Source organism: Pistacia vera, unplaced genomic scaffold, assembly GCF_008641045.1.
Source record: "Pistacia vera cultivar Batoury unplaced genomic scaffold, PisVer_v2 Contig179, whole genome shotgun sequence".
Taxonomy (NCBI): domain Eukaryota; kingdom Viridiplantae; phylum Streptophyta; class Magnoliopsida; order Sapindales; family Anacardiaceae; genus Pistacia; species Pistacia vera.
In genome coordinates, this window is record NW_022195887.1 from 102,831 (window position 1) to 208,484 (window position 105,654).

At 34.7% G+C, this 105,654-nt stretch overlaps 8 protein-coding genes across 14 annotated transcripts; 3 read left to right on the forward strand and 5 right to left on the reverse strand.

The window, feature by feature from the left end:
* The first annotated feature begins 13,871 nt into the window (after window positions 1–13,871).
* On the forward strand, window positions 13,872–15,206 carry LOC116126401 (transcription factor MYB82-like). The gene is made up of 3 exons (XM_031412106.1): window positions 13,872–14,127; window positions 14,243–14,372; window positions 14,466–15,206. Exons 1-3 carry the CDS (start codon window positions 13,995–13,997, stop codon window positions 15,100–15,102), a joined length of 900 nt encoding a protein of 299 aa, XP_031267966.1. The 5' UTR covers window positions 13,872–13,994; the 3' UTR covers window positions 15,103–15,206.
* Window positions 15,207–21,151: 5,945 nt separating this feature from the next.
* LOC116126373 (cytochrome P450 CYP72A219-like) lies at window positions 21,152–23,549 on the forward strand. The gene is made up of 5 exons (XM_031412075.1): window positions 21,152–21,489; window positions 21,599–21,819; window positions 21,996–22,240; window positions 22,328–22,721; window positions 22,844–23,549. The coding sequence occupies exons 1-5, from the start codon at window positions 21,213–21,215 to the stop codon at window positions 23,267–23,269; spliced, it is 1,563 nt and encodes a 520-aa protein (XP_031267935.1). The 5' UTR covers window positions 21,152–21,212; the 3' UTR covers window positions 23,270–23,549.
* Window positions 23,550–24,016: 467 nt separating this feature from the next.
* Window positions 24,017–27,943, reverse strand: LOC116126370. Of its 2 annotated transcripts, none has more exons than XM_031412072.1 (11): window positions 27,837–27,943; window positions 26,996–27,057; window positions 26,838–26,893; window positions 26,677–26,743; window positions 26,546–26,585; window positions 25,811–25,915; window positions 25,678–25,712; window positions 25,466–25,526; window positions 25,144–25,235; window positions 24,831–25,067; window positions 24,017–24,687 (listed from the first exon to the last, which is right to left on the reverse strand). In XM_031412072.1, the coding sequence occupies exons 1-11, from the start codon at window positions 27,940–27,942 to the stop codon at window positions 24,538–24,540; spliced, it is 1,011 nt and encodes a 336-aa protein (XP_031267932.1). In that variant the 5' UTR covers window position 27,943; the 3' UTR covers window positions 24,017–24,537. The 2 variants fall into 2 exon arrangements, with proteins under 2 accessions (XP_031267932.1, XP_031267933.1); XM_031412073.1 differs by lacking the exon at window positions 27,837–27,943 and adding an exon at window positions 27,227–27,465 and having other exon boundaries at window positions 24,020–24,687.
* A 127-nt stretch (window positions 27,944–28,070) lies between these two features.
* On the reverse strand, window positions 28,071–30,857 carry LOC116126372 (mediator of RNA polymerase II transcription subunit 20a). The gene is made up of 5 exons (XM_031412074.1): window positions 30,077–30,857; window positions 29,848–29,990; window positions 29,579–29,757; window positions 29,411–29,500; window positions 28,071–28,413 (listed from the first exon to the last, which is right to left on the reverse strand). The coding sequence occupies exons 1-5, from the start codon at window positions 30,088–30,090 to the stop codon at window positions 28,171–28,173; spliced, it is 669 nt and encodes a 222-aa protein (XP_031267934.1). The 5' UTR covers window positions 30,091–30,857; the 3' UTR covers window positions 28,071–28,170.
* A 14,922-nt stretch (window positions 30,858–45,779) lies between these two features.
* LOC116126349 (protein CTR9 homolog) lies at window positions 45,780–58,765 on the forward strand. Of its 3 annotated transcripts, none has more exons than XM_031412037.1 (24): window positions 45,780–46,036; window positions 46,386–46,452; window positions 46,651–46,845; window positions 47,514–47,614; window positions 47,827–47,880; window positions 48,086–48,202; window positions 48,313–48,376; window positions 48,502–48,716; window positions 49,377–49,461; window positions 50,237–50,337; window positions 50,447–50,539; window positions 51,561–51,629; window positions 51,768–51,839; window positions 52,015–52,281; window positions 52,612–52,692; window positions 52,806–52,964; window positions 53,203–53,298; window positions 54,855–54,956; window positions 55,031–55,138; window positions 55,229–55,453; window positions 56,303–56,569; window positions 56,682–56,753; window positions 57,322–57,636; window positions 58,352–58,765. In XM_031412037.1, the coding sequence occupies exons 1-24, from the start codon at window positions 45,896–45,898 to the stop codon at window positions 58,532–58,534; spliced, it is 3,249 nt and encodes a 1,082-aa protein (XP_031267897.1). In that variant the 5' UTR covers window positions 45,780–45,895; the 3' UTR covers window positions 58,535–58,765. The 3 variants fall into 3 exon arrangements, with proteins under 3 accessions (XP_031267897.1, XP_031267896.1, XP_031267898.1); XM_031412036.1 differs by having other exon boundaries at window positions 51,747–51,839; window positions 58,352–58,764; XM_031412038.1 differs by lacking the exon at window positions 52,612–52,692 and having other exon boundaries at window positions 51,747–51,839.
* A 1,324-nt stretch (window positions 58,766–60,089) lies between these two features.
* LOC116126396 (growth-regulating factor 1) lies at window positions 60,090–62,226 on the reverse strand. 3 transcript variants are annotated; one of them, XM_031412102.1, is made up of 4 exons: window positions 61,646–62,226; window positions 61,111–61,558; window positions 60,513–61,010; window positions 60,090–60,419 (listed from the first exon to the last, which is right to left on the reverse strand). In XM_031412102.1, the coding sequence occupies exons 1-3, from the start codon at window positions 61,833–61,835 to the stop codon at window positions 60,515–60,517; spliced, it is 1,134 nt and encodes a 377-aa protein (XP_031267962.1). In that variant the 5' UTR covers window positions 61,836–62,226; the 3' UTR covers window positions 60,090–60,419; window positions 60,513–60,514. The 3 variants fall into 3 exon arrangements, with proteins under 3 accessions (XP_031267962.1, XP_031267961.1, XP_031267960.1); XM_031412101.1 differs by having other exon boundaries at window positions 60,513–61,016; XM_031412100.1 differs by having other exon boundaries at window positions 60,513–61,019.
* Window positions 62,227–69,376: 7,150 nt separating this feature from the next.
* Window positions 69,377–77,262, reverse strand: LOC116126302 (DENN domain-containing protein 1B-like). Its single transcript, XM_031411999.1, has 9 exons — window positions 77,122–77,262; window positions 74,263–74,325; window positions 73,725–73,799; window positions 73,589–73,639; window positions 73,123–73,200; window positions 72,193–72,327; window positions 71,040–71,147; window positions 70,297–70,362; window positions 69,377–69,800 (listed from the first exon to the last, which is right to left on the reverse strand). Exons 1-9 carry the CDS (start codon window positions 77,260–77,262, stop codon window positions 69,732–69,734), a joined length of 786 nt encoding a protein of 261 aa, XP_031267859.1. The 3' UTR covers window positions 69,377–69,731.
* An 11,559-nt stretch (window positions 77,263–88,821) lies between these two features.
* LOC116126354 lies at window positions 88,822–103,408 on the reverse strand. Of its 2 annotated transcripts, none has more exons than XM_031412049.1 (19): window positions 103,175–103,408; window positions 102,079–102,406; window positions 101,575–101,763; window positions 101,398–101,481; window positions 100,725–100,784; window positions 100,075–100,119; window positions 99,476–99,672; window positions 98,357–98,812; window positions 94,457–94,583; window positions 94,158–94,355; window positions 93,930–94,019; window positions 93,369–93,431; window positions 92,831–92,905; window positions 92,695–92,745; window positions 92,229–92,306; window positions 91,299–91,433; window positions 90,146–90,253; window positions 89,399–89,464; window positions 88,822–88,903 (listed from the first exon to the last, which is right to left on the reverse strand). In XM_031412049.1, exons 2-19 carry the CDS (start codon window positions 102,388–102,390, stop codon window positions 88,835–88,837), a joined length of 2,403 nt encoding a protein of 800 aa, XP_031267909.1. In that variant the 5' UTR covers window positions 102,391–102,406; window positions 103,175–103,408; the 3' UTR covers window positions 88,822–88,834. The 2 variants fall into 2 exon arrangements, with proteins under 2 accessions (XP_031267909.1, XP_031267908.1); XM_031412048.1 differs by having other exon boundaries at window positions 94,152–94,355.
* Window positions 103,409–105,654: the final 2,246 nt, after the last annotated feature.

Sequence of the window (105,654 nt, forward strand, 5' to 3'; positions counted from 1 at the left end):
TTTCTGAAATAGAGACACTATCTCTCACAAAGAACTCTGTTGTCTTGCCCTCAACACTTGCTGAATTGTTTTCTGACACCATCATCTGCCACTTGCTTTTCTCTAATTTCCTCCAGTAAAAAGACTGTACCTCTAGGCTGGCAATTCTTCCCGGAACCACCTCAATCTGTTCCTAGACAATTCTCTATTAACTCTTTCTGCCTGGTAAGCCGGAAAACATGGGCTTTTCTACTCAAAGCATCGGCTACTACATTGGCTTTCCCGTTTGTATTTGCTCACAATCAAATCCTTGACCAGCTCTAACCACCTTCTCTGCCTCATATTTAACCTTTTTGAGTGAAGAAGTACTTTAAACCTTTATGATCGGTGTAGAATTTACTCTTCACACCATAAAGGTAATGCCTCCAAATCTTTAAGGCAAAGACCACGGCTGCTAATTCTAGACATGCTTAGGGTATCTAGTCTCGTACTCTTTCAATTGACGAGAAGCATAAGCTATACCTTACCTAACTGCATCAACACAGCTCCAAGTCCCTGCAAAGAGGCGTCTGTATAATGTTCAATCTACACCCTCCTGTGGTAACACTAGCACAGGAGCTGAGGTTAACCCTTCTTCAACTCTTGAAAGCTTTCTTCACATGCTGCTGACCAGACAAAGGAGTTTTCTGCTTGTAAGAGCTGTCAACGGTTTAGCCAACTGGCGAATCCTGCTACAAATCGCCGGTAGTAACCCGCTAAGCCTAAGAAACTCCTGATTTCTTTCACTGTTCTCGCTTCTGCCTTCCAGGATGGCCTGCACTTTACTCGGATCTACCGAAATCCTTCCTTCGACACGGTATGACCCAAGAATATCACTTGATTCAGCCAAAACTCACACTTGGAAAATTTAGCACACAACTTCTTTTCTCTCAGCCGCTGCAGTACTAACCTCAAGTGTTTCTCATGCTCTTCTCTGGACTTTGAGTAAACAGAATGTCGTCGATGAAGACAACAATAAACTGATCCAAATACTCATGGAATACCCTGTTCATCAAGTCAATAAAAACTGCTGGGGCATTAGTCAAGCCAAAGGCATCACTACAATCATAATGCCCATATCTAGTACGAAAGGCAGTCTTAGCCACATCTTGCTCAGCCACTCTTACTTGATGGTACCCGGACCTCAAATCAATTTTGAAGAACACTGCCGCTCCTTTCAACTGATCAAAAAGGTCATCTATCCGGGGTAGCAGGTACTTATTCTTCACTTACTTTATTCAACTCCCTATAATCAATACACTCCTTAGTGATCCATCCTTCTTTTTCACAAACAGGATTGGAGCTCCCCAGGGGAATGACTTGGTCAGATGAAGCCTTTATCTAAAAGCTCTTGGAGTTGCTTCTTAATTCTTGGAGCTCAGCTGGGGCCATTCGATAAGGGGCTTTAGATATTGGTGCTGTCCCTGGTGCTAGTTCATACTAAATTCTACCTCCCTCTCTGGAGGCAAACCCTAAACTCTTCCGGAAACACTCTAAAAGTCTCGAACTACTGGCACCCTCTGAATCTCTAACTGTGGAACATCACCACTCTGCACTACATGGGCAATAACCCGAACACCCCTTTCTCATCTTCCTGGCTTTCACATTACTATCAGCATGCTCAACTGATGGCCTTCTCCAAAACTAAACTTATCTCCACTGTCGAGGTTAAACCTCCCTTCTTTTTCCGACAGTCAATCTCTACTCCATATCTCCCTAGGAAGTCCATGCCCAGAATCACCATCAAAGTCGGGCATACGAAAACTATTAAGTCAATGATTAACTCCCTACCCTGGATCCTAAGGACTCTCTTAACAATCTCTTGAGTCACAACACTAACCCCATCGGGTAGCTCTATCTCAATGGGTTGAGCCGCTCTAGTAGGTTTCAAACCTAATCCTCAAGCATCCCATAAGTATGAACGAATGATAGCACCTGAATCAATTAAAGCATATAAAGGGACTGCATGAAATAATAACTTCCGTAACTGACGGACTGGCCTCTGCTTCCCCTGTGCCACAGTAAAAACCTGGCATTCGCAGTACCTCCGGAACTCTGAGTAGTTGGGGAAGAGGAGCTTTACAATCCCTCATCATGTGCCCTGGCTGTCGGCACCTATAAACACTCTCTGATCCCTCAGACACTCTCCCGTGATTCTTCCCACACTTAGGGCAAGGAGAAACCCCTCCTCCGAGGTCGTTTATTCTTCCACTCTTTTCTATTCTGTTTATACTGAAACTTCTTCTTCTGATTCTTCATTTCTTTGCCTCTTACACCCTCATGCTTTCTCTCTGGGGAGTAGAGGGTAGCTCCTTGGTCCTCCCGTCGAGGATCCTACGGGGAAGATTTTATTCTCAAAAATCTCCGCCTTCATTGCCCGCCTCAAAGCCTCACTATAATTCCAGGAGGGTTGAGCTTGTCATTATATCCCGGCTATCTCCGGCTTCAATCCATGCACAAACTTATCCCTTCTCAAGCCGGAGTGCTAACTATTCCCGGTGCAAACCTTGCAAGAGCGTTGAACTTCACTGAGTACTCTTTCACAGCGCTAGTCCCTTGCTGAAGACTGATAAATTCTTGGACCTTCTCATGAACTTGGCCCTCTGATCTATACTCAGCCTCAAACTCTGCCTAAACTCTTCCATGTCATTACTGTCGCATCATGAGTTTCTTCCATTAATTCCCCACCAATTCGGCATCACCCCGAAACAAGAAACTCGCATACCGAATCTTCTCCCGTCTGACATGGGAAATAAACCCGCGGCTCATTCTACTGACCCCAGCCACTCTTCTGCTATTATCGGATCTGTAGTACCCTTAAACTCTGAGGGTTGATGCTGGCTAGAGAGACCGTAAATCGGTTCAACTCTGTTCGGTACTGGGGGAGGTACCGGTTGCCCTCTTTCGATAGGCGTAACTGGCGGTACTTGTACGGGGGTACAACTCTCCCCTGAGTTTCTGCCATAACTTGCTGTACAATTCCCCGGATTCTACTTCACTCAAGGAGGGGCGTAGACTCTGGTGGGTTAGAAGGTTCTCCTTCATCACACACCTTTACCGCGATTTCGATAACTACGCCTCATCTACAAAATGATCACACTATGAACTCAAGAAACAATTACTGTAAGAAAGAATTACTCACACAGCGGTGAGGACGTCGTGGCGATGAGAATAGTACACTGTTCAATCCCAAAATATTTGCTCTGATACCAAAAATGTACATCTACTGAAAACTAGTACAATGCATCATAATACAATGTAAAATTGGCCCAAAGCTTTCTTTTCATTAATAATACATATGTCTTTTATACACAAATAGTACTGTTTACAAAAATGTATTTAAAAGACAAAACAGGGGAACAGTGTAGCTATTGCTCCTCGCTTGCCGACGCCCCTCCGACTGCTTCGTCACCTAGATCCTGCATCCACAAAGGAAAATAACGGGGTGAGCACAAATAATGCTCAGTAAGTAAACCCTCTAACTGTCTGTCCCCGTATATAACTCTTAATTCTTTCCTTATACTATTTCTGATTATTTCTGTTTCTAATAACATCATGGCCTCATCTTACCGGAGGTACGGCGGATGGCGTTCACACGCACCATCTCACTCTCTATGGCTATCGGGTGGAATTCACACAGTACCAACCCGTTCTTAGGGCTACCGAGTGAGGATCAAAAAGCACCAACTCGATTCTTCCTAACTATCGGTGGAGATCACCTAGCACCTACCCGTTCCTCATGAATTTTGGGTAACGTTCACCAATCATTTACCCGTCTCTAGTCACTATAGGTGATGATCACAAAGCATCACCCCTTCTACTAGCCGTTGGATGATGATCACAAAGCATCAACCCACTTATCTAATAACTAATCGATAGTGACACAAAGCATCTACCCCATTTCTATTACTCATTGGGTGACGGTCACAAAGCATGACCCATCTCTAAGGGTTATTCGGTGATGATCACAGCATCAATCATTCTCATAACGTCGGGTTATGATCACAAGCATCATCCCAACTATACTACTCTTCTAATTCATTCTATGTAGATTTCTCATGCTCTCTACCCTTAGAGTAGTTGTACCCACCAAGCTCTCACTCATAGGGTAATTACATACACATTCTCTTACACTTTCCTAGGTCACTTTTCCATACAACGTGCCTATGGATGGTTCAACTTCACCAATACACTATGAGATGCCAACATGCAATGTTGCAAGAATTAAGGTTCATTACTCACACTCAAACCTCTTTAGGCATTTCATCAAACAACTCATGTGCACTATAAAACTCTATCATAGCCATGATTCTAAACTTTTCTTAACCATCAAAATGGGAAAAACCCCTTCACAAAGCCATGAAAACTGTCAAACAAGACACTTCCAAAAAGGGTTTCATAACACCCCTTCAAATCCATCTCAACTCTACTTGTCAACCCAACAACCCATTCTCATATTTGCAAGGTATTAACATTCACAAAGCATAGAAATCTCCATTTACTACTCACTCTACATGGCATATTACATGCACATCACATACATACATCATTTCTATCAAAACCCTAATCAAGAAATTCATGAATCTCACTTGGGTTGGTTTTACTTACTTTGTTAGGAGAGACTTCACAAATTCTTCCTTTCACTTGTTAAGCTTGACTTTCCTCTATCTTAACCAAAGAATGAGAAAACCCTCAAACTTCATATGGGTTAAACTCCCAAATCACACAATTAAGTAGAGTTCTTACCTTAGGAAGCCTTAGGTTGCTTTTCCACCTCAAATCACTTCAAAAATCCCTTGGAAATCCTTGATCAAAAGAAAAAGAAAGTTGAGAGGAGTGAGATGGAGAGTTGCGTTTGAGAAGAAGAAATGAGGGGTTTCTTTGATTCTAATTCCTTTTAATGAAATATAAACACATCATTCCCTTTTGCCCTTACCTTCTTTGGGAATTCCATCTATATCCTTTGATTCATTACAAACTCACCCCCATATCAACACATCTCATGAAAAATCCTTACAATTAACTCCCACTTTGTCCTGCTAATTAGGGGTAGAAAGGTCAAATTGCCCTTAGGGAAGAAAATGTCTAAAACTCAACCAACATGAAAATCGGCCCGTCGCCGCGGCGAAGAAACTTATGTCGCCGCGGCAAAACCGTCCAGAGAGTTTCCGGTGGTTTCAACACATCTTCGCCGCGGCGAAGATTCTTCTTCGCCCCGGCGAAGCTTGGTTCACTAAGATTCTTCTATTTTCAACCAATTTCAGGGCAACATTCAAAAAAACACTCAAACAAACAATAAAAACAAAAACCAACTCGATTAAGGGCGAAAGAGGAAACAATAACAACGTACCTCAAGTGGGGCGTTACAGTATTTGGGCCCATTTGATGAATATTGTAGACAACGAGGCATTCGACATCAAAAGACACTACCCAAGACTTCACAGTTCAATGGGTTGGCTAAAAGGATGAATAGAACACTAGTTGAGAGGGTGAGGCGCTTGCTTTCACAGGCGCAGTTGCTAGGATCCTTTTGGGGTGAAGCTTTGAGTACAACTATACATGTTCTTAATCTCACACCTTGTGTCTCTCTTAAGTCTAATGTACCAGAGAGAGTTTGGAGTGGCAAAGATGCTTCTTATGATCACTTACATGTTTTTGGATGTAAAGCATTTGTTCATATTCCCAAAGATGAGAGGTCTAAGCTTGATATGAAGACTCGATGGTACATCTTTATAGGTTATGGTTTGGATGAATTTGGCTATAGGTTGTATGATCCAATTGAAAGGAAACTTGTAAGAAGCCATGATGTTGTGTTTATGGACGATCAAACTATACAAGATGTTGAAAAAGCAGAGAAAGTAGTCTCTCAGTATAGTGATGGTTTGATTGACTTGTATCCAGTACCTTTCACAAATTTTCAAACAAATGTTGAACATGATGTTCAGGATGACCAACAGGATTTAGATGATGCAGATGCTCCTATGTAGGTTGAGACAGATTATCAGACTACTGATCAGCTTCTAAAACCAGAGATTCTACTCAGGAGGTCTATTAGAGACTGACGTCCTTCCACACAGTATTCTGTAAATGAGTATGTATTATTGACTGACAGGGGAGAGCCTCAATGTTATGTAGAAGCAATGAAAGACAAAAATAAGGCAAATTGGGTTCATGCTATGGAAGATAAGATGCAGTCATTACAAGACAATCACACCTTTGAGTTTGAAAAGTTGCCTAAGGGTAAGAGAGCTTTGAAAAACAAGTGGGTCTATAGGGTGAAGCAAGAAGAACATACTTCACAGCCATGGTACAAAGCCAGATTAGTTGTCAAGGGATTCAGTCAGAGAAAAGGCGTTGACTTTGATGAGATTTTCTCTCTTGTTGTGAAATTATCATCTATACGTGTGATTTTAGGCTTGGCAGCTAGCCTAGATTTAGAGGTTGAGCAGATGGATGTGAAAACTATTTTTCTTCATGGTGATTTGGAGGAAGAGATTTACATAGAACAACCAAAGGGTTTCCAAGTTAAAGGAAAAGAAGATTATGTCTATTGTTTAAAGAAAATCCTCTACGGTTTGAAACAAGCACCCAAACAATGGTATAAGAAGTCCGAGTCAGTTATGGGGGAGCATGGCTACAAGAAGACTACTTCTGATCATTGTGTATTTGTGTAGAAATTCTCTAATGATGATTTTATTATTTTATTGTTCTATGTTGATGATATCTTGATAGTTGGCAAGAATTCTTCTAGGATTGATGATTTGAAGAAGTAGCTGAGTAAGTCATTTGCTATGAAGGATTTAGGGCTTGTAAAACAAATTCTTGGCATTTGAATTTGTCAAGACAGAAAAGAGAAGAAATTGTATGTCATAGGAGCAGTACATTGAAAAAGTGCTTGAAAGGTTCAACATGGGTGAAGCCAAAGTGGTGAGTTCTCCTCTAGCTACTCATTTCAAGCTAAATGCAAAGCAAAGTCCATCTACATATATTCAAAAGGAGGAAATGGAAAGAGTCCTTTACGTTTCAGTTGTAGGAAGCTTGATATATGCAATGGTATGTACAAGACCAGATATAGCTTATGCAGTTGGGGCTATTAGCAAATTTCTGTCAAATCCAGGGAAAGAGCATTGGGATGCAGTGAAATGGATTATGAGGTATCTACGAGGCACTTCCAAGGTAAAACTTTGTTTTGGAAGTGATAAACTAATTTTGGTTGGCCCCATGGATTCTGACATGGCCAGAGACATGGATTCTCATAAGTCTACTTCTGGTTATCTAATTACTTTTGCTAATAGAGCTGTTTCTTGGCAGTCGAGATTGCAAAAGTATGTTGCACTTTCTACGATAAAAGCAGAATTTATTATTACAACAAAAGCTTGCAAGGAGTTGCTATGGATAAAGAAGTTCATGAGAGAGCTTGGTTTTAAACAGCAAAGGTATGTTTTGTTTTGTGACAACCAAAGTGCTATTCATCTTGTGAAGAATTCTACATTCCATTCGAGATCTAAACATATTGATGTAAGGTATCATTGGATAAGGGATACTCTTCACGATGACCTATTTGAACTTGAGAATATCCATACATATGAAAATCGCTCGGATATGTTGACAAAGTCTTTGGCAAGGAAGAAGCTTGAAGTTTGTCGGGCTATTGCCAGTATGGTCCATTTCCCCATATAGTCGGGAAAGGAGGAGATTTGTTGGGCTTGGGTTTCCCTCATGTGGAGGATGGCCCAAAATCTTAAAGCCCAAAAAAAAAAAAAAAAAAAAAATGAAAAAAAAAAGTGCAGCTTGTTTTAGTTGATTTTTGAGTGGGTGAATAGTGAAAAATATGGGTACTGTTCACAACAACAAAAATCTGCAGAAGTGAGAGAGAGGCAGCCACACCAGGTTATTTCGACGACAATCCAACAATGAATCTTGCTCCGTTTTTGCTCAAATTTCAGAGCATTGTTGTTGACAGCAAGATCTTCACATCCAACAGTCAGTTTCGTGACAACCATCTTTTTGGTGGAGTTTTGCCTCTAGAAAGATAGCCAAATCAAAGAGTTGAGTTGTAAAATTTTCAGTCTGTTTCTTCTTCTTCAACCCGACGATTAGAAGCTCATCTCTAGTCTGATCAACCTGATATTTGGTCAGAACATAGAGGACTTTTGGCTCTTCAATCTGGACGGTTGGTTCTTTATTTTAACGACTGAGTTTGGAGTTATACAGCCTGCATTTTGGGTGTTTTGCTGGTGATTTTACTCTTATCTTTTTGTAACTCTTTTGTGTATTGCACTTTGTTAGAGTCGTGATAAAACTCTAAATTTTGTGTGGAATGTTATTGGTGATTTGTGGCTGTTGTAAACATTTTTTTATTATAATGGATTTAAATGGATCATTCAATCCCGTGGTTTTTTAATCTCTTCACATCGAAGAGGTTTTTTCACGTAAAATTGCTTGTGTCTCTTGTAAATTTGATTGTTGTTTTAAGCATATTTGCCCAAAGTTTTGCTCCTTACAAATTTATTCAAGCATGAAATATTTTGTTACTGCATTATTTCCTTTCAAATTGAAGTGTATATGTGGAAGCTCAAGTCCATATAAGAAAAGGATAATTCCAAACCATAAATTAAAGAAAATTAAAAGGGAAAATTATTTACAAAAATTGTATTATTTTATGAATCAAACAGTAAGATTCAAAGTTTTGTTTCATCCCAAAAATTAAATAATAATTGAGGTGAAGTAAAGACACGAATAAATTTAAATTGATTGAGAGTTGAGAGAGGAGTGAGGGTCAATAGTAAATATGCAATTGAAGACTTGATTTATGGTTGGTTAATTATATACAACAAAATGTAGAGAAGACCTGATTAGGATGCGTCTTGATTGATTTAACATTGTTAGTTTGTCTTCCAACAAACTTTCAACACCCCAAAGTCTAAATATAGAAAGTTAGATAAAGTTGCGAGGATGGAGAAATGATTTATGGGTTTTCATTATTGAGGTTTATCTTGTCTCTTTAAGCACGTCACTTTGCCAAACCTTGCCCTACTGAGCCTGGGCCTGGCCTGGGCCTGTCTCTCTCACTTCGTCACTTTAGCACCATAACCATTACTCTTTCTCTTCATCATTGGTGCGCCATATTGTATAAGATAGCATTTAATGATATAAATATTTATTCTTTTAAAATAAAAACACTAAAATAGAAGAAGAATAAAATGCATTTATGAAATTTTATGGGATGTGATGCTATAATAAAAGAATTTAATATTAAAACTCTCAAATGGGATATTTTAATAAATTAAAGGGAGAACCACATCTTTCCACTCAAGGTTTGGCGAAATGACACTTTTTCATCCGTCAAGTTTCAAAATGACACTTTTTCATCCATCGTCCGTTAACTTAGACTGAAGAGAGATAGAATGGTAAATTCCAAAAACAACTAAAGGATGATTATGTCATTTTATCCCATGTATATAAACTTAGAAAAAAAAAAACATAAAACCTTAATTCAAACTCCCATCGCCCTAAAGTCCTCCACCCCATTAATTGGCTAGAATGGCACCCGACATCCAATCTTCACCATGGCTTTGCTCGTCAAGAAAACCACCTCCGACCGTGAGTACAAGGTCAATGACATGTCTTAGGCCAACTTAGACCGTCTCGAGATCAAGTTGGCCGAACTCGAAATGCTTGGTCTCATGGCTTACCGTACTGAGTTCGACTCTTCTCAGCCCTTCAAGGGCAACAAAATCACCAGCACCCTCCACATGTCCATTCAAACCCATATTGAGGTTCGGGTTTGGATCTAAATTTAGCGAGAGAGAGATTTCAAAAGATTTGGATTACAAATGTTGATGAAGTGTTATCAACGAGCTCTTTTGATCCATGTTTTTTCCAAAAAATAAAGGGTTTAATATGGAGTTGAAAAGAGAGATTTGAGGGATCATGAAGAGAATTATTAGGGAAAGAAATAGGAGATCTCGTGAAGTCAAAAGGACGAAGATTGAGATGAAGTGAGTGACGAAGGAATGTTTTTGACCAGGTGAAGGAATAGAGCCCGAGGTTTGTATTATAAAAATAAGAAGTGAGTTTTAACTTATTGGAGATCGGTGGTGGTGGCAAAGGCCAAGAGAGTTTGTGGAGGCCAACTATTTTATTTTTTTCAGTTTTTAAAATTTTTTTATTTGGATGATGTTGTGTGTTCATTTGAATAAGGGTGGAGATTTTGTGTTGATTTTTGTGAGAAGCTAGTGCAATTCTAGTGAAGGAGAGATTCCAGCAAAAGAGAAAGAAGAAAAGAGGAGAAGAAGAAGAAGAAAGAGAAGGGTAGTTTCGTCTTTATATTATTTATACTATGTCAGAGAGCAGACTTTTTTAACGGAATATAACAGTGGATGGGAAAATGTCATTTTGAAACTTGATGGGTGGAAAAGTATCGTTTCACCAAACCTTGGATGGGAACATGTGGTTCTCCCAAAATTAAATGATTATTTGTCTTTGCCGTTAAAATTGAAGGAAGACCAGGTTTGAGTCGTTTGACCACTGCATTTAAATATTTGGTATTCAATTTATCTTCAAGTTAGTATTCAATTTATATTTATGGAACAAATAAAATTCGAGGATGAAAAGATGAAAAAAGAATACTAAACTGTGAGACAAAACGAAGCAAAGCAAGCTTGAAAAATTAAATGGAAATAGACAAACAGATTAAGGCACTTCAACCAAGTAAATTCCTAGAAAATGGGAAATAAAAACAGCCTGGCTTCTGCACAAATTATTTAATTATTTTAACATTGACTGCCCGTCCATATATGCTGCAAAAACTATTCTACGATATTTTTCCCAATAAATACTAAAAAATTTATGCATAAAATTTTGTAAAAATGAAAATATAATTTGTTTGATTTATAGAATGTCTTACATGTATAGTTTTAACGAGATCTCAGATCCCTTGAAAGTTTCAACATTTCCCCAGCCCCCACCAACTTCTGAAATAGCCACTTAAACCCCTGTCGTCTGTTTTCAATGTTAAAATGAATATGTTAATATAAGAGTGTTACAGCTTACATCAGTTTAGATAAAAGAATTTAATACACCTACCACCACTCTTATTCTTATAAGAGGTTAACCTAAAAGTAATAACTTTTTTTTTTTTTGGAAAAAAAAAAAAAAAGAGAAAAACATAACCATATTTGGGTCCTATTAAAAAAAAAAAAAAACCAACTAAAATGTCTCCCTCATTTTAAACAAGGAAAACATAAAAAGACACTATTGAAACAAAATTAAGAAATAATGTAGTTTTAATGCCTTAATTATATACAATTTATACTAAATTCAAACCAAGTCAATCCAATTTAAATTTGGTTAACGTGATAAGTGATTCATTGAACAATTTTCAGTAGTTTGATGTTCTTAAATCACATTCTAATCACCTATTTTAATTATTATTAATAACTTTAATTGAAAAATAAAAATTATATAAGAGTGACATTATCACTTATGGACACAATTTTCTATGCTTAAGTGTATTTAATATAATTGTGAAACTATAAAATGATGTGAATATTCCTAATATTTAACAACAAAATTAAATATCCCTAATCTATAATGATTGCCATTGCCTCAGGCCAGGTTACCGACAGTGATATTGGCTTGGATATGTTTAAACATCTGTTAGTGTTAAATAAGGGTTGTCTTAATGTGCGCCCTATGGGTACATATTAAGAATATTAAAAGATAAAATATTTATTTATTTTGATGTATATTATGTGTAAAAAGACAAAAAAAAAAAGGCACAATTTTTAATGCATCATATGATCATAATACTAAATTTGTTTTCCTCTAATATTCTTATTATGTGCGCTAAAGACATACATTAAGATAACCCAATATTATTTATTTATTTAAACTTTTGAAACATTCAGTCCTCAAAAATAATTTTTATAAATTTTATAAATTTGTCTCGTAAATAATAAAACCTCTTTTTTAAGATTATATGAAGTTTTTTTCTTCCTTATATACATATGACCCCCGGTTAAAAAAAGATGGGGTCATGGAAGATTATGCTGGTGAAGGTAATTATCAGGGTTATTGATAAAATAAGTTGTGCTGATTTGATGATTTATAACTAATGATTAATGGATATATATTTCAACTTAAAATTTTACAAAGAGGTTTTCTTGACCCCTGGAGGTTCAATCAAATAACAAAAGTCCTTTTGAAATTTTAGAAATAACAAACTCTCCTTGCCGTCAGTTAGTCGTTAGTGTACTGTTAGAGTTTATAACATGATAGGTGAACGAATATTTACTTAAATGCCTCTCTGCTGTTTATTTTAACACAACAAATTTAACGGTAAGAGAATTTTTGTTATTTCTCTAACTATAGGGGAACTTTGTTATTTGGTTATATTTAAGGGGGTTTATTGTTAGAAAACTATGTACAAATAATATTCACAAAATCTCTTAATGGGTTTACGTGGGCACAGGTATCGGCCGACAATTTAGAGGAACAGTATGTGTTTAACTAATGATATAGTTGTGATGGATTGGATATTGTGGAAAGTTTTTGTGTATGGAATTGATTTTATAGTCTACTTACAAATGTGGCGATGGAAGAGTGACTGATGCGTTTTGTAAGAGAAAAAAGTATAAATTAAATTTCAGAAAATTAAATTAAGAAAAGGAGTGGCTGTCTGCTATCAACCAACCCCCGCAACATATATAACATCTTCATCAACTTGTCTTAGGAATCACTCATTTTATTTTTCAATTTTAGATATAATATATATATACAATATTAATTTCTCAGAAGCACATATTATATAATATGTGTGTGTGTAAATACTATGTGGAAGGAATCTCCCTGCTTCTGGTTCTGTGAGTTCAATCAAAATCAAAAAGATGGATATTTAATTCCCAGCCGAATAACTCACATAAATAAAACAAAGACTGCATCTCCTTCCCAATCAAGTGGGAAAAAGAAGACAAAACATTCACAATAAAAAATTTTTGTTTTAAATCATCACGTGCAGCATATGCATGGACATACATACTTGGTCTCCAGTGGTCCTTTTAAACTTATAAACTATATTATACATGGAAAAAGTGTTTAATATGGATTGGTGACACTAACATAATGCTAACGAGACACATGTCATTAACAATTTGCGAATAAACTATATGATTTATAAATTAATAAATAGATGATTACGTTAATGATAGAGACAGGGACGGTAGAATTGAAAAGTTGCCCCATGCGATTGCGGTGGCTCCCCTTTGTCAGTTGACGTTTACTTGTAATTTATAAGACGCTCTGCTCATTCAACTCTCTTCAACCAACTTTCAAGGGCGTGCCAGAAAGTTAGCTAGTTTGGAAAATTAAAGAAATCAAACTCATTATTTAATGTGAATTCATAGATTAAATCAGCCAGCTCTACAGTTGATTATCTTTCTAGTATTAATTTATAAATATTCAATTTTATATATAGTTTTTATCTTAATAAAAGATCATAATTAGTGAAATTAATCCATGAAATTGATGGATTGTTGGACGGTTGATATTTCTTAGGTTTTTGCATCATTTAGAAGGTGCAGCTAGGTCTTTGTTGAGATATCAATAACATATCAAGAAAATTTAATGTCGGTCCTTTCTATTTTTGTACGAACAAACTAACCGTTCCCAGTGCCACATACAACCAAAATCTTTTATTATTATTTCTATTCAATTTTCAATATGAGACGATAAAACAAACTATTCTGTAGTAACTGAGATTACACAATAGCCACAACTGTTTATAATCGTATAAATCGTAATTTCATTATAACAAAAATATGAGGGACAAAAAAATACAGCTATATATAGTGACTCTTCCTAGAAACAAAGGCGAGACATATCAAAGAAGATTACAGTATAGAACTTAGAAAAACGCGACTACAGAACACAGATTGAGCTGTTAAAGAGTAAAGAAAGAGAGAGAGTTTTTGCAAATGGGAAGGAATCCTTGTTGTGTAAAGGAAGGTTTGAATAGAGGCACTTGGACTGCTCGTGAAGATAAAATCCTCAAGGACTATATTGCAGAACACGGTGAAGGCCGATGGAGAAACCTCCCTAAAAGAGCTGGTGAGTTATTCAAAGTTACTAATTTTGACAAGATTTGAGCACCATATTACTTCTCTAGATTTTATTAATCTGTGTTTATCTGGGATTGTTTGTGTTTTTTTTTCTGATGGGTTAGGTCTAAAGAGATGTGGGAAGAGTTGCAGACTTCGTTGGTTGAATTATCTGAGACCAGACATTAAGAGAGGAAATATCTCGCCAGATGAAGAAGAGCTCATCATCAGACTTCACAAACTCTTGGGGAACAGGTTTTCATCTTTAATTGATGCCTTTGTTATGTATTTTTCTTCTTCATACATATTGATGACAATGCGATGCTAATATGAGTTCTACTTATGTAGATGGAGTCTGATCGCTGGCCGGCTTCCAGGGCGAACAGACAATGAAATAAAAAACTACTGGAACACAAACCTAGCCAAAAAGGTTCATCAACAACCCAATCAAAGAAACAGAAACAAGGCTGAGAATTTTAATTCTCACTCATTACCGCTAAAGATGGAGCCACATAATCATGTGATCCGAACCAAGGCAATTAAATGCACTAAGGTATCATTACATCAAGAGAGTTGGAAAAAGAGCGAAAATTTTGGCACTAACGTTCACCCAAAGGCAGGAGCATCAATGCTGCAGAATACAGAAAATAAATCAATAGTAATGGAATCTAATAATTGGTCATCTTCATATGGTAACGAAGTAAACAATCCAACAGATTTATTGATGGACTTCAAGGTGGGCGAATTTAGTTTATCAGATCTTCTAAATTCCGATTTCTCCGACTTATGTGGAACCTCTTCAGCTACTTACAGCAACGATGACAGTAACGTATTATTTCCTAGTTCTTCAGAAAAACCTCTGTTCTTGTCTGACGAAATGCTACAAGACTTCTGGAGTGTCCAGGCGAACGTGGCCTCAAATCTAAATGATTCATTCAATCCATTTTTCGAGACTGGAGGAGACTGGCTACAGGATACTAATTAAGTGATCGATAATGTTAATTAATTAGTTAGTTTCACAGTTATATGATAATTAACTATATCTTTAGTTTTAATACTATAAATCATGTAAGCTAGGTCTTATGTTTAATAAAAAAATAGATTTAGTTAGTGGGAAGAATCTTATGAAGAAGAAGAAGATCATGATCTCGTCTTTCATTAACCCCACATCTCCTTTCTCTCTGTTTTTAATTTCTTTCCATAAGATTTTACTTAATTTTGAGTTTGAGGCGTGTAAGTTTTTCCGATTTTGATGCTTGATTAGACATACACAGCATGTATAGATGGCGATATATATATATATATATATATGATAATTGATGACAACCTTTATCAATTTTTGTCTACGTGCTAAGTAATTATCATTAAAAAAATTAATTAATTTGGGTCATTTCATGAATGTTAATTAATCTCTATAATACGGTTGAAATTATATTTTATCCTATTAATTTTATAAAATAAAATTAAGATTCTAACACTGAATAGTTCTTTGGATTAATAATGCCAAAAAATAAATATTGTATATAGATGGGAATAACGTCCATTTGAATTGGCAGAACAATTTATTATTTCTTGGAAAACCTAATCTCCATGGAATATGAGATTCTTAACCTTTTGTTCACATTTATTATTTCTTGTTCCAAGAGATGTGTTCTTTTTCTTGACATTTACAGATGATTCATCACATCTTTTTTTTTTTTTTTTTTTTATCTAGCCAGCTTGCCAACGTCTCAACCAATTCTTTGAAGTTCAGGATTCGAATTCAAGACATCTTGAATAATATGTGAAAGAGTTTCAAGTAAACCGTCAAACTACCTAGAAGTAATTATCGCATCAACTCTTCATTTACACATAAACATCATATAAGAAAACACATCACTTAGAATACAAAAATCGAGATACCAGTTTAGTATTAATCTTTGTTAATTCGTTTATTTATTTTGTAATTATTATTCAATGACACTTAATTATTAAGTATTATTTATCAGATTAAAAAATAAAGGAGTCCAAACCTAATTTTTAGAGAGAGAGAAGAGGATTTAATGTGCTAATATATACACGGCAATGGGTGAGGGGTCCTGGTCCCTCCTATGCTGGCAACCCAATCTAACGTATTCTTTAGGGTTTACTAATTAAATAGGACAATGGTTAATAATAGGAAAACGTGGACCAATTGTTTTATTACAAGATGAGAGGAGTGATGAAAGATGTTCATCTAAGGTTTTGTTTTTTATGTGGACTAGCAGGAGAGCCTTAGAGCAAGACATTGACAAGGACCTAATTATCACTTTATTTTGAATTTTTTTAAACATAAAATCCGGACTTTAAATTAGTAAAAATTTACAAGTGTTGTTCACGAACTCTATGCAACGTCACTCTTTCTTCCATGGGCATGCAAATAATTAAATTAATTAAATCCTTTTAAATGAAAAACATTATTTTCTTGCAATTCATGCTGTCGTTAATTTTCTATCATTGTTTTTTTGGTTTAGAAATTATTAAATGAAAATAGTTACATTAAATTACAATGAACAAAGGCAAAAGCCAAGTGAACCCAACACTCTTCCTCTAGACCAATTATTGTATTTGTTGAATGTATTTCTTCTCTCCTGTCACATTTTAGTGTGAAGCAATGACTTTTCTTGATAAATTAGGAATATGATGTTAATGCATATTTATTATATACAGGTAAGACGTGATTTTGAAACATAGTCAATCCATAATATTTATTATTATTATTATTATTTTTTGATGTAGCATGCAGGGGCGGACTTCAATCGAATCAATCCTAAATTGAAGAACTTTGTAATTTCTTGTTTTATATAAAATCAGAAAAAGACAAATGTTTAGGTGAAAGAAATTATAGGAGCCGTGTTGCTGGGGAAATCTTCAAATTCTACTCACGTGACGTGATTTACCTTTTGTTTTACTACACTATTTTTTAATACTGAGAAATTGCATCATTCATTTGAATTGTGTATTTTAATTTTAAGATTAATTTCCAACTCTTTCTCATAAAAAAATAATGATTTTAATCAACCACTACTGATGGTATGAGTTTTAAAGAATAAAATGAGGATTTATATACTCCTGAATTCACGCAAATTGACCCAAGATATCCCTGGTGATAAAAAAAAAAATATTGATTTTAATCAAATGCCGCTTCTTGGGATCCGTTAAACTTTTGACTGTTTAAGTTAGAAAAAATGGTTTGTAAATTGTAAATATATGTTGGATCACGTGATTCTTGTCGATTGGTGAAAATGAAATATATAGTTGTTTTTTGTAATTTTATGAGAATGTAGTGATTGTTGGTTATATAAAGAAGCATTCAAATGGGATGATGTCGGGGTCGGTCACACCACATGATGGCCATCAATATTTTTTATGGGTCCTCTTCTCTTCACGTCCTTTATTTTTTTAAGTTTATTGGGTTCACCTTCGCCCTCCTCCCTCTCTTTTCATAATTACCTGCTCCCGACCCTGCATTACAAACCCACTCCCATTTACAGGAAAAAAAAATAAAACACGTGTTTCTAAGAGTCAAAGCTACCTCTCTACGCCTCCTTTGTCATTTTCAGTGTTCAAATTTAACAGCTTTTCTTAGAAACATCTCATCGTGCTCTTTTTTGGTATAAATAAAGATTATTTTTATTAATTTTAAAATATAAAGTATTAAATTTTTATTCAAATTCAACCAAATTTTTCAAATTTAATAAAAATATCTTTATTTTCAAGAAAGAAACTTAAGAGCATCTCCCATGGTACTCTTTATTTTAAAGAGCATCTTTCATATAAATAAAAAATATCTTTATTGATTTTTAAATATAAAGGACAAAATTTTTATTCAAATCTAATAGACTCTTTAAATTTTAGGAGAGGGAATATGTTTTTTCAAGAAAAAAACTTAATGGAGAGATAATTAATAAATAAAATGCATAAAAACTTGTAATTTATTAATTAAAATTAAGATAGAGAATGAAATTTAACTCTCTAGATATGGAGAGTCAAACTTACTCTTTAATTTATATTTAAAGAATAAAAAGTCTGTTAGACTTTTGTTCTTATAGATAGATTCTTTATAATAAAGAGTTTGAGTCATATAAATAGTAATTTAAAGATCATACTCTTTTCTAACTTTTCGCTCAATGTGTGCTATCTAATTCACACCAGTACAATTTTTTTTAATTTCTGATTAATAAAATAATATACTTTTCAACACAAATTTGCAATTTATTTTATTTTTTCATGTTCATAGGATAAAAGAAAATGATTATACATACAATCACATATTCAGGTACTTTCCACACTCCAGGTCCAAAGACTTCCAAAACATTTTGATTAAAATAAATGATTGATTGTTATGCGGTAGGTCCATCTCCATGTGTATTATGCATAGATATATGTGCCAATATGATCTTAAACTTAAGCAAAGCTATTGATTTACATCTCTCCATGACATCAACAATCTAATTGGAACCATACTGTCTCAGAGCTTGAGATTCTATTTTGGAGGGTACCTGTAATTAGAAAAAATCCCGTTCAAACCCCAATAATTTAAAAAACGTACAGTCACACCATTACAAGTATTATATCTGTATAATTATTTAAACCCCAATAATTTCTGTATCTGTATGAAAAGTATTGGCCCTGACATTAATTTCGACCACGTCTCAATATCCTACCATATCTTTATAGCATATTCTGTGGAGTGCTAAACGTCAAGTTTTTTATTTGGTCTTTTACCACGTGATAGTGAACTCCAGCGTTTCTTTCTATCATATGCAGCTATCAACTGACTAATCTTCTAAATTCAAATAAAATAAATATTAATATCCTTGATTGATACATATTATTACATACGTAAAGCCAAACTTAAAAAAGAAAAGAAAAGGGTGTCTCTATCTTTATTCCCTTTCAATTTCCAACTTTTGGAGTACAGTTCATCACCTTCACTATTAAACCACTATCGAGAATCCAGAAAAAACGAAAATAATTACCACAAGAAAAGAATAATTACCTAAACTAAAGAAGGTTATTTTCATGGCGAAATCTGGAAGTGGCGTGCAGGTGCAGCATATAGATTAACAAAGTGAAAGTGAAGTAAATGATAAAAGTAGTAAACTAAACAACTACGAAGACTTTTGAAAATTTTGTCCAGAATCTGTCAAAGTTTATTAACATATAGCCTATAATGGTATGGCTACTTTACCTATTCACTATTGTGATTATATATCAAAACTGGAATTTATGTTTTATTAAGTAACGAAAAACATGCAAATAACAATTACTTTAATTAAATTAAACCTTTTTTTATTAGTGAATAATTAACTAAAATTTAACCTACTTTCAGATTTGCAGTGGATTTTTAAATTAATTAATTAAGTTGATGAGAATATAAAACACCATTTAAACACAATTTTAATGGATTTTAATTTTTATAAGAGTATTAAGTATGACCATTAAAACCTTTCCATACGTTAGTATTGACCACAAATCTAGCTCAGACACATGACAGTAAGTAAAGCAATAAAACATTCAGCTGATGAACTTGCTTATTAAGTGATTGAATTTTAAAAAGAAGATTTATTTGCAAGAGGCTCTCAAGATGGAGTTGCTTGATTTAAAGACAAAAATATTATTTAATACAAAAAAGTTTTCTGTGAGACTATAATGATACCACTGTAAAATTGGGATAATCTCTCTAAATCTTCATCCCAATTATGTGAATTCGGCCCTTTACTCACTTGTATTGGGCTCTTGAGTGATTTCACCACTTTTTTCAAATGGGTTGAAATTAGACCCTAATCCAACCCTTTAGTTATTGGCTGAACACTCATAACAATACAGAAAATTGAGCTGAATTTATCAATTTCTATTTGACTTTGTTCACTTTGTTGATCCTCTTCTGTCATTTTATTTACCTCTTTTTAATTACAGTGATACCATCAATTCACCTTCATGTAAAGGAGGTTGTTGAAAAAAAAAAAAATCAATAATAACATTAGTCTATTTGTAATATCTATCTTTATTGTTTAGTGTTTACTTACAAGAAAAGAATCTTGAAAAAGCCAAATACGAAACAAGTCTCTCATACCCTCTTCCTGCGGCAAAGGTTTTTCTCTACAGGTTTGAAACATCATCTCACCTTCTACCATATTTCTATCAGCAATGGANAACATTAGTCTATTTGTAATATCTATCTTTATTGTTTAGTGTTTACTTACAAGAAAAGAATCTTGAAAAAGCCAAATACGAAACAAGTCTCTCATACCCTCTTCCTGCGGCAAAGGTTTTTCTTTTTCTCTACAGGTTTGAAACATCATCTCACCTTCTACCATATTTCTATCAGCAATTGAGGCAGCTGACAGGGAGGAGTGGTATTTGGACTGAAAAAAATAGTGTGTATGTTTAAAAAGAAAATATGTTTTTTGTTTATGAAATGAATGTATTTAGGTTTAACCAAGAAAATGGCGGATTCGAATTTTAGCAGGAGGTTCGTAGCCCTCAATTCCTTAAACAATTTGTTCAAAATGAATTTGATAAAAATAAAAACAAAGATAATGAGTTAAATCTTAATTAACCCGGCCTTTCCATTTCTGTAATAAATCGGGGATAAGAGTGGTGTCCATCCCCTCCTTTCTTTAAGTTTTTTGTTCTTATCTGAATTGGGCTCACAACTTGGCCCTCACGCATAAACCACATTTGTCTCACCTCCATTTATTCTCTTCTCCAAGAATCAACACTCACAAATCTCTTTACAACATCAGAAAGGGCCACATTCACTACCTAAACAATAATTATTTTCGCTATCACTTCTGGAAGTCATAGCATTTAAATAAAGCTGTATAAGGTACCTTCTTCTCCAAGATAAATCTGAGTCAAAGTTTTAGAAATCAGCATTACTATAATACAAACTTAATATTCTAGTAGATTTCTTTAAGAAAGATAACTTTACCAGAGATTTGAAGTCAAATATCTCATACGGATAATGCAAAAGAACTGACCCCCTATATATATATATATACACATTAAGCACAACCTTAACAGTCTCAATAATTACAAGTTGAGATTTTGAATTCAAAGAAATCAATAATGGAAAGCTTAATCTTATATTTCTTTGGGCTCTCTTCATTGCTGTTTCTGGTGTACGGAGTTGCCAGAATTTCCTACTGCATTTGGTGGAAACCCAAATGGCTGGAGTGGCAGATAAAGCGGCAGGGAGTTGCAGGAAATTCCTACAAGCTGCTGATTGGGGACATGAAAGAGTTTATAAAGCTTATAACTGAAGCATGGTCCAAACCTATTCATCTAAACCACCAGATTGTTCAGCGAGTCGATCCGTTCACTCTAAACAATGTCCAAAAATATGGTACACTGCTCTGATTCTTAACTATTTATCTAAAATAAGTGCATAGCTGATATTGAAGTTACGAGTAGTCTTATTAGTGTAAATTGTTTGATGGGTGTATAAAATGCAGGGAATATATCACTATATTGGAATGGGACAAGCCCCAGGCTGATCATCAAGGATCCAGAATTGATGAAAGAGGAGTTGTCTAACAAGCAAGGCCACTTTCACAAACCACCAGTGAATGCTCTTATTCTCATTCTAGCAAGAGGATTGACCAGTTTAGAGGGTGAAAAGTGGGCCAAACGTAGAAGGATACTCAATCCTGCCTTTCACCTTGAGAAATTGAAGGTTTATTTCTCTACAGTACCAGTTTTACATTTCAGCTCTAGTATTCCTTGAATTAAATTTATTTATTTATCAAGTGTTAAAAGTCACTAATCCAAACAAACACTACTTCAGAGTTCAGAGTAGTAAAATGGTACGCTAATATAGTTTTTATTTTAAAAAATTTCAATAACATGCAGGCAATGATTCCAGAATTTGTAACCAGCTCTAGCAAGATGATCGAACAATGGAAGAAGATGGTTGGTGATGAAGTTAGCTGTGAATTAGATATCTGGCCCGAACTTCAGAAACTTACTGCAGATGCTGTTTCTCGGGCGGCTTTTGGGAGCAACTATGAACAAGGGAAAAAAATCTTTCAACAGCAAAAGGAGCTTTTACAACTAACGATTGAAGCCATGCAGACACTATACATTCCTGGTTTCAGGTGCATCTCCCAATACCATTACATAAAATAGCTAGGGTGAGTGTTCCCAATTAGGTATTTAAGATACTGATCAACTGTCTTGTATAGATTTGTTCCAACAAAGAAGAATCGGAGGAGAAAGAAATTGGACAAAGAGATCACAACAATGCTAAGAAATATAATTCAGGGAAAAGAAAATGCAATGAAAACCGGAGAATCCAGGGTCGACGACTTGGTGGGTCTGCTTCTGCAATGTAATAACCAAAACATTCTACAAGAAAATTCAAGTAGCACAACAATTACTGGGATGACAATTGAAGAAGTGATAGAGGAATGCAAGCTTTTCTACATTGCTGGCCAAGAAACGACCTCCAGCTGGCTAACATGGGCAATGATAATCTTGGCTATGCACCCGAACTGGCAAGAGAAAGCAAGGCAAGAAGTTTTACAAGCTTGTCATCAGAAGGAACCTAACTTTGAAGCTATAGCTAACCTGAAGATTGTAAGTATTCCTCTCCAGTTCTGTAACTGCATCGATGCCTGACAGTTCCCGACTAAAAGTAATTTTAACAGTCACATTCATATAATTTGCTACTTCAAAGTCTTAATGCAATTTTCCTGCAGGTTACCATGATACTTTATGAAGTCTTGAGGCTGTATCCACCAGTAATTGCTCAGTATCAACACACCAATGAGAAAACCAAGATAGGAGAAATCTCTCTTCCTGCTGGGGTAGATATAACTCTACCTACACTTCTCATTCATCATGATCCTGAGCTTTGGGGTGATGATGCAGATGAATTCAAACCAGAGAGATTCACTGAAGGTATTGCCAAGGCGTCTAAGGGTCAAACGGCATTCTTTCCTTTCGGATGGGGACCACGGACTTGTATTGGCCAAAATTTCGCCCTGCTAGAAGCGAAGGTGGCTTTAGCTATGATTCTGCAAAATTTCTCATTCGAGCTCTCAGCTTCCTACTCTCATGCTCCTTATACTGTTATGACTCTTCAACCACAACATGGAGCTCAAATCACTTTGCACAAACTCTAAAGCTGCAAGCTTAGCCTAAAGGTAGAAGACTATATAAATAATGTGACAGAATCACAAAAGAATAAAAAATAAAAGATCTGTTGTGTGTTTTATTTCTGAGGAATGTTATGTGTGATGTACTGCTTTACTGGGAAACAATATAATGATCCATAGAACCTGTTGGAAATTTAGTAGTCTAGTGATGTTACATCGAAAGTGCTTATTTAACGTATGAACCTGACAACTCCTATGTATTTCCTCCCATGGGTTGAAGCTGTGATTATTTAAAGAGAACCACAACCGAAAACACTTCATCCGTGTAGACTACATTTGTTTAGCCATGTAGTTAAAATTATTAGAGTTCCTAGTCATGAACTTGACCAAACACCTCCATCAGCAATATGCATCAAGAGACAACAGGCGTGTCTCGCTATTTTCTCTCTCAATTAAATTCTACATGAAAAACAAATAGGTACTTTAAATTATCTTACCGACTTGGTGGTTGACATCATTTAGCTCATGATTTTAGATTAGAATTTGCATTTAAATTCTTAAAAGCATAACAACTTTGTTGAACGCAACTTAAAAATATAGTTGTTTTATAGTGAAAAGTTTAAAGAATTTGTAAGCGTATGATAAGAACTTGATAAAGTTCAAATCCATTATAGCATATCTTTGAATACAGCTATTCTTGTATTGGCAAAATCTATAGTACAAACGAAAGAAGCCTTAATATCTTTAAAAATTTATTTAAAAAGAAATTAGAAAAGTCTTTTACAAGTCACAGATACAAATGTAAATAATACGTGTATTACATGTGATAAAAAAGTTTTAACTACAAACAGGATGAATCAAAGAGATTCAATCAGAGACGTCTTCACATTAATGGATCATGCATACTTTATTGGACTTACTGACATCACATGAATGTCAATTACGGATCAAAACTACAAGAACACTTGGTAGTAGATTCTAATTTATCACTTATAATCTAAGTTATGCCTATGCCTTTGGTGAATGATGGATTCCAAAAAATTCATTTAAATGATTTTACATGTTTTAGCAATTGCTAAACTTGAGAAAATTTTCCTATTCGTTTATTTGTTCAATAAATAAGATTTTTTTTTTTTTTTCCCACTAAAAGGTATCCAAAAGATCCTGTTGCAACCTCCCACCTTTATTCTCTATTGTTCCTAAAGAAGAATGTAACAAAATTGTAAGCTATATTCTATGCTTCCTCACCTCCCCACAATATAAACCAATACTATAAAGTACATGAACAAATACCATCACATATCAGCAAAACCACTTAAAACGGAATCCACATCTGGAGTCAAGATGGCACGCTTATCGAGCTCCCCAACAATGCAGCAATACTTCTCTGCCTTATTAATAGCTACAACATCCTGGGCAAACATACAATCCAAACCTGGGGTAACCTGAAGCCATTTAAAAATCAGATGTTAATTACTTATCCTGCAGTAACTCGAGAACTTAAAAAGTGAATACATGTAAGCTCAAGTACTTTTAATAAAATGAATTTTGATGTGCATTCCTTAGTCTCATTATTGAGTGTACTCACATCATAAAGGGTATCACCCAGCTTCAGCTTGACAGCACCACTCTTGTATACTAGCATTTTACCCATAAAACCTGCTGGTAACTCATCCAAACTACACGTCTTCTCCATAGTTCTTTTACCCCCATGTGGCTTTGAGCTTCCAGTTGCCTCCTGGCCTTCTCCTGTTGTTGATCGCTTTTTCATAGGCATAGTTGGTGGTAACTGAAGAAAAAACATGCTTGCTTCCAGATTCTCCTCCTGCAAACCGACCTCATGAAGCATTTATAAATAAGCTAAGCATATAGCACTATTTGATATTGTTACATTTACTAACCATTAGACCAAGTTCTTCAGCTGGCTTCATTGAACTTTCATCATAATCCATGGTTTCTGAAGTGTCACCAAATTCCTCCTCATCAAGAAGCTCTACAAGCAATAGAAGAAAGTCAGTCATATAGTTTGGTATGCAATCCAAGTTTGTCATGACAGTTCATAGACAAACTCTGGTACAAGAAAGGACTCAAACCAAATTGTAAGACATACTTTAGTAGGTAAGTAGTTATGCCCAATTCATTCTAAAACCTAAGTAATTCAAGGTAATTTGTTTCAACGTCCTACTATTCTTGGGTAAAGTAGTTTTTTTCTTTTAAACAAACCTGGACTTCCTGAATATGGTCTCCTCAGGGGAAGAGTTACAGGATAATAACTGTAATAGTCCTGCAGCATTGGAATAGAAAAAAAAAAAATTATTATACACAAAAAGAAAGATAATTAGACAGAGAATGCAGCAAATCCAGTTTGAGAATACGAAAACAAAAATCCAGCAAAGCTACATTAGTTTTTTAAACAGGGTCAAGGTTTTACCTACCCATGGTTCCTTGTATTCTTTCTCCTCCGTTAGACCTGAGGCATAGCCACCAGCAGAATCAAAATTATAAGTGTAATGCACTGGAAGTTTCTCAGTAGTAGCTTAGAATAAAATGTATCTAAGAATAGCATACCATTAAGCCCAGCTCTGTTACTGCTACCCCCACCTTTGGGAACACCATATGATTTTATAGAAGTTGATCCACCCCCGTAACCAAATGCAATTTGTGAAGATGCAACTGCATATTTTAAGATAAAAAGAATAAAAGCCTTTCCACAATTTAGCAACAGAAGCAAGAAATAGCCTTTCCAGAAATTTACTGCCAAAATTTCCTGGCATCATAGTAGCATAGATTATGCATATATGACAAGAATACTTCCTGAGTTAGAAATCAAAGTACCCAATGGATCCAAATTTAAGCTAAGACTGAGCACTCAATTTGTTTTCATAATCCATAATGCACAACAATTAAGTGAGAAGAATGCAATATGAATCTTACACATTCAAAGTGAATTTGGAAAACCAAACATTGGGTTTGTCACAAACTTTCAGCTCTAGAAGCAATAAATCAGAGAACGTGACTCTCATATATGGAGGACAAGTTCAATCTTTGCCTCGAACACAAAGAATGTATTCATTAAACAAACAGTTGAATCATACTGTATTGACACTGGGCAGAACTAGACCACATATTATTCAGTCAATTAACTGTGGTTGGAAAACTCAAGCTTTGAAGGCAAAAAAGCCACAAGTATAATTAAAACTATTAAACTTATTTACATAGAAACAACAAAAATATAAAAATTCTAATCCAAATTCAACCAAAACTAAGAAGTGGCCAAATGTGGCAAGAAAGATATCAAATTACCTTTTTTTTCAAATTTTGGTTTTGTCTTCATGTTACCTTGCTAAAAAACAGAAAACTGAATCATAAGAAATATGGAACAAAAGATTGAAAACTGGATAATGTGATAAACAACCAAAACAATTGACAAACACATTTTCATTGAAACGTCGCAGCAAATCCCTGGCCTGGGCACTGGCAGTCTCAGCATTTTCAACTTCACTGCAAACAGAAAATAGTGACAAGACAGACAGGTTAAAATGAAGTCAAAACAAAGAAAAGTTAGCCTGACTGCCAGTTACCAAAAATAACATACGTTTTGACTTCAGCCTTTGGTACACGCAGAGGCGGAGCTTTTGGTGCAAATCTCATCTGCATCACAAAATAATCCAGTAGAAAATATTAAAAAAAAAAAATTAGCCTTCCCATGCCACTTTACATATACATATATAGAAGGAAGGGATGAAAGCAAACCTTTCTGGGGGCATTTGGTTTGTTAGAAGGGTCTGACTCCATCACAGTTGAATAAGAAAAATCTTCAAATAAAATAAGAGTTCAAATGTAACGATTAGTAAATTGAAGGACTATTAGATTTTGATATCTGATATGGTAACGTAATGTTTATACTAATATAGTCAATGATTTCATTGTAAGTGATGTAGTGAGATCATCAACTTTGAGAGAGGAGAAGAAGTGAAGGCTAACCGTTTACACCAAAAGGTTGGCTGGGAAGAAGAGAAGCTAATAAAAGAAAGCGGCCAACCAAAGACTAGAGTTCTCCTCAAACCTTGTATTTATAATAAAACCTAAATTTAGAGTTTTAGACCATTTACAATTCTACTGTTAATAACCTACTGTTTATTTATTTTGCAATCAAATCTTTTCGTGCTAACACAACCGACTTAAAGCAAATTAAGGCTTCATGAAAATAAATATATAATTAGATATCTTATGTTTAAATAAATAAAATATTGTTTTCTTTAACATATATATATATATATATAGAATTTAAAATTATTTGTATCTGTAACATGTTAATGAGGTTAAACTAATGTTCTTCTCAAATTCATGCTTTTACTTTTCAAAAAACAAAATTGTTACAGTACAAAGGTTTACTTTTTTTTTAATAATTTTCAATTAGTAATCTATGTTTTTGGCTTTTCTGTAAATTCTCTGAGGCACATATTCTGAAATAGACTTTAACAATTTAAATATATTGATTTAACCGATATGGTTGAATAATAGATGGTTGTATTCATCCGAATTCTATCAAAAATAAGATCACAAGTTTAGTGTCTGTCATTAGTGAACTCACCGTTCTCATTCCCAATATTCACTTTTCTCATATCCCACTTTTTAAAGACTATATGAGTTTTGCTGCAACATTCCTCAGCCTTAGGTCCATGCAATAGCTGAAGCATTCAAATGCAACCAATTCTTTCAATTCTATTTGGTAGTTATGGTCCATCCTTTTCCATATTTCTGGCTAATACATTACTTAATGTTTTCTCTGGCTCTTGATTTGAAATTTTGCTCGAAAGAAAAGGGGTTTGAACAAAGCATGAGGGCTCAGATACCTGATTTGTCAATACTGAAGAAAAAAAAAAGCCAGTCACACAACATACGTAAAAATGATCAATGGTTTCTTCCTAATTTCTCACTGCCTGCCCACTTTGAACAGATGCAATTAGTTGAGCCATAACAGTAGCATACTGAACTGCTGTGTGCTGTGATGTATAGGGTTCCGGGAGGCCATACTCAGTAAAATTAGGTTCCATATGCATAAACTGACCCGGCAATGATCTTTTTGACAATGCTTCTTTCCATATCTCTAGAAACTCTTCCATAATTTGCCTCGATTTTTCAATTGAAGAAATGGGAAGGTACTCCACCTACAAGGAAACAAGTGACTTCACCAACATGAAAACTTTTACATTTTAATGACAAGAATGATAAAAATGTATGAGCTACAGAGTAGTTAACAGAGGTACTTAGCAAGAGAGAATATAAGTATTTTTTTTCCAAGGCCGTGGAAATACACTTCAAATGCTACAAAATTTCAAGATATCCATAATACTGTATAAGAGTTTACTATAGCAGAAAACACTACAAAGATTATATCTCCGCACTTGCAAAGTACAATCACTTGAAATCAACAAGGAGCAGCGATTCAGTAATGAAATTATTTTCTAGGCGCACAAGCTCTATTGCCTAATAAAAAAGAACTAGGGACTAGCATATTTGGCATATATTTCAGTAACTCCATAAAGTGTATGTATGCCAAGGCCATGAGATCAACCCTACGGATTAACAAGTCCTGAGGTTAATATCCAAATCAGCAGTGATACCAATCTCTACAAAAAGCTCTAACCAAAGTTGTTAAATACACAGCCTTCACCATCCATTTCAACAAAGATCATGCAACATAAATTTGCACAAGTCGATCACACAAATCAAAATGCAAAAAATAGACAATCTGAAATTCCTTCCAACTTCCTATAGTGTAAAGAAAAGAGACAAGATGTATACACGCAGAAAGCTTAATTCTCAACCACACTTACACCAGTATTAATCAATCAATAAATAAAACTTTGCCACGCTATGGCACATTACGCATCAAATTTCTCAATAATTTATATCAGAAAATTTAAATCCCAAATTAACTTGTCTTAAAAATTCATTTCTTTAACATGCAACATTAAAGTAGTAAAATTCAACAAGAAAATACCAATGAAATATAAATTCTCTACAACTTCATCCATAACAAATAAATCAGATCCGTACACATTACTCTTCCCCGAAAATACATTATCAAATAGCTTTACATAAAAGCTAGTGTAAACAAACAAATAAACATAAAAATGATCAAAATTCATTCAAGTTGAGTACCTCCATAACTATTCCTCTCAAATTTTCAGAATGAGTAGGCACAACTTTTCCCACTCTTAATTGGAAGTCACCCAGTTGATATTGAAAACCCTGCAAAGACCATCATACGCTACAACAAATTACAAAAACAAAGTATTAAAATTGAGCTTCGTAAATGTTAAAACAAACCTCAAAATTTAGGGCTACTCTCATTTTGTAAGACTGTAACTTCTCCATTATATTCTGAATGGAGGAATCAGCTTCCATAACGATCCGCTGAGCCCGTATTACGAAATAATACTTGTTTGGCTGTTCTGGAACTGAAATCCCTAGAAAATCTCGCGGGAATTCCCCCGCTAGAGACTGGTCTGTTTGAAACTTAAATTATCAGAATTTAGAAAATCCAAAAATAAGTCAATAAAACACTCTATTAAGAAATTAAAAAAAAAAGAAAAAACCTCGTAACATGGGTTTGTAGAATGTGAGGGTAGCTTTCCAGCGTCCTTCTTTAACGCCGTTGATGCTCTCAACACACTGCGAGACTTCGTTTAAGATTTGACTGTTGACGCTCGTGCCTGCATGTGGTTGCCAATGCAAAACCCTAACAAGGAAAACAGTTTAATCGAATCAACAGCTACCATTTTTCAGCGAAGATAAATTTTCGAAGAAAGGTTCTTTTTGTTTTACCATTTAATGGGCATCGTGATAGCTTAGCTGCTTGTTCCGACAGATTGGTAAACCAGTTTACTGGAGTGAGATCTTAGTGCGTTTTTGAGAAGTGGAACGGTGTAGTTTAAAGTTGCTGAATCAAATAGCTTCATCAACCCCTGAGTTTTATGAAACTTCGTCTCGTTCCAGGTCTAGGGTTTTTACCACCACCACCCCTGTACTATTTAGAAAATATACACAAACCATCATTTTACCTAACTCCGTTCAATTTGAACTAACGTTCAGGGGTAACAAGGTAATTTCATGTTTTTATTCAGTCACTACAAATCTACCGTAACAACCGCCATTCCGGCCACCGTAAACACACAGAGAAAAACATAGCCATTCCATCGCCACTACCACATTTCAAAAACTTCAATTGAATCCAGTCCACCACAGCAAAATTCATAATTAAAGAAAAAAAAAAATCCAAAACCATCACAAATTTAGAATAAAAACATATATCCTAAATCAATCTGTCGAAATCCATAACCTCCACAATCTATCTCTCCATCTCACACTGCCGAAGTCCAATAAAGGTTCAACGGGTTGTCGACGGTACCTAACTCCTAAAACCCCCCTTCCTCTCATACAACCCAATTCCGGTGGAAGTTCAACGGTCATCGAAGGAACCCAAATTCTTTAACCTCCCTCCCACTCACATTACCGAATTCGATGGAAGTTCAACGATTGTCGACAACAACCAAATCCTCCTATCTCTCTCAATCTCTCACATTGCCAGACTCCAAAACATATAGTTTGTGGGGTATAGGACGGGAATGCGACGACTTTGCGCCTTTGCGGGAGCGTCTGTTGTGAGGGGGAGAGAGGAGGTTGCCATTTTACAGTAAAATAGTTTTTTTTTTTTTTTTTTTTTTTTTTTGTCCTTAGTTCAGCATTTCTGCTTAGAACATTGTTAAAGTAATTGACTATTTAGTGCATGACTGCACTATATTCTAAAAGGAAAATTATGGGTAATATGGTAACTTAATAATTCTGCTAGATTTTTATTTAATATAGGGGCTTATAGGTCAAATAAATCTCACCGTTAGTTTAAATTGAAATGAAAAATGTGGTTTGTGCACATTTCTAAATAGTATCAGCGTAGTGCTGATGAAAAGTCCCGAAATGGACAAGTGCTTATTAAGTTGGGAGAACGACTTATACATACCCAAGATTTATCGTAATAACAAGTTGGTACCCAAAAGGTTTTGAAATGATAAATAGGTAATTTCCGTTATGTTCTGTTAGTGATTTCTGTTTATTACTGTTTATTAATAGTGAAAAGACTAAAATGCCCTTAAAAGTTTGAATTTTAGTTTTTTATAAATTTAAAAATTTCAAAAAACCCCCTAAGTTTACAAATTTCACTAAATACCCCAATATATAAAAGTTTTATAAAATAACAAAAACACCCCCCACTGGCAAGTGCCAAATTCCGGCCCCTACCGCCGGAATCTGCCCGGAAAGTTGCGTTACGACACAGACCCATCGGATCTGTGTCGTAACGCGTCAATCTGGCCTTTTTCGGCCAGATCCGTGGCTGATCTGGCCGGAAAAGGCCAGATCTGGCTGTTGCTTCGACGGCCAGATCTTGCCTTTTCCGGCAAGATCCGTGGCGGATCTGACCGGAAAAGGCAAGATCGGCACGTTACGACACAGATCCGACGGATCTGTGTTGTAATACAGTTTTCCGGCCAGATTCCGGCGATGGTGGCCGGAATCTGGCACTGGGGGTGGTGGGGGTGTTTTTGTCATTTAACAAACATTTTATATATGGGGGTGTTTAATTAAATTAGCAAACCTAGGGGGTTTTTTAGAAATTTTTAAATTTATAAAAAACAAAAATTGAAACTTTGAAGGGCATTTTAGTCTTTTCACTATTAATAAACAAAAATCACTAACAGAATATGACGGAAGGTACCTATTTGTCGTTTCAAAACCTTTTAGGTACCAACTTGTTTTTACAGTAAACTTTGGGTATGTACAAGTGGTTCGCCCTTATCAGTTTTGCAAAACCTCGGGATAGTAACCAGTGTCTTTATTTTATTATTTTGGATATAATTTTTGAAAAAGAAAGAGTGGGATGGTTATTATATAAAGTACGATTTAAAAGATAACAAAAACATATCTTAAGTTTGTTAATTTATTAAATATTCATGTAATAAAATATTAAAAATTAATAAGAATATTCACATTCACCCATTAAATACCAGCAACCAGTCATCACCACTGAAGGATAGTTGAAGTTGTCGTATTGATGCACAATCGGTCAAATCTACCGTGCACCAATATGATCTTTTTCAGCTAGATCCAATATGGATCTAGCTGAAAAAGGCCAGAACTGACCACACTTGGTCGTCAATGACGCCAAAGATGTGATCGTTGTTGACTGACCACACTTGGTCGTCCATGACGGCCAAAGATATGGTCATCGTTGATGGTCAACGACAACCATATCTTGGTTGTTGTTGACGACTAGCTACAGCCGTAGATTTAGCCTTTCGAAAAAAGCTAGATTAGCGCATTACCAGCCAAATCTAGCTGGTAGTGTGCCATTATACCAGATTCCTTCTACTTTCTGATGGTGGTGGCTAGAATCTGGCAAATGTGGGTCGGTGGAGGTGTTTTTGTTAATTTCTAAACTTTTTTTGTGGTGTTTAGTTAAATTAATAAATCTAAGGGTTTAAAATAATTAAATAAAATAGAATATGATTTTCATAATAGGGAAACAAATGTATATTTTTTGTAGGATAATAATAGGATAGTGTAAAAATATTAAAACAAAATCACCCTTACTCGTCATCTCTACGTACTATATCCAATGGAGGCAAGAAAAAGTCCCATCAGAATTAAAAATATTATGATTTTTATTTGTTTTAAATTTTTAATAATACCTGATATGCTAAATATAGAAGGAAAAAAAAAAGGTAATGACCTTGTCATAAAATAAACACAAAAAGATTATGTTAAACATCTTGTATAAAATAAAAGACAAAAAAAAAAAAAAAAAAAATGCATAAACATAAATCGATTATTGTAATAATTTATGGTTGTTGTTATGCCATAAAATTTGGAGGAATGCTATCTTACTCACTCCCCCTATTCAATTCTCTTACTCACCTTTGTTAAAATGTTAATCTTATCCACTTTTTCACTTTTTTAACAAAGGTGAGTAAGAGAAGTGAGGAGGGGGAGTGAGCAAGGCTAGCATTATTCTAAAAATTTTTATGTGTGGATTCACGCCACATATAAACTTGAATGTTGTGCTATCACACTCTCATAAAAATCAAGTTTGTCAGCACTTGGCACAACCCTAAGGGTCTGCTTGAGAGTTTTTTTTTTTCACTGGTTTTGGAAAGTTTTTAATTAGATTGGTTTTGAGGTGTTCTAAAACCATTACTTGTCAGATTTTTTATAGACTGGTTTTGACTGATTTAAAAACCCCCCAAAACCAATATGGTGTATTTTTGAGGGGTTTATAAAACACCCTAAATCGGGGTGTTTTGGCTGGTTTAAAAATTTTATCCCAAAAAAACTACTATTATTCCATGATATACAATAATCCCTTTGCTGCTAAAAAAAAGGTCACATAATAAAGGGGCAAGGGAAAAGACGGACCTTTCTTCGTTTGATTCTTCCTTCTCCAGCTTCTTCAATTCTCTCAACAAGGTTTGTTTCTCTCTTTCTCTCTCATTTTTTGTTTGGGTTAATCATGTCATGCTTAAATGAGGGAAGGATCCTTTGTTCTTCTTAATTGATTTGCCCTAGATTTGCAATAGGTTATTCTTTTTAATTAGGTTTTTAGTTGGTGGTAAAATTAATCACATTTGAGTTTTTGTGCTTTCAACAGTTCACTTGCAGATTTATTGCAGAGATTGTAGTTAATGGTACTATTGCCTCCATGGTTGTGTTGAAATGGTACCATCATCTCCAATTGCTTACACCTACCCAGACTGTTTATTTTTATCCCTCAAAACAGGCAGGCATGGGACGAGGTTTACACGATGCTAATGAGTGCAGTTTTTGCATCCTATGAATTTCTTATGAAAAAATCTACTCTATTCTAGTGAAGATGAGAAACCACGCTGGCACTGATGCTGGGCAGAGTATATTTTGGTAGAAAATAGTCTCTCTGCTTGACGCAGTTAAAAATGCACCTATATCTCCTTAAACATGTGATAATTCTTGAAATTTTTGCTTCAATTTTGGTTGCTTATATTCAAATTATTTATTTTTCTGAACAGTTCTCTTTCAAAGTTTGCTGTTCTTGGATATGAATTGGGTTATTCAATGGAAAACCCGAACTCATTGGTAATGTGGGAAGCTCAATTTGGTTTCTTTTGCATATATTTTCAGTAAATCTAGTTATTGAGTGGAAGTCAAATTACTGAGTATACTAATAGTGCCAACATAGCGAATGTCATCAACTAAATTACATATTTTAGTGAGAACATACAAATAAATTAAATAATATACAATGAAAGAACTTACAAATAAATTAAACTTAGAAGAAACTTTGATACTAAGTATTGGTAATTGAAAAAAAAACTCCCAAGTACTGTTGAAGTTGAGGTATTTTTATGGGCATATATGTAAATTTATCATTTTAAAAAACTGTTAAAAACGCTGAAAAATAAACTCAAAAGCACAGATTGGATATTTTAAAAACTGCTACTAAAAATCTCTCAAAATTGTTATGATGATTTACCCTCAAAACCTCTATGATGGTTATCCCCATAACCGCTACTATAAAACTTCCAAACAGACCATTAAAGTCATCATAATTTGAGGAAGAAACGTTATGATTTCTTCAAGCCAGCAAGCAGATAATCATTTCATTTAAAAAGCTCGAGTAGACCATTGATACACATTAAACGGGGGCTAGAGAGATAGGCGTTGGGTAGACATTGGAGCTTGAGCCATTATTTTTCTTTATAAAAATAACATTATTATATTTTTGTACGTACAGGTGTTATGAAAAAAATAATAGAAGAATAATAAAATAACAATAAATGTAAGACTTACTTACAATATCAACTACTCTAAAAATCTCTTTTATCAATATTTTATTTTATGTTTCCTTAAACATATATTATCATTACATCATAAATACCTCACTTGTAGATTCATAACAATTTTTGCACGCATATTTCGTTGGTCTCAAAATTACACATCAACAGTTAATTAATTTATATGACTTATCTCATGGAATACTTTTATTTCACACAAGGGGTCCTTTTATAAGGTGACAAAGAAACTTGTTGATACCTTTGTTGTTCAAATAAATTAATTATGGTCCCTAAAGTTTGGCATAAACAATAAAGTCCCATATGTTTTCATTTCTTAAATGAGAAAGCACAACGTAAAATGTATTGTTAAATTAGTTGATTTACAAGTTTTAAATGAATATAAGATCACCGTTAAGTATCCCAGTGATGTTATTGCTTTAAATTTTAAATTAGGAAATACAACTTAAAATGTTTTGGTTGCATTTGGTACACTTTTTTTAATAGGATTTCTAAAATCCTATTCTGAATACATTTTAGGATATGATTATGAGAATATGTTTGGTACATTATTGAAAAACTGTTTCTAAAAATATTTAGATTACTTTTTAACCCCCTATATTCGTTAATTTAGCTAAATACCTCTCAAATAAAAGTTTATAAATGAACAAAAACACCCCCACCCTCCTAATCGACTTTCGACAGCTGGCCACCACCGCCGAATGGTGGCTGTCAATCGCCAAAATGACGCACGATCAGTTGGATATGGCCGATCTTGCTGAAAAATGCCAGATCTATGGCTAGAATTTGGCCATCGTTAACGGCCAGATCTGGTTGTCAATGACCAGATTTCTGGCTATAGATCTGGTCGAAAAAGGCAAGATCGGCACACAATTGGTTATATCTAGTCAGTAGTGCATCGTTTCGGCGTCGACGATTACTGACGGGTGACAGTGGCTTGGGTGGGTGGGGGTGTTTTTGTTAATTTATAAATTTTTATTGTAAAAATGTTGTTGTTAAATATTTTGAGTTAAATAGAAGGGGATTGGATTTTGAATTGAACAATCAATATTAAAACAAACACGTTTTTCACTATATTTGATAGAATAATATAATAGAATAAAGTATGAAAAGTGTACCAACCGCAACCTAGTTCACTGTAGTATATAAGTATTCATTTACTAGACAAGGGACAAGATAAATCTTTTCTAATATTTGAAAATGAAATTTTGGACCATTCTTGTACAACAAATCAAATTCATTTAAAATAATTTCTTTTTTTAATAATTGGTTTGTTATAATTCTTTGTTTAATTTATCAACTTTTACCACATCTTACATTTCTAATTTAGTTGTTATATTATTCAATTTTACTAAAATATTATTGTTAAAAAACAAAATAAAATCAAGAAAAGTTGTTTCAGTGTCACAATAAGGGTTTCACTAACTACTCTTTAAGGTTTCCCATAAATACAGGCTCGTATATACTAGGGGTGTCAATCGAGCGGAGCCACTCGCGAGTCGGCTCAACTCAGCTCGTTAAATACTCGAACTCGACTTGATTATAATCGAGCTGAGCCGGCTCGAATAATACTCGAATTAGGTACCGAGCCAAGTTCGAGTCTACCCCAACTCGACTCGAGAGTCAAGAGTGGCCCGTTTAGGATTTTTCTGAAAAAAATAAAAGTTTTAGGTCTGTTTGTAATTTGACATATAAAAGTTTTAAAATGTTGCATATTAACCCAAACCCCAATTAAAGTTTTAGGATTTTATAATTTATTGTGCAATACATTGTTGATGTGTTGATTTGGATGTGGTTTTTGTTGATTTAGATGTGATTTATGTTGATTTGGATGCAAATTTACCAAAAATTTGATCTGATTTATATAAAACAAGATTTGTGGATTATATAAAAAATGGGTCAAACGAGCCGTAATCGAGCAAGTTCGAGCTCGAGTTAATCGAGTCATAATCGAGCTTTTCAAGTCGAGTCAAACAAGTATGAGTCGAGTCACGAGCCGGCTTGATTATAAAAGAGTCAGGTCACGAGTCGAATTTTTCTTACTCAACTAACTCGTGACTTGGCTCGAACTCGTTTAATGCTTAACCGAGTCAGGCTTGTTTAAGGTGATACTCAGCTCGACTCGGTTCGGCTCATTTATAGCCCTAGTACATACCATTGCATTATTATGCATTTAGACATAAAATTATGAGTAGTGCTACATGTACAAACTAAATATACAAAACAATGCTCTTTAATTTACACATCATTCATCTAAGTTATTGAGATTTAATAAGTTGACTTTTTATGTGCATTTATACATTCGTTTTATGATACATTAGTTTGTATGAAAGAGTTTGTACATCTAGCATTATTCTAAAATTATTGAAAAAATTAACACTTAGCATTCTTATGGCTAACACCGTTAAAGAAAGCTTTAACAGTTGTGGGAAATTTTACTATTTTATCGTTTAAGATGGTGAGTGCACAAATAAATGACTATAATGCCCTAGCTAAATAAAGAAATTACGATTTATTTATTTTTACATAAGTAATATAAAAATTGATAATTTACAAAATAAATATTTTTTAAAACAAAAATTCTTTAAACCTGATAACGGCACTTGTCCCACTTGCCCCCCATCACACCCACCCCCCCCAACAAAACTCAATACTATGCGAAAAAGAACTCCACATGCATATGGAAGCGATCGCTAATCGTCCTCAAGGTTCATTACAAGCCGAACCGCCTAGTCGTTGGAGGCAGACCACAGGACCCCACCACCACAATCCCCTAGGTAATACGTAACGGCCTAAGTGGGAATTCGATCCATAGATCTCCAGCTTAGGCGAAAACCATTCTGCCGCTCGTCACTAGGTTACTCACTAGTGGGTGGTTTTGCTTTTTTTTTTTTTTTTTTTTACGTTTTAATAAATTTGGTTTATTTCCTGTTGGTTTGGTTAGGTTTTAACAAGTTTTTAATTTCTTAAAAATATTATTTTATATTTTATTTGTTTTTAAATTTGGTTTATATGAAAAATTAATAATGCAATAGTATCTACATGCATGTATTTATGGGAAACCTTGAGGGTAGTTAGTGAAATTTGCCCGGACTTAACATGACCTTTATAAAAAGCTTTTCAAACATTTAAAAGAAAAGCTACAATTTTAAAAAATTTCCAAAAAATATAACATGAAACTCCCAAGCAGACCATTAAGTCATCATAATTTGAGGAAGAACAATTGCTATGCGTTATGTTTCTTTAAGCCAGCAAGCAGATAATCATTTCATTTAAAACGTGGAGTAGACCATTGTACATTAAACGGGGGCCTAGAGAGATAAGCGTTGGGTACACATTCGAGCTTAAGCCATTATTTTTCTTTATAAACAAAACATTATTTTATATTTAACGTACAGATGTTATAAAAAAATAGTCAGAGAAATAATAAATAAACAGTAAACGTAAGACTGCTTACAATATCGAACACTTAAAATCTTTTTTCAATATTTTATTTCATGTTTCCTTAAACATATATATCACGACATCATAAATACCTCACTTGTAGATTCATAACAATTTTCACATGCATATTTTGTGTGTCAAAATCACGCATCACAGCTAATTCATTATATGACTTATTCATGGAATACTTTTATTTCACACAAGGGGTCCTTTTATAAGGTGACAAAGGAACTGCTTGTGATGCCTTTGTTGTTCAAATAAATTAGATTATGGTCCCTAAAGTTTGGCATAAACAATAAAGTCCCATTGTTTTCATTTCTTAAATGAAAGCACAACTTAAAATGTATTGTTAAATTAGTTGATTACAAGTTTTAAATGAATATATAATCACCGTAAGTATCCCAGTGATGTTATTGCTTTACATTTTAAATTAGGAAATACAACTTAAAATGTTTGGTTGCATTGGTACACTTTTTTAATAGGATTTCTAAAATCCTATTCTGAATACATTTATGATAGAATTATGAGATGTGTTTGGATATTATTGAAAAACTGTTTCTGAAAATATTTAGATTATTTTTTAAACCCCTATATTCGGTAATTTAGCTAAACCCCTCAAATAAAAGTTTATAAATGAACAAAAACACCCCCACCCTCCCAATGACTTCGACAGCCGGCTAATTATGGGTAATATGGTAACTTAATAATTCTGCTAGATTTTTATTTAATATAGGGGCTTATAGGTAAAATAAATCTCACCGTTAGTTTAAATTGAAAGGGATTAGTGAAAAAGGTGGTTATTATAAGGTAGGATTTAAAAGTTAACAAAAACATTCCCTTAGGTTTGTTAATTTACTAAACACCCATGTAATAAAACATTGAAAATTAATAAAAATACCCTCACCCACCCACCCATTAAATACCAGTAGCCAGCCACCACCGTCGGAGGGTGGCCGGAGTCACCGTATCGATGCACGACCGACCAAATCTACCATGCACCGATATGATCTAGTTGGAAAATGTCAGATCTGGCCACGCTTGATCGTCAATGACGGCCAAAGATATGGCCATCGTTGATAGTCAACGACGACCATATCTTTGTTGTCGTTGATGACTAGCTACAACCGTAGATCTAGCCTTCCGAAAAAGGCTAGATTGGCACACTACCGGCTAAATCCAACCAGTAGTGCGCCATTATACCAGATTCCTTCCACTTTCTAGCGGTGGTGGCTAGAATCTGGTAAATGTGGGTGGGTGAGGGTGTTTTTATTAATTTTTAAACTTTTTTGTGGTGTTTAGTTAAATTAACAAACCTAAGGGTTTAAAAATAATTAAATAAAATAAAATAAGATTTTCATAATAGGAAAACAAATGTGTATTTTTGGTAGGATAAGAATAGGATAGTGTAAAAATATTAAAATAAAGGCACCCTTACTCGTCATCTCTAGGTACTATATCCAATGGAGGCAAGAACAAGTCCCACCAGAATTAAATTATGATTTTTATTTGTTTTAAAATTTTAATAATACCCTGATATGCAAAATATAGAAGAAAAAAAAAGGTAATGACCTTGTCATAAAATAAACACAAAAAGATTATGTTAAACATCTTGTATAAAATAAAAGACAAAAAAAAAAAAAAAAAAATGCATAAACATAAATCGATTGTTGTAATAATTTATGGTTGTTGTTATGCCATAAAATTTTTGATGTGTGGATTCACGCCACATATAAACTTGAATGTTGTGTTGTCACACTCATAAAAATCAAGTTGTCAGCATTGGGAGTTTTTTTCTTTAGTTTTGGAAGGTTTTTAATTAGACTAGTTTTAAGGTATTCTAAAATCATTACTTATTCATTTTTTTATGGACTAGTTTTGACTGGTTTAAAAACCTCCCAAAACTAATATAGTATACTTTTAAAGGGTTTATAAAACACCTCAAATCGGGGTGTTTTAGCTGGTTTCAAAATTTTATCCCAAAAAAACCACTATTATTCCGTGATATACAATAATCCTTTTGTTGCTAAAAAAAAAGTCACATAATAGAGGGGCAAAGGAAAAGACTAACCTTTCTTCGTTTGATTCTTCCTTCTCCAGCTTCTTCAATTCTCTCAACAAGGCTTGTTTCTCTCTTTCTCTCTCATTTTTTGTTTGGGTTAGCCATGTCATGCTTAAATGAGGAAAGGATCTTTTGTTCTTCTTAATTGATTTGCCCTAGATTTGCAATAGGTTATTCTTTTTAATTAGGTTTTCAGTTGGTGGTAAAATTAATCACATTTGAGTTTTTGTGCTTTCAACAGTTCACTTGCAGATTTATTACAGAGATTGTAGTTAATGGTACTATTGCCTCCATGGTTGTGTTGCATTGCTTACACCTACCCAGACTGTTTATTTTTATCCCTCAAAACAGGCAGGCATGGGATGAGGTTTACACGATGTTATGAGTGCAGTTTTTGCATCCTATAAATTTCTTATGAAAAAATCTACTCTATTCTAGTGAAGATGAGAAACCACGTTGTTACTGATGTTGGGCAGAGTATATTTTGGTAGAAAATAGTCTCTCTGCTTGAGGCAGTTAAAAATGCACCTATATCTCCTTAAACATGTGATAATTCTTGAAATTTTTGCTTCAATTTTGGTTGCTTATATTCAAACTATTTATTTTTATGAACAGTTCTCTTTCAGAGTTTGCTGTTCTTGGATATGAATTGGGTTATTCAATAGAAAACCCAGATAATGTGGGAAGCTCAATTTGGCTTCTTTTGCATATATTTTCAGCAAATCTAGTTGTTGAGTGGAAGTCAAATTACCGAGTATACTAATTGTGCCACCATAACGAATGTCATCAACTAAATTACATATTTTAGTGAGAACATACAAATAAATTAAATAATATACAATGAAAAAACTTACAAATAAATTAAACTTGGAAGGAACTTTGATACTAAGTATTGGTAATTGAAAAAAAAAACTCTCAAGTACTGGTTGAAGTTGAGGTATTTTTATGGGGCATACATGTAAATTTATCATTTTAAAAAAACTTTCAGAACCGCTGGAAAATAAACCTCACAGGTTGGGTGTTTTAAAAACCGTTACTAAAAACCCCTCAAAACCGCTACGATGGTTTACTCTCAAAACCGCTACAGTGGTTTACCCTCATAACCGCTACCATGAAACTCCCAAGCAGACCATTAAAGTCATCATAATTTGAGGAAGAAACAATTGCTATGCGTTATGATTTCTTTAAGCCAGCAAGCAGATAATCATTTCATTTAAAAAGCTGGAGTAGACCATTGATACACATTAAACGGGGGCCTAGAGAGATAAGCGTTGGGTACACATTCGAGCTTAAGCCATTATTTTTCTTTATAAACAAAACATTATTATATTTTTATACGTACAGATGTTATAAAAAAATAGTCAGAGAATAATAAAATAACAGTAAACGTAAGACTTGCTTACAATATCCGAACCACTCTAAAAATCTCTTTTTTCAATATTTTATTTCATGTTTCCTTAAACATATATTATCACTGCATCATAAATACCTCACTTGTAGATTCATAACAATTTTCACATGCATATTTTGTTGGTGTCAAAATCACGCATCACTAGCTAATTCATTTATATGACTTATCTCATGGAATACTTTTATTTCACACAAGGGGTCCTTTTATAAGGTGACAAAGGAACTTGTTGATGCCTTTGTTGTTCAAATAAATTAGATTATGGTCCCTAAAGTTTGGCATAAACAATAAAGTCCCATATGTTTTCATTTCTTAAATGAGAAAGCACAACTTAAAATGTATTGTTAAATTAGTTGATTTACAAGTTTTAAATGAATATATAATCACCGTTAAGTATCCCAGTGATGTTATTGCTTTACATTTTAAATTAGGAAATACAACTTAAAATGTTTTGGTTGCATTTGGTACACTTTTTTTAATAGGATTTCTAAAATCCTATTCTGAATACATTTTATGATAGAATTATGAGAATGTGTTTGGTATATTATTGAAAAACTGTTTCTGAAAATATTTAGATTATTTTTTAACCCCTTATATTCGTTAATTTAGCTAAACACCCCTCAAATAAAAGTTTATAAATGAACAAAAACACCCCCACCCTCCCAATTGACTTCCGACAGCCGGCTACCACCACTGAATGGTGGCTGTCAATCGCCAAAATGATGCACGATCAGCTGGATATGGTCGATCTTGCCTTTTTCGACCAGATCCACCGTGGATCTTGCCGAAAAAGGCCAAATCTATGGCTAGAATTTGGCCATTGTTAACGGCCAAAATCTAGCCATCAACAATGGGCAGATCTGATTGTCAATGGCCAGATTTCTGGCTGTAGATCTGGTCGAAAAAGACAAGATCGGCACACAACCGGCTATATCCAGCCAGTAGTGCATCGTTTCGGCGTCGACAACTACTGGTGGGTGACAGTGGCTTAGGTGGGTGGGGGTGTTTTTGTTAATTTATAAATTTTGATTGTAAAAGGTTATTGTTAAATGTTTTGAGTTAAATAGAATGAGATTGAATTTTGAATTGAACAGTCAATATTAAAACAAACACGTTTTTCACTAGATTGGATAGGATAATATAATAGAATAAAGTGTGAAAAGTATACCAACCGCAATCTAGTTCACTGTAGTATATAAGTATTCATTTACTTGACAAGGGACAAGATAAATCTTTTCTAATATTTGAAAATGAAATTTCGGACCATTCTTGTACAAAAAATCAAATTCATTTAAAATAATTTCTTTTTTTAATAATTGGTTTGTTATAATTCTTTGTTTAATTTATCAACTTTTACCACATCTTACATTTCTAATTTAGTTGTTATATTATTCAATTTTACTAAAATATTTGTTAAAAAACAATACAAAATCAAGAAAAGTTGTTTCAGTGTCACAATAAGGGTTTCACTAACTGCTCTTTAAGGTTTCCCATAAATACAGGCTCGTACATACTAGGGGTGTCAACGGAGCCAAGCCGCTTGGCTCATTAAATACTCGAACTCAGCTTGATTATAATCGAGCTGAGCCGACTCGAATAATACTTGAATTAGGTACCGAGCTGAGTTCGAGTCTACCACGACTCTGCTCGATTCGGCTCGTGAGTTAATAGTGGCTCGTTTAGGGTTTTTCTACAAAAAAAATAAAAGTTTTAGGTCTGCCTTGTAATTTGACATGTAAAAGTTTTAAAATGTTGCATATTAACCCAAACCCCAATTAAAGTTTTAGGATTTTATAATTTGTTGTGCAATACATTGTTGATTTGGATGTGGTTTTTGTTGATTTGGATGTGATTTATATTGATTTGGATGTAAATTTACAAAAAATTGGATCTGATTTGTATAAAACAAGATCTACGGATTATATAAAAAATGGGCCAAATGAGCCGTAATCGAGCCATAATCAAGCAAGTTCGAGCTCGAGTTAATCGAGTCATAATCGAGCTTTTCAAGTTGAGTCAAACGAGTTCGAGTCGAGTCACGAACCGGCTCGATTATAAACAAGTCGGGTCACGAGTCGAATTTTCCTAACTCGACTAACTCGTGACTTGGCTCGAACTCGTTTAATGCTTAATCGAGTCAAACTCGTTTAGGGTGATACTCCGCTTGACTCGGCTCATTTATAGCCCTAGTACATACCATTGCATTATTATGCATTTAGACATAAAATTATGAGTGGTGCTTCATGTACAAACTAAATATACAAAACAATGCTCTTTAATTGACACATCATTCATCTAATTTGTTGAGATTTAATAAGTTGACTTTTTATGTGCATTCATCCATTCGTTTTATGACACATTGGTTTGTATGAAAGAGTTTGTACATCTAGCATTATTATAAAATTATTGAAAAAATTAACACTTAGCATTCTTATGGCTAACACCGTCAAAAAAAGCCGTCAAAAAAAGCTTTAACAGTTGCAGGAAATTTTACTATTTTATCGTTTAAGATGGTGAGTGCACAAGTAAATGACTATCATGCCCTAGCTAAATAAAGAAATTACGATTTATTTATTTTTACATAAGTAATATAAAAATTGATAATTTACAAGATAAATATTTTTTAAAACAAAAATTCCTTAAACCTGATAACGGCACTTGTCCCACTTGTCCCCCATCACACTCCCCCCACCTCCCACAAAACTCAATACTATGTGAAAAAGAACTCCACATACATATGGAACCGATCACTAATCGTCCTCAAGGTTCATTACAAGCCGAACCGGCTAGTCGTTGGAGGCAGACTATAGGACCCCACCACCACAATCCCCTAGGTAATACGTAACGGCCTAAGTGGGAATTCGATCCATAGATCTCCAGCTTAGGCGAAAACCATTCTGCCGCTCGTCACTAGGTTACTCACTAGTGGGTGGTTTTGCTTTTTTTTTTTTTTTTTTTTACGTTTTAATAAATTTGGTTTATTTCCTGTTGGTTTGGTTAGGTTTTAACAAGTTTTTAATTTCTTAAAAATATTATTTTATATTTTATTTGTTTTTAAATTTGGTTTATATGAAAAATTAATAATGCAATAGTATCTACATGCATGTATTTATGGGAAACCTTGAGGGTAGTTAGTGAAATTTGCCCGGACTTAACATGACCTTTATAAAAAGCTTTTCAAACATTTAAAAGAAAAGCTACAATTTTAAAAAATTTCCAAAAAATTTTAAAATTACATTAAATTCATAAAAAAAAATTCAAATCATTAAAAATTTTGGAAAAAATAATCACAAAGCTACTAAGTTAAATTTTTTTCATAAAATTTATATATATTTGGGTTTTTTAATTTTTTTTTAAAATCCTTATGTTTTAAGTAATTTTATTGAATTTTTTATGTTAAGTTATTTTTTTTTACAACTTTATATATTTTTCTTAATTTTGTAGAAACTTACTTTTAGGGGTGTTTGGTCATCGACAAGTCAAAATCGGCCAACACTTCGTTTTAACGGAAATAACCAATAGTAGGGGAGGTGGTTACGTAATTCCCATAACTAAGAGACCAAGTGTAAATTTGAAAACCACAGGGGAGGTGATTGTTTTAAACCCGTCAAAACAATAAGAAGTCAATAGATAAAACCGCAAAATAACAAAATGTAAGTCCACATCCAAAAAAAAAAAAAAACTTACAGCCGTTATAATAAACTTCACTAAAGAAAAGAAGAAGGCAAGTTTTATTCAAATCTCTGTTCACTGCAATATGGTATCTATTCAAATACAGATACCTGAAAGAAGATAAACACTCGAAGTTAGGTTAGGTTTTTATTTGGGAGCAAATTTGGTTGTTGAGATCAAAATCAATGGCGTGCGTATACATACCGGTGCAGAACTCGGAGGAGGAGGTCAGAGTGGCGCTGGATCAGCTCCCTAGAGACGCCTCCGATATACTCGACATTCTCAAGGCCGAGCAAGCCCCTCTCGATCTCTGGCTCATCATCGCGGTTCGTTTTTTTTTTTTTTTTGTATATTAGCGCTGCGCTGTATCTCGTGATTCCTGTTTTTAATTTGAGCAATGTTTTTGCTTATAAAAATTTAGGGCACAGTTTTATAAGTGTTCTGTGAAGCATATTTTGCTTTGTCTGATAATAGTTGTTTCGTGGTGACTGTTAATGAGCGAGGCAATGTGTATTAGGTTTCGGATCAATTTGTTGAGTTAGATAAATTTTTGGTTGATTTTGTTTCTGAATGTTATGTAGTAAAGCTGTGATGTTTGGTGTAGTGGTGTGGAAAGCTCCATTCCAAGAAATGATTAACAATGAAATATTTTGATTTTAACGTTTCATCTTGCAGAGGGAGTACTTCAAACAAGGAAAAGTAGAACAATTTCGTCAAATTTTGGAGGAAGGGTCTAGTCCTGGTATTCTTTTTTCTATTGCAAATTGGCACTCTTTTACTTATAATTTGGTTAACTTAATGTGTTTGGTTTCTAAAATAAATATAAATGTGCGTGGTACTAAATAGGCTGTGCTTGGTTTGTGCCGTCATTTATTGTTGTAGAAATTAAACATGTTTTTTCCTTGAGTGATTATTCTGCATCTTTTTCCCTTTCTGGCAGAAATTGATGAATATTATGCTGATGTAAGATATGAGAGAATTGCCATCCTAAATGCTTTAGGGGCTTATTACACCTACCTTGGGAAAATTGAGACAAAACAAAGAGAAAAGGAGGAGCATTTTATTCTGGCAACACAATATTACAATAAAGCATCGAGAATCGACATGCATGAACCTTCTACTTGGGTTGGGAAAGGTGAGAGTTGTTGGGATTCTTTATACTATCATATATGTTTAAGTAAAGCTGAACTGGCTTGCTACTTTAAGCTCATTGATTTTTCATTTGGTCGCTGGAATTTCTGCTAGATATTTTGTTGAATCACACTTTTTATCTGAACCATTTTGCTGGATAACCTCTTAAAGACTGGAGCAAAGCTAACCTTTACTTTTTGTGCAGACATTCTAGTGACTCCAGTTGTAGTGCTTAAGAGTTTAAAATAGGTCTCATTTGTTGGTTTTCTTTGCTACAGTTGTTTGGTGGAACATCCTTTCTTTAGTTAGAAGTCATATTGGATAAATTTTATTGTGGATCTACTTTAGTGGATGGTGATCTTCTTATTCAAATTGCATTTATTCAGAGAGTTATTTCTTTATATTCAATTTGTTTTTCTAAATATATGCTTCTTAGTCCTTTGTATGGTTTAACCTCTTTGACTGATTGAAACTTGGCTGATGATATATGGTATACAATTTCACATCTATAGGATGTTTTATACTTTCTCTTGAAATGAGTGTTTTGGAAGATTCAAGATTGTTCAACCAAATTTCATGGTTCAGTAGTTGTTTTTAGTTAAAGAGTGAGTCATATTTTGGGTTTGGACTGACAATGTACTCAAAATTTAAAATCATGTTTGTTATCTGTAGGTCAACTTTTACTGGCTAAGGGTGAAGTAGAACAGGCATCAAGTGCATTTAAAATTGTGTTAGAGGCAGATCGTGATAATGTCCCTGCTCTTCTGGGTCAGGTAAATTGAACGGTTCTTTGTGTCGAAGCAATTATGTTTGTAGTTAGACATTACAGCTCTGCTATCAATTTAAATTTTGTTACAATAGTATCCTCCGGTGGCAATATTAAACTACTTGAAAAAATTTTGTTTTTTATGCATAGTGAAGAAATTAAAGCTTCAGTAACTTTGTTCTGTTTTCTGCTGTAAATAATTCACTCTAATGCGTGCAGGCATGCGTTGAGTTTAATCGTGGACGCTATACTGATTCATTAGAGATGTATAAGGTTAGTTGTTTTCATCTCAGTGTATGCCATATAAACTAACACATACTCTCACAACCTGCACTATTTAACATCTAAAAGTAAATTGGCAGGGCTCATGACCAACAGCCTATCTAATATCAGATATGTACTATTTGAAAGAATGCTTTTAGTCATCAACTCGAATGTTAACATTTCTGTTAATTCATGTTGTATGACTTTTTGTAAGAGGGCCTTGCTAGTCTATCCTGATTGTCCTGGAGCAGTGAGACTTGGAATTGGTCTTTGTCGCTATAAATTGGGACAATTTGAGAAAGCTCGACAGGCATTTCAGCGGTCTTTGCAGGTAACGTTTTAACTAATTGTTTATATGTTGAATATGTTGCAATTGGCTGCTGTACCTTCAAATTTATTACTGATGCTGTTTCTTTATGTTTCACAATTTTGCACTTGCAGTTAGATCCAGAGAATGTTGAGGCTCTTGTTGCACTTGCTATTATGGATTTACATGCAAATGAAGGTGAATAGATTTGGGTTTATCATACTATTGAGTTTATGGATTATTTTCTAACAATACTTTATTTTTAACAATCTAACTCTGCATATTTATTCTCTTAATTCTGATGCTATATCATGTCTACTCAGCTACTGGGATCAGGAGTGGAATGGAAAAAATGCAGAGAGCTTTTGAGATATACCCCTACTGTGCAATGTCTCTGAATTATCTGGCCAATCACTTTTTCTTCACGGGTCAACATTTCTTAGTTGAGCAACTGACTGAAACAGCACTTGCTGTGACTAATCATGGGCCAACAAAGTCACATTCTTACTATAATTTAGCTCGATCTTATCACAGCAAGGTTTGGAATTTCATTATGATACAATTTTAAGTAGGTTTTTCTATATGGTGCTATATGGTCTCTTTCTTTCTGAATTTGATTTCACTCCCATAATATACTAGGTTGATATAAATGTAAATAAATCAAGCCATCCAAGTGACTTCTATGTACTTAAAACTCCCATTTGTATAATCCATGCAGTCATAACTAGAAATCTTATTCCAATTCCTGTAACTTATTCTGGAAATCTTTCCAAAATTATCTTTTCTACATGCCACTTTGCCTCCTATTGACAGTTATCTGTAGTTAAAGAACTATGACTTGATGGCCCAAATATGCACTGATTATTGATATTAGTAGCCTCGGGCCTGAGAAAGATGATCAGGTCTTGAACTAGAAATTTAGATGCATCTATGGTCTCCATTAACAATTTTATTGAGTTTTAAATTGTTTCATTTGCTTTAATGTTTAGCAAGTGATTTTAAGAAAAGGTATTAATCATTTGTACTTCTATTTTACACACTCCTTGCTCTCTCTCTGATTTTTTTAAGTTTTTCTTTGCTTCTTCTTCATCCAGTATATCTCAAATATCATTTGTTTAGTCTGCCATGCCTAATCACCTGTGTTGATTTTGGCCTTTCTGACTGCTGAATGCAGTGTTGTCATTTTTGTTGACTGTAGGGGGATTATGAAAAAGCTGGGCTCTACTACATGGCATCTGTCAAAGAAATCAATAAGCCCCACGAGTTTATATTTCCTTATTATGGTCAGTAATCATCTCATTCTATATGGGTTATATACTGTTTATCATAATTTCTGATATGCATTGGCATAGCAACTATACTTTTTACCAAAAATTTCCTAAATTTGGAGGGGTAGGTTCAGACCAAGTTAATAAAATAACCTGTTTTACTAGTTTAGAACTAGTTATTGAAATTTTATTAGTTGAAAGTTTCATATGAACCACAAATTCCTGAAACTTAGGAAATTGTATAACAACTGCTCACAACAACCAGGTGCTGATTTGTTGTTATTAAGAGTGACTATCCTATGTATTAAATACTTAAACATGATAATTTAAAAAATTAAGTTGATAATAAGATTCATACATTAGTTTGTGCCTCTACAGATAGTTATTTTACCTCATCTTCCTTGATGCTTTTCTTTTTTGTTTCTTTTAATCTTCTATTTGGTGTAATTTTCCAGAGTTGGTCTACTTTAGGGATGAAGTCTTCCGATATTTGTAAAAATCGTTTTCTTTTCAACTGATAAACTGATATGTTTGCTGAATGCCTCACGATTTATACCTGAGGATGCTAGCTTGTTTTGGACTTCAGACCCTTTAACATTTAGTTTCAGATTTTCTATGTTTACTGTATTTGGATTATATTCTGATGACTGATATTTATAATGGTATTCAGTCCCTTTTCATGATATTAATCAATTCAATTGTATTAATTTCAGCCAATGATCACAACATCATTATAATGTGGGCCTTTTCATTTTTTCTAGTGCTCTACAATTTTTGTTGTTTGGTGCAGGTTTGGGACAAGTACAACTGAAGCTTGGAGATTTCAGAAGTGCGCTTACAAACTTTGAAAAAGTTTTGGAGATTTACCCTGATAATTGTGAGACATTGAAAGTGAGTTATACTATGGAGAGTTTCCCTTTGTTTATCACTTGTAAATCTGATTTAGTTATTTGAACTTTGGTTTTGATTTTGATTGGATTGATTTTCTGTTGTCTTGCAGGCTCTCGGTCACATATATGTTCAGCTTGGACAGGTTGAGAAGGCCCAGGAATTAATGAGGAAGGCTGCAAAAATTGATCCACGGGATGCTCAGGTAATTTATACTGTTGCTTGATCAATGTTGCAATTTTCATGTGTAATGACCGTTACGCATAACCTAGTTTTGAAGCTATTGAAGATATTGTTTCCAATGAAGGATCTCACTGGTGGTGCAGTGATCACTTGGAATCCCTTCTCTCTTTATCATGCTAAGATGACTTTGGCTCATAATGCTTTTAGAACGAGTTAACAGCCATCTTTTATACTGACTGCAACACATGATAATGAACTTTTTAAGCTTCAAGTTTGATGAATTTCAGTGGAATGGGAGACATTGAATCTGCTCCTACTAATATTGATTGCAAGTTGCATGGGATGGGTGGGTTGAGGTTGACCTTGCTTTTTAAATGTACGAATTAAAAGATAAAAAAAGATAATTGCAGTACACAGGAGCATCAACAATTTGAAGCTGAGTGGCTTGTTGCAACTTTAACCTATTAGAAGCTATTTAAGTTGTGTGCATCGTTAACCTTACCATTCTACTGATATCCTGTTGTGTCTTAAGTGGAATTTGTTGCCTCCTTTTTAACTTGGCCTACAGATAAATTTACCATAGTTTATTGAGGGTGTATATTATATAAAGATCCTGTTTTTCTATTCCATGGTCAATAAGTCCTTTTGTTGTTCAATCTGGTTCTTTTTCTTGGAAATGCTCACCTTGAAGCATAAGTTATGCTCTTGCTTTGACCTTTATTTGGAATTCTCTTTCATAGTTTATTAGGATCATTTCATTGAGATTTGATGAAAATACCAACTGGGCCCAAGTAGTTTAGTTCTTCATTGGCAATCTCTCCTAATCTGATAGTTATGAAATTTAAACGGAGATCTCTGACAAATTTTAAAGGAGGTTCATGAGGATTTTCCATATCAGTGTAACATGATTTATATTACAATATCCCCCAAGTTTTATACTTGTAGAAATGATTGGAATGCATAAACCTAAATATATTCTGTTTTTGTAGTATTTCCATTATGTTTTTTATTCCTCCTGAAACAATTCAATTAATTATATACAGGCTTTTATTGATATGGGGGAACTATTGATTTCCTCTGACACCAGCGCTGCTCTTGATGCCTTTAAAACTGTAAGCCCTTTTCTGCACTCAATTCTAAATTGCCAATTTGGTATTTCTAATACTGAATTAAAACTTTTCTCGTAAAGTTCTTGTATCTGTATTGTTTTATCCTTGGTATATTTATAGGCACGAACTCTTATGAAAAAGGGGGGTCAAGAAGTCCCAATAGAAGTGCTGAATAATATTGGAGTTTTACATTTTGAAAAGGAAGAGTTTGAGGTTTGTGCAGTTTTCCTTTTACTTGGTTGATATAGTACAGATACTCTTTAGAACTGTTTGGATTGTATAATAAGCATTACCTTGTTCTTGAATGAGTGTGCTTGTTTTCTTTCCACCACGAAAATTCGATTTATTATAACTGACAGCAGATTATTTTGATGTTTTTATTTTTCAGTCGGCTGAACTAAGTTTCAAGGATGCTCTAGGCAATGGCATATGGCTTACTTTGCTTGATAATAAAGTGAACACCTACTCTGTTGATGCTAGTGCATCTATTTTTCAATACAAGGACACACAATTATATCATCGACTTGAGGAAGATGGTCATATTGTGGAACTACCATGGAATAAGGTCACTGTGTTATTTAACCTGGCCAGATTACTTGAGCTGTTACATAACTCAGAAGCTGCAAGCATATTGTACCGTTTGATATTGTTTAAGGTAGGTATATATGTGCTCAAACATCTCCTTTGTCCTTGATTTTATTTGTCTGTTCCATCCTGCAAGCACATTAGTACAGTAGTAGGATTTAAAGCAGTCCATTGATCAAAGCAGTCAGTTGACATTGCTTAAGAAATGGTTGTATGTTTCTTCCAAGAATGATCTTTTTCATCAATCTGGTCATTTTTATGAATGTTGTTTGAGAGACTGAGAGAAAATATGAACTCTTTAAGACTACTTTTGATGCTTCGTGTTGTGTTGAAGTATTTTGCTATGCAGGTTGCTCTTGTTTTATTTGTTTAGTTTTATTGATGATTATTATTTTTACAGTATCCAGACTATGGAGATGCTTATCTGAGGCTTGCTGCAATTGCTAAAGCTCGGAATAATCTTCAACTAAGCATTGAACTGGTTGTTATTAGGCTCACATCCCCCATCATTTATTTTTGATATATAGATTGTTAGAGACTGATGTGTGTATTAACAATGATATGATTACAATGATATGATTCCTTTCCTCATAGGTTAATGAGGTTTTGAAGGTGAATGGCAAGCACCCAAATGCATTATCTATGCTTGGTGACTTGGAACTTAAAAATGATGACTGGGTTAAGGCAAAAGAAACTTTCCGTGCTGCCAGTGATGCAACTGAGGGGAAGGAATCTTACTCTACTCTTTCTCTGGTACGTATATTGTTCAACAGGGGAATAATTTTGTTTCCTTTGACATGTCTTGATATTAATTTTTAAAGCAGTGACTTTTGCTGCTCTGTCAGTTCATATGGATGATGCTTTTGCGGATCATTAACCTTTCTTTTGTTTATATCCAACTCATTATGATTATGAAAAGTTTGCTTTATTACTTAAAACCATTACCTATTAGCTTAACATCCATCTCATTTGCTTGTTTGATGTTGTGAAGGGGAACTGGAACTACTATGCTGCTCTTCGCAATGAAAAACGAGCCCCTAAGTTGGAAGCAACCCATTTGGAAAAAGCAAAGGAACTCTACACCAGAGTATGATTTAATTTTCTCTTTTTCCCCTTAAAAAATGTGCTTATGCTTCAATAGTTTTTGTGGGGATTAACATCTGGTAACTAAGAAATCTCTATCTCTTCTGCTTTCAGTCCAACCATGATTTTGATACAATTGTAGTAAGGTTACCATTGTCTTTCTTTCTCTCTAGCAAGAAAAGAAAGTTTTATTAATTTTACCAAAATTGAGGTACAATAAAAGAGATCTGGTAGTTCATTGCTAAGATCAAAACAGCTGATATGTAACAGAACACAACAATGAAGTGCTTAAAATTAATACAAAACCACATAAAAACAAGGCAGTTGTTATTGTATAATCAAATAATTTTACTGTGTTTTGTTTGTCATATTTGCTGTAGGGATATTTAAGAGAAGCAAAGGTTGAATTTTTATATAAAGCTGAAGGATTTAGATATAGTTTATACAGTAGGAAAGTATGTGATGCTGTATGTTAACATTTTTTTTCCCTATCTTGGATGCACATATAATATTCTTCTTAGGTTAATACTGCATACACTCAACCATCACAAACTACAGAAACTACCACATAAACCTCTACGGTTAGTTTGGGCTGTTAAACATATAAGACTGTTACTAACTGTCACAATTAAAAATTCACCCTCGTATATACAATTTAGATTACCCAATTCAACTCTAAATTTTCTTAGAAATTCACTTTTAAATGATAAAACAGTATAATTATGAAAAATTGAAGAGATTCCTAAACCTAAACAATACAAACCTTAACCTAAAATCCCAAATCTTAAGACAAGATGCCAAATTGCAACTACAATTTTGGTATTTTAAGTTTTGATGGGCTTATAGATTGATATTGAGATATATGAACATATTTTTGAAATTTTTTACTTCCTTCTAATAATTAAAAAAAAAAAAATTCAATTATTTTTAAATTTATAATATGTCAAAACCGTAGTTTAACCTTATTGAAGTTAAAATTAATGGCCAAATCTAATGGGAGAAGGTGTATATGGTAGTTTTTGGAGTTTGTGGCGGTTTTATGTTATTTCAGTTTGTAGTGTAAGTGGTATTAACTATTCTTCTCTTTGAACAAGGAAAGAGCCCATAATCATGATAGGGAATAAAAGAAATGACTCATAGTAAAAAGTGGAAAAGGAGTAGACTGGTTTTTTTTTTTTTTTTTTTTTCCTTTTTTGGTTTTTGGCTTCTTAACCTCAGTTGGATTTAGCTCTGGTACAGTTCTCATTGTAACTTAATATAGTAACGAGAAAAGAATGATAGATCTCATGAGAGGAAGAAATGAACAACAAAAGAGGAATCTGAGACATTGGTGTTCTTATTAACAAGCTTTTGATATGCCTTTTAGTATCTGACTGAAACAGTTTTTGCTTTGATTCTGCTAGAACTTCCTTGAGCATTCACCCTCTTATTTCTCATGCTCATTAGCTTCTAGCTTCAGTTTTTTTGTGTTTCTAGTTAAATATATTTTTAATGCATTGATATTGATATCTTGCGTGCTGTGATCTATGAAGCTAATATTTTATATCTTCATCATTTCAGGTTCTGGTGCAGCATACATCCAATCTTTATGCTGCAAATGGTGCTGGAGTGGTCTTGGCAGAAAAAGGCCACTTTGATGTTTCAAAAGATATCTTTACACAGGTAAGCATACAATTTTCTCTCATTTGTGTTGTTTTTAAATTATTGGGGCTGTATTGAGTTTTTCATCATTGTAGGTTCAAGAAGCTGCAAGTGGAAGTGTCTTTGTCCAGATGCCCGATGTGTGGATAAATTTGGCGCATGTTTATTTTGCACAAGGAAATTTTGCTTTGGCTGTGAAAATGGTGCCGTCTTATTTGTGTTTCATATTTTTTTAAATTTCTCTTTATTATTGTATGCATGCATAATGAGTTGATAACACGTGCTACTTGCAGTATCAAAATTGCTTGCGGAAATTTTATCACAATACAGACTCTCAAGTTCTTCTCTATTTAGCTCGTACTCATTATGAAGCTGAACAGTGGCAAGACTGCAAGAAAACATTACTAAGAGCTATCCATTTGGCTCCTTCAAATTACACACTAAGGTTTGATGCAGGTGTTGCAATGCAAAAGTTTTCTGCATCCACCCTACAAAAGACAAAGAGAACAGCAGATGAGGTTGTTTGATGACTTTTCTCTCCTGAGTCTTTCTTGCTATTTAGTTTCCTTTGGATTTTTCTCATTTATATGAGTAGCTTCCAAGCTTGTGAGGTTAATTTTGTTGTAGAACACTTCTTAAGTGTTTCATCATATTTGACATGGTTATACAGTGTATGAAAGGCGGTATACATGACTCTGTATGTTAAGAATGATTGCACATCTGAACATCACAATATTAGGACTTGATAATAATTGATCAGGGAATAAGTAGGTTGAATTTGTGAAGAAAACAGGTGATATGATTATGCATATGACACTTAAAAGTGGAGAACTGATTTTGGGTGGTTGTCATTGATAGACGTCTATCATCTTTTCCTTTTATAATAACAATAATAGTGACGGACAATAGACAACTACTATCCTTTATCCATACTAACTGTGATTTGTGGTGAATAAGTTGTGCAAGAAATCATGTATTTGTAGAATATAGTAAATATGACTTTGTTAAATTCTTGACTGGGAGACAGATATTTGCTCATATTTTTTTTCTTTTGGGAAATCTTAATGAGCATAAATAGGGAAAAAGTTTTAATTTATGTATTTGTATATATATGATATCTTGTAAGGCTGGAGATTTTTTTTTATTTCTTTATTCTTTTTGCTCTACAACGTAGTTTACATGTTGCTCATGTTGCCAATGTAATGGTTACATAATTATTAATAAATTGGTTATTTGCTTAAATCCCAAATTATGTCGTGGATTAGATTATGCTGGAATCTATGTTCTCTGCGTTTAGTTTACTATTCTCTGTGTGTGTATGTAAATGCTGTCTTATTGCGAGTTTGTTTCTGTGATATATATTATAGGTGCGTTCAACAGTTGCAGAGTTGGAGAATGCTGTTCGTGTATTTAGTCAGTTGTCTGCTGCTTCTAATCTTCACCTTCATGGGTTTGATGAGAAGAAAATTAACACCCATGTTGAGTATTGCAAGCACTTACTAGATGCTGCAAAAGTACACCGTGAGGCAGCTGAGCGCGAGGAGCAACAGACTCGACAGAGACAAGAAGCTGCTCGTCAGGTTGCATTGGCTGAGGAAGCCCGTCGTAAGGCCGAAGAGCAAAAGAAATTCCTGGTATGCTAGTATGAAATTTCTTAATGCCTTCTAAATCGATTATTTTTATGAGTGATGAAACTTATAAAAAAAAAAAAAGGAAAATTGAGTCACCAATTTTTTGGTGAAACAGTTGGAGAGGAGAAAACAAGAGGATGAGCTAAAACGAGTGAGGCAACAAGAAGAACATTTTCAACGTGTAAAGGTAAGTGTTGTTGATTATGGCATATGGCATTAAAATCTTCAAGTTTATTGGTAGTCAGTGCCAGTAATCTAAAATTAATTGTGATTAAGAAGCTTGCCCATGATTTATAATTGTCCTAACAGTGGTAATGTAAATATCACATGTGGAAAGAGTTGATAAGTGAACCAAAATCTTTTTTCCAATATTTTTGTTTTCCTCGTTGTTGAGAGATTTCGATAAAGGTTTTTTTTGTTTTGAATGGTTTAAAAGTAACATATATGGCAGAAGATGAAGAAACTATTTGCTGTAGTGAATATTGGGAATGCTAAGTATTTTCTCCAGGTATTCTAAGAAACCTTGAAGATATTTGAATTTGCAGCTCCATCTGTCCTGCACATTTGTTCTAAGGCTTTATGCTATATCTTTTCAGCTGCAGATTCTTTTCTATTGTCGTGTGCTTGAGAATAAAATTAATGCCCATAAAAATGTTTTAACACCTTAACGGTGTATCAGATGTATTCAACAATTCAATGGTTAAACTACTTCAGGATGAAGCTTCTTTAGATAGTAACTTGGTGTAACTTTTCAGGAGCAATGGAAGAGCAGCTCATCTAAGCGACGGGAAAGGCCTGAAAATGAGGATGATGAAGGTGGGCATAGTGAGAAGAGAAGGAGAAAGGGTGGAAAGAGGAGAAAGAAGGACAAGAGCTCAAAGTCACGTTATGATACGCTTGATGCAGAAGCTGACATGATGGATGATCCGGAAGAGCTAGATGATGAAGATGCCAACATGAATTATAGGGAGTCGCATCATATGAACGATCAGGATGATGATGCAGGAGAAAATGCTCAAGATCGCCTTGCAGCAGCTGGACTTGAAGATTCAGATGCCGAGGATGAGATGGTAACATTTTATATTTATTTTTTTGTCATTGACTTCCAATTCTTTATGCGATGGAGCACATGAAAAAAGGTTCCTGGACCTTATTACACTTTTAAATTTCATGTTATCATGATCGTGACATTAACACATTCTGCTGTTAACGTTGTGAAAATGGTTTCTGCCCTTAGGCTTTATCAACTTAAATTTTTAACTTGAACTTGTTGCACTAATTTTTATTTTTATTCTTTTGGTGACCGGGGGTGTCTGGGCCAACCTGTTGCACTAATTCATAACCATCTATTTATCACAATCTAATGGTTTAAAAATTGATGAGATTACATAAAAATTAACTACCATTTAGTTCCCTCTGACAATCATTGGATTGCAATGGATCATTGGTTAAAAAATTGTATAAAAATTTTAGTTAAGAATTTAAGTTGATATAGCCTGACTCGTTTCATCTTGTTGCTAGATGCATTCACACTAGTGTTGGATGCATTGCTGCTTTATCGCATTGTTTATTACCCCTAGTTTCGCTATCGTCCTTGTTTGGATTCCATGTCTGGAGGTATATATCATTCAGTAAAATGTTTTGTCTACTCATGAATCAGTTATGTCTGTGTGAATTCAGCGTTTTACGTAGTTGCTTTCACTTGAGTTTTAGGTGAGATAAAGTTAGTAAATCTTTGTTATTACTGTTAAGTGATTTATTGCTAAGATTTTACTTTATATCCAGCTTTCATCATCGGCATTTCGACGGAGACGAGCTTTATCAGAATCCGATGATGATGAGCAATACGGGAAGCAGACAACCTCCAGTCCTATGAGAGACAAAACTGCTGAGCTGCAAGACAGTGATGATGAAGTAAGGGAGGATGACAATAAGATGAATGGAGATACCGGTTTTGAGGATGATTAGGTTGAGATAGGAAAGTAAGTTAAATGCACATTGGGATTTTAGATGTCTTCCTTTCTGAGCAATGTGCTCATACTCTGGGCAATCACTACAGTGTTTATACATGCAGTATGTGTTTCCCCATATTTTCTATTATACAGTTTATAATTTAATCTTGTATGTTGTACTTTAATTGTAATCTTAATATAATTGCAACAGAAATTCATATTGAAGTTTAAAATCATCTTTACTTTTCCTCGTCAGCAGTTTACGGGTGGGGAGATAAAATTTTCTTATCATTGAAAGATATGGGCCTGCAGGAATCGTGTTTGTGCAGCAAAGTTTGCACTCCATCCTTCTCTGATTAATGATGGCATGGAAAAACTTAAAAGAAAAATTACAGTTACTGCAACTGAGCTTTACCATTCTTTTTGCAAATAACATGCAGCTATCATTATTTTCACGTTATATAAGTTTTTATTTTAGCAAAAATAAAATGAAATGCACATGTTAGTTTGTACTTTGTAGTTGAGTTTTGATAAACACGATAACCACGGGTGGTATTTACAAGAGAAAGTTAAAAGTAATGATTTTCCTCGAAGGAAACGGCGACGTTGGTTGAGGAGTATCTTCTGTTAGAAAAAGAGAGGTGAATTTGTCAGATATTAAATGGGATGGGACTGACAAAGAAACAGAGTCAGACTGAGAAGGGGGTTCGGAGGATTAAAAGTGTACGTTCAGTTCTGCACCTTCTGAGCACTGTGCCACTGATTAATGTGTAAGTCTTTGTGTTTACAAAGTCTGGACTGTAAAAACATCTTATTTCTTCTGTTTTTGGACCAATTTAATCAGAACTAGACCCAGACCCACTAACCCCGCTTCACTTTCAGAACCTTCAGATTAATACAGGTAGACCCCTTTTTCGCCAATGCTCTACCCTCTGTTTTCCTGACCAAATTGCCCTCCGTGTTGTTACATTAACCAAACATTCCAGTTTTCTTGCTCTTAACTATTCTTTAGTCTTTGGTCGTGTTGAGAAATACTAACCAACAGACTTCAATACTACATACACACAAAAAGTAAAGAAACTTGAGCTAACCCATTGAAATTATTACCAAATTTTCTCAAGACATGTGATCTTCTTATCTTCAAGGACACTCTCACCGTGCACGAGGGCCTCTTTTTTTTAATATATAAAATCATATACAAGGCCTGGAAGATTTTCGTCAAAGCATTGTCTTTACTATGAGTTATGACTTGCCTCATGAAACTGCAAAAGCATATTTTAAATCATTCTTAAAAGGTTTTTTAATTTATATTGTTCTTTTCCTCTCGAGATTCTTTATATTTCAGAAATTTACTTGCAAGTATTATCTATTTATATTTTTATATTGATGATGATTCAAAACCTTTAAAAAGGTATATTCCGTAAGAAAATGATAAATATCTCAATTTATGGTTGCATTTTGGGTGAGTTTAAAGGATACAAGAGGGGTCTAGTGAAAAATTAGTGAATCCCTGGGCAACACTGGTGTGGTCCCTCAGTTATAATTATAATGAGTTGAACAAGAGCTTGAGTTTTTAGGGTTTGACAATACATTGAAAGCAAACATGAGAATCCCTGAAGATTTATATCAATATATATGTTATGTTAGCCATCAATAAACAGATTTTTGGCTATCATGAAGCATAATCTATTTATGAAGTCAGGTAGAAAGGAGCAGAAACAACCAAGCTGTCACATTGGATCCTTCATTAAAAAACACATAATGAAACTTCACCAAATTTAGCAGAAATGCCTAAAAAAGAAACTAACATCGACAGTCCCTAGAACTCAAGCAGGGAGTAAACTTCACAAAGTGCATAGTTGGCCTTAAATACACAAGCCCACCACCGATAATTCAACCATCTGCAAAATAACAGAAAGTAGAGAAAGAGTTTTTTACTGCTGAATAAACGATGGTTAATCAATTTAAACAACTTCAAAGAACTGTTCAATTACCATCATGGAGCTCTTGAATTGAAGATGGGAAAGTCATGTGCGGAAGGAATGGAAATTGAGAGCCTGGTGGTTGAAACAGATGAACTGTTTGATGATTTATCATCTAAATCAAGCCATGAATCTCTGGTTTTTGGTGGCCATTCGTCAAAGAATCGGTGAACAGTCTTTTGGGGTCCTTCTTCATGTTCTCTATCCAATCTAATGGGCAGTTCACATTTTATATCACTACCCAACACGTAGCAGTTTTGATCTTGTTGCTTATGTTGTTGTTTTGGGTTGTGATCACTGAGGCTTTGAAGTTGCAAGTAAGAGTAATCACTCTGAAGACCAGAGCAACCCCTCTGTTTAGAAGAAGAAGAAGAGGAGGAACTCATAGTCAATGGAGTAAGTTGCCAAGAATCATCCATAGATGAACCAGAAAAGCTCCTTATAGTTCCTGATGGTTCAGAGAAGAAAGCATGCTCATCAACATGCTCCTCTTTAAGATCATAAACATACCTGTTTCTTCTTGATCACAACAAAACAAAGACCCAACTTGTTAATGAAAAGAAAACATAACAAAAAGCCTAAAAATCTTTAACCTTGTTTTTAAACAAACCTGAAGTCAGTCTGGGAAAAAGAACCAGAATCCAAAACCAAGTTACCAGAGTTCAAGTTTAAACTTTCCTGAGGCGAGAGACCAACAGCAGGAGGCTTTGAAGAATACAGAAAGGGATGGGTGGTGAGATGGGAATTATTAAAAGAAGGAATAGGATAGTGAATTTGGGGTTGGTGGTGAAGAGTTTCAGAAGATGGATTAACAAGAGATGAGTTTCTGGTGATAGATGAGATGGTCTGTGTCGATGGGTTAGTTTGAGGTGGTGTTGAAGTAACTTCCACAGGCTTTCTTGAACGGTTTTTGCCTCTATGCATGTGTCTCTCACAGTATTTTGAATCTGGGTATGCTTCTTTTGAGCACCTCCATTTCTTTCCATCAGTTCTTCTACACCTCCCTGGCTCTGGGTCTATTTTTCTTCCTAAACCAATTTGAAAACAGTTCCACCCAACTGCACCCACAAAACACAAACCTCATTAAAAGGACAAAATAAATAACCCATTAAAAAAACAACATTCTAAAGCTGTAGTTAACTAACCATGTTGATGTTGGTGAGAGAAAAGCTTGGTAGAGAGAGGAGGGTCAAAGCAGCTTCTCTTGATGGTGAAGAGGAGATCAGGAGGGACAGGGATGCCTGAGAGCATATACTTAAAGATTAGAGCTTGATGTTCAAGTTCTTGCCACTGAGATGCAGTGAAGGGAAACCTGTTTCTTCCACTCATACTCATTGTGAATGAATGAAGGATGAAACAAGACTTAGAGAGAAAAAAAAAAAAAAAACTTGCTTTGGTGTTAAGATTTAAGAAAACAAACTAGTGGGAATGAAAGAAGGAAAAGATATTTTCAGTGAAAAATGGGGAAACCAGGGTGTGTGTTTGTAGTGTTTGTTTGAGGGCTGGTCATTACTCACACTATACTAGGGGAGGCCTTAGTGTGTGAGTAGAGTAGGTATATTTATTTCAGGGACCATTGGCCTGCAGAATCTTCTGTACATGCATAAAACCAACGGTTCTGATTACTGTGTTGGCACATTTCTCTCTCTCTCTCTCTCTCTCTCCCTTCAGAATTCAGATGAGATAGCTGCTCATATTATGACTGCACCTGTCTGTAGCTTCTGGTCCTGCACCTCTTGTCTGATGTTTCTGACACCTCTACGGAAACCCATAAACTAAAGCCTAAAGGGGGAGTTGATTGAAAAGACTGTAAAATTAATAATAAAATATAAAAACAAAGAGTAAAGAGAAAACTATTTATTGTTATGTTATTATAATATCAGCCATCAGGCAATACCGCAATCACAAAGCCAATACCTGCTCCTGAGAAGATTGTACGGTCACACTCTTTTACTGTCATTTAATTCTTTTACTTTTTTTTTTTTTTTTTTTTTTCTGTTCCTTTAACTCAGACCCACCCCAGTGCTCTCCACTTACTATTTGACCTTTTTCAATTTAGGAAATTGAGAAAATGAGATGTGAGAGATATTATTAGTCTAGTGCCAGGTACCATTTTGAGTTCTGATAAGACTGCAACCCTTCCTCTTTTTTTCCCTTCTATTTTATTTTAATCACAGATATTTATTTACCCATTTTGTTTCTTTGTTCTGTTACGTTATATGTGATATCCACACATTACAGTAACGTGTGTTGGTTTGCATCAACCCATTCGCATAATCATGTCTTTTACAATATAAAGTGATCAGCATTGCTCATTTGGAGGATGTTCAAAGATGTCTACATTTTACAGATTTACATTTCGAGTCCAAGATGTGTTTGAGTTGAGCCAAACCAGAAAAAAAAGATTGAAGAATATTAATGAAAGTTGAGTGGAAAACACTGTTTCCAAATCATAACATGCTGAACCTATGGCTTTGGATTTGTTTTGTACAGATTTTGGTCAAAGGCATTAGAGGGAAGAGGAAGGGTAATTGAGTAAAAAAAAGAAAGAAGAACAGAGAGCTACTTAATGTTTGTTTGTTTGCATTTAATATATTGAAACTATTCAAGTATTTTAAGTTTGGCAGGAATTGTACAAGTATAGTGAACTCTTTGGCACTGTTACTGTTCTTATCCCCTGCCAACACATGCGAACAACCTTTTTCCTTTGTACAATCCCACTTGACCATTACAGTCTACAGAACAGAACAGCTCCCCAGGGCCAAATTTCCCCCAACTACTGTTTTCCCACTCCATTATTTCACTTCACTTTGCTTTATAAAGTAGTAAGATATATTTTTAATAGGGCCCCCCTTCAATGGAATTCAATTTTCCCATTAACCTCCCAAATATATATACATGTATACAACACAACTCATCTTAAATAACATTTTACCTCAAAGGTGCCTACAAATTTGAGTGCCTTATTAAATTGGTTCGATAAATGAAGCATTTGCTTAAGTGGGAACGCTTTGAAACATGAGAAAAACCATCCCACCTACAGATAAACAACTTGCAAATAAATTAATGCAATCTAAGGTTGTTGTTAGTGAAGAAGAGAGCCTGCAAAAGAGGATGTTGTAAAGAGACACAATGGGAAAAAGACCAAGAGTTAAACAGCAGATTCAATGATAAGAGTAAATTAACAACTGGACAAGGACCACCCAAAAAATTTAACTAAACCATACTCTTTCTATTGTCTTGATATGCGTAGACATATACATAACCGAGTGGTGCGTCTTTTAAAATGTATGCGGACGGGGTAAGATTTCAGTGCTCTAGATCTTGTGTAGGACCTATTAATATAAATAAAGATGCCACTTACTTGTTACCACATGTTAAAGGCCAATCCAAGGCTGAGTAAACGACATATTCCCACCAAGGTTTGACGGAATCCTAAGTTGGTACCTCAGGTTATATTTATTCCAATTTACACTCTTAAAGTGACGAAAAAATGTTTGATGTAACGGTAAAAGGGTAAATTGGTCATTTTACATAGAAGACGCACATTAGTAGACCGCAGCCTCTAACAGTCCTCCGACACACGTTAGCAAATGGCATCCCCGACATTTTTCACCATTTTCCAACGATTCTTCCACCCAAAATCACCCTTATCACCACCATTTGAACCCTACTGATCGCTGGCCATGGCAGCCATGACATGGGATTGGTTTTTGCCGGTTTTTGGCTATTTTGAACATCGACAACCCCAACCACCACCGCCATTTGACTCCCCGCATCCTCCCCTACAAAACCCCTAACCTTCCTAGCCATGGCAACTCACCGTTTTCCATCCACCACTTCACCAAAAAAGGCCAATGAACACAAACTCTCGACCAGCAAATGGCGATGAAATGGTTGCTAGGGACATAGGGGTTTTATAGATTTGGAGACGATGGTTGCAGTGGTGGTGTCCAATTGGATTTTCACCGCCAGAATCGACCAGAATCCAGTGAAGAACACCGAAACCCTAAGCCTAACGGCGCCGACGATTGGAGGGGCCAATGAGTTGAGAACTAGAGGGGTTTTGGACGACGGACTAGGAGGAAGGTGATGGAGGTGACCAGGGGGTTCGACGCCATAAAAAACAGCCCAGATCGAGCTGTTTTCGACATGAGTGTATAGTGACCGATAGTGTTTTTGACATAATTTGAAAATAAAATGGTAAGTTTTATAATTCTACTAATTTAGGGGTTAAAACATAATTTATTAATTTAGGGTTAAGGGCATCATGGTAATTACACCCTCTAAACCCTAAAAATTAACTAACACTGTTATTTTAAGGGTGAGGATTGAAATAAATGTAAATTGGGGGTACTAACTAGGTTTTCGTCAAACCTTGGGTGGGAATATGTCGCTTATTCATCCAAGGCGAAGCAAAATAATTATTGTCACTGCTGAAAGCAATCACTGAAGCAGGTAGGCATCTGTCCATTATATACGTACCAGATTCAACATCCCACCAACCTAATTTCATTACTTTTACTTTGGGAGACCGATTTTTTCCCACAGGTTTGGCGAAACAACATTTTTCTTCCGTAAAGTTTCAAAACCAATGAAATGTTCTGTGAACATATGTAACTATATCACTGTAATTTATTTGACTTACTAATTTTATTATTTATTAAAATTTGACTAACCAATGAAATGTCTTTTTTACCTTTATTAATAATCATCTAAATAATACATATTCAAAATAATCTTTCATTATTCATCATTAACTTTAAATTAATCCATAAAGCCCCCATTATTAAAACAACTTCAATTAATATTAGTATCAAATTAATAAAAAAATTAAACTTAATCTTTATTGCAACAAAGTTTACAGAAATCTTCCAAAACAGATTTCACAAAAATCTTAGAAAAAAGATTGTACAAAAAATTGCATCTTAAAAGAGATGAAGTGAAAGTTGCATATGAAGGAGAAGTTTGGTAAAATCGGAATTGCAGCTCTTTTACATATGCTTAAGGGGATGCACATGTACTATTCGAGTGAATGACTACAGCAGTCTTTCATTCAACCAAGATTTGCAAAAACTATCAACTCCCATTAATTCAAACTCTAACCCAAATTCATCCAGATCCAATCACCTCCCATTAATTCAAACACAATTGAAATTCATCCCCCATCTTAACACCGCATTCAAAATTCATCCTACATCTCAACTCCATAATCAAATTCATCTTACATCTCAACTAAACAATTATAGTCATAATAAACACAAGAGAAGAAAAAAAAAAAATCAAACCCATTACTGAAACCTATGAAAAAGAAAAATGAAACTGTTCTTGTCTCGGCAACAACCCACGTGATGTATAGAGGAGAAAAATAATGCTGGCCAAGCCATGGATTTGATGCATTGCTTCATTATGAGTCCTTCAAGTTTCATGCAAAATATAAAGACTTGTCACAGTTCAAAAGTCGGTCATTAGAGTATTGGGGATGAACTATGGCATGAAGAAGAGGCATTGAAGAAGAGAGAAGTCGCGTGGCTCAAGGTTGTGACATTGCCAACCCAGTTGGCAGTTGCAGGTTACGCCGGTGTTGCAGCCTTCAGCGTAGAAGGCAGAGATAATGGCAAAAAAAAAAAAAAAAAAAAAAAAAAGATAAGAAAAAAATAAGGAAAGGAAAAGAAAAGAAAAAGTGAAAAGTTACACGGTTCAGATTTAATTTTTAAATTTTGATTTTTGCGATTTATGTAAATGGACCATCCTACTCTTCTCTAAAATGGATTTTCTTAACAGGAAAATAATGATGGTGCAAAAAAGTATCGTTTTAAAACTTGACGGATAGACAAGTGTGTTTCGCCGAACCTTGGGCGGGAATATGTCGTTCTGCCCTTTTCCATTTGCCACCACTGCCTTTGCTTTCTTTACCTTTTCACTATATAAATATTTTCTGGCCTTTGCTTTCTTTACCTTTTCACTATATAAATATTTTCTACTTTTTTTAAACCATTACAACAGATAGTCATAATCTTTTGGCCGAACGAAAAGTTTGTCAATTATCTAACTTCCGTCCAAATCTGTTAGTAAAGTTAGTTTAAAAAACGATAATATGGTAATTTTATATCCAATAAACAAAAAAATATAACATTCTCCCCAATTTTTCTCTTTAATATTAATTTTATAAATATATTTCTTCTCAATTTTAATTATTTTATTTTTATAATTAATTTTAATTAAAATCTTGTCTTCATCTTCTTCATCTCTCGCCAGAACCACAGGACGACCAGCAGCAAAACGACCAAAGCCCCAAAAAAACCTCACTCAAATCACCAAAAGATTCAATGCAAAAAATCCCAAAGAATCACTCTCAAACACTCAAAAGAACAAAAACACGCAAGGCACAGAAGGTTTGGGGCAAAACCTCAAACAATTGGTGTGCCAAAACTTCGAAAATCAATCATCAATGCCAAAACCGATCAAAAATCCCCAAAAATCAAACAAAAACACAAAAAAAAAAAAAACACTCCCAATTAATCTCCAACCATCAATTTCTCATCAAAAACTCCGAAAAACACGAATCAATCCCAATTCAACAAACAACAAAAACCCTAGGAATTCAATGGACGGTGAAATGTGAGCAAACGACGACGGGGAATATGGGGGTTCTGGAGAGGGCACACCTAAAAGAAGATTGGCGGGGAGAGGAAAGGTTTTCGGTGACGGGGCTTCCGGAAAATGGGTGGGGAAGTGCGATAGCTTTGCAAAAGACCCCATGTTTTTGCCCTTTTATGAGAGAGGTGAAGAAGATGAAGACGGGAAGAGACAGACGAGAGAGGCTTTCGATCTGGCCATATTTCGGTGCGGGGTTCTTGCCTAGTGACCGGAGGAAAAAGAGGGACAAGGAAGGGAAGAAAGAGAAAGGAGATAAAGAGAAAGAGAAAGGGGGAGAAGAAGACGAAGAATAAGGGATTTGGGCAGATTTTTTTAATATTTTATTAATGCAATTTTTTTAACTTTTTTTTGTATGCACAAACCTTAAAACACAAAAATTTAAAACTATCCCCCGTAAAAATGATAAAATGTCGATAATACCATTTTAGTTAACAGATTTACTAACTGATATGAACGGAAAGTGGGTATTTATCTTTCAAAACCTTTTGATACCAATTTATCTTTAAAGTTTAAAGCAAATTCAGGTAGGTGTAAGTCGTTACCCCTAATCTTTTAAGGCAAAACATGGAAAGCTTCATCAGTCTTTCCCATCTGTCAATACTTAGTAACCAAGATTTTAAAACCCGTCCCGGCCCGTCCAGTTCAACCGGCTCGATCGGTCACAAGCCACTAAGCAGAGCCGGGCTAACATAAAAACCGAGGATATGAATTCACCTGGTTTGACCAGGGTTACTGTATCAAACTGCTGATCCAACCAGTTTACGGTCAAAACTGAGTCAATGTCGTTAATTCCCAAATCGATTTCTTTTGCCCTTTTTTTTCATTTCTAACGAGCCCTAGCCCATATTTTCTCTCTTCCACTGTCGATTTCTTCATTTCATCTTCAGAGTGTTTGATTAATTTTAGGTATATATGATTTGTTTTTGGGATTCATTTTCAATTAGCAGCTGTTAGTTTTTGCGATTTGGGTCAACTCTGCGATTTGAATGAAGAAGGTTGTTGGTTTTTTTTCGATTTGAATGGAGTAGGCTGTTGGTTTTTTCGATTTGGGTCGATTTTGCGATTTGAATGGACGAGGTTGCTGGGTTTTTTTTACTGGAATGGAGTAGGTTGCTGGGTTTTTGCGATTTGAAATGTGTAGGCTGCTAGTTTTTTGCGATTTAAGTGGACAAATTGCGATTTGGGTTTTTTGCTGCAGTTTCGGTTAGCATGGTATTAAAACATTTAAAACATTGGTTTGTATTGTTTGTTTTATTGTGAGGGAGTTGGATTATAAGGAAGAAGATGAAGCAACCGCTAGTTCAGTCTTTCAGAGACACAGTTCAGGACTTCAGGTCGATGAAACCAGAGACAAGAATTCATTAATTTTTAAGGGCTAATCATGCTGACGTGAGTCACACTGGTTCAACTGCCCAACTTAGAGACCCGATCCGTTAACCAGGTTTCACCTCGGATTGGGTATTAAAACATTGCTTGCAACCCGGACCCAAGGTGTCACCTAGCCAAGGGGTCGGGTCTCAAGTTGACCGGTTTAATCACTGTCCTAACTGGTGTCTGGTGATCCATAAAGTTTAAAAATCTAACAAACATACCTCTAAAAAGTATATATCAGTCCCTACAAGTTTAAAATTTAGCAAATACACTCCTGCCATAGTTAGGTTTTCGCTTTTCCAACTGATTTTGACAACCAAAATTCAATTCAACACTACCACCTAAACCACCAACCTCTACTCTACAAAACCCCCTTAACCCTGACACTTGATAATCCCCCATTCAACGGTCGCGACTTGTGATACCTTGATTTTCCCCGTCAAATTATGGTTGATTCCAACGACCAAAATTCAATCTAACACCACCACCACCTTAACCACCAGTCTCCATTCTATAAAATCCCTCTAACTTGACACTTGGTAGCCCCCTATCTGTCGGTCGTGACTCACACATACCTTGATTTTTTTGACCAAATTACGATTGATTCCGATATCCCAAATTCAATCCAAGACCACACCTTTAACCACCGACCTTCACTCTACAAATCCACTCTAATCGCAACACTTGATAACTGCTCATTCATTGATGATCAGGTTAAGGATTTTGATAATAGTTGCCAGTGGTAACCTGGCCCAGAGAAGGCCCCAAGTCTGAGACTCTCAGTCTGACCGATTAAACTGATCGAATCGGGCTTTAGAACAGAACTTGTAACCACACAAATAACGAAGATAAATGTGCTGTCAATCCAATCAAATTGACAACGATTAAGCTTTATTGAGTGGCACAAGTAATACAACATCTAGGATACAACGATAACCTCAAAAATTGGTTTATCTTAATAAATTTTGTATACTCATTTTAGGAATAAAGCTGACAAAATTCATGATCAAAACTATTCAAGTGTGTTTGATAAAGCAGTGAGATTTTGTTTTTATTACACTTTCTGCTATTAATCATAAGAAATAGCAACTTTGAACTACACTAAAATCTAACTAATATAAATAAACAGTTCATACATATCTGAACTTGCGTTCAAGTTGCAACAAAAATACAATTGGAGGCCATAGTTGCATAACAGCACTATTGCTTCTGGATAAATGAGAGAACAAGATCCGTATGTACAGAGAAAAGCTGTGTGTCCACAAAAAGCTGCTTGGCATAAAGAAATCAGAAAAAAAAAAAAAGAGGACAAAAAATCAGTCAGAATTCTCTCGGCTCCAACTAATCCAAACAGTATTAATTATTTAGTATTGGAAAGTCATTAATGCACTTGCTTCCGAAAGCAAGACAAGGTTACACTAACAAGATGATTTGAATAGACATAAATCACTATTGAGGTTACAAATGCAGTTAACTGAAGCAACTGGATATAGCTTTATAATGGGTAACCTCTTTCTTTAATATTCTAACCCACACAGATGATGATATGATGCTAAACAAAAGGATCAGTCCCAAGTAACCCTAAGCTAATTTCCTGAATCTACCCACCAAGCAGTCATGAGTACATCACAGTACTTTGAAGTACAATAATACCAAATTGTCATCATGAAAAATGTTATACTAGTCCATGATACGACACAGAAAGTTATAAACTACTGAAGAAAAATCAATGGGAAACATATGTTGGACGCTCAAAGAAACTGACCTTCATAAATGGTCGTTCACGACTAGTGTATGAGTCGATGAAACTCTCCTTTAAAAGCAATGACACCTACAAGAGGAAGATTCTGGGATCAGGTTTACAGCAATACAATTTTCATTTCATATTTAACAATAAAATGTAAACATGCAGAATAATACATTAAGTTCAGAGTTAATATATAATACTGTCTGTGCCTCAAGCAATGTACTTCCCCTACCAGAAGGTAGAGAATAAGAGCATAAGAGCTATTTGACCAACTAAAACAGAAAGGACTTGAAACCAATGACCTTTTCTTAAACAAAAACCTGTTATCCAATCCCCTGCAAGGAGTAAAATGTATAATGTTTTAACTTCCACAATTTCTACATTAAGTGTTGGGTCTAAAGATTAAACTCTTGCACCTGATAGGCAGCAGAAGGCTCTTTCTAGAGCACCAAATAATGGCCTCAAATGATTTTTTGGACTACTATGCTCAATTGAATGTGTCATTCATTTACATAATTTACTATACCTTTTTCTACATGATATACAGCTATACATCTGAAAAGAAATAATATGGTTCTACTGACAGAATCGTATCATATTTCACCAACTTGTTCCACCGAGTTAAATAACTTTTTTTAGATAGATACTAAAAGAGAATCGAAGACCCATCAAGTGTTACAGATGTAAAATATTTTATAACTTGGTACAAGCAGTCAAACATTGTTCTACGTAAAACATTATAATTTGGAAGTAATACAAACCTTATCATTATTTGATTGTACATTTGTAATTGTATGCGAGCGAAGATTAGAGCAAAGTGAATCCAAATAAGATCTTAACACTGCTAGAAAACCCTTTGCAGCTTCAATCTACACATATCAACACATAAAAACAACACTCAACAAAACGACGAAATAACAGAGCCACAAAATTACTAACAACATCAAGTAAACTAGTAGACAAGAAACAGAACATGTATCAAAGTGACAGATCAATGATTCACAGGTCTGGGGAATGTTCCCACAGAACCAAGATGGTTGGAAACATCAAACATGCCAGAAACATATACATCCATTCCCTAAATAGTAGACATGTCCTTCCCAATGCATAATGTGGGATGTGATATTGAAAGAGAAAAATGAAAACAAACCTCAAATACGTAAAAGAAAAATACCACTGACTATGTACCCTATCAGGAATGTGATTGTCTAAAAACTTAATGTTGCATGCCAGGACCATGAGCCAAAGTCAAATTTGATCAAAAAGGTCCCATTTATGCTCCAATTAAATTTTTGTGGACTACCAGAATCAGTATCAAACAGATCAAGTTTTGATAATGAATATATACTATGATGGGCAGTTAACCATCTTTTCTTAGAACAGAGGGGAGAAGCAATTGAAGAACAATAACAAAAATTGATTGGGAAGTACAAAGATGAGATAAATAATAGCCTAACTTCTTGGCTATAGTGCTCAAAAGATGATAACAAATAGAAGTTGAGTGATGCTAACTGTTTTGAAAATTGATATTTCGTAAAATTAGACTATAAAATGCGAATTCACTTTTACTAACAAGAGGTCAACTCAATAACTCCAGAAAACCACAGTGCAGAGCTCCCTTCATAACTTCAAACACTGATTTTGTTCATAATTGTATTTCAATACAAATAATTAATACTAAAGAACACCGGAAACAGGAGATCTAGTTCAAATATAGAAATTCAACATGTAGTTGCAACATAACTAATTCAACTTTTAGTTCATGAGTTATAGCCATGTATACTGCACAAGAACTCGATATATTTCTGCATAAAGCTTTTAATGCAAGTAACAAGTAGAAAACGAGAGGTGAAAGGGGAAGGGGAGGCAGACATATAATAATGAAAACGATAAAGTCTAAGCAGAAAAGCACACCTGCACATCTGTGCATTCATAAACTGGTCTTTTCTTCCCCAAATAACTTTCTCCCACAAGCTTTGCATGATAAGGACTTAAGGATGCAAATAACTCCTTGTGTTGTGGTAATTGTGGTATTGATGGTGCCTTTACCTATTACATCATAGAAGGGAAAATATAACAGATAAACACCATTGTTACACCAGCAATCCAATTATTAAAAATATCCACAGACACAAAAAGAGCATAACATCAGGAAAAAACAAAAAAACAATAACAACAACATCAAAAGATGCCACATACAAGCATGAAATTCAATTGGCTTCAGCTTCTAAGAAGTGCACAACATATGTAAATTTGAAGTAACAATACTTTCCAGGACCCAATCCATGGTCCAGTGCATCCTTTCTGGAAAGGATTTAATCCACAGATACAGCACATAAAATACTATAATAACAATTGTATTTATTAATCAAACTCCAAATGTTGAAAGGTCTTTTCTTTTTCCTTCAACAGAATAGTTCAAAAAGGTCACAAACATAATATTGATTGCAATTATTTCACAAAATTGAAGCTTTTGATTTTCCCATTCACCCACTGAAGAAATTGATAAGTAAATAATATAAGTATGGAGGCCTGCCAACCCTAAAGCCACAAAAAGGATGCCATTGAAATATTTTCCCAATGCACATTAATGATGAAAAACAAAATTATTTTTAAATGTAAACCATGAAATCATCCTATGAACGATTGCAAATATTGAGATAAATCTTACAGAACATATTAGTGCTTTATATAAATCAAGAAGATCCCAAAAATTCTAAATAAAATCCTCCAGCAGGTTTATCAATGTAACGTGCAAAGGTAATAACATGCCTAACATCCAGTCTGAATCTAATTGAGTCATAGGAACAAATAACAAATGGAACAGCAGAATAGGATGCAAACCTGGTTCTTGTTCACATCAACCAGAATGGCACTGGTCAACTTTGACTGCACTTCACTGGTTTTGTTCTTTACACCAACCTACAAAAGTTACTTTTATTAGACAATGTGGTGTCAGAAATAGTACTAACTAGGAAAATTAATATGGTTCCTAAACATGAAACGCATTACAAATCAAACTCCATAACAGCATCACATTGCCAAATTTATCTTATTCCTTAGGAAAAAAACTAGAGGAAGATAATTTCTTAAGATTTTCTTTCTGATAAATTAACATCCGCAAAATTTGTAAAGATACCGCAATGGCAACGATGTCAGAGTTTAGATTTTTCCACCATAAACAGCTATAAATAATGTCTCCTTTGGAATTATGTGACTTGAACATGCCAATGCATCCATAAAGCGCATATCTAAAAGATGCATATCTAAAAATATCAGTATCACCACGACTAAAACGATGAACACTCACTATGTATGGAACAGGTGCATCAAGGAAGTCCAGCATGTCATTTGGCAAAACCTGTAAATCCATACACCAAATTATCATAATGAAGCAACAGTCAAGAAACACTAAACAAGAGATAGGTCAAAAAAGGAAACCATACTGGCATTAGCAGGCTTTGCCATTGGTAGGGACGTATTAGAGGGATAATAGACAAAACTGACGCAGATAAGATTCCCTGTACCCAAGAATAAGAAAACCAATATAAGTCCACTGATTTTCTCTATTCACTGTTCAGCATTAAGATGGATAAATGAAAAATACAACAAAAGATCCAAAGTATTGGACTAAAATTTCTGAAGGTTCTGGACAGAAGGAATCTGCCTTGGATAAATTATGAACCAAACCCAGTTAAAATTTTTGGACCCAACTAAACCATCTTTTACAATCCAAGTACTAAAGTACACAGGTATTGAAAAATCCCACACCAACCAAACCAACAAACAATTCAGATCAATTGGTGTAACTAGCCAACAGGAGCTGCTTGGTCCAAGGAGCTTTCAGGGTAAGATGAACCATATTTAAGTTGGAAAAAACAAATTTCATATGTTCCCCCAACAAGATTTAGATATAAAGAGAATCTATATGGAGTGGACTGCAATCCCCATGCATAACCATCATCAACTCTGAGAGATAATTACCAAATTAGAACAAACAACAATGATTTGTTTCTCCAGCAAGGCTGCTGCAAACATTGTTAACACCTGCAAAGTGAGAAAGAAATAAGAACTATGTTTAGCCCTTTACGTAGGTCCAATGAAAAATCAATACAGGAAAACACATTCAAATTAGTCCAACATAACAAAACAGAACACCATTCGATCTGATCAGCACAGACATGTATTAAGCATATGCAGCATCTTTGTCATTTTGACTAAATTGTAAAGGAATAAAACACTTCATTACTAATCCAAGTTAAAGGCAATACGTACTGAGGCAAAAACTAATGTTAAGTGACATCTCTATGACAAGAGGATGAGTTTCACATATCATAGATGCATCTCTCATATGCAAGCATCGTTATACTTGATAAATTTGCCTCCTCAAAACAGCAATGCCACAAATTTAGACATGTTTGTCCTGATAATTATAGTAGACTACAGCCATGAACAATCATAGCAAGAATTCAATGCAATGAAAACCTAGAATCAGGGGAGATCAATATTCATGAAAAATTATCCAAAACTGAGACATAGATGGTTTGCAGTGGTGGTGGTCCAATTGATTTTTTCACACGCCAGAATCGACCAGAATCCAGTGAAAAGAAAAACCCACCACCGAACCCTAAGCCTAACCGCCCGACGATTGGAGGGCCAATGAGTTGAGAACTAGAGGGTTTGACGACGGACTAGGAGAAGGTGATGGAGGTGACCAGGGGTTCGACGCCATAAAAAAACATGCCCAGATCGAGCTGTTTTTCGACATGAGTGTATAGTGACCGTAGTGTTTTTGACATAATTTGAAAATAAAATGGTTAAGTTTATATTCTACTAATTTAGGGGTTAAAACATAATTATTAATTTAGGGTTAAGGGCATCATGGTAATTACACCCTCTAAACCCTAAAATAACTAACTGTTATTTAAGGGTGAGGATTGAAATAATGTAAATGGGGTACTAACTAGGTTTTCGTCAAACCTTGGTGGGAATATGTCGCTTATTCATCCAAGGCGAAGCAAATAATTATGGTCACTGCGAAAGCATCACTGAAGCAGGTAGGCATCTGTCCATTATAACGTACCAGATTCACATCCCACCAACCATTTCATTACTTTACTTTGGAGACCGATTTTTTCCCACAGGTTTGGCGAAACAACATTTTTCTTCCGTAAAGTTTCAAACCAATGAATGTTCTGTGAACATATGTAACTATATCACTGTAATTTATTGACTTACTATTTTTTATTTTATTAAAATTTGACTAACCAATGAAATGTCTTTTTTACCTTTATTAATAATCTCTAAAATCAATTCAAAATAATCTTCATTTTCTCATTAACTTTAAATTAATCCATACAGCCCCCATTATTAAAACAACTTCAAAATTAATTAGTATCAAATTAATAAAAAATTAAACTTAACTCTTTATTGCAACAAAGTTTACAGAAATCTTCCAAAACAGATTTCCAAAAATCTTAGAAAAAAGATTGTACAAAATTGCATCTTAAAAGATTAAGTGAAAGTTGCCTATGAAGGAGAAGTTTGGTAAAATCGGAATTGCGCTCTTTTCATATGCTTAAGGGGATGCACGTACATTCGAGAATGACTGACCAGCAGTCTTTCATTCAACCAGATTTGAAAAACTTCAACTCCCATTAATTCAAACTCTAACCCAAATTCATCCAGATCCAATCACCTCCCATTATTCAAACACAATTGAAATCTCCCCCCTCTTACACCGCATTCAAAATTCATCCTACATCTCAACTCCATAATCAAATTCATCTTACATCTCACTAAAACAATTATAGTCATAATAAACACAAGAGAAGAAAAAAAAAAATCAAAACCCATTACTGAAACCTATGAAAAAGAAAAATGAAACTGTTCTTGTCTCGGCCCAACCCCGTGTTATAGAGGAGAAAAATAATCTGGCCCAAGCCATGGATTTGATGCATTGCTTCATTATGAGTCCTTCAAGTTTCATGCAAAATATAAAGACTTGTCACAGTTCAATCGGTCATTAGAGTATTGGGGATGAACTATGGCATGAAGAAGAGGCATTGAAGAGAGAGAAGTCGCGTGGCTCAAGGTTTGTGACATTGCCAACCCAGTTGGCAGTTGCAGGTTACGCCGGTGTTGCAGCCTTCAGCGTAGAAGGCAGAGATAATCAAAAAAAAAAAAAAAAAAAAAAAAAGATAAGAAATAAGGAAAGGAAAGAAAGAAAAAGTGAAAAGTTACACGGTTCAGATTAATTTTTAAATTTTGTTTTTGCGATTTATGTAAATGGACCATCCTACTCTTCTCTAAAATGGATTTTCTTAACAGGAAAATATGATGGCAAAAAAGTATCGTTTTAAAACTTGACGGATAGACAAGTGTGTTTCGCCGAACTTGGGCGGGAATATGTCGTTCTGCCCTTTTCCATTTGCCACCACTGCCTTTGCTTTCTTTACCTTTTCACTATATAAATATTTTCTGGCCTTTGCTTTCTTTAACCTTTTCACTATATAAATATTTTCTACTTTTTTTTAAACCATTACAACAGATGTCATAATCTTTTGGCGAACAAAAGTTTGTCAATTATCTAACTTCCGTCCAAATCTGTTAGTAAGTTAGTTTAAAAAACGATAATATGGTAATTTTATATCCAATAAACAAAAAAATATAACATTCTCCCCAATTTTTCTCTTTAATATTAATTTTATAAATATATTTCTTCTCAATTTTATTATTTTTATTTTTATAATATTTTAATTAAAATCTTGTCTTCATCTTCTTCATCTCTCGCCAGAACCACAGGACGACCAGCAGCAAAACGACCAAAGCCCCCAAAAAAACCTCACTCAAATCACCAAAAGGATTCAATGCAAAATCCCAAAGAATCACTCTCAAACACTCAAAGAACAAAACCGCAAGGCCCAGAAGGTTTGGGGCCAAAACCTCAAAAAATGGTGTGCCAAAACTTCGAAAATCAATCATCAATGCCAAAACCGATCAAAAATCCCCAAAATCAAACAAAAACACAAAAAAAAAAAAACACTCCCAATTATCTCCAACCATCAATTTCTCATCAAAAACTCCGAAAAACACGAATCAATCCCAATTCCACAAACAACAAAAACCCTAGGAATCAATGGCCGGTGAAATGGTGCAAACGACGACGGGAATATGGGGGTTCTGGAGAGGGCACACTAAAAGAAGATTGGCGGGAGAGGAAGGTTTCGGTGACGGGGCTTCCGGAAAATGGGTGGGGAAGTGCGATAGCTTTGCAAAAGACCCCATGTTTTTGCCCTTTTATGAGAGAGGTGAAGAAGATGAGACGGGAAGAGACAGACGAGAGGGCTTTCGATCTGGCCATATTTCGTTGCGGGGTTCTTGCCTATGACCGGAGGAAAAGAGGCAAGAAGGGAAAAAGAGAAAGAGAATAAAGAGAAGAGAAAGGGGAGAAGAAACGAAGAATAGGATTGGGCAGATTTTTTTAATATTTTATTAATGCATTTTTTTAACTTTTTTTTTGTATGCACAAACCTTAAACACAAAAAATTTAAAACTATCCCCCGTAAAAATGATAAAATGTCGATATACCATTTTAGTTACAGATTTACTAACTGATATGAACGGAAAGTGGGTATTTATCTTTCAAAACCTTTTGATACCAATTTATCTTTAAAGTTTAAAGCAAATTCGGTAGGTGTAAGTCGTTACCCCTAACTTTTAAGGCAAAACATGGAACTTCATCAGTCTTTCCCATCTGTCAATACTTAGTAACCAATTTTAAAACCGTCCCGGCCCGTCCAGTCAACCGGCTCGATCGGTCACAGCCACTAAGCAGAGCCGGGCTAACATAAAAACCGAGGATATGATTCACCTGGTCTTGACCAGGGTTACTGTATCAAACTGCTGATCCACCAGTTACGGTCAAAACGAGTCAATGTCGTTAATTCCCAAATCGATTTCTTTTGCCCTTTTTTTTCATTTCTAACGAGCCCTACCCATATTTTCTCTCTCCACTGTCGATTTCTCTCATTCATCTTCAGAGTGTTTGATAATTTTAGTTATATATGATTTGTTTTTGGGATTCATTTTCAATTAGCGCTGTTAGTTTTTTCGATTGGGTCACTCTGCGATTTGAATGAAGAAGGTTGTTGGTTTTTTTTCGATTGAATGAGAGGCTGTTGGTTTTTTCGATTTGGGGTTCGATTTTGCGATTTGAATGGACAGGTTGCTGGTTTTTTTACTGGAATGAGTAGGTGGCTGGGTTTTTGCGATTTAAAATGTGTAGGTGCTGTTTTTTTGCGATTTAGTGGACAAATTGCGATTTGGGTTTTTTGCTGCCATTTGTTAGCATGGTATTAAAACATTTAAAACATTGTTTTGTATTGTTTGTTTTATTGTGAGGGAGTTGGATTATAAGGAAGAAGATGAAGCAACACCTAGTTCAGTCTTTCAAGCACAGTCAGGTTCAGGTCGATGAAACCAGAGAAAGAATTCATTAATTTTTAAGGCTAATCATGCTGACGTGGTCAACTGGTTCAACTGCCCACTAGAGACCCGATCCTTAACCAGGTTTCACCTCGGATTGGTATTAAAACTTGCTTGCAACCCGGACCCAAGGTGTCACCTAGCCAAGGGGTGTGTCTCACGTGACCGGTTTTAATCACTGTCCTAACTGGTGTCTGGTGATCCATAAAGTTTAAATTAACAAACATACCTCAAAAAATATATAAGTCCCTAAAGTTTAAAATTTAGCAAATACACTCCTCCATAGTTAGGTTTTCGCTTTTCCAACTGATTTGCCAACCAAAATTCAATTCAACACTACCACCTAAAACACCACCTCTACTCTACAAAACCCCTAAACCCTGACTTGATATCCCCCATTCAACGTCGCGACTTGTGATACCTTGATTTCTCCCCGCAAATTTGGTTGATTCTCAACGACCAAAATTCAATCTAACAACCACCACCTTAACCACCAGTCCATTCTAAAAATCCTCTAACTTGACACTTGATAGCCTCCCATCTGTCGTCGTGCTCACACACCTTGATTTTTTTGACCAAATTACGATTGATTCCATATCCCAAATTCAATCCAAGACCACCCTTTAACCACCACCTTCACTTACAAACCACTCTAATGCAACACTTGATAACTCCTTCTTCGAGATCAGGTTAAGGATTTTGATAATAGTTGCCAGTGGTAACCTGGCCCAGAGAAGGCCCCAAGTCTTGGTCTTCGACGATTAAACCGATGAATCGGGTTTGAACAGAACTTAACACACAAATAACGAAGATAAATGTGCTGTCAATCCAATCTTAAATTGACAACGATTACTGCTTATATGAATAGAGTGCACAATGTAATACAACATCTAGGATAACAACGTAAACCTCAAAAATGGTTTATCTTAATAAATTTTGTATACTCATTTTGGAATAAAGCTGACAAATTCATGAAAACTATTCAGTGTGTTTGATAAAGCAGGAGATTTTGTTTTTATTTACACTTTCTGCTATTAAATCATAAGAAATAGCAACTTTGAACTACACTAAAATCTAACTAATATAAATAAACAGTTCATACATATCTGAACTTGCGTTCAAGTTGCACAAAAATACAATTGAGGCCATTTGCATAACAGCACTATTGCTTCTGATAAATGAGAGAACAAGATCCGTATGTACAGAGAAAACTGTGTGTCCACAAAAAGCTGCTTGGCATAAAGAAATCAGAAAAAAAAAAAGAGGAAAAAAATCAGTCAGATTCTCTGGCTCCACTAATCCAAACAGTATTAAATTTAGTATTGAAGTCATTAATGCACTTGCTTCCGAAAACAAGACAAGGTTACACTAACAAGATTGATTTGAATAGACAAAATCACTATTGAGGTTCAAATGCAGTTAACTGAAGCAACTGTCATGAGTAACATCACAGTACTTGATAGTACAACAATACCAATTGTCATCAAGAAAATGTTATACTAGTCCATGTATACGACACAGAAAGTTATAACTACTGAAGAAAATCAATGGGAAATATGTTGGACGCTCAAAGAACCTGACCTTCATAAATGGTCGTTCACGACTAGGTATGAGTCGATGAACTCTCCTTTAAAAGCAATGACACCTACAAGAGGAAGATTCTGGGATCAGGTTTACAGCAATACAATTTTCATTTCATATTTAACAATAAAATGTAACCATGCAGAATAATACATTAAGTTCAGAGAATATATAATACTGTCTGTGCCTCAAGCAATGTACTTCCCCACCAGAAGGTAGAGAATAAGGCATAAGAGCTATTTGACCAACTAACAGAAAGGACTTGAAACCAATGACCTTTTCTAAACAAAACCTGTTTCCAACCCCTGCAAGGAGTAAAATGTATAATGTTTTAACTTCCACAATTTCTACATTAAGTTTGGTCTAAGATTAACCTTGCACCTGATAGGCAGCAAAGGCTCTTTCTAGAGCACCAAATAATGGCCTCAAAATTTTTTGGACTTAGCTCAATTGAATGTGTCATTCATTTACATAATTTACTATACCTTTTTCTACATGATATCCAGCTATACATCTGAAAAGAAATAATATGGTTCTACTGACAGAATCTATCATATTTCACCAACTTGTTCACCGAGTTAAATAACTTTTTTTAGATAGATACTAAAAGAGAATCGAAGACCCTCAATTTACAGATGTAAAATATTTCATAACTGGTACAAGCAGTCAAACATTGTTCTATAAAACATTATAATTTGGAAGTAATACAAACCTTATCATTATTTGATTGTACATTTGTAATTGTATGCGAGCGAAGATTAGAGCAAAGTGAATCCAAATAGATCTTAACACTGCTAGAAAACCCTTTGCAGCTTCAATCTACACATATCAACACTAAAAACAACCACTCAACAAAACACGAAATAACAGCCCACAAATTACTAACAACATCAAGTAAACTATAGACAAGAAACAGAACATGTATCAAAGTGACAGATCGATGATTCACAGGTCTGGGAATGTTCCCACAGAACCAAGATGGTTGGAAACATCAAACATGCCAGAAACATATACACCATTCCCCAATAGTAGACATGTCCTCCCAATGCATAATGTGGGATTGATATTGAAAGAGAAAATGAAAACAAACCTCAAATACTAAAAGAAAAATACCACTGACATGTACCCTATCAGGAATGTGATTGTCTAAAACTTATGTTGCATGCCAGACCATGAGCCAAAGTCAAATTTGATCAAAAAGGTCCCATTTATGCTCCAATTAATTTTTGTGACTACCAGAATCAGTATCAAACAATCAAGTTTTGATAATGAATATAATGATGGCAGTTAACCATCTTTTCTTGAACAGAGGGGAGAAGCAATTGAAGAACAATAACAAATGATTGGGAAGTACAAAGATGAGTAAATAATAGCCTAACTTCTGGCTTAGTGCTCAAAAATGAAACAATAGAAGTTGAGTGATGCTAACTGTTTTGAAAATTGATATTTCTAAAATTAGACTAAAATGCGAATTCACTTTACTAACAAGGGGTCAACTCAATAACTCCAGAAAACCACAGTGCAGAGCTCCTTCATACTTCAACATATTTTGTTCATAATTGTATTTCAATACAAATAATTAATACAAGAACACCGGAAACAGGAGATCTATTTCAATATAGAAATTCAACATGTAGTTGCAACATAACTAATCAACTTTAGTTCATGAGTTATAGCCATGTATACTGCACAAGCTCGATATATTTCTGCATAAAGCTTTTAATGCAAGTAACAAGTAGAAAACGGAGGTGAAAGGGGAGGGGAGGCAGACATATAATAATGAAACGATAAATCTAAGCAGAAAAGCACACCTGCACATCTGTGCATTCATAAACTGGTCTTTTCTTCCCCAAATAACTTTCTCCCACAAGCTTTGCATGATAAGGACTTAAGGATGCAATAACTCCTTGTGTTTGGTAATTGTGGTATTTGAGTGGTGATTTTCAGTGAAAAATGGGGAAACCAGGGTGTGTGTTTGTAGTGTTTGTTTGAGGGCTGGTCATTACTCACACTATACTAGGGGAGGCCTTAGTGTGTGAGTAGAGTAGGTATATTTATTTCAGGGACCATTGGCCTGCAGAATCTTCTGTACATGCATAAAACCAACGGTTCTGATTACTGTGTTGGCACATTTCTCTCTCTCTCTCTCTCTCTCTCCCTTCAGAATTCAGATGAGATAGCTGCTCATATTATGACTGCACCTGTCTGTAGCTTCTGGTCCTGCACCTCTTGTCTGATGTTTCTGACACCTCTACGGAAACCCATAAACTAAAGCCTAAAGGGGGAGTTGATTGAAAAGACTGTAAAATTAATAATAAAATATAAAAACAAAGAGTAAAGAGAAAACTATTTATTGTTATGTTATTATAATATCAGCCATCAGGCAATACCGCAATCACAAAGCCAATACCTGCTCCTGAGAAGATTGTACGGTCACACTCTTTTACTGTCATTTAATTCTTTTACTTTTTTTTTTTTTTTTTTTTTTCTGTTCCTTTAACTCAGACCCACCCCAGTGCTCTCCACTTACTATTTGACCTTTTTCAATTTAGGAAATTGAGAAAATGAGATGTGAGAGATATTATTAGTCTAGTGCCAGGTACCATTTTGAGTTCTGATAAGACTGCAACCCTTCCTCTTTTTTTCCCTTCTATTTTATTTTAATCACAGATATTTATTTACCCATTTTGTTTCTTTGTTCTTTTATGTTATATGTGATATCCACACATTACTGTAACGTGTGTTGGTTTGCATCAACCCATTCGCATAATCATGTCTTTTATAATATAAAGTGATCAGCATTGCTCATTTGGTGGATGTTCAAAGATGTCTACATTTTACAGATTTACATTTCGAGTCCAAGATGTGTTTGAGTTGAGCCAAACCAGAAAAAAAAGATTGAAGAATATTAATGAAAGTTGAGTGGAAAACACTGTTTCCAAATCATAACATGCTGAACCTATGGCTTTGGATTTGTTTTGTACAGATTTTGGTCAAAGGCATTTGAGGGAAGAGGAAGGGTAATTGAGTAAAAAAAAGAAAGAAGAACAGAGAGCTACTTAATGTTTGTTTGTTTGCATTTAATATATTGAAACTATTCAAGTATTTTAAGTTTGGCAGGAATTGTACAAGTATAGTGAACTCTTTGGCACTGTTACTGTTCTTATCCCCTGCCAACACATGCGAACAACCTTTTTCCTTTGTACAATCCCACTTGACCATTACAGTCTACAGAACAGAACAGCTCCCCAGGGCCAAATTTCCCCCAACTACTGTTTTCCCACTCCATTATTTCACTTCACTTTGCTTTATAAAGTAGTAAGATATATTTTTACTAGGGCCCCCCCTCAATGGAATTCAATTTTCCCATTAACCTCCCAAATATATATACATGTATACAACACAACTCATCTTAAATAACATTTTACCTCAAAGGTGCCTACAAATTTGAGTGCCTTATTAAATTGGTTCGATAAATGAAGCATTTGCGTAAGTGGGAACGCTTTGAAACATGAGAAAAAACCATCCCACCTACAGATAAACAACTTGTAAATAAATTAATGCAATCTAAGGTTGTTGTTAGTGAAGAAGAGAGCCTGCAAAAGAGGATGTTGTAAAGAGACACAATGGGAAAAAGACCAAGAGTTAAACAGCAGATTCAATGATAAGAGTAAATTAACAACTGGACAAGGACCACCCAAAAAATTTAACTAAACCATACTCTTTCTATTGTCTTGATATGCGTAGACATATACATAACCGAGTGGTGCGTCTTTTAAAATGTTTGCGGACGGGGTAAGATTTTCAGTGCTCTAGATCTAGTGTAGGACCTATTAATATAAATAAAGATGCCACTTAATTGTTACCACATGTTAAAGGCCAATCCAAGGCTGAGTAAACAACATATTCCCACCCAAGGTTTGACGAAATCCTTATTTGGTATCCCATGTTATATTTATTCCATATTCATACCCTTAAAGTGATGGAAAAATATTTGATGTAACAGTAAAGGGATAAATTGGTCATTTTACATAGGCAACGCACGTTAGCAGACCGCAGCCTCTAACAATCCTCCGACACACGTTAGCAAATGACGTCTCCGACGTTTTTCGCCCTTTTTCTAGTGATTCTTTCACCCAAAATCACCCTTGTCACCACCATTTAAACCCCGCCGATAGTCGGCCACGGCAGTCGCGGCATACGACTGGTTTTTGCCGATTTTCGACTGTTTTGAACGATGACAACTCCAACCACCACCACCATTTGACTCATCGCATCCTCCCCTACAAATCCCCTAACCTTCCCAGCCATGGCAGCTCATCATTTGCTGTCCACCACTTCACCAAAAAGGCCGATGAACACGAACTCTCGGCCAGCGAATGGCGATGAAATGGTTATTAGGGACATATGGGTTTTATAGATTTGGAGACGATTGTTGCAGTGGTGGTGTCCAATTGAATTTTCGCCGTTAGAATCGACTGAAATCCAGCAAAGAACACTGAAACCCTAAGCCTAACGGCACCGATGATTGGAGGGGGGGTTTTGGACGACGGACTACAAGGAAGGTGATGGAGGTGACCAGGGTGTTTGACGCCATTAGAAATAGCCCAGATTGTGCTGTTTCCAACATGGGTGTATAGTGACCGAGGGTGTTTTTGACATAATTTGAAAATAAAATGGTAAGTTTGTAATTCTACTAATTTAGGGGCTAAAACATAATTTATTAATTTAGGGTTAAGGGCATTATGGTAATTGCACTCTCTAACCCTTAAAAATTGTTAATACTATTATTTTAAGGGTGAAAATTGAAATAAATGTAAATTTGATACCAACTTAGGAATTCATCAAACCTTGGGTGGGCATATGTTGTTTATTCATCCAAGGCGAAGCAAAATAATTATTGTCACTGCTGAAAGCAATCACTGAAGCAGGTAGGCATCTGTCCATTATATACGTACCAGATTCAACATCCCACCAACCTAATTTCATTACTTTTACTTTTACTTTGGGAGACTGAATTTTCCCACCCAAGGTTTGGCGAAACAACATTTGCCATCCGTCAAGTTTCGAAACGACACTTTGTCACCCATCATTGTGTTCGGTTAAGAACATCCATAACTATATCACTGTAAAGACAAAAATACCCTTTACTATTTAACTTACTAATTTTATTATTTATTAAAATTTGGCTAACCAATGAAATGTCTTTTTGACCTTTATTAATAATCATCTAAATAATACATATTCAAAATAATCTTTCATTATTCATCATTAACTTTAATTAATCCATAAACCCCTCATTAGTAAAACAACTTCAATTGATATTAGTATCAAATTAATTAAACAGATTTCACAAAAATCTTACAAAAAAGATTGTACAAAAAATTGCATCTTAAAGAGATGAAGTGAAAGTTGCAGATGAAGGAGAAGTTTGGTAAAATCAGAATTGCAGCTCTTTTACATATGCTTAAGGGGATGCACATGAACTATTCGAGTGAATGACTACTGCAGTCTTTCATTCAACCAAGATTTGCAGAAACTATCAACTCCCATTAATTCAAACTCTAACCCAAATTCATCCAGATCCGCTAGAAAAAAATCACCTCCCATTAAGTCAAACACAATTGAAATTCATCCCCCATCTTAACATCGCATTCAAAATTCATCCTCCATCTCAACTCCATAATCAAATTCATCTTACATCTCAGCTAAACAATTATAGTCATAATAAGCACAAGAGAAGAAAAAAAAATCAAACCCATTACTGAAACCTATGAAAAAGAAAATGAAATTGTTCTTGTCTCGGCAACAACCCACATGATGTATAGAGGAGAAAAATAATGCTGGCCAAGCTATGGATTTGATGCATTGCTCTATTATTAGTCCTTCAAGTTTCATACAATATATAAAGACTTGTCACAGTTCAAAGGTTGGTCATTAGAGTATCGGGGATGAACTATGGCATGAAGAAGAGGCATTGAAGAAGAGAGAAGTCGCGTGGCTGAAGTTTCTGACACTGCCAACCCAGCTGGCAGTTGCAGGTTACGCCGGTGTCATAGCCTTCAGCGTAGAAGGGAGAGATAATGGCAAAAAAACAGAGAAGAATAAAAAAGTTAAGGAAAGGAAAAGAAAGAAAAAGTGACAACTTACACGGATCAGATTTAATTTTTAAATTTTGATTTTTGCGATTTTATGTAAATTGACCTTCTTACGCTTACGCTTCTTTAAAATGGATTTTTTTAACAGGAAAATTATGATGGATGGAAAAGTGTCATTTCACCAAACCTTGGGTGAGAATATGTCCTTCTCCCCTTTTACTTTTCCATTTGCCACCATTACCTTTGCTTTCCTAACCTTTTTACTATATAAATATTTTCTACTTTTTAAACCATTACCATTAGATAGGCATAATCTTTTAAGGCAAACATGAAAAGATTCATCAGTCTTTCCATCTGTCAATACTTAGTACCCAATATTTTAAAAGCCGTCCCCGCCCGTCCAGATCAACCGGTTCGATCGGGCACAAGCCACTAATCAGAGCCGGGCTAGCATAAAAACCGAGGATATGAATTCACCTGGTCTGACCGGGGTTACTGTATCAAACTGCTGATCCGTCAAAACCGAGTCAATGTCTTTAATTCCCAAATCGATTTCTTTTGCCCATTTTTTTCATTTCTAACGAGCCCTAACCCATATTTTCTCTCTTCCACTGTCGATTTCTTCATTTCATCTTCAGAGTGTTTGATTAATTTTAGGTATATATGATTTGTTTTTGGGATTCATTTTCAATTAGCAGCTGTTAGTTTTTGCGATTTGGGTCAACTTTGCGATTTGAATGAAGAAGGTTGTTGGTTTTTTTTCGATTTGAATGGAGCAGGCTGTTGGGTTTTTATAAGGAGGCTGTTGGTTTTTGCGATTTGGGTCGATTTTGCGATTTGAATGGAGGAGGTTGCTGGGTTTTTTCGACTGGAATGGAGTTGGTTGCTGGGTTTTTGCGATTTGAATGGAGTAGGCTGCTGGTTTTTTGCGATTTGAATGGACAAATTGCGATTTGGGTTTTTTGCTGCCATTTTGGTTGGCATGGTATTAAAACATTTAAAACATTGGTTTGTATTGTTTGTTTTATTGTGAGGGAGTTGGATTATAAGGAAGAAGATGAAGCAACCACTAGTTCAGTCTTTCAAAGACACAGTTCGGGTCGATGAAACCAGAGAAAAGAAGACTGTTTGTTTTATTTTGGAATTCATTAATTTTTAAGGCTAATCATGCTGACGTGGGTCAAACTGGTTCAACTGTCCAACTCGAGACCCGATCCCTTAACCAGGTTTCACCTCGGATTGGATATTAAAACTTTGCTTACAACCAATGTTCTAAAACCCGAACCCGAGGTGTCACCTAGCCAAGGGGTCGGGTCTCACGATGACCGGTTAAACCGGTTCAATCATCGTCTTGACCAGTGATCCATAAAGTTTAAAATTTAGCAAACATAACTCTAAAAAATACCTATTAGTCCCTATAAGTTTGAAATTTAGCAAATACACTCCTATCATAGTTAGGTTTTCGCTTTTCCGACTGATTTCGACAACCAAAATTCAATTCAACACTACCACCTAAACCACTGACCTCTACTCTACAAAACCCCTTTAACCCTGACAATTGATAGACCCCCATTCAACGGTCGTGACTTGTGATACCTTGATTTTCTCCGCCAAATTCTGGTCGATTCTGACGACCAAAATTCAATCTGACATCACCACCTTAACCACCGATCTCGATTCTACAAAATCCCTCTAACCTGACACTTGATAGCCTCCCATCTATCAGTCGTGGCTCGCACAAACCTTGATTTTTTTGACCAAATTACGATTGATTCCAATGTCCAAAATTCAATCCAAGACCACCCCTTTAACCACCAATCTTCACTTTACAAAACCACTCTAATCTCAGCACTTGATAACTCCCTGTTCGTCGACGATCAGGTTAAGGATTTTGATAATAGTTGCAAGTGGTAACCTGGCCCAGAGAAGGCCCCAAGTCTTGGTCTGACTGATTAAACCGATTGAATCGGGTTTTAGAACAGAACTTGTAACCACACAAATAACGAAGATAAATGTGCTGTCAATCCAATACTTCAAATTGACAACGATTAAGCTGTTATAAAAATAAAAGTGCAATAGAGAGTGCCACATGTAATACAACATCTAGGATACAACGTTAACCTCAAAAATTGGTTTATCTTAATAAATTTTGTATACTCATTTTCGGAATAAAGCTGACAAAATTCATGATCAAAACTATTCAAGTGTGTTTGATAAAGCAAGGAGATTTTGTTTTTATTACACTTTCTGCTATTAAATTTAATCATAAGAAATAGCAACTTTGAACTACACTAAAATCTAACTAATATAAATAAACAGTTCATACATATCTGAACTTGCGTTCAAGTTGCAACAAAAATACAATTGCAGGCCATACTTGCATAACAGCACTATTGCTTCTGGATAAATGAGAGAACAAGATCCGTATGTACAGAGAAAAGCTGTGTGTCCACAAAAAGCTGCTTGGCATAAAGAAATCAGAAAAAAAAACAAGGCGGCAAAAGATCAGTCAGAGTTCTCTGGGCTCCTACTAATCCAAACAGTATTAATTATTTAGTATTGGAAAGTCATTAATGCACTTGCTTCCGAAAACAAGACAAGGTTACACTAACAAGATGATTTGTATAGACATAAATCACTATTGAGGTTACAAATGCAGTTAACTGAAGCAACTGGATATAGCTTTATAATGGGTAACCTCTTTCTTTAATATTCTAACCCACACAGATGATGATATGATGCTAAACAAAAGGATCAGTCCCAAGTAACCCTAAGCTAATTTCCTGAATCTACCCACCAAGCAGTCATGAGTACATCACAGTACTTTGAAGTACAATAATACCAAATTGTCATCATGAAAAATGTTATACTAGTCCATGATACGACACAGAAAGCTATAAACTACTGAAGAAAAATCAATGGGAAATATATGTTGGACGCTCAAAGAAACTGACCTTCATAAATGGTCGTTCACGACTAGGGTATGAGTCGATGAAACTCTCCTTTAAAAGCAATGACACCTACAAGAGGAAGATTCTGGGATCAGGTTTACAGCAATACAATTTTCATTTCATATTTAACAATAAAATGTAAACATGCAGAATAATACATTAAGTTCAGAGTTAATATATAATACTGTCTGTGCCTCAAGCAATGTACTTCCCCTACCAGAAGGTAGAGAATAAGAGCATAAGAGCTATTTGACCAACTAAAACAGAAAGGACTTGAAACCAATGACCTTTTCTTAAACAAAAACCTGTTATCCAATCCCCTGCAAGGAGTAAAATGTATAATGTTTTAACTTCCACAATTTCTACATTAAGTGTTGGGTCTAAAGATTAAACCCTTGCACCTGATAGGCAGCAGAAGGCTCTTTCTAGAGCACCAAATAATGGCCTCAAATTATATTTTGGACTGTCATGCTCAATTGAATGTGTCATTCATTTACATAATTTACTTAAAAACCCTTTTTCTACATGATATACAGCTATACATCTGAAAAGAAATAATATGGTTCTACTGACAGAATCATATCATATTTCACCAACTTGTTCCACCGAGTTAAATAACTTTTTTTAGATAGATACTAAAAGAGAATCGAAGAACCATCAATTGTTACAGATGTAAAATATTTCATAACTTGGTACAAGCAGTCAAACATTGTTCTATGTAAAACATTATAATTTGGAAGTAATACAAACCTTATCATTATTTGATTGTACATTTGTAATTGTATGCGAGCGAAGATTAGAGCAAAGTGAATCCAAATAAGATCTTAACACTGCTAGAAAACCCTTTGCAGCTTCAATCTACACATATCAACACATAAAAACAACACTCAACAAAACGACGAAATAACAGAGCCACAAAATTACTAACAACATCAAGTAAACTAGTAGACAAGAAACAGAACATGTATCAAAGTGACAGATCGATGATTCACAGGTCTGGGGAATGTTCCCACAGAACCAAGATGGTTGGAAACATCAAACATGCCAGAAACATATACATCCATTCCCCAAATGGTAGACATGTCCTTCCCAATGCATAATGTGGGATGTGATATTGAAAGAGAAAAATGAAAACAAACCTCAAATACGTAAAAGAAAAATACCACTGACTATGTACCCTATCAGGAATGTGATTGTCTAAAAACTTAATGTTGCATGCCAGGACCATGAGCCAAAGTCAAATTTGATCAAAAAGGTCCCATTTATGCTCCAATTAAATTTTTGTGGACTACCAGAATCAGTATCAAACAGATCAAGTTTTGATAATGAATATATACTATGATGGGCAGTTAACCATCTTTTCTTAGAACAGAGGGGAGAAGCAATTGAAGAACAATAACAAAAATTGATTGGGAAGTACAAAGATGAGATAAATAATAGCCTAACTTCTTGGCTATAGTGCTCAAAAGATGATAACAAATAGAAGTTGAGTGATGCTAACTGTTTTGAAAATTGATATTTCGTAAAATTAGACTATAAAATGCGAATTCACTTTTACTAACAAGAGGTCAACTCAATAACTCCAGAAAACCACAGTGCAGAGCTCCCTTCATAACTTCAAACACTGATTTTGTTCATAATTGTATTTCAATACAAATAATTAATACTAAAGAACACCGGAAACAGGAGATCTAGTTCAAATATAGAAATTCAACATGTAGTTGCAACATAACTAATTCAACTTTTAGTTCATGAGTTATAGCCATGTATACTGCACAAGAACTCGATATATTTCTGCATAAAGCTTTTAATGCAAGTAACAAGTAGAAAACGAGAGGTGAAAGGGGAAGGGGAGGCAGACATATAATAATGAAAACGATAAAGTCTAAGCAGAAAAGCACACCTGCACATCTGTGCATTCATAAACTGGTCTTTTCTTCCCCAAATAACTTTCTCCCACAAGCTTTGCATGATAAGGACTTAAGGATGCAAATAACTCCTTGTGTTGTGGTAATTGTGGTATTGATGGTGCCTTTACCTATTACATCATAGAAGGGAAAATATAACAGATAAACACCATTGTTACACCAGCAATCCAATTATTAAAAATATCCACAGACACAAAAAGAGCATAACATCAGGAAAAAACAAAAAAACAATAACAACAACATCAAAAGATGCCACATACAAGCATGAAATTCAATTGGCTTCAGCTTCTAAGAAGTGCACAACATATGTAAATTTGAAGTAACAATACTTTCCAGGACCCAATCCATGGTCCAGTGCATCCTTTCTGGAAAGGATTTAATCCACAGATACAGCACATAAAATACTATAATAACAATTGTATTTATTAATCAAACTCCAAATGTTGAAAGGTCTTTTCTTTTTCCTTCAACAGAATAGTTCAAAAAGGTCACAAACATAATATTGATTGCAATTATTTCACAAAATTGAAGCTTTTGATTTTCCCATTCACCCACTGAAGAAATTGATAAGTAAATAATATAAGTATGGAGGCCTGCCAACCCTAAAGCCACAAAAAGGATGCCATTGAAATATTTTCCCAATGCACATTAATGATGAAAAACAAAATTATTTTTAAATGTAAACCATGAAATCATCCTATGAACGATTGCAAATATTGAGATAAATCTTACAGAACATATTAGTGCTTTATATAAATCAAGAAGATCCCAAAAATTCTAAATAAAATCCTCCAGCAGGTTTATCAATGTAACGTGCAAAGGTAATAACATGCCTAACATCCAGTCTGAATCTAATTGAGTCATAGGAACAAATAACAAATGGAACAGCAGAATAGGATGCAAACCTGGTTCTTGTTCACATCAACCAGAATGGCACTGGTCAACTTTGACTGCACTTCACTGGTTTTGTTCTTTACACCAACCTACAAAAGTTACTTTTATTAGACAATGTGGTGTCAGAAATAGTACTAACTAGGAAAATTAATATGGTTCCTAAACATGAAACGCATTACAAATCAAACTCCATAACAGCATCACATTGCCAAATTTATCTTATTCCTTAGGAAAAAAACTAGAGGAAGATAATTTCTTAAGATTTTCTTTCTGATAAATTAACATCCGCAAAATTTGTAAAGATACCGCAATGGCAACGATGTCAGAGTTTAGATTTTTCCACCATAAACAGCTATAAATAATGTCTCCTTTGGAATTATGTGACTTGAACATGCCAATGCATCCATAAAGCGCATATCTAAAAGATGCATATCTAAAAATATCAGTATCACCACGACTAAAACGATGAACACTCACTATGTATGGAACAGGTGCATCAAGGAAGTCCAGCATGTCATTTGGCAAAACCTGTAAATCCATACACCAAATTATCATAATGAAGCAACAGTCAAGAAACACTAAACAAGAGATAGGTCAAAAAAGGAAACCATACTGGCATTAGCAGGCTTTGCCATTGGTAGGGACGTATTAGAGGGATAATAGACAAAACTGACGCAGATAAGATTCCCTGTACCCAAGAATAAGAAAACCAATATAAGTCCACTGATTTTCTCTATTCACTGTTCAGCATTAAGATGGATAAATGAAAAATACAACAAAAGATCCAAAGTATTGGACTAAAATTTCTGAAGGTTCTGGACAGAAGGAATCTGCCTTGGATAAATTATGAACCAAACCCAGTTAAAATTTTTGGACCCAACTAAACCATCTTTTACAATCCAAGTACTAAAGTACACAGGTATTGAAAAATCCCACACCAACCAAACCAACAAACAATTCAGATCAATTGGTGTAACTAGCCAACAGGAGCTGCTTGGTCCAAGGAGCTTTCAGGGTAAGATGAACCATATTTAAGTTGGAAAAAACAAATTTCATATGTTCCCCCAACAAGATTTAGATATAAAGAGAATCTATATGGAGTGGACTGCAATCCCCATGCATAACCATCATCAACTCTGAGAGATAATTACCAAATTAGAACAAACAACAATGATTTGTTTCTCCAGCAAGGCTGCTGCAAACATTGTTAACACCTGCAAAGTGAGAAAGAAATAAGAACTATGTTTAGCCCTTTACGTAGGTCCAATGAAAAATCAATACAGGAAAACACATTCAAATTAGTCCAACATAACAAAACAGAACACCATTCGATCTGATCAGCACAGACATGTATTAAGCATATGCAGCATCTTTGTCATTTTGACTAAATTGTAAAGGAATAAAACATTTCATTACTAATCCAAGTTAAAGGCAATACGTACTGAGGCAAAAACTAATGTTAAGTGAAATCTCTATGACAAGAGGATGAGTTTCACATATCATAGATGCATCTCTCATATGCAAGCATCATTATACTTGATAAATTTGCCTCCTCAAAACAGCAATGCCACAAATTTAGACATTTTTGTCCTGATAATTATAGTAGACTACAGCCATGAACAATCATAGCAAGAATTCAATGCAATGAAAACCTAGAATCAGGGGAGATCAATATTCACGAAAAATTATCCAAAACTGAGACATAAACTTACATTTTCAAGCCGCAAGGATCCACATAAGCAAGCAACAGTCCATGTTGACAGTGCAGTAGCTTCCTCCTCTGCCCAGAGTGCACTGTGAGCCTGATCAGAGCAAAAACAACAAGATGAAATGACCTACCATGCCTGGAAATATGAAAGATTCAACACTTTATAGGAAGAAAGAATATAATTAACCACACATATGCAAAAAGAAAACATGGCCTCACAAGTCACATCTACCTCCACAAATTCCAGACTAGAACTGCATGATCTCAAATCAATAGTTGATCCAGCAGTGTGTAAGACCGTTTCATCTGGTCTATGATATTCCAAGGGATGAAGGTGTTCCAATGGATGAAAACGAAGTTTTGCACCCCTTGCAGGGCAACGTAAGTGGTAATACTCACACAAAATTTGCAATGATCCATGGTTATTTGCCTGAAAATTTGGTGAAAAATTGGTCAAACTGTCAAAAGAGACATAGAAGATGCCCACACAATATAATATAAGAAGGTATTAAAAAGAAGACAAATAGATACCTTAGCCCATTCAAGAATATCAATATTATCACCAGAATCTTCCTGCCCAGAGACAGATGTTTCGTCTGTCTCTGTATCATCAACATCACTCCTAAAATTCCTGTCTTCACAGGGAGAACCCTGAAAACTGCATAAAACATTTTTTAAAAGACATGTTAAAGCAGCTCTAGTAATCACAAAAGCAAGATATAAGAGAAGGCAAAAAGTTTACTCTCTATCAATGTAATGCAAACCCACAATATCAAAAATGACAATTTGTTACACAATCCATTAAATGCAAGATTGCAATGTAAACAACGCAACAATACTTTCAGGCCAGTCATGCCTCACAAGATGTGATAATAAAAGCAAAGCTCTCTAACAATACATCAAAATTTGCCATTGAGGTCAATATACAGAAAAATTATAGTCTACCAAGTTGTTTAAGCAACCCAATATTGATTTGATCAGGCGACAGATAAATTTAAATAAGAATTACAATTAATCACATGAATGATTGGACATAAATCTAATACTCAACCTTTAATTCAAGAGTAATACTACACTTACAAAGAAATTTTACAAAGATCTCCATACAAAATGATGTGGCAAAAAATGAATGGAAGAGTGAATTTAATGAGTTTGACTTTTTGTTTCACTCTTCCATTCATTTTTTGCCACCTTACTTTGTATGGAAATCTTTGTAAGATTTCTTTATAAATATAGTATTATTGTTAATTCAATCACACAACTGTAAGCTATCTAGTTCTAGTAGATACCTAAAAGCAAAGGTTAGCTAGGGTAATAAGCTACATGGTTACTTGTGACCATGATATCTCATCTGTCTTTAAACTTCAAAAATACAGATGCAAAATATACAATACTTTTCCTCAAGGTTGGAGTTAGTGGATTACTGCTTAAACTGTGAAAAAAGTTGATGTTATGATAGAGAAGTTAAGAGTAATTGTAACTCCATAACCATTAGCACTACCACCAACAAGCACAGCAACAGTAAACCACCACAGTCAAGACAGAGACAGGAATTTTGATTGCCGGGGTAGATTCAACAGTTAGTATTAAAGGTACGATCGTTATAGATGTTGCCTCTGACATTAAAATCCCATTTCCATGCTCAGACACACTACACTCAATAATGCACATCAAGAAAGAGAGTTAGAAAAGCTTGGTCCCCAATATGCACAAGTCTTCCCGTAACATTTATTAAGCGGTTTTTTTACTGCCTTAAATTCTTTTTGGCATTAGACCAAATAATTTGGCACAAAAGAGATTAATCTTCTCAAAATATATTTTATTTATAACACAAATCATTTTTTCACAAAGTTCTTCTAAAATTGTCAAAGTCATGACTATAAGTCCCAAACCCCAAATCTGCTATTGTCAGGATCATCAAATAAATTTAGAAACAGAGAGATTCCACTTAAAGTTGTATAGGCTTTGAAAATGTTTAAGCAACAATTCACCAACAAAAAGCCTATAATCATGAAGATATTTAAAGACATCAAAGAACTGCAACAACATACCTGGGGGAGGAATCAGAGCTTTCATACTGATAATACCGCAGGAGTGGCAGGACAGCATTTGGTAAACGTCTTTCTACTGCTTGCTTGTTTGTAGAGAAATTGTCTGGATCGCTATGAAAATCTTCAAGGTTTGCACCACCTGGTTCTCCTTCAGTTCTAATCATCTTAGGTTCGAAATCTATTGGAGAGGCAGCATCATCATTGACACCCTTTTTCAACAAGTCAACATCCCCCTCAAGTATCTGATTCTCCAGGTGACTACCACCATCAGTAATTCTTCCAGATGTTGAAACACCCACATTTAATTCAGAAATCTCAGCTGTTCCATTCACCAAGTCCTCTACAGCTGTTTGATCCAACGGCATATCATCTAAATTTTCTTCCTTGCCCAAGGATCCAAAATCTAAATCTTCCATGCCTTTCATTAACCGTTCCAATCTTTCTTCCACAAAGATGCTACAAAAAATAAATAAATAAATAATACATGAGCACAAATCTAAAGATACTTTTTGTAAAGCTGATATTTCTTATTAGGTTTTATATAGTACCAATGTCAAATTAAATTCTACATTAAACAAAAATCATCTCTGCCATAGCATATTTGCACAATCGTTCAAAAAGCATATATTGATTTGTTTAGCTTCATCTTTTAAATATGGTTCCACCAAACAATAAGCTTAATGCAATTTGGATGTAAGACACATTACCAGGTTAGACAAGTAATGCACAAAAAACACTCATAAATATAAAAGGCTAGCTTTGTCAGACCTCCCAGCACTTAAACTATGGCATCCGCAAATTTGCACCCACTTCACAGCAATTAATTATAAAGCACCAAATAAGAAAACCCGGCCGCTTTTTCTTTTTTCATTCATTTCTAAGTACAATGTCCCAGGTTTTCCATCGTTTAATGAGACATGCAACAGAACAATTATTCGACTAGAATCATAACAGAAATGACATCCACCACTCATAAAAATATTCCATAAAGATATTCCAGAATATATTTAGTTCACTGACACTTTTGATTTCCAGCACATCATCAAGATATTAATCACATGAAAAGTAAACAAGACTGCATAATAACAGATAGACTAACAAAAGGTAAATTATACACACCTATTTAAAACACCAAAATGTAACTCAAAGAATGGAAGCCTTGAAAGAATGCAATAACATCTCCGTGTGGTCAGCAAATGATGGCCCAAAGTTGGGCAGGCAGGTTGCTTATCAGAAATTATGGAAAGCAATCCAGAGGGTTTTTGCACTATTTCCTCGACTAACATACAGCATCCATACAAGGTTGAATCATCAGCCTAGGAATCAAAAAGGGTGTAATAGTCATCAATTGATAAACAACAAAAAAAAAAAAGGAAAAAGGAAACTACAATAATGCCATTGAATTAAAAAAGGAAATTGGCCATAAACTGAATACAAAAATGCAGATCCCACAGCACTCATAAAAAGCTGACCATCTTATAAATTACAATAGTAGATCAGGCTCAGATATGCAAATGACAACCAGCAGACATTGAATGGGATCATCAGCAAAATACTGTGATGCCCAGACATTNTTAATTCAATCACACAACTGTAAGCTATCTAGTTCTAGTAGATACCTAAAAGCAAAGGTTAGCTAGGGTAATAAGCTACATGGTTACTTGTGACCATGATATCTCATCTGTCTTTAAACTTCAAAAATACAGATGCAAAATATACAATACTTTTCCTCAAGGTTGGAGTTAGTGGATTACTGCTTAAACTGTGAAAAAAGTTGATGTTATGATAGAGAAGTTAGAGCAATTGTCACTCCATAACCATTAGCACTACCACCAACAAGCACAGCAACAGTAAACCACCACAGTCAAGACAGAGACAGGAATTTTGATTGCAGGGGTAGATTTAACAGTTAGTATTAAAGGTACGATCGTTATAGATGTTGCCTCTGACATTAAAATCCCATTTCCATGCTCAGACACACTACACTCAATAATGCACATCAAGAAAGAGAGTTAGAAAAGCTTGGTCCCCAATATGCACAAGTCTTCCCGTAACATTTATTAAGCGGTTTTTTTACTGCCTTAAATTCTTTTTGGCATTAGACCAAATAATTTGGCACAAAAGAGATTAATCTTCTCAAAATATATTTTATTTATAACACAAATCATTTTTTCACAAAGTTCTTCTAAAATTGTCAAAGTCATGACTATAAGTCCCAAACCCCAAATCTGCTATTGTCAGGATCATCAAATAAATTTAGAAACAGAGAGATTCCACTTAAAGTTGTATAGGCTTTGAAAATGTTTAAGCAACAATTCACCAACAAAAAGCCTATAATCATGAAAATATTTAAAGACATCAAAGAACTGCAACAACATACCTGGGGGAGGAATCAGAGCTTTCATACTGATAATAACGCAGGAGTGGCAGGACAGCATTTGGTAAACGTCTTTCTACTGCTTGCTTGTTTGTAGAGAAATTGTCTGGATTGCTGTGAAAATCTTCAAGGTTTGCACCACCTGGTTCTCCTTCAGTTCTAATCATCTTAGGTTCGAAATCTATTGGAGAGGCAGCATCATCATTGACACCCTTTTTCAACAAGTCAACATCCCCCTCAAGTATCTGATTCTCCAGGTGACTACCACCATCAGTAATTCTTCCAGATGTTGAAACACCCACATTTAATTCAGAAATCTCAGCTGTTCCATTCACCAAGTCCTCTACAGCTGTTTGATCCAACGGCATATCATCTAAATTTTCTTCCTTGCCCAAGGATCCAAAATCTAAATCTTCCATGCCTTTCATTAACCGTTCCAATCTTTCTTCCACAAAGATGCTACAAAAAATAAATAAATAAATAATACATGAGCACAAATCTAAAGATACTTTTTGTAAAGCTGATATTTCTTATTAGGTTTTATATAGTACCAATGTCAAATTAAATTCTACATTAAACAAAAATCATCTCTGCCATAGCATATTTGCACAATCGTTCAAAAAGCATATATTGATTTGTTTAGCTTCATCTTTTAAATATGGTTCCACCAAACAATAAGCTTAATGCAATTTGGATGTAAGACACATTACCAGGTTAGACAAGTAATGCACAAAAAACACTCATAAATATAAAAGGCTAGCTTTGTCAGACCTCCCAGCACTTAAACTATGGCATCCGCAAATTTGCACCCACTTCACAGCAATTAATTATAAAGCACCAAATAAGAAAACCCGGCCGCTTTTTCTTTTTTCATTCATTTCTAAGTACAATGTCCCAGGTTTTCCATCGTTTAATGAGACATGCAACAGAACAATTATTCGACTAGAATCATAACAGAAATGACATCCACCACTCATAAAAATATTCCATAAAGATATTCCAGAATATATTTAGTTCACTGACACTTTTGATTTCCAGCACATCATCAAGATATTAATCACATGAAAAGTAAACAAGACTGCATAATAACAGATAGACTAACAAAAGGTAAATTATACACACCTATTTAAAACACCAAAATGTAACTCAAAGAATGGAAGCCTTGAAAGAATGCAATAACATCTCCGTGTGGTCAGCAAATGATGGCCCAAAGTTGGGCAGGCAGGTTGCTTATCAGAAATTATGGAAAGCAATCCAGAGGGTTTTTGCACTATTTCCTCGACTAACATACAGCATCCATACAAGGTTGAATCATCAGCCTAGGAATCAAAAAGGGTGTAATAGTCATCAATTGATAAACAACAAAAAAAAAAAAGGAAAAAGGAAACTACAATAATGCCATTGAATTAAAAAAGGAAATTGGCCATAAACTGAATACAAAAATGCAGATCCCACAGCACTAATAAAAAGCTGACCATCTTATAAATTACAATAGTAGATCAGCTTCGGATATGCAAATGACAACCAGCAGACATTGAATGGGATCATCAGCAAAATACTGTGATGCCCAGACATTCAATAAACTACTACTAGAAGTTGAAGTTTAACAAAAATTTCATGGAAAGAGGAAATGATAAACGCTTATTAAAGAAAGACACAACAAAAATAAATAATAGAAGGAATAATGAAAGTAGAGACAAAATGACAGCATTTCGTAGTACCTGTAGCCGGAATACAAATGATAAATCGCTTTGTTTTAAGTGTTCCTGCAAAACAAGCATTATAGCACTAAGAATGGTGTTTGAAAAGATATAGATTTTGAATCATATACTAAAACAAGGTTTTCTGCATTAAAATTTATATAAACTAGATGCAAAGACTCAAAGCTAGTAACAGATAAACCCTGTCTGTTATTGTCAGTATCTCAATCTTCTACACAGCTGCCTCTGAAGTCTACATATACTAGATTTTTGTTGACGGCCAACGTAAAGCCTGACATTATCCTAGAGCATTACCTAGAAATGTACCTTAGTGAGGACGGAGGGAATAAGATCTCACATAAAGCTAAAAAGTGGAAATTAATTTGTGCAGCTAAACCCACATTGATGAATCATAATGATGTGATGTTGAGATAATGTTATAATTATAAACTTACATCAAGTCAAACCATAATGATATAAATCATGCATCTTGATAATTATATAATTATGCTCTTGTAAGAATAATTAAACATCAACAAAGAAGAAGGTACCCCATTTCTCAATTACATCTATAACTTATTGAGACAGGTTATGGACAAAACTTGGAAGATTGATAAGGTACAGAGCCAGCTAGCAAAGAAAATTATCCTAAAATCTCAAAGCAAAAATACCTGCCCAAGAAGAATTTCATTTAACTCACTCATAGAGGGTGTTCTCTCAACAGCATGAACCTGAAACCACGTCAAAGATGTATGAGATATCTATAAGAAAGGCACATCAATCTTGAGTAAATGACTATGGATAAAGTTAGCTCAAACAAATTAAGTAAATAAGAAAATGGATTTAACTCTTTTCAAAATAGACATCACACTCCACAATGAGATCAATTTGCTACATATATGATAACACAAAACCAATTTATTGCTTTCTTTGACACTATAACTGTATAGAGGTACAATCAGATTAGTAATATAACCAATTCTTTGAATCAGTTGAACTTCCAAAATCCACATCCTAAGCCCATTTTCCTTAATTAAGTACACATCTCTGGTTACTACATTTGATACCTTAACCAATTGATCAGGAATATTTCATTTTCCTGTTTGTCAAGGGGAAAGACAAGAATTTTCAAAACTACAGAGAGTGACTGCTGTCAAGCATGTGAATGTGAAAATGGCCAGGAAAGTCTCTTAATCATCTAAAGATTTTACTATTCACTAGTAACAACTACTGAACTGGAAAAAATAAGAGCAAGAGCAGGCAACTTAACACAATTGGATTAATATAGTAATAAAAAGCTGATTTTCTTTAATAATAATAAAAATAATCAAGTATATACCCAACCTCCACACCTCCAGGAAAGCAGAATGAAAGAAGATCCTTATATTTAAGTGGCAGCTGTTTTTCTCGGGGGTAAGCAAATAAGACCTGAAAATAGAAACATAAAGCAAAACCAATGCTCAAAACATTTTCACATATTAACACAACAAATTTCAACATTTTGTAAACATGAATACCCACCTGAGGTTCAAGATTGGGTTCTACACGAGAATAATTCTGATAATTGAAAGCGCTTCGCAGTTTACCAGAACCTTCAGACTTTCTAGCAATATATTGCCTATAAAGAGCCTGAATGTCACAATTAGGATGAAGTCCAACAACTACCATGCTCTCAAAAAGCCTTGATGGCTCTTTTAAGGACCTATGAACCTGCAAACTTAAATAAGACAAATGTTATAAAAACAAAATGAACAGAACTCTCAAATAATACAACTTGTCATTTAGAAAGAGTATGTGCAAGAAAAAAACACTGGATGTCAACCATGTTATCAACCTCAGACAATAAAGTAGTTTTACTAAATTAACAAGAATTCAAAAGATTTTAGTCACAATTATACAAGCAACTAGTTTATAAAAAGTTGATTGAAATGCTGGGACCAAAGGCAAATAGACACTTGCCAGAAAATCTTCATACACAAAACAGTGGCATTACTGGATGGAATACACTTGAACGAAAGTACATACCAAGTACTGCAACTGAAAGCTTGCCCATTGACGCTTTTGGCTGGTTAGAACTTCTGGATTGTAAGTTCCAGTTTTCCGCTCTTCGGGAGGATGTGAGATGCCTTTCAGTACTCTTGTAACTTGGCGCTGCAGTTTCTGGAATTGACTACCACCGTTCTCATCTTTTGATGAGAAAACTACAGATGGTCGGGGAGAATTAGCAGCAGTGGCAGCAGCAGCTGCGGCAGCTACAGCTCTTGCAACGTCTTCAGTGCTCGGCATGAAAAATGAAGCTCTCCATCCAGGACTACCAGAGTCTTCACTCTTAGTCATCCTAAAAATTCTTCAACTGCAAAAACATCCAGTATAAACAGAAATCCAACTCTAAGATAATAGATTACCGGAACAAAACACTGATTTCACAAAAACATTCAATTCAACTGACATAGCTCTCAAAGTCAAACATGTTTGAGCAGAAACACAACTGACTCTGATTGCTTTATAACTAACTGATTCCAACATAATTTATTTATAACTGAACTGTACAATAACATAGAACATAAAACATGTGCAGATCCTTAATTCATCAGTTTTCAAACTTTCAAGTAACTTCATCTCCTTCTCTTTCTGTTGTACACAACGTTTAATTAGATTTTGACTTCAACGTGTCAACAAAAAGCAGCAACCAAGCAGATGCTGAAGAAAATTGAGAAAGTAATACAATCCTAAAAATTTCCCATCAAGAAAATCTTAGCACAGAATGTTAGAAAGACGAATAGTAAACATCCAAACCTGTCAACTAAAAAGGAATACTTTCGGCTCATACCGCTCACAAAAAACTCACTTTCTCTCAGTTTATCATCATTCATTCCCATTACTTCCCCTCCATCTAAGTTTTCCAGTTACACAACCTCAGATCAAAACAAATTAACAATTTCTTCAATGACAACCGATGATTCTCCAAGTACATCACCAATCAGAAAATAAACTTTCCATCCTTTCAAAAAAAAAAAAAAAAAAAAAAAAAAAAAAAAAAAAAAAAAAACACCAACACAACAAAAAAGAAAACAAAAATAACAGCAACGCATAATTCGCCATGAAATAAACATGAACAGACCTTTCAAAGAGAGTTTAAGCGACGGAAAGTGAAGCACAAAAAGTTGAAGCGCCCGTAAAACCAGAGTTAAAGCTTGGAAGTATATAAAGTAAAAAAGGAGGTTTAACTGAGAAGAAAAGATTTATCGGCCGATATGAGGAAACGACAAGAACGGAAAGAAGTCCTCGTCTTAGGCGATACAAAAGCTGCAAAATACAGGGGACGGTCAGTTTCCTCTCCCTTCTTGTTGTTGTAACTTGTAACTTGTGTTTTGTAACGTGTGCACACGCTTTGTGTGTGTGTTGAGGGAAGAAAGATTAATGCGATTTTGTTTGGTAACAAAGCATCCAATGTCCCACTTTTTTCACTTTTGTATTAGTTATTTTGTTAATAGTTTTCTTATTATTTTATTTTTTTTAAGTTAGAACGGCCTTTGTTTTACTTTCCCTCTGACTCTCACGGCGCGCAATACGCCACTTTTTGATAGCGACTATTAGCATTAGGGGTTTAGTTTTTCAAGTATGGACGTTTAAGCCTTATCTTGCTGCTCTTGCACTTCCATCTTGACACGTGGGCATGCCACATTAAACTATGTATTTGATTTTCTAGAAGACCTTTTTTTTTAATATGAAATTTAGTTTAATTTCCCCTTTAGCACCGTTAAATAGAGAAAAATGACTTATTATTATTATTAACAAAATTAAGTTAAAAATTAAAACACATCATTATGACCCCCGAATGGTATTGATAAAGTAGAGTTGGGGTGGAAAATAGAAAAAAAAAAACTTCATGATTTTATTAAAATTTGTTGATTAATTTAGACAAAAATGTAGCATGAATTTTAAAATTATTGATATTAAAAAGAGACGTGATTGGAAAAAAACAAAGAAAATAAAGAGAAGTTATATGGTGGGACGTTTGCGGACATATGATTACTAATATAGGAAACAGGGAGATGTGGTGTGGGGTCAAAAACAAGATTATTTATTTATTTAATTAAAGAGATTTATAAGAAGAAGAAATTGATTAAGATGAAGATACGAAGGAAGGAGCATGATGATGAGACTGAGTGATAAAGTGTGTCCCCTTTCTACTCGTGTTATAGATTGGCCCCATATGGACCAACCTTATACCTTCATTTTTATCAGATAAATTAGACGGTTTGACCCACCCCATTCCAATTTTTATTTGATTCTTATTGTTGTATAAGTATATTTTTTTTATAATCTGGGATATTCAGATCAACTTACGCGTATCTCAATTAATTATTTTAGAACTCTAGAAGAAACTACTGATCAATTAAGAGCTTTAATGATTATCTCTATTAACATTTGAGAAGAGATTCAAACTTAGAACCTCTTAAATCATATATTCAAGAGTCTTTATAGAACTACTCAATTACCCAGAGATAATTATTGTTGCATATCCTTATTCCTCCCTATCTTTAAACTGTTTCAACTTCACATGGAAATGGAGAGGAAATCATATTAGATTTTGCTTTTTATCGATTTATTCAATGAATGCTTTTGGGTTAATTGTCAATATCAATTAGCCCCCAACTAACAACTGGCAAAATCATGATACTTTTTTAACCATAAAAAGAAAACCATTACAGAATATTATAATCATGTTCACTGTTTTACGGAAGTTTGGGAATTAGGATTGTATTTGGATCTCATCCCATACTTATCTTTACGTTTAAAGATGGTAAGTAATCAAAATTTGATGATTTTAAAATTCAGTCTTCCTTTTTTTAAGTAGTATTATTTGTGGCTGTGTTCAATTAACAACATTTTCTTCTTTTAAATAATATTTATTGACTTGTTATAAGCTTTTGATGAAATATGAGTAGATATTACTCTTTTATATACTAATACTATTGTGTTTCTGAATAAATTTTTTATTTTGTTAACCTTATGGGAATTTTCTATGAGATTCTTCTCTAGATTTTAGACCACCTTCTACGGAGATCAACAAATTTTATCTTTTTATTTTGTTACCATGGAAAATGACGGTTATAACTCATTACTTCAGGCGCTAGCTTAGGAGAATAATATGTTTAATGATTTTATCTTCTTAATTAGAAATGTTAAAAGCTCAATTCAATTCATCTATCAGCTTTTGCAAATTTTTAATTCAATCAACCTTCTTCTTCAAACAAAGTATGATATGTATTAATTAGTCAAATATAAGTAGAATAAATAAATAATTACATTAATAACATTATTAAGATAAAAATGGTAACCGTTCACAGGTTCCCGTCTTGAACAAACTTTACTGGTGGAGTTGAATTAAACAGTTATAAAAGGGAAGGTCGTAGAAAATATGTACATAAATGACTAGCATTTGGTCAAATTACTTTTTTCTTTTTTTTGGTCAAAAATATTAGTAAGTTGGTTTTTAAGCAGAAGGGCAAGCATTTAATAAAGAATGTAGCAGACGGAAACTACAAGATAACTAAAATTCATAAATAAAAGGGTCAAAATTTGTGCAATGGCGTC

Bases quoted from the DNA above. Each gene is read 5' to 3' on its own strand.
- LOC116126401 (XM_031412106.1), top strand. From the start codon at position 13,995: ATGGGAAGGAATCCTTGTTGTGTAAAGGAAGGTTTGAATAGAGGCACT. The intron at 14,128-14,242 runs GTGAGTTATTCA...CTGATGGGTTAG, and splicing joins AAACCTCCCTAAAAGAGCTG to GTCTAAAGAGATGTGGGAAG. The intron at 14,373-14,465 runs GTTTTCATCTTT...CTACTTATGTAG, and splicing joins CACAAACTCTTGGGGAACAG to ATGGAGTCTGATCGCTGGCC.
- LOC116126373 (XM_031412075.1), top strand. From the start codon at position 21,213: ATGGAAAGCTTAATCTTATATTTCTTTGGGCTCTCTTCATTGCTGTTT. The intron at 22,241-22,327 runs GTGCATCTCCCA...TGTCTTGTATAG, and splicing joins CTATACATTCCTGGTTTCAG to ATTTGTTCCAACAAAGAAGA. The intron at 22,722-22,843 runs GTAAGTATTCCT...ATTTTCCTGCAG, and splicing joins CTATAGCTAACCTGAAGATT to GTTACCATGATACTTTATGA.
- LOC116126396 (XM_031412100.1), bottom strand. From the start codon at position 61,835: ATGAGTATGAGTGGAAGAAACAGGTTTCCCTTCACTGCATCTCAGTGG. The intron at 61,559-61,645 runs GTTAGTTAACTA...TTGTGGGTGCAG, and splicing joins CTCTCACCAACATCAACATG to TTGGGTGGAACTGTTTTCAA. The intron at 61,020-61,110 runs GTTTGTTTAAAA...GTTGTGATCAAG, and splicing joins TTTTCCCAGACTGACTTCAG to AAGAAACAGGTATGTTTATG.
- LOC116126354 (XM_031412048.1), bottom strand. From the start codon at position 102,390: ATGACTAAGAGTGAAGACTCTGGTAGTCCTGGATGGAGAGCTTCATTT. The intron at 92,906-93,368 runs GTAATTATCTCT...TCTTGGGTACAG, and splicing joins TTGTTGTTTGTTCTAATTTG to GGAATCTTATCTGCGTCAGT. The intron at 90,254-91,298 runs GTGTGCTTTTCT...TGATATGTGTAG, and splicing joins ATGAATGCACAGATGTGCAG to ATTGAAGCTGCAAAGGGTTT.
- LOC116126302 (XM_031411999.1), bottom strand. From the start codon at position 77,262: ATGATTGATTTTCGAAGTTTTGGCACACCATTTTTTGAGGTTTTGGCC. The intron at 72,328-73,122 runs GTTTGCATCCTA...ATGATGTAATAG, and splicing joins TTGATGTGAACAAGAACCAG to GTAAAGGCACCATCAATACC. The intron at 70,363-71,039 runs GTTTGTATTACT...TTCCTCTTGTAG, and splicing joins TACAATCAAATAATGATAAG to GTGTCATTGCTTTTAAAGGA.
- LOC116126372 (XM_031412074.1), bottom strand. The intron at 29,758-29,847 runs GTTTTTTCTTTT...AGTTTCAAACAG, and splicing joins CTACAAACCCATGTTACGAG to ACCAGTCTCTAGCGGGGGAA. The intron at 29,501-29,578 runs GTTTGTTTTAAC...TGGTCTTTGCAG, and splicing joins GAGTAGCCCTAAATTTTGAG to GGTTTTCAATATCAACTGGG.
- LOC116126370 (XM_031412072.1), bottom strand. From the start codon at position 27,942: ATGCTTCAGCTATTGCATGGACCTAAGGCTGAGGAATGTTGCAGCAAA. The intron at 25,713-25,810 runs GTATGCTATTCT...GCTATGCCTCAG, and splicing joins TAACAGAGCTGGGCTTAATG to GTCTAACGGAGGAGAAAGAA. The intron at 25,236-25,465 runs GTTTGTTTAAAA...TATTGCTTGTAG, and splicing joins ACCATATTCAGGAAGTCCAG to AGCTTCTTGATGAGGAGGAA.
- LOC116126349 (XM_031412036.1), top strand. From the start codon at position 45,896: ATGGCGTGCGTATACATACCGGTGCAGAACTCGGAGGAGGAGGTCAGA. The intron at 46,453-46,650 runs GTATTCTTTTTT...CCTTTCTGGCAG, and splicing joins GGAGGAAGGGTCTAGTCCTG to AAATTGATGAATATTATGCT. The intron at 57,637-58,351 runs GTAACATTTTAT...CTTTATATCCAG, and splicing joins CAGATGCCGAGGATGAGATG to CTTTCATCATCGGCATTTCG.